Genomic DNA, 129303 nt, shown 5'->3' with positions numbered 1-129303 from the left:
GGGTATGTGCTATGATGAGTGCTGTGAAGTGTGTAAACCTGGCGATTCACAGACCTGTACCCCTGGGGATAAAAATATATGTTTATAAAAAATAAAATTAAAAAAAAAAAAAGAATATACAGGAAGCAAAAGAACCTAATGAATTCCCATATCCCCACCCACACAGACCAACCGCTGATGACCCTTTAGTGTATATCCTTTTAGATTCATTCTTCTTAATGCATACTTAAATATACATATTACTATGTTTTCTAGAAAAAAGGGAAGATAGTGTATATACCATTATACAACCCATCATATTTTATTTAAGAAAGTTCAATAACTGTTGGTTATTTTTTTTTTAAAGATTTTATTTATTTATTTGTCAGAGAGAGAGAGGGAGAGAGAGCGAGCACAGGCAGACAGAATGGCAGGCAGAGGTAGAGGGAGAAGCAGGCTCCCTGACGAGCAAGGAGCCCGATGTGGGACTCGATCCCAGGACGCCGGGATCATGACCTGAGCCGAAGGCAGCTGCTTAACCAACTGAGCCACCCAGGCGTCCCACTGTTGGTTATTTAGGTTATTTTGATTAGTCCTCTGATGTTGGATATATAGTTTGTGTCAACCATCCCTTTGAGTTATTCTGACTTGAAACTCTTCCAGAAAGCCCTTAGAAAAACTGATTGATGAATGACCGCTATAAAGCCATTTCCCAGATAGACAAGAGTTGTGAGCCATCATTGTGGTACACCAAAACTGGAAATTAGGTTTCAACCAAATTGTCATGTTTACCAACTTTCTCACAGCCAAATTATATGCCTATCTGAACCACAGAGGCATGCATTAGTAGGATGCTTTCAAAAAGTTCATGCAATTTTCTGCTTCTGAATCAAAAAGGCTGGGATGAATTGAGCTTACAGAAACCCAACCTGAACAATTTAGTGCAAGCTAAGGAATGTGGACTTAATTAATGAAAGTCCTGGGAGCATCAAAGAATTTCAAGAGGAGGAGTGACGTGATGTTTATATGGGTTTTAAAAATATGACCTGTGTAACCAAGAGAAGGATGGATTCTGTGAGGGCCAGGCTGGTGGCAGGAAGACCAGACGGGAGACCATTATAATCACTTAAGAAGGAAATGATACACATTTGAACTGTGAACACTGCATAAGTGTAAAGGGGTCTGAACAGACAGAGCAGAGAGAAAGTACCTACTCCACAGAATTTAGTAACTGGGTAGGTGTAGGGGGCAGGAGGCAATGAAAGAGAGTAGTCTATGTTGACACTTGTGTTCCTGGCTGGGCCATCTGGGTGGACAGTGGTGCCAAAAGTGGGATAGGAGCAGGTGTTGGAGGAAGAAGATGACTTTGGTTTTAAATACATTGTGTCTGAGGTGCCTGTCCATTTGAATGTGTGGGTGGGTCTAGAATGATGGGGGTGCGATTCCTGCTGCAAATAAGGGTTTGGGGGTCACATGGCATGAGTGGCATTCAAAGATACAGGGTTGGAGAGCAGTGTCCCCAAATCTCAGAATAAAGAAGGCACATCCTCCTGGTATGTCATTTTTACTTGACATGAGAAATAGAAGTTGTATTTTATACTCACACATATACACATATAATCATTTTTACCTGACATGAGGAAAAGTTATATTATATACTTATGTATAAATTTATATATATATATTTTTTTATGTCAAGTAAAAATGACATATGTGTGTGCACATCTATATTTATCTCCTGATTTTATAAAGTTTGCATTATGCCACTTCGGTTTTATGGAAGACATATACTAGTACCTGTTTTCACTGACCAAAAGGAATCCAAAAAGGATTTTCACCTTTACAAAAAAGTGAGAATAACGTTCAGTGTTGGTTTGGCTGCAGGCCGTTACAGAGGTAGCACGCACCTCAAGCAGTGAGAGGGCTCCCCAAGTCCCCTCCCCAGGACCTGCCCTTGGGATCTTAGCATCAAGCCTCCATAGCTTTGAAACATGTCTGTGAGCATCTGTGCTTTATCTCAATTTATTCTGTACGTCTCTCAGGAGGAGAGACGTACATGTTTCACATTAGATGTTTCACAGAAAAGTCGAACAGAGGTGATTTTTGGGGTCTGGGAATACTTGCAAGTTTTTCCATATAAATTAAATCATTGCTACTTTGCCTTAAGCCATTTCTGCATATGGAAGTTTTTATGGGAACACTAGGAGAGTGGGGGACTCTGTGTGTATGTTCTAGATAAAGTCAACTGGAAATCTCACTCCATCCCCATGACAGGCCATGGTCTTCTGCAAGATTTCTGAGAATTCCTGGGATGGAGGAGAATTCCTGCTCCTAGTTGTCTCTGGGTCCCTGGTTCCAAGCCCGCACCTTAAAAACCTATGATTTAATGGCCCTGTTTCAAATTATATTGACCTGTGGCAAGTAGCTCTCTTTCTCCATTTCCACAGCCTCAGCATTGCATGAAAATTTGGGAAACGAAGGAAGGGTTGGCATTACAGCAACACAAACAACTTCCAATCAAACACGAGATGTTATTGTTGTGAGAAGTCCTCTGCCTCACTAACCATCAGAGATTCCCACACCCCCCCACCCCCGCCGCCCCGCGCTCCACCCTCCAGCTTGGCTATTTCATCCCACTTCCTTGTCTGTGTTTTCTTGCTAGTGTATCACTTCCTTCCTCTCCCTTCATGCTTCTACATCACCACTGTCCTCGTATGTTACCCTTGGGAATTCCAGATCTGTTTCTCTCAGTTAGGCACTAATTCAGCTGTCTCTGGCCCCCTCCCAAGGTGCAGTTCCTGTCTACCTTTGCACCCCCAAACTCATTAGTGTGGTGCAGATGCTCAGGGTACTTTTATGTAACAGGAGCAACCCCTAGACTTATAGCTCTGAATAGAACTTCTTCCTCCCTGGAAGATGGTATACGCTCTCCTTGAACACCACAAAAAAACCCTCATAGTCCCTTCACAGTCTATTAGCTGGACAGTTGCCTCTGAGCTCGTTTCTTTCGAACTGGCTTCGCCACTTCCGTTCTCACTACCCCCAACTTGTCTTTAACATGCTAGAGGGATATTCTTTCCAAAACACAATTCTCATCACAGCAATCACCTGCCTGAAATTCTTCAGGGGTAGCCCATATTCTCCAAAATAAAGTTCAAATCGCTTAGCATGGCAAACATGGCCCTGATTATCTTTCTGCCTCAGTTTCCACCTCTTGTCCCCAGGTACCCTGTGCTTAAGCCGGACTGAGTGACCTGTAGCTCACTGGACAAGCGGTGTCCCCTCTTGACACACAGCCTTTCATACCCTGTCTTACCTGCCTGGAGTTCCCCTCACTCTCTTTATTAGCACCTAATTCCTCCTTCCAAAGAGGCATTGAAAGACAAGTAGCTTATTAACCCAACTTGATGTGGACAAGAGTATCCTTCAAAAGAGCCTCTGTTCTTCACATTCCCCCAGATGAGCTCATCCAAAGTGCTATCTTTAACTACTACTCATACCACAGGTCCCCCGAATCCAGCACAAATGAATGCCCCCACGATTTTGAATGCACCCATCCACATTCAGACACAATGTACTGAAAACTGAACTCATCTTCCTCCTTCAATATCTGCCCTTGTTATAATCAGTTTTCCACAGTCTCACGATACATTTTGCCTTGCATTATATACTATTTGCGTACATGTCTTAGTCTCCCCACTATCTTTACTGGACTATGTATCTAGGAGCTTAGGGATTTTATCTTATCTTTATGCCCAATAAACACCAAGCACTCAATACATGTATTTTAATAGACAGACGTATTAGCTACTCAACAACAATGAAGAGACAACATGACAGTATCTTCTCATCAGTCCTCGTGGAGTGCCAACAGTAGTCTGGGATCAAAATGGACCATGGTTGAGAAATGATGTTCTAGAGGCAAGATTGGTCCCAGGTCCTGCATGTGGAGGCTAAGAGGCTCCAATGAGCACCCAATGCTACCATTTCCTTTGTGTACATAGTAGGGCCAGAGTTCTAAGAATATTAGCATCCACTCTTGCTGTGCCTCCTCCCTCAGAACCTCCACACTTTTTCTGTGTGTGGTCTGGGAGCAGCGGTCAGGCGATCTTCAGGAGTGGCTATGCAAGCTATGGTCAGGACAGCATTTGAGCAAGTCAGAGACTGACAACTGGAAAATCAAAGTCCCGTTCTCTAAATGATGATCCTGAGGGAAAATTAGTCTGATCTTTAAAACCCTTAGGACAAATTTGCACTCTAAAGTGGAAGTTTTTACTTGGATACATAATCTGTTTGTATATTAGCTATGTTGCGCTAATTTTCAGACAACTAATCACTTGTTCCAGATTGAAACATTGTGTAATTAGCTATATAAGCTTTATTACAAATTGAATAGATTCCTAACAACACAACTTTTGTGGGGTTATATATTTTGAATTTTTAAAAATTAGACATGTAACGGAAAAACATACCAATCTGTGGTCAAACTAGTGTTGACACTAGCACAAACTGTTAAACTTTTTCTCTTCCTGAATGGAATCTCAGGTGACCCATCTGAGTGATCACTGTCACAAAAACACAGAAACAGTTGATCAAAAGTCAGGCTCAGTTCACAGTTTGCAAGTTGACCTCCCTGAATTTATCCTGTATTAAATCCTTTTCAAGCCAGTGGGGCGGGGGCACCACCCCAGATCAAAAACCAGTGCATCCATGTGAACATAATCCAACAAATGGTGGCTCAGAGGAACTCTACAAACTCTTCAGCAAAAGTGGGAAAATTAAAGGACATTTTTTTGGAAACAGTTTTTGGACTTTGGAAGGAGGAGTCAGAGGGAAAAGTACATGTATTTTATATATATTTATGATTGTCTTTTTAAAAGTTACACTTTAGTCTTCTCCGGCTTTACTTTTTGCCCACATGGTACCAGCTGGGAGTTGTGGAGCCTACCCAGGAGACCGGCAGAAAGCTGAAAATATCACATTCAGGAAGAGCAAGGTAATACTAACACCCTCATTTATTTTTCTCTAAATGCTGCCAAGAAATTTTTTGGGACTCTTTTCAGAGACACTCATAGGAAGTTGAACAGGAATCTTGACTTGTTAGGATAGATAATTATGCTTTTACCTCAGAGGCTATTACTGGTCAATGTTGGTTTTAAAGAAAAGTGAATTTTTTAAACATAAGCAAAAAAAAAAAATAGGCAAAACAAATCCAATTTTGTCTCCACATATGATATTCATAAATTAAAAGTCCCCATTGGGGGGATAAAAATATGAAATAAATGGAAAATGCTTAAGGAAAGGAGACACACTGGCAGAGATTACTTCGAGTTTAGAGAGAGGACTCTGAGGTAATTCCAAATAAATTCTTGTGTCATCATTTATTACACATTTGGGATTACTCAAACATGTTAGTTACCTAATCTAATATTTCAAATGGGGGAGAAAAACTTTAACGCTGATGGAGGCGTAAGTGGGAGTTGGGGATGAGCAAACCAAAGACAAATTATAAAAATACTATATTCTATTCACTGAATACTCCCAAAATATGAGCCTGTACTAATCTCACAACTTGCCTTGGGCCTTGGCTTGCTTCAGTGGCTGCTGGTTCAGCTGCATGACTATAACTTATTTTCCTTTCTGTCGAACTTTTTTTTTTTTCTGGAAAACAGAGAATGACAGAATTTCCCTTTGGGCCTTTGCACGTGCATAAGCAGAACAATCCCAAGCCTTCTACATTTGAAGTAAAGCTGTTGGGAGTAGTATTTTTATTTTTATTTTTTTAAATTTTTTTATTTTATTTTATTTTTTTTAAAGATTTTTATTTATTTGACAGACAGATCACAAGTAGGCAGAGAGGCAGGCAGAGAGAGAGAGGAGGAGGAGGCAGGCTCCCTGCTGAGCAGAGAGCCCGATGCGAGGCTCGATCCCAGGACCCTGGGATCATGACCTGAGCCGAAGGCAGAGGCTTTAACCACTGAGCCACCCAGGCGCCCCGTATTTTTATTTTTTAACCAGACTATCACTGATGACTTAATGCACCTGGGAGGCAGGGAATTGTAGTGATTAAAGGCACATCCTCTGTATTAAGACAGACCTAAGTCTGAAGCTCAGCTCTGTCAGATATCAGCTATCTAACTTTGTGCAAATTGTTTAACCTGTTTTATTTGCCTTGGCTGAAAAATTGTGACAAGTTCCTCATGTAAAATATTTCATGTAGTGTCCAACTGCATGTTAATAAGTGCTCTAATAAATACTGGCTAGTATTAAAATGGATACTTTCAAATACTACTTTCCTCAAAGGAAAAGTAAATGGTCATGGAGTATGCATGGCCATGGGGCTTTGAAGACGCCTTAAATGGCTTCATCATTATCATCAAAAAGTAGCCCAGTCTGAAACTGGCTGAGTGTCCACATTACAGTTCCCCCTGCAGAAGGGAGACAGGGTTGGGAGTGTCTCCCTGAAGAAGTCAGAGAGAAGTGGACACTTTGGGAATTGCAAATTAATTGGGAAGGTACTGACTGTGCCCTCTGGGAAAAGTGTTTATTAGAAAAACACTTGTAGCTATACTATAATTTAAATTAAAACTTAATTTTTTTTAAAAAAGTGAAAGCAAAAAAACCAAAACAAAACAAAACAAAACAAAAAAAACAAAACAAAAACCCAACCAAAACAAACCCAAAAACACTGGTACAGGTTGGTAAATGTATTGCCGGTATTTCTTCCTATTACTTACATGAAGTCCATGGGATCTTCACTGTGCTACTTCCCAGTATCAACTCGCAAGTTTCAAGAATACATATGTGAACCCGATCCTCTCCTGAGCATTTTATATTCCCAGGCCTGTTAATTACCTGACAGTTACTATTCATTTCTGTGATGGGGGAAGGAAATAGAAGGGAATGACAGGAACCATACAACAAAAAATGGTATTAGATAATTTCTAGGAGGGGTAAGCACAGGGGAAGTTATTGCTACCTTATTAAGAGAAAGAGTAATCCTGGAGAGTGATTTAAGGGGACAATGCTTTCAAGAGAAACAGTAACTTAGACAGGAAAGCAATCCCCTTAATTTTCTGAACCCTGTTGTTTCTTCTGATTTCCTATTCAACATGGTGCAATAGTTTCTATCTTTGGGGGAGATGCTGTGAAAAATTGCCAATTGGAATTTAAGTCTGGAAACCAAACGACTTGAGAAAAAATTTTCCATATTTTGAACTTTACACAATATCACTTTTCCTTCTCCAAAAGATTTGCCAGAACAGCTCTGTTAAGTCAGTTAATAGCATTGTCAAGGTCACATTAATTCAGGCCCATTATTTTAAGAAATAGATCACGGTCTACATGTTGCCAGCACCCACTTTTCAATGAACAGTATGTTGGATATTGAGAGCCTGCATGCCCAAAGTGCCATGCCTAAAGGTTGCTCCTTTTCCCCAATTTTAAGAGAAAAACCAGCCATGCAGAAATCCTGACTTAGCATTGATAACCCCTAAAGGATATATGTATATTTCCTAGATTACATTAGCGACTTATTTAAACGCTTGCCATATTTATAAACTATCCAGTAGACTGGTATTAACACTCCTGTTTTCAGCAGCCATTAGTTGGCAAATCTTGAAACTAGCCTAAGTTTTCACCTTTTGATCCACTGCCAGTCTTGTGGGTAATGATTACAAATATAAAATCTTTTCCTTATTTTGTTTCCCCCCAGATTATTTCATTAGAGGCTGAGTGCATTAATGTAAACTTTTTAAGAATCATGACCTATGACTCAAATGCTCTTTCTCAATCTAAATGGAGCCAGTCAAGTGCTTGTGCACTAAGTCCTCCTCCTCGTACCTGGGCAAGTTGTTTCTAATTTCCGCAGATCAGGGTGGTTCCGAGACTACATTCTGAATACATCAATATACATAAATGTTCCTGCTCATGCCCCCTAACACAAAGACAGTTTCTTAAATAACGTAAGTGGCGCCAAGGCCCCATCTCCAGTGACCTGCTAGAGCAGAGCTTGTATTTTGAGACAGGCTTGGAAGGGGCTCACACAGGTAGCCACACAAGAGTATCACCAGCGTTCAGTGTCAAGGGTTTTTCCAGCCTCCTTTCAGCCATTCTTTCATGATGGGTCATGAGTAAACCTTCTATTCAAACTACAACAAGGTGATTTAATAAATTACCTGTTACCAAGCTGGCAGGGGAGGTGGGGAGCCTGACTTCTCAGTGGGTCTTGGCATTATGTGGCCACATGAATTTCTATTTTCCTGATCTAGAGATATGTTAGTACAGGACAACAGATTTGTTTTTTTCTGGGGCCTACTTCCAATTTACAGTAACAATAATTCATTTTAAGTAGTTTGGTTAAGTACAGGACATTAGGATAATAACACCCACATCTAAGTGCACTCACCTAGTTGGTCTGAAAATAAGAAGTCAGAATTTTTGAAGCCTCGGGAACTTCATACAGGAGAACATTTCCTTACATTTCCATTCCTTCTTGCTTTAGCCACCAGTTCCTAGTAATATTTAAAAAAAAACTTGTATATTTGAAAGCTTTTTTGGGAAAAACTCTGAAAAAATTCCTTCATAGTTTTCACACTGCCCATCCCTATCCTCAATTTTGTGGCGTATCTTGTCCACATGAAGATAGAGCAATGGCTTCCAAGTGTTCCAAGATACTTGCTTTATTATGTCAAGCTGTTTTGTGTGTGGAGTCATTACTACAATTCTAACTGACCACACATCACAAACCAAGACCCAGATACAAAGAAAATGCTACCTCTGAGTGTTAACCGGCCATGCGGTGGAAAGAATACAAACATGTTTCCCCCCTACAAGTTATCCTATCTTTTCCAATGACCCACCAAATCCCATTTGAATTCAACTGTCCATAATGATAAAGAGAAGCAAGCTCAACAGAGTCAAGACTGAACTCAAATGCACAACGTCCTTGTTTCTCCCTGCCCATCTTCTCAGAGGCATGATGCTTGGCTTAATACTTAAAGCGTTGGGAAAGGAAGAAGCATTTATAAAAAATAACACAATGACTTCCCATCAAAGCAGGTTTTCTATTGTTCTGGAAAACCAAGTAATGTAAGTGGAGAGGAACAGGAGGATGCTGAGCTGGCTCAAGGACTCACAGAGCTTTCCGCACACAGTCTCAAGACATAAACCACATCAGACTGACCCAGGCACGGTGGCTATGTGGACCCAAAGCAATCATTTGGCTCAAAATCAACTCAAACTTTCTAGACATTTTTAGGCAGCAGATCCTTACAAACATGTTCAACAGCATCCAAACATTCAATCAGGGACAAAGCAAGGTCACTTAAATAGAATCATAAAATGCTCCATTTACCCATGGCTTGGGAAGAAAATGGTTGCAGTGCTAGGACTACACTTACTAAATCAGACTCCCTCATAATTACTTAACTGTTCATGTTAAATACATCACAACCTTTGTCAAGTATCCACAGCAAAGTTAAAAAAAAATCTGAAAGGACTGGTATAGATTTTTAGTCGACTATACAATAAAGAAGCTGGCCTCTCTACATTTATAACCTTTTAATTTTTTTAGAATTTTTAAAAATTTTAAGATTTTATTTTAGGAAGAGAGAGAACGAGAAAGAGGACACATGAGGGGGAGGGGCAGAGGGAAAGAGAGAGAGAGAAAGAGCGCGTGAGAGAATCTCAAGCAGATTCCATGCTGAGAGCCCGAGGAAGGGCTCCATTCCACGACCCTGAAATCATGACATGAGCCAAAATCAAGGGTCCCATGCTTAACCAACTGAGCCACCCAAGTACCCCTACATCCTTGCTTAGTAAGCAAAACATAAACCAAATACCTGATTTCATCAGCTTCTTCTCAACTAGTCATCACCCTTCAAAATGGGGATTTTAACATACTTTTAATTTTACTTTCTGAATATTCTCCCAATCCCAATCTTAAAACATAAATCTGCTTGCAAACACATATTCTCCTTTCTATTCTCTATCTCCTCAGACTCCCACCCTAACTAAAAAAGTAAATAAATAAATAGAAGTTGTTTCTTTTTAGGCTCAAAAGCTGATTTAAGGACCTAACTTCTCTTAACAGATTACTACAGAATTGAGACATTATTAACAGCTTTGTTTCCCTGTAGTTAACTGGATCTGACGATGCCTTTTCCTTTCACTTAATTTCTTTCTTTCAACACCACCAACACTGGAATACAAGCTTTATTTTCCTGCATCTTTTCCAGTAAGGGTGAAATACAAGCCACTAAATTAGAATCTCCCCTCTCTCACTAATAAGAAAACCAGGAAGTTGGATCTAAAGTGTTTGGTTTGTCCTTGTCCTCCTGGAAGAACTCCCGGTCTTTAAACTGACAGTGCAGCTGTTGCCTGAAAATTATACAGAAAGATTAATATATTCTCAAAATGATTTTCTGTCAGGCAAGTTGAGTGTTAAGGGCTTACAAAATACTTACATCTAAATAAAGGCAATGCTCTTTGCATCTATAGGAAAGTAACAAAAATAATGTGGATGTAGATTATAAAGCTCAATTTTATTTTAACCCAGCACTAACTGACAAGAGTGTCCTGTGATGACCGACTGCTTGGACAATGTAGGGTGTCTGCCGTCACTGAGCCAAAATACGATCACATGCTTCAGAGTCAGAGGTCGGGTCCTCAAAGCAAGCCAGCTCTCCCAGGCAGAGATGAGAACAGGATGCTGGTGGCTTCTATCAACACCCAGATGACAAGTGAGAAATAGTGAAATTTATAGCCATAAATCTTTCAGAGGCAAAATTAAGTCAGCAATTTATTGGTACTTTATGAAAATACAGAAAGCAAGGATAAAACAGCATTATGGTGCATAAAGACGCAACTGAACTAGTAGTCAAGGCTGAATTCTAGTCTTAGCTCCTTCTAACAGAACTCAGGTGAGCCCCTCTACCACTCCGATGAGAGTTGTCTTGATGGAACTTGATGATCTGCAGCAGTCTTTCCACTGTGAAATAAGCATTTTAGATGTAAAGAGGGAGGGGATCTACCTTATTGCAATTATATTTTAATGTCCACCACCTATTTAGTCCTAATAAACAACTGTTTAAATATGGTGGTATTGATGTTTAAAAATTCTTAGACTTGGGCTTGCTTGGATGAAAATCCTCACACATCTAGCCATAACCAAGATAAAACTGAATTTAGGTCAAGACACGCCCATCAGTCCAAGACAGAAAGTGGTGTCAATATGACACCTGGAACTTCCAGTTCTGTAATGTAACTTAATACTGTTAAAATGGAATTTCCTCTAGAATAGAAAATTTAAAGAAAACCTTTACTAAAGTAAGTATAAAAATATTTTGTGGTTGCTAAAAAAAAGTTAAGGGACCTTAAATTTACTAGAAATTTCCCAATACACAAATACCTAAAAACCACTCACCTATAAGCTACCATCTGTTAAATTTTACTCAAAATAATTGTGTGCTATTCACATCTTGATTTCTCAGTTCTGATGGTGGTACAAACCAGTTTAAATTTACACTGGACTTGAGTAAAATTAAATACTGCATCAATAGTTAGGATGACCACTGATGTAGATTTAAAAAAAAAAAAAAAGCTATGGCTAATTTATGTAGACATTTTCTTATAAAGCCAAAATTTTCAACAGACTCCTTCATGTAATGGAGGATACATGTATCACATGTAGACAGTCTTAGCACTAACTGCAAAATATGTTCCCCATCATATTCATAAGAGCCCATATACTATACCTTTTCCCAGTGGCTTAACTAAAAAGCAAAGGTTAAAAAAAAAAAAAATCCATCAATGAAAGACCAAGATATTATAAGAGAATGCTGTATTTTGGAGGTAAGATATAAAAATGTCAATAAAATAGGTGTGCAAAGCAAAAATTTCTCTTTTCTTTTCCATAAATAATTTTCTATTGTATATAAATAGACCTTATGTCTACACTTGTCCTTTAAGAACTCCATTTCTAAAGGACAGTAAGTTATTTCAGGAATTTCTCCTTTGATTAGATAAATATAATGTGACAAGAGCAATTCTGAGGCATTTGTATCACAAAAAAATTTTTTTCTAAGTTTGGTTAATACATTCTTAAGTGCTCACATTTGTACAACAGAAACAATTTTTTAATGGAACATATTATTGAAATGTTTAAATTTGGCTAAAGCTCTTAGAAGGCATTTTGTAGCATCCTACACACTAGATTCCGTAACTCGGTTTAATCTTCAGACACCCACTTGTGCCAAAGTCAGCAGCACAGAAAATTCTATTTATCAAAACGGAGGTTCCTGTTTAAAGAACCATCTTTGATACCATTGATTAAGAACTACTTAAGTCCCACATGAACTCCTGTATCTGGCTTACTGAAATGACCAGTAAACTGCATTATCATTCTGATTTTAGGGAACCTCAATGTTTCTGGAATGCCAAGAGCTCCAGTTTGACCTTGCAATGTGAATGTTCTGTGGCTTCCAGGGAGCTGCTGAGCAGCTGTCACATTTCCCAGCGGAACAGGGTGTAACATTCTTTCTGCTCACCGTGTTTATTTAATGGCACACTCTCTCAGGGCATGCAGTCTGCTGAGAACTTCAACCATCATCATTCACTGTTCTGTACCCTTTACTACTATCTGTAGTCAAAAAAATTGTTTTTATCCATTTTAATCTCTCCACAATAAAGAAAAACACAGCATTTTAGCCTATTTGGGTCAAATTAATTTTATTATGCTCCATGATGAATTGCCACCAGTGCAACATCCTATCACTATACATTTCAAAAAAATTCACATACTAAACAAAATTTCAATTGATAAATGGAAATGAATGATTGAAAAGTCTTTATGAATCTCACACATACAATATGTGGCTAGCTGAAATTGTCTATCACGTAGCATATAAAAAGCCTCATGCTAGTTTGTTAAATGCGAAGGCTATCAGACAATCATTTAGCTGCAGTATATATGGGAGGCTTTCAGACAACGCACAGGAATAGCGCTGCCCACAGTGCAAGGTGGTGGAGGACTGAAACATGCAACCTTTACATCTACAGTGGGTTTAGTCTTCATGCCTGGACTGAACTCCACAGCTGCTGTGTTTCAACCAATAGTAATTTAGACTTTGTGCAATAACAATAACAGAAAGCCTTTTTTTCTTTTCTTCAAGAAAAATAAACTCAAGTACCTTTGGCAAATTTTGTTTAAAATTGTTTCCAACTCAAAGAATTGATATCCTTTTACTCAGAGCAGCTCCTGATAATACATATCACACTGAAGTTAGCTGGAAAACCCTGAATTCCTTGGCCAAAAGTTAAGAGAGATCTTAAGTTGGCATTACCTTAAAGACATTTCTAGGATATTTAAAATGTTTTTTAAAATGCCAAAATGAAAAAAAAGAAGGATGTTTAATATTACTTAAAATAATTATAATGTTCTATTTACCATTTGCACAAATTCCTAACTCTATTGGTTAATAGCTGTCCAGCCTCATCCACACCAGACTCAGCGTCACTGAGCGCAAGCCATGATAAAAATGAGAATAAGCAGAAAAAGGTTTCTAGCAGCAGAGGGCACTGTTTTTGCAAGAAACAAAAAGTCAACTCTTTCCCTTGTGTTTAAATTACTCTTGCAAGAAAGGTAACATTCTTTGAATAACTTAACTATCTTACTGCACCACTTACTGCTTTCAGCAACAAAACCTTTTAAATTATTTCTTATGATAACTAGATGCATGATCACTAGAGATTATGTGATAAATGGTTAAAATTCAAGCTGTATCTTGCAGGTCCAGCCTGTCAAGATCATGCCAATACTAGATTTTGGTCGGTACAATTCTAGAGAGCTTAATTTTTAGTTGGATATTGTGATTATAGTACTGAAATACATTTGGAACTACATTCTGCATATGACTCAATGTGAGAAAAATACGTGTCTGTATTTAAATCAGATCGTTTTCTACCTAAAATTTAAAGTAGGTAGGTATGATAATTAGCACTATAAATATGAAAACAACCACCTTTAGGCAGATTAGTGTACTGAAGAGAGGCAAGGAAACCCTAATTTTAACACATCATTTAGTACACATAACAAATGTGCAGGTTGTAAAGTTTTATTTTAAAAAAAAAGAATCTATCATTCAGTTATGTGGTTCAAGAAATATAACACTGGGGCCACCAATCTTTTAAGAAAAATGTAACCCTTCACCTGACATTTGACAAAAACCTTGAGAAATTATATAAAAAAATTTTAAATAGTGTAACTGGTTCAGCATTACAGTGTTTACCTTTGCCAGCTAGATTTAATTTGTATGGTGGATATTTCTGAATACCTCAATCCATATAGACTACACAATAAAAATAATTCCACATCATTTTTAGAAATGTTCTGATTTTTATAGTGCATTTAACCAGATACTGAGGTAACCATAATGTATAGCCTCCTTCAGTTTATGTAGAGTATTACCCCTAAAATCCCCCGAACTGCAAAAACTTAAACAACTGTTTAAGAGTAATACCAAAAATATTTTAAATTTTTGCTAAAAAGAGCCTGCCACATTTGCTATAGCATAAAAATAATCTCAGTCAAGTACAGGTATGCAAGGTCTCCTTGTGATTCCAGCCTCCAAATACCACTTCTGTCCAAGAACAGGCAATATTGTTTTAAGAGGTGTGTTACTAATTTTCCCAACTAGTGTCTCTGTAGTGACATTATGCAGGGCATATTGCTACAACTTGAGAAACTGCATCAGTGTAGTGATGTCTAGAGAACTGTGCAATGTGTCAACTTCAACATTCATGTAGCATGGTGTTCAAAATGAAGGGGCTAAATAAACTAAGGTCTGTATCACTTAAAAAAGAATGTAGTGCTATACTAGATTTTAATAAGAAAATTTAGGTACAGAAAAAGTAGGGTATGAAAATAGTGTTTTCCTTCTGGCATTATAACTAAATTACATTAAGGTTTTTGTCAGTCTCACATATAATATCTAAACTCCCTTGTTGATGGAATGAAAAATATTCACAAATTAAGTGAGCATCCTGGTGTAAACTTGCACACAATAACAGGGAGTAGCTTTGTAGAGGATTTTGACAAACCTTTACAGATTAAATGAGGTATTGCACAGATTAATTAAAAAAAAAAGCAAAAAAGGCAACAAAAATATACAGCAAATTGGTAGAACATTTACAGGATAATTTTACAGAATCCATAGACAGAAAGTAGTGTTTAGTATTTCACCTTAAAAATATATATATATATATAATATATAGATCAGTCTTCCCATTCATCATCATCCTCAAAATCTTCTTCCTCATCTTCATCCTCATCTTCATCTAAAAGAAAACCATCAAGGCAAACATTCAAAATATATGTATAAATAAAATAACATTACATGATTCTTGGTTGAATTCTCCAATTACTTAACTTCTGAAACAAAACCATTCGATTCTGGAGAAATCTGGTAACAAAGACAATTTAAAATGAATCAAATAAAATATATCTAAGAGTATAATGGTCAGTTGAAGATTAGACCAGGAGTCAGAAGACTTGGGTTCTAGTTCCTTAGTATCTATGTAGAGAATTTCAACCAGTGTTTGTTTATATGTAAACCTACATTTGGGTTTGTCTCTCAATTTTCACACATCTCAAATCCAAGAGAGGCCTCTTTAATGACTATTTTTAAAGAAAAGTTGTAAAAAATACACCTGACAGATTGTTCTACCACCAATTCCAGGTACAACTCCAGTGATAGGCAGGAAACTCATTGACACTGAGGACACTGAGCCACTAAGGAAACAGAGCAGGCAGACCAAATACCTAGCCTCCCTTCCTACCCTCCTATTCTCTTCTGAACCCAATGACATTGCTCTTTCCAGGTCACCAATCACCTACTGTTCCTAAAGCTAAAGCTCAATTTCCTTTTCTTACTTTCTTGACCGATCACACAGATCTAACCCAGATCGTCACTCCATCCTACTTCAAACGCTTCATGTGGCTTCTGACATACTGTACTCTCCAGCCTTCAGACCTTATTACACCTCTTCTCTGTTTACATCCACTTCCTTCATGATCCCATCCCATTCTGTAACTTTAAATACCACGCCTATTTTAATGACATGCAAATTTATTTTAACAGTCCAGACCTTGCCCCTCAACTCCAGGCTCATAACCAAATACATAACATCTACATTTGAATTTTTAGTAAGTATCTCAAATTTAATATTTACAAAAACCAAACTGCTGATCTTTCCTCTCAAACCTGCTCCTCCTAAATCTTATCCTACTCTGTTAATGAAAATTTTACCCCTTTTATGCTCAAGTCAAAAATCCTGGGAGTCATCTTTCACTCCTTTCTTTTTTCCAAACCTCACTCCTAATCCATCAGCAAACTCAAGGATCTCCACAGTCAAAATATACCTAGTATCCAACCCCCAGCTCAGTGGTGCTACCAATCTGATTCAAATCTTTGCTATCTCTTGCTTGGATCATTGCCATTCCTCTGCTAGGGGCATTCCATGGCTTCCCATCATATTCATGGCCTCCAGAGTCTTAACCACTGACCTCCTACTATCTCTCTTACTTCATTACCTTACTGTTCTTTCCCCTCCCTTCCTTACTCAGCCATACTGGCCTCACTGGTATTCCTCAACCTCAGGGACTTTGCACTTGCTGTTCTTTCCACCCAAATGAACACATTTTCCCCCATCTTCTATATGGTTTACTCCCTGAACTCCTTCTGGTCTTTTTTCAAATGTCACCTCAGGCCGCATCTTATTTCAAAATGAACTTCCCTCCCACATCCTGTAAGTCCCTGTATCTCCCTTTTCTGCTTAATTTTTGTCCTTAGTACATATCACCACTTAACATATATTTTTCTAACATAGTTTGTTTACTGTTTGTCTTTCACCAGAATGCATGCTCCACGGAGGCAGGGATTTTTTTTTTTTAATTCCACAATAAATATCTGCAGAATGAAACAGCCTATTTTCTCTTTATCACACAGTATGAGAATAAATATGTCTATTTAAGGAAAATAAATATTGGTAATAGATCCTAGATAGCCACATCCTCACAGAGAAACAAAGAGAAGAAAAATGACATTTCTTGAGTACTTACTATGTGCTAGGTAATCTGCTGGTTAGTTACATATTATTTTATTTATTCTTCATATCGATCATGATTCATGAATTCTCTTCACATAGCAAGTAAGAAAACTGAGGTCCACAGAGAGTAAATAATAGATTCAAAAAGAACAAAAATCTGATTCTGGTACATCATGCCAGGAAGCTTTAGTAAACCTCAAGCATTGTATCAGCAAGACCCACTGTTTTTCTCTTTTGAAAGTAATACCCACTTATATGGTGGCCACTTTTAATAATGGCCTCAGAATAGAGACTAGTTTTTTTCACATAAACCTTTCAGGAAATCACAAAAAGGAGGACACAGAAAACTTCAAGATTCTTTAGCAAATCCCAGAAAACCCAGTTTCTCAGCCCTGATTCTCACAAACCAGGGAAACCTGAATTTATGTCACAGGAATGTGATCCAGAATCTCAAGCCTCATTTAGAGATTTGCCAGGCATTCTATTAGTATTTTCAGTATGGGAAATCAAATTGCTATTTTTCTGAAGCTGTTCTTCTAATTTATGGTTATGGCTATGGTCCTGGAATCCATTAAGCTTCAGACAGACTAGTCACAGTGGCAGTAACTTTTAAATATTGGCCCTAAAATCCACATGAGTGTTACTCAACAGCAGAGGAAAAGCTAGCAAAGACTATCATAAAATCAAAAGAAAATAGAACTTCAAATATTAAAATTAAATATACATATGTACATGTAAATATACCTGAAGAATGAATGGCTTTGCTCCTTTTCTGCATCACCTCCATTAATGCACCCACAATTCCTGAAGTGGGTGCAGGTGTTGGTGGTGTAGACTCTTGGCCATCAGATACCTTGGAAAAGAAAGTCAGCAAAACTTAGAAATAAATTTTTAGTAAAAAATTTTTATCTCCAGAAAGTCTTACTTTTTTAGAATCACTTCCTATTTAAAAAAAAAAGGAAAGGGGAAAAAAAAAAAAAAAGAGCACATGTGCCCAGGACAGGGTTAACTAAGAATTTATGGTTGCCTTAAAATTATTCTTATACTCCCTAATGTATAAAGCCATCAACACATTTCCAAATTTAGAATAACAAACCTTTCCCTAAATAATACCCAGGCAGATGGATTACTTCTGTCCATTTTCATTCTAGTACACAATGCCTTAGCTGATAAAACTTTGAAACTATTATCAAGGAACATTATTTTAACAAAATTTAAGTAATATCCAGATTCCTAGAGGTATTAGGTGAAAAGGACACTTAAGATACCTAAGAGCAACTGAAGAGACTTCTGCTCTCCTACAAAAACTCAGCTTTACAAACAAGCTTTATAACTTTACATACTATATATATAATTATACATTATATATAATTTTAACTCAAAATGAACCTTCATTCTTATAGCATATTTCTCTGCAAAGAGATTAGTTAGGTAGCTTTCAAAATGTACCTATCTCACAAGGCAATCAACTATCCCTAACTGAAGTACTTCTATCTAGTATAAACTACATTCAAGGGGGGGAAAAAAAAATCAACCTCAAGGGGTCTCATTAAAATCTAATTTCTATGCAAAATACTCTGATTTCAACTCTCATTAAAAAAGAGAGAATACAGGAAATCTGTAGAGATTCAGGGGAAAAAAAGTTTAGAAAGTACCTCCCTAAGTGTACTTTGGCTAAAATGAGCAGTCATTTATACAAAATACTGATTTTGTTAATTTTGTCTCTGGAATTATATTACCTATGTAAAGGCAGAATATTGGTATAATTAAAAATGAAATCACACAGCTGCTTTATTTCTAAGTCATTTCCCCCCAGAAATTACTTTGTTAGGGCAAACGTCTTCCTTTGGTCTTAGCAATTCTTCTTCTAATACTACCTGTCTTTCGGGACTTACAGATCTTTTTCTTTTAAAAATATTCAAAGTAATTCCCCATAAGATACTGACTCATTCATTGGTATTTAGGTTTTTGGAGACCAGATGTTAACTATTACTGGTATAGAAATACCATAAATGAAAAAGACAACAGAAATAGTTTCAGAGCTTTGAATGTCATCATGAGGTTCTCAAAGAACTGTAGCAGCAATAAGGAGAAAGAGACTCCCTTTAAGCAATCTGGTAAAACGAGGCAGGAAACACCGCAGGAGCACGGCAGCAGCACAAAACTGCCGTAAACACGTTTTCTAAAGCACTGACTTGGACATGCTGCTGTCTGAGGTACTATGAACACGGAATTCAAAATATATGTAAGTGAATACTTATACCCTTACCGCCAGTTCTTTAAAGTAAATCTGTGATCTTATGTTAGTCATTTTCATCACTGAATAAATGATTTATATAGATTGTTTAAAAAAAGAAAACAGAGAAATTTCAGCCACAGAAAGGTTTTCTTCTTTTTTTTCCACAGAAAGGTTTCTTAAAAAGGAAATAAAATTATGGACTCAAATCACACATATAACATGCTAATAATTCACTGACTTATGCACTCTAGGATAGTACTCTGTAGTTAATTTTTTTTAAAGTGATTATTTAGGGTAAGGATGGCCTACTCTTATAATGGAACACATTTTTCTCTCTAAAAGAAATGCAGAGATCAGTTAACAAGGTTTTTTTGGGCAGGGAGAGAGTTGGGATGGATGGGAAGACGTAATGATGGGGAAAATAAATATGGTATTTAATTCAGCAACTTTTTAAATTAAGAAAAGAGGACACAATTTAATTCATTAAAAATAACACCTTATAAGTATCAGCAACTGAGAAAGAATCAAAAGTTGATTGTGGAAGAGAGAGGAAATATGAAAGAGAAACAAAAAGTAAGAGTGGCAGATGTGGGAATGAGTGACACAGAGATGGCACAGATTCTAAGCTACAAGCTTGAAAATGACTCCATTAAAACCTGTTATTCACCTCAGTTGTGGTCATTTTGACACTAATTCTTCCCACTAACAACTGTTTAAAATTCTTTAACTGCTCCTGAGAAACCTTTAGTATAAGCTAAAGGGGGAGAGGGAGCAGAGACGACTGCTCACAGGTTGATCATGTAGCAAGAAAAAGCTCTAGATACATAGTAAAGATGAGAGTTTTTAAAACTGTGCTATGCCAATGTTTAGATGTTTTCATTCAGTTAGCTGTGTTCCCTACCCATCATTCTCTTCCTAGCCAAAGCTTTGGAGATTTAGAAAGTTACCCTAATTCCCTATGTCACAAAATAATTTTCAATTAAAATCCCCTTCTTTCATCTTTATTTACTGCATAGAAAAATCTACCATCCATTACCCATCTGAAGCCCTACAGAGCAAATGTTTCTCTTTGGAACTGACAGACTACATGTGCTATCAGAAGGAAGTATGTAAATGCAAGCAGTTTAGGTTCTAGAAAAGGGGTCAGCAAACTATTGCCCATGGGCCAAATCTAATGTGTCTTATTTATGTAGAACCTTTTAAAGTGAAAAATGAGTTTTACATTTTTAAATGGCTGGAAGAAAATCAAAAGAAAAATATGTGTGACATGTAAGAATTATATGAAAATCAAATTTCAATGTCCCTCAATAAAGCTTTATAGAACACAATCATGCCCTTCAATTATGCATCATCAGTACTGCTGCTTTTGTGGCACAACAGTAGAACTGAGTTTTTGGGACAGAGACCACATAGCCTGTGAGCCTAAAATATTTACTATGTGGTCCTTTAAAAGAAAAAAAAAGTTGCCAACTTCTGCCTCATCCATTAAAGAGATTCCAAAATTATCTATCACCACTATCCAAAATTCTATTAGAACTCTTTCCATTATTGGGCACCTGGGTGGCTCAGTTGGTTAAGCGACTGCCTCCAGCTCAGGTCATGATTCTGGAGTCCTGGGATCAAGTCCCACATTGGGCTTCCAGCTCCATGGGGAGTCTGCTTCTCCCTCTGACCTTCTCCCCTCTCATGCTCTCTCTCACTCTCTCTCTCAAATAAATAAAATCTTTAAAAAAATTAAAAAAAAAAACACCAAAAAAAACTCTTTCCATTTTCTGCAGAGTTAGATTCTCTACTAATGTAAATTTCAGAACACAGGAACTTTAGTATACAGTTTAGTTTTCATAAAGGTAATGGTTTGAACTTACCAAGGTGATTATAAATGGTTATAAGTAGGGTTACTTCTCCATAGTTTGAAGATTTTTCTTTAAATTTAAAGTAAATTTTATTCAGAGGTGAAGTCTAGAATAACAGCCAACATGTTGTAATACTCCACTTACATGAAGTTCTAGAAGAGGCAAAACTAATCTACAGTGACAGAAATCAGATTAGTGATTTTTCTGAGAGGGGGACTAACTGGAAAGAGGCATGAGGGAACTTTCTGGGGTGATATTTCGTTTACAGAAGTATGGGTTACACTGGGATAGGTATAAATGTGTGTGTTTTACAGGATCTAAAAATAACAGAAAAAAAGGGTTAAAAATATGAATACCAAGACAAAGTGCAAAAAGTGAAATAAAGACTTTCCAAGTTGTCTTATAAATTACTTTAAAATTCCATTACGACAGATAGTCTAAACAGAAAAGAACGGCTTACTTACAGATTTCAGCTGAATACCCTGTCGTATCTGGTCTAAAAGTGCATCCCTTCCAGAGCAGGATACGGGTCGACTGTTTTGTTCCACTTTTTTGAGCTGAGCACCCTCTCTAATCTGATCTAAAAGAGCGGCTTTGTTTCCCGCAGGAGTTGGGACTTGATGGTCACCATCAGAAGGGAGGCCAGGGGGAGGCGGCGGCCCGGGTGGAGGTGGAGGTGGCGGTGGCGGGGGTGGCGCCGCGGACCCCGCCAACGACAGAGGTGGAGGTGGTGGCGGAGGCCCTGCCGGTGCCGATGAGGGAAGGGCTGGAGGTGGAGGCGGGTACATCCTATTTGGTGGCGGTGGAGGGACTCCTACACCTGGCCTGGACGGAGGCGGTGGTGGAGGTGCAGCTGTGGGAGCTCTTGACGGTGGCGGAGGAGGAGCGCCTCTCCCCCTGGCAGGAGGGGGAGGAGGGCCTGAGCTATGCGGAGGTGGGGGGGGAGGAGGCGGCCCTCCCCTGGATGGTGGTGGAGGAGGTGGTGCTGAAATACAAACAGAAGAAAGACAGCATGCTTTTCCCCCACAAACATCATACTGAAAACAAACTTACTTCCACAGACATTAAAAAGAATGACACGAGAAAAAAAAAGGCCTCATCTCTGTTATCTTATTTTACAAAGGTATGCGAGCACAGACGATATCTTATCGTTCTATTTGGGAACACTCAAGATCACCTTCTTGCTGTTACTTGAAAAATATTAGCTAAAGCTGTTGAATTTAGTTTTTAGGAATCAGCATCACTTTGGGAATACACACTTTCTTATATAATAACAAAAATATCACAACAGAATTTGGTCAATTAGCATTATTTAACATTTTAATAAAAATTAATGGATACCTTCCTTCTTTAAAGAATTGAGTTTATTTACTTTATAAAATTAATTTACATTCAGAATTATATAGCTGGCGTAGCATAACCTATCCCCGTTTACTCAAGTTAATCTGAGCTAAACCCAAATTGAATACTTTTAAAATTTAAACCTTGCCACCTTACATTTATATTTTATAATGTCTTTACTTCCTAAAGAATATAGAATATATTAAAACATGTATGCTATAATATATAATAATATATGTAATAGTCCATATTTCTCTAAGATGGTCAATAATTCTAGTGACGGCAGTAAGGAAGGCTTGCTCAGGTGAAATATTCAACTACTTATTCAGAAGACACAACTAACTATTAATAAATTAACTGAGAATTTCTTGGGGAACCTGGGCGGCTCAGTTAAATTAACTGAGAATTTCTATTCTGAAAAACTGAACAAAAGTTATTAATAAAATATTAAAACTATTTTGGTATTAATGATATTCATATTCTTTTTCTACTTAAGTAAAAGTGTAAGATATAACGAAGAAACAAATTCAAAATACACATTTATTACATTTCTGAAGGCATGATTTTACCAACAGTATAAACAAATTTACATAATAATGAACTTCATCACTTCTCCATTCATTTAGAGACTGGAGAGAAAAATTCACTATTTTTAGAAGTAGAGAAATCCTAGAATTCATAAAAAACTATTTGTATTTACTGATATAAACTATCTTATTGATGGATAGTTCTATAATCTTATGAAATACTAATGCCAACCCTAACTACAAATAACAACAAGCACCTTTCGATGTTCAACAATACAATGATACCGGGGATGGGGGGGAACCCTCATCTCAAAGGAGATAAAATGGAATCTTCCAATTTGGGAGGATCATGGGAAATAGGCTACCATATATAAATATTAAATAAAATATGCAGAAAGACCAATACTCATAGGGTATTGTCTCCTTGCATTCAAACTTTTATTTTTTATTTTTTTTATTTATTTTTTAAATTAAGATTTTATTTATTTATTTGACAGACAGAGATGACAAGCAGGCAGAGAAGCAGGCAGGGGGCGGGGCGGGGGGGGGGGTAGAAGCAGACTCCCTGCTGAGCAGAGAACCAGATGCGGGGCTTGATCCCAGGACCCTGGGATCGTGACCTGAGCCGAAGGCAGAGGCTTTAACCCACTGAGCCACCTAGGCACCCGCATTCAAACTTTTAAAGGTGAAAATATATCTGCAAATGGTAGAGTTACCCCACTTATATGTCAGCTATCACAGAGAATAGAGACAATAAGTACATCAAATCCTTCCAGCAATTTTAATCACTCTGAGGTTTATATTTCAAAGAGTTATGATTTACTTGTTTGTTAATCAAGAGGAAAATATCCACCTCATTCTACTATAAAAAGTACTAGTAAATCATTTCTCATGGTCTCACTGAGCACTCTGAATCCACAATTTTTTATATGTAAAATGATGCACTTCTTCAGTAGAGAGAATAAAAGTTCTTTCAAACTTGTAGGTAAGTACCTTTATTGGAGTAATTTGTACTCTAGCTATTATTCATTGGAACAGTTAAATCATTGCCAAGGGGAAAGGGAAGCCTTAATTGATTGTGAGTAAATTATTAACTGCATCCAGTTTGGGTACAGCAGAAGTTCAGCATTTCTATGATCTTGAAAAGTGACTGGAAATGTCTCTATATTTTTATGAGGAAAATCTCTATTACCAACTTTCTATTTTTTTATAGTCCATATTATTTCTACATAAAAGTAAGTATGTAAAAAACATGCCATATCCCAACGTTAAAATGTGAAAGAATTAAAAAAAAAAGAGGAAAGGGCACAATGGGAGTTAGAATGTTTCCATGCACAAATATGCCTGTTAAACAGATACCACACACATCAAGAGAAAATCTGATGGTCTAGAGACTTGCAAAACTCAAATACCAGAATCAGAATGACAATAATTCTTAGAGTTCTAAAAAAGAAATAGTCAAAGTTATGACAAAAGTCCCCACAAATAAAACTTCTTACTATCAAAGTTTAGTTAAAAAGGAAGAAAAACTGGCATTTACAGAAACTTGTCTTGAGGTTATACTACAAAAAAAGCTCATATACTTAAGAATTATTATTATTGCAGATCAACATTAAGAGTAATAGATAACTAATCTCTAGGTACTTGACATTTATAGGTATTATAAGCAAAAAATATAAAGCAATAGAAATATAACTACATTAAAGAACTGCTCTCATGTACTCTCATCAAAATAAAGCAACAGAAAAATACTATTCAAGACAAATTTAAATTTATGGGAATAATGACAACTCCCAGAGTAGGCATGTATAGAGCTGTATATTTATATTAAATTATATTAAATTTATGGGAATACTGACAACTCCCAGAGTAGGCATTTATAGAGATGTGTGTGTATTTATATTAAGTACCCCCTCCCTGACCCAATTTATATATATATATATATATATATATATATATATATATATAAAATATATAATATTGTATATTTTATGTAGGTTACTGAAATAACACCAAGTGTGAAAAGCAATCATTAGGAATAAGTATAATAAGCAACAATAAAAACAGTGGTGCTATGGGTAAGAGGTGTTTTTAAAATATCCACAGAATTTCATTACAATCATCTAAAGTATAGATGAAATATGAGCTCAGACTCATACAGAAATAAATTAGTTTGAGTAGAGGGCAAATAATCTTACTAATGTTAGATTTGGAAGCAGGATAAATGAACTCCAGCTTCTTTGACAATAAACATATGAAAGCATGCATAATTTAAAGCACTGGGTCAAATGACATCCCACATACATACCACTCCATTGTGGTGGACCTACACAGATTATTGAGTTAATGGCCTTCGAACAATTGCATAGACACACAAAAAATATGCTGAAAATCACAAGTCTACTACTTTTAAAAACCTGATTATATAATTTTGAAAAACAAATTTCAAGAGATTAGATTCAGTAGATTTTATATATATATATATATATATATATATATATATTTTTTTTTTTAAACAAAATATATTTTAAGACAACTTCATAAGCTGCTCTAATTTTTTTATACTTTTGAACACATATATGTTCTCCCTGGAAAACATTTCCTTAGTAAGTCATTAGTCTTTTTATTCTTCCTTTGAACAAATTTACCTTCTATAAAATCATTCTTTGGTGTCTAAAAGATTCCACACTGGGAGTTAGGTTCTTGAGTATGACAAGAATTTAAACTTGTTCCCAAAGCATGTTTTTTAATGCCTGTATATTGTTTTGTTTTAGGTAATTCAACTGAGCAAAGACTTTGCCTAATTTGATGCTTTAAAAGCAGCTAGAATAAAGAGCAATCACAACAAATTTTAAAAACCAAACCCAATCAAATTAATATAGTCAGCTCTTCGTCAAAGGAATTCAGGTGTGAAGGCAGATGCATGGATGGCCTAGTAAATGTCAAGAGTGATTCATAAACTTATAAATTCAGAGAGCTCAGAGAGATGGCAGGCGACATCCGATAGAGTAAAGCCAAAGTGTGTGGTAACAGTGGACAAAAAGAGAGTCAAGGAACATAATACTAGTAAATGTGAATTACTCTGGGAGCATTTAAAAACAAAAACGGTGCTATGCCCAAGATGTTTTTATCAAAAATATATAGAATCTGGAAATACAATTTTTTCAAAAAATAAATTAGCATACTAGTTTCATTAAAACTAACACTATGTTTCTACAATAGCAATTATTGACTGTATACTTGTTAAGTATCTGTTTCCACACTAGACTGTAAGATTTCCGAGGACAGAAACTGCTTATTTACATCTAAATATTCTGAGTTGAAATGAGTGCTGACATAATAATGTTTACGAATATATGAATGAATGAAAGACTGAATGAATATAAGTAGTGAAAAAGATACAGATAAGTCAAATATCAAATTTAAAATGACAGTTAAATTCCTCAGAAGAATGCTTTAACTGGAGTACACAAAAACTAGGAAGAAGCAAGCCCAAATGAGTAAGGTGGCAAAGAAGACTTTTTAATAAGAAAAACCTTATCAAATTATTAAGTTATATCAAAATAATGCAAAGCAGCCAGGCCAAGCTACTTAATCTATAATTTCAAATATTCTGTTTATGGAAAGTTCATACGAATGTGTGTAGTTGTTTCCAGGAAACTGACCTCAAAAGATTCACAAGGAAAAAAAGATTAGAATGCCTGAGTAGAAAAAAAAAGTTACCTTGCCTTCGTAGTTCATTTTTAACAGCTTCTACACCTCCTGTTTTTTCAATGAAGTCATATATAACTTTTGATGTTTCTCGGTCTTTCAGTTGTGCCTCTGAGATTCCACACATATCAAAAAGATTCTTCAATTCTGGATCCAAATTATTCAGCTATAACATATAAAGTAACTGTTAACTGTAAAATCTATCCCAATTTTTAAAAATAAGCATAATCAAATTCAAATTTAGTTTTCACCTGTGCCCATTATGAAATTATTTTAAATTTATACACTTTTTAACATGGTTAGATTATTTATAAGCCAATGAAACTTTCTTATTTAAAAGAAATAGAAAAGTTAAGAAAAAAGAATAAAATTTTCTTTTTTTTTTTTTTTTGTTCTCTCTTCAAAAAGAAGGCATCTCATTAGAGCTTTACTAACCCATTCATGATTCAGACATCTCCAACCTATTCGCCTATTACTAAATTTAGATATAATCACAAAGAAACGAGGAAACTCTGTCAATTTGAAAATCTGAAGCACCTCCTTATAACCTCAGCATCCTGGACAGAGCCCAGAACAAGGAAGCATTCAATAAATGTTGTGGAGTTAACACTGTAGTCAATAACAAAAAAATTTCTGACCCCAATCATAAATATTTCTCTTCAAAATAATTTTTCCAAACCCTGATTATCTGTTAAATGTGAAATACATATTACTTAAGCAACCAAAACAGATAAAATGTTAAAAACACTTATTCTTGCTAGCAGTTTCACTTACTTGCTCATAGGGCTAAAAATAAATAATGACAAAAATGCCTAAAAGAATGAAAAGATCTAGCTAATTTAAAAACTGGATATTCAGAATTTGATTATAATACTTTTCAGTACTCTTACTTTCCAGTAATTTGGCATACATTCCCCTAAAATATCAGTTAGCAGAAATAATTTTCTTCTCTTGGCTGTCAACACACAAGAATTTTATATTATAGTATATAAGATTTTATTTATATATTTATTTATTTGAGAGAGACAGAGAGAGAGTGTGTGCGCTAGCAGGGGAGGAACAGAGGGAGAGGGAGAGAGAGAATCTCAAGCAGACTCGAGCATAGCTCTGACGCAGGGTTCAATCTCACAACCCTGAGATCATGACCTGAGTCGAAATCAAGAGTCAGACTGAACCACCCAGGCACCCCAGTATTACAGTATATCAATTCAAGGAGTATAAAACCTTTGCCTTATAGACATAGCCATAAATAACAGAACAATACTGAGGTTTCCAACCTCAGTGGTGTATGTACATAAACACATTCAAATAAATGCTAGAATTCACTAAAATGAATAATAAAAATCTACACACAGGCCACAGCATTACCACATATTTATTTATTTTATTTTTAAAGATTTTATTTATTTATTTGATAGAGAGAGAGAGAGAGAACACAAGCAAGGGAGTGTGAGAGGGAGAAGCAGGGTTCCCGCTGGGCAGGGAGCCTGATGTGGGGCTCGATCCCAGGACCCCGCGATCATGCCCTAAGCTGAAAGCAGACACTTAACCGGCTGAGCCACCCAGGTGCCCTGCATTACCACATATTTACAGCAATAATATTTATGGCTTGAAAAGACACTTACATCAAAGCCAGTATTCGGATCCCAACCAACATGTCCAATGTGCCTAAAGAAGTAGACCAAAAATATGTATAAATAAAAAACAGAAAATACATAAACAGCATTTAAAACATAAAATACATGAAATCCAATCCAACCAATAAATTTTGGGCCTGCGCTAATAATTCTCACAGACATACCCATATTCAGGGAAAAACTGTGTGAGGGGTCAGGAGGCCAGGACTGGCCTCAGTTAAACTGAGTTTTAATAATTTTGCATAATCTTTCTGAGTATCCATTTCCTCAATGGTCAAACTAGCAGAAGAATACAAGCATTATATATATATATGAATAGGAATTTTGTAATGAGCTAATGAAATGATGTCTATGTATATGAAAATGCTTAAAATATGTCAAATAAATACCAAAGGTTTGATGCCTACTATAGACTAAATGTTTGTGTCCCCCCAAAATTCCTATGTTGAGACCTAATACCCAGTATGATGATAATATCTGGAGGTAAGGATTTGGGGAGGTGATTAGGTTTTGAGGGTGGATCCCTCAAAAACAGGATTAGTACCCTTAACAAAAAGGCCCCAGAGAGTTCTCTTGCCCTCTTCCAACATGTGAGGAAGACAGCTAGAAGACAGCTGTTAACCAGGCAGTGGAACCTCACCAGACACCAAATTTTGCCTGCTTCTTCCCAATCTCCAGAACTGTAGAAATAAATCTCTGTTGTTTAAAAGCCATTCAGTCTATAGTATTCCTGTTATAGTAGCCCAAATGGGATAAGACAGTGCCTCTAGGCAATTTCCAAATACCATTTATAAGGGAAAGTGAGAAATCATCTCCAACAATTAAAGAAACAACTTAATTTAGTTTTTCTTTCCTGATGAATAGAAAGGTAAATAAACTGTAGGATTCACAGAAAGTCTACTGAACAACAGCCTTAAACACACACACACACACACAAAAACAATTCCAACAAAATCTATAGAGAAAAAAGTATGCAAATGATAAATGTAGAAGAAAACAAAATTTCCTAACAAGGTAAAAATCAAGAGCAGGAGTAAGTTAATTGAAAGATAAGAAAAACAAAAGAACTCTTACTGGAAATTGCTTGGTGTTCCGATATCTGCCTTGGTTAATCTCTTCTTTTTAGCTTTTCCTTTTTTCTTTTCTTTGGTATGGGAGATGTTGTTGACCTGTGGACCATAAAATCTATTGGTTGTGATTTCTGGATTTTTTATATCAACTGTTGCCATGGGTAGATTAGGACCTGCAAAACAATATGAAAGGGATATAATTTAAGATAACAATTATTGCATTCATAATTTGTAATTTAAATATCTTTCTCTGAAGTAGGACCGCTTCACTAATATAAATTATTTAAATTTTAAAGTTGCATGTTAATTTTTTATAAATAATGGATAAAGTACTACCGAAATTTCAAAAGCATATAATAAATTCTTAAGTAGATAAGCATAGATGTTACTTCAAAGAGAATTTGTATTTTTATAACATTAAATCTCATGAAAAAAAATTTTCAGTAAAAATTTAAATTTAATTGGTTTAATCCCTTAAATTTTTATTATAATAGCCTCACATACACAACCCATTACTTGTTGGTAAAGTGCTATATATGGCATAATAAGAATAAAAATTAAAAGGAGCATATACTTTTTAAAAAAAAATCTGACAAAAAAATCTAGTATTACTTCTTTGTTTCAACTTTATTAGTCCATGAGGGAAAAAAAGTACTTATACAATTATTACTATTATTATTTCCAAAATACCGTATGTAAGTCCAATAATGTTTTCTCTATCGGTATACATACACTTTGACTATTGGAAGTATAGGGCTCAAAAATGAGATGGAAAAATTCTCAAAACATTCATCTTCCACAATAATCAATAGTGAAACTATCTCTGGCATCTTCAGATACTATCAACAGCACCTTTAAGAGTGACCTTAAATATAATATACAAAACCTGTTTTATAATTCACAAACATATTCTTGGCTTTAAAAGCACGAGTCTAAATGAAATGTATTCAATTTAAAAATGCCTTATAAATTTAACTAAATGGCATCACATGTTCCTTAGAGAGTCCATTTTAATATAGGGTTCTCTGACAAAACCACTTATTAGACTAAATTCCTATGAGATAAGTACATTAATGACAACTTTCAAATGCTGTATAAAATGGAACCACTACTGCGCAGAGAAACAGTTAACATAGCAGGCCCAAGACTGCCATCCTTAGAAAGGGCTGCTTGTAAGGTTATTAGCTCTGAGCTGGCATCTGGAAACGGGGATTCCAAGAGGGTTTTTATCATTCCCTGATAAGATGGGCCCATTGTGCCTCAACTATTTGTGCTAACAATGTGCTGATGCTAAACACCTGCTTTCCTTCTAGGAGTCTAGTACCTTGGTATGTGCTAGACATAGGAGGCCTATGTGAGTAGCCCCCAATAAACTCTGGGCACCGAGTGCCTAGTGAGTTTCTCCTTTAGACAACATTTACCATGTGTTGTAACAACTTATCAAAGGAATTATGTGCATTCCCTTTGACTCCAATGGGAGAAGACTATGGCAAAGTTGTATGTAATTTCCCTCAGACCTAACCCCTTGTGCCTCTCCCTTTGATTTTGTTTTATATCATTCCACTGTCATAAATCTTTGCCATGAATACCCCAATACAATGGAATACAGAAATCCCAAGAAATTACAGGCTAACGTAAACTGGTGATAACTAAATGTCAATTTGACTGTATTTCTTCAATTGCACTAAAACCTCAAATGTAGCCTATTCATTAAAGTTACCTGAAAGAACAACGTTTATCTAAATGGATAAATTATATATAACCCATGTTCTCTCTTTCAACTCTACTATTCAAGATGAAATAGAGCTAAAATAATTTACAAAAGCCATCTAACACCTTATCAGACGAGTAAACAATTTGGAAAGATTTGTATTTTTAGTATCACCAAAATTCAGCTCTTTTCCCTTCATAATCAAAGTCTACTTACATGTAAGCATCTAAAAGTTCTATTTGTATTTCATATAAAATTTTTTCATATAAATTTCTAAAGGAAGTTGCTCACATTGGCAAGAAATAAATTGTTATCTGAAAAAAATGGAACCCAGTGAATAATATGGGTAAGACCATTAAAACAAGCTGATTCAGTGTCAAGGAATAATAAAAATAAACGGATTAAAAATTAAAGGTTAGTTATGCAATACAGAAGGCTGAAGAAATAGTAGATAAAGACTAGGATTTTCAAATTTGTTCACATACCAGATTTCAGTGTTTACTGTAGTTTCACAAAGTAAAGGACTTATTGAGAATACCCGGAATCCAAGTGTTAGAGGGTCAAATCTGTGTTATACTCAAAGGCTTATCTACTGATCTGTTTCTCCTTCTCATCCTTCCTTTTCTGCCTTCCCTCTTTTATTTATAACTTTAAAAATCAATATCAGCTACACCATCCATGGTAAGATGCCACAAATCACTACTTACTCTTTTCCTTACATTTAATAGAATTTAAGGATTAACTTAAGACTGATTTAGGAGTATCAGAATGAGACACTCTCCTTGTACCTTACCACCCCTCCTGAAATAGATGTTCAAAGAGCAACTATAAAGGAGCAACCAGATTCACCATAAAAAAAAAAAAAAAAAACAAACCAAACTATTAGTTTTTAGAAAAAAACAAAAATGAAAATATTCTGCTGCTTTAGGTTATATGAAAGTTATTATTATACCATGGATATTTTAAATGGTAATAGAGTTGGGTAAAGTGAAGAAGCGTAATAGTTTTAATTATCCAAGTTAACAAATTCTTTCCTGGGAAATTTAATAAAGTTAAGATTCTTATAAGTCTGATCCATACCTCACTAAAGAAAATAATTCAGCCACCTCTGAAGAAAGTTTAAGAATAAAGAAGATAGGAACAAAATACAAGGGGTATGTGGAATGAATAACAAAGTTTAATTCATACTGTAGTCAGACTGGGTTTCCCCTCCTCCCTCTACCCCAAGAGGAAGTGTGGATATACTGTTACTGTCAAGCAGTTTATAAAGCCTTTGAATTAGCTATTTAGTGTCATTACACATGAATTTCTTCAGTACTGGTTAAAACATTATTTAATTAAGTCTATACAGGAAAATTCAAATTATAGAGATAAACAGAAAATTAGTATTAGCTGCGTTAGCTGGGAAATTAGAGAGTTTTTCCACACTTTTCATCTTACAGTTGAAAACTAAGGATGAGAAGTGACAGGTGACCTGTCTAAAGTCACACAATTAGGGACAAAAAGCAAAGGTGAACTCTGCTTTCTTGATTCCTAATCCATTAACTACTACTGTACTTTTTACACTAATGTCAAACCACAAGGTGACTGATAATGCTAACTTTACCAATGTTGTCATATATTATTTCCTTACCAATTAGTTCTCTCAATTTATATAGTTTAACAGTTTATCATTCAATAAATATTTACTAGTAACTTTCAAATTTTAGGGAAAAAAATTCCTACATAATCATGAGATTAGGTACTTGGTTACCTCTGTTGATAATAGTCATTTACTTTAGAGTTTGAAGGTGTTTGGAAATTAGTTTAAAACGATGTTGTAAAGCCCAATTAAATATTTGTTTCCAAAAGTGACAACTGGTATAAGGCACAGTCATTTTTAAATGAAGTTTATGGAAGATCTGGTAATGGAGATACACTTAAATCACTTCTAGTAAAAATTAAGTATTCCATTTATAAAATTATACTCATCCTAAGAACATACACTAAGGGGATTTTTTCCCTTCTTTAAAAAAAAAAACAAAAACTAGTCAAATGACAAATTACCATTTTCTGATTAAAGACAACTGTTACAGAAAAGGCTTTTTAATATTCTCACTGAACAGCATTTCTAGTTAATTTTAAAACTGAAAGAACAAACTAAAGTCTTCCCCTTAATTACATAAAAAGCAGAGAACTCTCACCAAGGTAAAATAGTTGAGAAACAGGTGGCCCAGAGGCCTCTGATGTCAAGCAGTCATGAAGCTGAGAACAAATCATTGGAAAGCGTCTAAGCTAAAAGGTGAGACTGACCGATAAAGAAAAAAGAAAGATGTATGGATTAGGAGTTAGTGAGGAAGACACTGAATTGCATTTCAGGAATATATGCTACTCCTACATAAAGTGTCTTTTCAATAGTTACAATTTGAAAATGTCTACTAAACTGATCATCCATATGGGGATTTAAGACAAAGCACCTGCAGGGACACAGCAAGGTGGATAAGGTGTCCAGTGCACCTGGTAGTAGTGTACCAAATGCAAAAAAGTAATATGCTGCCTTCAAAACAGTGGTCTCCACATAGTGGGGAGTGACTGCACTGCAGGAAAAAAATATTAAATCTTCTTTTTAATAATTATTTTATCCTTTACTGTGTATGCACTATGTTAATACCATATTATTTGTATATTTTATAAGAAAATATACAAATTCTGGCAATACATGCCATATATTTTTGCCTTTTCGTGATACTTTTTAAACTCTCATTTAATGAAAAGACATTTGGGATCACTGCACCAAAAGGGTTAAAACTACAGAACTAAATATTTAAAACCAAGAGCTATCACAGAGAAAGAAAGTCTTATTATGAGTACCTCTCCTACCAGGAGTAATAAAATTGCAAGACACCACTGTCACATAAAGAATATCCAAATTCATGGGGTGCCTGCGTGGCTCAGTCAATTAAGTGTTAGACTCTTGGTCTGGGCTCAGGTCATAATCTCAGTACAGAATCTACTTGTCCCTCTTCCTCCCCCTCTGCTCTCTGCTCCTCCTCCCACTCAGAGCTCTCTCTTAAATAAAAACATAAACAAATAAATAAAATCTTAAAAAACAAACAAAAAAAGAATATCCAAATTCCTTGTATTCATGGATTAGGTACCTCTTCAGAAATACATTTTATATGTACTGAGAAGATTAAAATTTTGAAAACTCCATAAAATATTTATACCGTTAACTTTATTATCGCTTCTCGACCTTTTGGCTAAGATCAAGTGTAGTATCTGTTTTTATCAGGTTAATATACTGTTAACTTTAATTGCAACATCTATACTTTAATATCTCAGGTTACTTTTCCCAAAGATGCCACTTCCAGGAAGCCTTCCCCACTGGTACTCAATACATGCTTACAGAATGCAGAATAATAAATTCAAAAGGATTAAAATATTGAGCATGCAACAGGGAGAAAATTCTAACACTGCTGTAAGAGTTCACAGATGAATGACTTCTGAGTCAGCTGCTTCTGCTTCCTTTGCCTCTACCACGTTAACAGTGGCGTTACTTAAGGCATGTTATTTACCCTGTCTAGGTCTCAGTTTCTCCTTCAAAATCTTATGGATGTAGCATAGTGATAAAGGGGCCAGGCTGTGGAGTTAAGACTGCTTGAGACTGAATCCTTCTGTACCACTTACTAGATTTGTGACCCTGAGCAAGATACTCATCTGTGTCCCTGTTTGCTCTTCTATAAAATGGGGATAATAGCAGCCACTTCATAAGACTCCTGGACAGTGCCTGGCTGGTAGTAAATGATCATTAAATAGTAGCTGCTGTAATTATTGTTGTTATTGTCTTCATCATGATAGCTAGGTTTTAGTAAGTGCTATGCTAAGTACTTTGATTACTTCATTTAATCTCCACAGCAGTCCTATAAAATAAGTATTAAAATTTCTACTTAAAAGACAAAGCCAAAGTATACATTACTTGGCAGAGGGTAAGCCTTACTGAACGTAGGTTTTTTTTTTTTTTTAATTATAATAAGGTAAATAATCCAAAATTTACTACAGCAGTATTTGGTTCATGTTTTTGTATCAGGAAAAAAACTTAAGGACAAATCAGAAAGCAATGTATCTGTTTAAAAGAAACAAACCCTAACAATCCCCAACAGCTATCATATATTATTTGTTTCCCAGAATAAGCTATCTAAATTCTGATGAGAGGATGTGAGATGCTTTAAAAAAAAAAAAAAAGCCATACCCTCCATTATAATGAAGGTTCCTGGAGCAATAGTTCCATACCTCCACAGGGTCAGCGACCCAATTTAAATGTGATGCAATTTCTGTATCCTCTGTCCCCAAAGAAAATATATACACTTAAGAATTTAGTGCACTATATTTCAAGGAGTGTTTACAGAGTCCAAGATGCGAATCTCTGCCCTAAAGATCTGGGACTTTGTCCTTTTCATTTTGGAATTCCATTTTATTTTGGAATATATACTTTTCTGGTATACTTTTTTTTTCTTTTAAAGAATTCTTAATACTTCAAGTGCTCATCATGAAATTAAGGAGGATAATATAAAGCGATTATTAGTTCTATGCACTCCATTAAAGTCAGTGCTCATTCTCACAGGGGCTAGTTTCGTATTACCAGTGTGAAATAGTATTTGGAAATAAGAAACATAAATCTTAAAGAAAGAAATGAACAAGTATGCTATACAAAATTTACTACCTTTAAGGAAGATATTAAGTCAAGATCATACAGTTTATAAACTTAATTGTCAATACAGAATGAAGATATAAGTAATAGTGATCTTCACCCTACATAGTCCTCCTTCATCCTATAAAAAAGCCAAAAAATAGTACATTTCTAAGACTCATCTTTGTTATTTTAAAATGACACTATAAACTACAGTATTTGATCACAGATATTAAATATTTAAGTATTAATGTATGATACATGTTTCTAAAGGATAAAACAACCTAAAATCTTTTAGATCAATAATTTGTATCAAAGAGCTTACCATTTGGGGGGTCTCGTCTTTTCTCTGTTAGAAAATAAATCAAAATAATATGATCAGACATATGCAATACAAAAATCAACATAAAGAATTAATCTACCCAAACTCTGTCTTATTCTTAAGTCAATGTATAAGTGGCTAAAAAAGGTTTCTCTGAGGAACTGACATCTGAATAAAATAAGGAACAACATATTTAAAGGCCCTAAGGAGGGAATAGCCTGAAGGAACATCATGAAGCTTGGACTAGAGTGAGCCAACAGAAGAGTAAAAGGAGGCAGTCAGGAGGAGACCCAGGGACTGGATCATATAGGGTCCCACAGGCCATGGTAAGGAATACAGATTGTATTCTATATACGATAGGAAGCTCTTTTAGGGTTTAATAGGGCCAACATAATCTAATGTTTTTAAAAGATAACTTAGGCTACTATGTGGAAAAGAGGTCATAGGGGGCACTGAGTGGCAGCAGGGAGACTAGTGAGGGAGTTATGGTAGTCCAGATGACAGATAATGGGGGCTTCGATTAGAGGGGTAGCAGAGGTGATGAGAAATAGATCCAGGATATGTTTCTGAAGAGACAACAGACTCACTGATGGAATTTATAAGAGACCATGGTGAGCCAGAGTGGAGCCTTTTACCAAGTTGGGGAATACATGGGGAAGAGTAGGAATGGGTCTAACTGAGGTTAGGGAACATAGATCAGATGTTCTGCTCAGACAAGTTAAGTTTAAGGTTATCCTGATGCTCAGTTGAAGTAAACAAGTTTGAAGGTTGGGGGAAAGGTCAACAATGAGGACAAAACTTTGGGAGGCATCAGTGTATGGAGAGTTTTCAAAGCTATGGGACACAGTGAAAGCACAAGAGTAATGAGAATACTCAGAAACATCTGATCACTAAAGCAGACCAAAAATAAAAAGCTATAGCAGATCAGAAAGGAGTAAAACCAGGAGAACTATCAATCCTTTGTACTCAGACTCTTATATACGAAGTTTGATATCATTTTGGCTTTAAGAAATTCAAAAGTGGTTGAATAATTTTAAACAAATGTAATTTCCAGATTTTCTAATACAAAATTGCCCCAAATTATAAGAGAAATACCCATAAATAACGATATAATAATCAGTTTATAAACAGCCATAAACTAAAATTAATAGGATTTAACTGGGGAATAAGTTAAAAAATCCTGGCAATAGGAAATACCAATTTATTACTCCATCTGGTGGTCTGATGAAGTAACTTTCTGAAACACTGGACATAAGGAAGTCCCATCTATGTCAATGAATGTCAATCTCCCATTTCCCAGGTGATGTTATCTCTGCAACCAGAGAGGAAATACTTTAACTGATAACACAGATATGGAAATACACTGACATAAATATAAAGTTCAGAGGATAAGTTCTAAGAAGTAATTTACAAATAAGATGCTAACCTGGCTTGAGAGCCATTCACATGAAAAAAAGGGAGGGTTTGGTTGAACAAAGAAGAATGGGAGCTGCTGGTATGAGGTATCTGCTAAAAACATTTGCAGAACAGTGCTTTAATCATATCAAGAGGTATTTTAGTACCAACTAGTAAAACTACTTGTGGAGTACTGTGTTCAAATATGACTACTATTTGAAGCTGGATCATTTCTTCAAATCTGGACCTTCTGAAGAAGACATAAAAATATACAGTGGCTTCAGAGTACAGTATTTGGGATGATGCATCTATAAAGTACATCACGAGAGGAGTAAGAAACTGAAACCAGTTAAGGTAAAGAAGTAAAGGCATGAGAACATGATAGATGGCTTCCAATATTAAATGGCTGCTGGGAGGAAAAGAAAATAGACTAATTTTTTATTGCTCCAAAAGTCGGATTCCATGCATCTAAGTTAAAGAGAAGAGAGGCTGGAGTTTGACTTAGCAGAAGTAGAATAGATCCCTACCCAGGTATCTATCAGCTGCCTCCCTAAGATGACCTTTCTGCTTCTGAAACACCATGCTTAAAAGTTTAGGAACTACATAAAACAAAATTCCTATACCAGCTGAAAGATGCCTTTAGGGACCTTCCTATTTCAAAGTCAATTAGTCTATACTTTAAGAAATATTTTTTACTTGTTTGATTTGGAAATGTCACATATATTGACTATAAGGAGCCCCAGAGAGCCCCTGGCCTAGCACCTGATTATGTCACAGAAAACTGATGTCTCTGAAACTGATCTTCTTAAGATGATGGTTTTAGAGAGGTTCACCTTTCCTAATCACCCTTCTCCCACTTGACAACAGAAAGGCCTAGTATACTGTTGTCAAGTATTTCTATATCAATAAATTTAAAATTCTATACTAGACTAGAGCATTCTCTATTTTATATGTATTATAGTCTCATACATTAAGTTCCTTGTGGATTTATGATAGACAACATTAGGGACAAAATAGAGACAAAACAATGTTTACAGATTTTGTTTGCAACTTTGCTTATTTGCTTCTAGGCTTGCCTAAAAAGTCTTTGTCACAAAGTATTAAATATGCTAAGAATGTAAGTTAAGAACAAAGCCATAAAAATGAAAGTTTAAGAGTCAGTATATATGGCATGTTATCAAGACAGGTTATCAGAATGAATTCTTCAGTAAATCTGAAAAAAAAAATAGTTCTTAATAAAAATAGTTCTTAAGTAAGTACTAGTGAATTTTTTTTTTTTTTTTTTTTTTTTTTTGGTAAGGGGCCAGAGAATAAATATTTTAGGCTTTGTGTACCATACAGTCTTTGTTGTAACTACCCAACTGTTGTGTGGCAACAGACAAAATGTAAACCAATGAGCGTAGGTTTGTCTCACTAAAACTTTATTTATAAAAACAGGTGTGGGCCCGTTCTGTCCCATGAGCCAGCTCCTGTTTAAAAAAAAGAAAAAAGTTTACCAGATTTCCTTTGTCGCCGGCCCAACAAGTCTGTAACTGCTTTCCGGAATTTTTTTGCTTCTTCTTCATTGGCAAAATTAAGAGCAACTTGACAAGTCTGAAATATTTTTATTTAAAAAGGTAAACAACAGAAAACATGAATCTAGCTTTAATGAAAAAATCGATAACCAACAAAGTACATTTCTGAAGAAGGAAAGCTGAGTTTACCAGCAACAAGGGCTTAGTTTAAGCTTAGTTTTAATTTTATCTGAATAACTTAAGAATACTGAAAGCATGGAGAAGGCAAAGTAAAAGACTACTAATAGATAAGTTGCCTCTCATAACGGACATTCAAATATTAAATGGAATACTCCATCTTCAACAACGACAACAAAAATAGCAAATTGAATTTGATTTTTCAATAGAACTACAAAATAATAGAAATAGAAAAGGCAAATACTGGAAAAGTTGGTCAAATGCAGGTCAGCTCTATCTTTACTAGGTTATGTTTTTATTTTACAGCTCAACTGTAGGTATTATTTATATGATAACCTTAATTCAGATAAAGTGTTGAAAATACGAAAAGACTGACATTGATAATGGCATTTTATGCACACTTTTATGTATGTACATATATTTATATTTTATTAAGAAAAATGTGAAAAATAACAGCTAGAGAAGAAAATTTTTTTGAAATGATATATCATCTAATCTAACCTTTTTTCCTCATTATATAAAAATTTAGGAAATAAAAATATGAAAAAAAAAATTAAAATCACCTATAACCTAGTCACTCAGACAATCCTTGTCAGCATATGGTATGGAAATCCTTCTAACATCTTCCTCAAGTATATGCAATAAATTTTTTTATATTCTATTCTCCCCCTACACGCATTTAATGTATTTTAGCACTCTTCTAGGCCACGAACTATTCTTTCACAAAATAATTTGAATGGCAATATAACATCAATATTTAAAACATACCATGGATTAGTGGGCAATTAAGACTTCATTTTTATACATAAGAACACTAAATCCCAGAAAGATAAAGCTCTCTGTCCAAAGACAAAGATGACGAAAAAACAAATTTCTTTTCTACACAGCAAAAAACTTTTTTTTTTTTTTTGGCCCTTTAAAATCTAAGCCCTTTCTTCCTATTCAGCTATACTGTGAAAAAGCTTTTTTTTTTTTAAAGATTTTATTTATTTATTTGACGAAGAGAGACAGCGAGAGAGAACACAAAGCAGAGGGAGTGAGAGAGGGAGAAAAGGCTTCCTGCAGGGAGCCCAATGCGGGGCTCGATCCCAGGACTCCAGGATCATTATCTTAGCAGAAGGCAGATGCTTAACTGAGTGAGCCACCCAGGTGCCCCTATGAAGAACATTTTAAAGGTAAAATAATTATTTTTACTTTATATAGTGTTTACATGGAAAGCTCATAAATGCTTTCCACAAACAAGTATTAAAACAATTATGGGATCGAGCTCCACATCGGGCTCCCTGCTCAGCGGGAGGCCTGTTCTCCCTCTCCCACTCTCCCTACCTGTGTTTCCTCTCTCACTGTCTCTCTCTCTCTGTCGAATAAATAAATAAAATCTTAAAGAAAACAAAAACCAGATGAACAAATTAAAAAAAACTACATTAAACAGGGCAATAAAAAAAATATGACTTACATCTCCAGCAAAGGTATGAAAATATCCTCTAGGACTATTATATACAAAGTTATTGTATAGCTCTTGTTCCCACAATAGTTTCCCATCCTAGAAAAAGGTTAAAAGAAGAGTTACCAAAAAGATAATCTCCAGGAATAAAACAAGATAGATGACTCATATTCAGGGAATTGTTTACATTAACAATAGCTTATACCTGCACAGAAAACACACACGTATAAAATATAAATAACATATAATTTAATCAGTAATTTCTTAACAAAAGAGTAAATTTTGGATTTTTCTTTCAAAAAAACTACATATCAAATGAGTTTAAGTCAGTATGCTAAGACACTATCTCATTAGCCTTGTATTCCCAAATATAGTTACTCAGTCAAACACTAACCTAGAACAATTACTAGATCATCAATGTTAGACAGAAGGCTAGAATACTGTTGTGCATGCACTGATTATCAATGCATAGTTCCATCAGTAATAGACTGTGTGCCATCAAATATTACAGGAACATTTCATGTTCTTTTCCTCAATTTTGTAGATGCTGAGAGGGTCAAATATACCCTCTCTGTACTATTCATTAACAATTTTTGAATTCCTAACTTTTACATAGTGGCCCTCTCATTAAATACCGGTAAGAGTAGTTAGTGTCAATCATGTGCAGAAAGAGACTGATAATTAAAGTGCACCAAGGTTAAAGTATGGTTGAAAGAACCATAGATGACTGGGTTGTCTTATCTATGGCTACAGCAGAGGAAATATAATTAACCTACTACCAAAGGTGGCTAAGTGAAAGTATTCAGCAATGGTTATCTAAAATTAGAAGTAAATGGTTAGAGAAATTTAAGTATTGTCCTATTTCAAAAGCAAGGTTCTACCTACACCATGACTTAAAAATATTTAGAAAACACTATATACACATACAATGCAATTCCTTTCTTCTCAGTGAAGCTTTATGTGCACTTGATTTCTGAATAGTGCTTCTCACTGGTGATGAGAAATATGTTAAAAAAAATAAAAATAAAAAACTAAAAACTAAACAGTTTCTTTCAAACTCTGCATGTGTTCCCTATCCCCCAGAATCACTGCCACAGTCAGCCACTGCTCACGGGAGTATGCCACATCTTGTGGTATGGAGAAGTAGATGTTAAGAAGCACAAAGCTACAAAGCACAGTAACTTAAATCTTATTTAATCTCAGGGAAACACTTTGCAATAGACCCAAATGGTTCTCCCATTTTACAAATAAATAAGCCAAGGCCCAGAGAAGTAAAACAGTTTAATTACAATCTATCCATCCTTAAGTATCATCCAGGAGAGTTCAAGAAAATTTTTTTGGTAATTATTCCATTATACTTATTGCCACATACAAATATTACAGAAGCCTACCTATAGAAAAGGGTCTTTTTTTTTTTAAACTTATTTATTTGTTAGAGAGAGAAAGAGGCAGGCAGAGGGAGAAGCAGGCTCCCTGCTGAGCAAGGAGCCCAATGCGGGACTTGATCCCCGGAAACTGGGATCATGACCTGAGCCAAAGGCAGACGCTTAACTGACTGAGCCACCCGGGGGGTCCCCTACAGAAAAGGTTTCAAAAGATAAATGGAGACTTCATCTCTGCACAAAGGTAATTACTTCTACAGTAACTGTAAGAGGGTGAATACCTGAGAATGGGCATCCAATCTAGAACAATGTGGATTTGTGTTTGAATGTGTGAGGTACAAAGGTGTGAAAATCTGAACATTGTTACTGTTGTCTCAACATAGGTATAAGTTGCAAATACATTATTATAGGTAGTGTATCATGCTTTAAACCTAGACTGAAGTAATTAACAGTATATACTAAACTAAAATATACTTTTATAGCTCCCTGAAAGGATTATATATGCTTGGAATAAAGGAGTACCAGTAGAAAAAGAGAGAATACAGAGAAAGCTCAAGATGTAAAGGTATTAAAAGGTATTAAAAGCAAAAACAAAAACAGAAAAATCCTTTAATGTGTAGTGGCTGTAGAAAGATAAAACAGGGAACTATTCACGTTCTGGCTTACAACCTATTCCTGTTTGGTTGCAATGCCCATGTTTCATTTTCTAAAAGCAAGCCTCACTCTTCAAATATTAAGTATAATTTAAAAAATACACACAAGATGAACAAAAATTATATATATAACAATATATTTAAATATATAAATAATTATAACTGAGGTTAAAAAACCTATTTACCTACAGTTTAAAGTAGAAATAAAACTCACCTTAATATCAAATATTCTTAAAAAATAAGATCTCTGTGGATTGTCCTTAACAAGACAAGCGACACCGCTGCACTTCTTTGACCACATACAGTTACGATCTGCTGCATATAACTGTACCACTGCTGAAGACATAGTCTGGAAAATATAAAATGTATAGCCATTAGGTTCAACATAACATTCAGATGACCACAGCACCTCTGACATCTTCACTGAAACTTCTTAAGAGACATCCAACCAGAATCACCCAGCTAGGCCGCTCCTGATTCCCTGTCCCACAGAAACAAGGAGATGATAAACATTTGTTGTTACTTTAAGCCATTACTTTTTGAAGTAATTTCTCAAACAGTAGTAAACAACATAATAACTGCACTAAACGTTAACTATAGAAAAAAGCAAACATTTACTGATGCTTAGAATGTGACAAAAATTGTATTAGGTGCTTTTAAATACAACTCCATTTAAATGTATTACTATTATAATCTCATTTAATGCTTGCAAAACCCAACATTAAAGGGATAAATAATCTGCCTCAAATCACACAGCAAAGTGGCAGAGTTCCAATGCAGGCAATTTATGACTTCAGATCCTGTAGTCCCCAGTCCCCCTCTTTCGATGGGGCGTACATTCCAAGACTCCCCAGTGGATGCCTGAAACTGCAGACACTACAAATCCCATATATACTGTTTTTTCCTACATATCTATGATGAAGTTTAATTTATAAATTAGGCAAAGAGATTAAAAATAACAAAAAGTAAAACAATTGTTATAACTATTGTAATAAAAGTCATGTGAATGTGGGATCTCTCTCAAAATATCTTATTGTACTATACTCATCCTTCTTGTGATGATGTTAGATGATAAAACACACCTATGTGAGTGGATGAAGTGAGGTGAATGGAGTAGGCATTATAAGGTAGTGTTAGGCTACTACTAACCTTCCGACAATATGTCAGAAGGAGGATCATCTGCTTCCAACAGCAGTTGACTGATCGTGTGTAACTAAAACTGTGGAGAGCAAAACCATGCATGAGGGAGGACTACTATACCACTTTCCAATACTGTGAACACTTAAGTATATGAAGTAGTAGTGTTAGTAAAGGCTGACATCCATATAGCAGTTAATTACTTTAGTATGGTACTAAATCACACTTGAAAGCAAGATTTGAAGGTACTAATTATAGTGCTAGACATTCTGAACATATCATTATCCTAGAAGGCAGATTCTAAAATCATTTTTAAAAAATTTTTTTGAAGATTTTATTTATTTGACAAAGAGAGAGAAAGAACACAAGCAAGGGAGTGGCAGGCAGAGGGAGAGGGAGAAACAGGCTCCCCACTCAGCAGGAAGCCCAAAGCAAGCTCAATCCCAGGACGCTGGGATCATGACCTGAGCCAAAGGCAGGTGCTTAACCAACTGAGCCACCCAGGCACCCGTCTAATATCATCTTTTTTAAAGAGGGCAAAACTGAGGGAAAAAAAGATATTAAGTGACTTGCACATGGCCATGCTTGAGAGCTATACTGAAGATATAAAGAATTATCAGTTATTATTGTACTAATTTTCCCAAGGATATACCTAACTAGTACCCTTTTAGATGTATAAGCGAAAAGCTAATTGCTACAAGCAAGGAACATGGCACATTAAGTTTTACCATGTTGCCACCTCCCTCATGACAGTGTCATGAAAAAATGGAAACTCCAGTTTACTTCTAAAGTTGTTTTTTTTTTAATGTTATAATCTTGGATGTAACTATTCGATTTTAGTTTCCATTAAGAGTGATACAAAGCAGTTACAAATCCTCTGAAAATAATAATCATGTTTTCTGGCCTAAATCTAGTGCTTTCACTCCAAAACCACAAATCAAGGAAATAATTTCAAATACAACAAAAATTTATTATTTATAATATGAATATGAAACAACATATCTATATAAATACATTAGAAAAGGAATTTAAATAACCAGATGATGGATTATTTAAATAAGAACAGTACAATGAATAGTGGGCAGTTCAATGAATAGTGGGCATTGTTAAAAAAATAGACTACATTAAGATTTAGAGATAAAGCTGTTTTGGGTTCCTTAACTATGGCTGGGGATTGCCCTCCTTTAATAAGAGGATTCCAAAGAATGAATATATATATATATATATATATATATATATGTCTTTTATAATAATAAAGTCGAAAATGTAAGATCAGTGTACTTTTGGGGACCAAAATTCTATGTATAAAAACTTTCCTAAGTAACACTACTCCAAGTTTTTAACTTTTTGTAGACCAGACTCATCTTTGAATTTCAGAGTCATGAATAGGACACAAAGCAGCAGGAAAATTTCCACAAGAGCCATTTAAAAAATTATGAAGATTGCTTAGAAACATAAAAAATGAATATAGTAGGATACTGGGCTTACAAAAGGATATTGAAGACTGTTGAGTAAGCCTTTGGCCTGCTCAAAACATATTTTGTTCTTCTGCAGTTGTAATACATATCATCATCTGCTTGGGCTCCCTGACCCCAAACTCTAACACTATAACCTCAAAAAAGAAAAAAAAAAAAAAAAAGGGATTTTGCATATATTATCCAAAGGTATTAAAGAGTAGGCTGAAGGATTCAAAACTGGAGGAGTTAATTCATTTTCTAAGTCAAATTCATATAAATTACAGCTCTTTTAGTATGAATGATGCTGTCAAAATGTATTCATTTCTAAAAAGAAAAACAACTAGGAAACTAGATACCAAGGGGAAAAAAAAAAACATCAAAAAGTCCTTTTAGGGGCACCTGGGTGGCTCAGTTGGCTGGGCATCCAAATCTTGATTTCAGCTCAGGTCATGATCTACGGGATCATCAGATAGAACCTGTGACTGTTTCCCACTCTGCAGGGAGTCTGCCGGTCCCCCTCTCCCCCTGCTCCTCCCCTACCTTACTCATGCAGTAAGCCCATGTATGCTCTCTCTCAAATAAATAAATCTTTTTTTTTAAATCCTTTACTTTTTTTTTTTAACTGAAAAACAAGAAGTGATAGCTTGCGAAAGAAACAACATATTATCAAATAGAGTCTGAAATTCCATTATGGAAATTCCCTTGCAAATGACCAAATATTAACATGTAAAATACTGAATGTATATGTGAACTTAAGAAAAAAAGTAACAAAAAACTAAAAATCCACATCTAAATATTTATATAAATTTAAAACAAATTCTTTTAACATATGCTTAAGAAATAAAGACACACGAAACAGTTCAATAACATTCCACATAAATGTGGTTGGCACTATAAACCTTATTCTAAAACAACTTATAAAATTTTAATACTGAAGAAACCACCTAACCATAAGCTATTTTCAGTTACTGGATTTTCAAAATTTTGCTACAATCATATATCAGTCTAAGTATGTAACTTTCACTCCCTTTTATCTTAAACTAGCAAAGTCTGAAAAATATACAAATCCCTTTCTGATTAACTTAGGAAAATTATAGTGAATGCAAGAATAGCTTATACACATAAAAGTTAATATATAAATGCTAGAAATATAAAAACAGTGGCTATCCCTTAAGCTCTAGGTTGACGGCGGCTTAATTAAGTCTTTAAAAACATTCCTTCCATTCCTTTAAAGTAATTACAGCTAATCAACTCCATTACTTCTTGTCTTTCATAACTGAGAAGGTACTATTAAAAAACAACTGAGGGACAAGTGCCAAGGAAGGAAAATCTAAGCCTAATAATGTTAGGTTTAAAATTTGTTAATTAAAGCGAAAAAGTACTATACCAACTTTGTAGAAAAAAGAACCTATCCTATCTTACACATCCCTGATATTTCAGTACAAAGTTACTGCCATCTCATATTCATCCTCAGAACTAAAATTTTTAAAGGATATGAATCTTGAAGTATTATTATAAAGGGGCATCATATTGGCAACTTACTCTCAAGTGATTCTGAAAATTATGTGTATATACATAGAAAGAAGAAACCCTGGTAAAATGTTATAAATGCTTTACAAATCTGGATGAAAGATATGCAGGAATTCTTTGTACTATATTTGCAACTTTTCTGTAAGTATGAAATTATTTTGAAATTAAAAAAATTTTAAAGCCCAAATGACTCATAAAAGTGTAAGACTCAGCTTCCTTCCATGGCCATGTAAGTCTTGGGAAGGTGATTCTCTTCTCAGAGCCACTGCTATCTGTCCATATACAAAGCACCACCTACACTGATCCAAAACTAAGACAACTACCACTTCTTCAAATTCCTTCTATACTGACACCAACTTTGTTAAAAGAAACTTCATCCTGAGTAAGACTTAAATCACAAATATCCGCCACTTCTATAGTTTAAATTTTTTTTTTTAAAGATTTTATTCATTTATTGGACAGAGAGAGACACAGTAAGAGAGGGAACACAAGCAGGGGAGTGGGAGAGAGAGAAGCAGGCTTTCCGCTGAGCAGTGAGCCTGATGTGGGGCTCAAGTCACCCAGGCGCCCCTATAGTTTATTTATTTATTTATTTATTTTTTTAAAGATTTTATTTATTTATTTGACAGAGAGAAATCACAAGTAAGCAGAGAGGCAGGCAGAGAGAGAGGAGGGAGAGCAGGCTCCCTGCTGAGCAGAAAGCCCGACGCGGGGCTCGAACCCAGGACCTGGGATCATGACCTGAGCCGAAGGCAGCGGCCCAACCCACTGAGCCACCCAGGCGCCCCGCCCCTATAGTTTAAATTCTTTTCACATTATCAGAACAATCATGTTATATAACAGGTCAGAGCAAGAATTTTAGATATGTAAAATAGATGTTTCTTTTATTACAGAATCAGTTAATAACAGGGAAAAGACTGGAAAATACTAGGTCTTATAGATTCTTGACAACCAACTGCCTATAAGTACTAATGGGACTTAATAGTGAATAATTGTCTACAACTACTATTATTTTAATAATCCAATAAATACACAATGCTGTTAAAGGAAATAATTTTTAAAGATATATATTTAATTAATATCCAAAATAAACAGTGTGGGGGGAAAAATCACATGATTAAATAACTAAGTCTTTTCAGTGGTCACAATAGCCTAGATTAATAGTCAAAATACTCCTCCAGCTTTTATGTGTGTGTGTGTGTATACCCAAGTTCCTAAAAACTAATCCAGGAAAATCCATCCCAAGTTTTCTTATTATATAAAGCTATTTTAAATATTTTCCTAAATACTCTGATGATATATTCATGTGAAATGTCCCATTAGTATCACGAATACGAAATTTCAATATGTAGCTTTTATATAAAAGGAATTACAAAAGTAAAGAAAAATAATTTCTTTTTACTTCAATTAAAAATTAAAAAAAATAAACAAGGAATCTGGATGAATTCTTATAATTACTTTAACCATACAATGATCTCAAGGACCCATTTTCTAAATAATTAAAGTATAAAAACACCTCAGTTACATGGCCACCTAAAAAACCCAACACAGAATCCAGCAATTTAAAAAACAGAAGCAAGAGTCCTGATTGGTGAATACCAGAGAAAATTATCCAGGAAAAGAAAACACAAATAATTTGCTCTGGAAAGGAGAGATTTTATCACCTAGTAATTTCCACAATGTGAACCAGAAAAAGAAAGAAAAAACAATAGAAAAAGGTAAAGATTAAAAAAGAATACATCAAAGATAGAAGACTCCACAAGAAACAGTGATTTTTAAAAAAGCAAAGTTGGGGATGCCTGGGTGGCTCAGTGGGTTAAAGCCTCTGCCTTCAGCTCAGGTCATGATCCCAGGTTCCTGGGATTGAGCCCCACACAGGGCTCTCTGCTCAGCAGGGAGCCTGCTTCCCTTCCTCTCTCTCTGCCTGCCTCTCTGCCTACTCGTGATCTCTTTCTGTCAAATAAGTAAATAAAATCCTTAAAAAAATAAAAATAAATAAAAAAGGAAAGTTGAAGGACTAGAAGAAAAAGAAAGCAGTAACAATCTCAACATTGAAAAAAGTGGAGTCACATGAGAACAGCTGCTGTCTTATGGATCAAGCAGAAATAGTCTTTTAAGGCCTTAGTAGCTGTTTAAGAAAACAACCATGTTAAGCATCATTTACCAAATGTTTACTGAATACCTACTGAGTACATGGAACTGTGATAAATGGGGGTGGGTGGGAATGAAAGTGAGGTTGAGTAAAAAAATTTATTACACAGGCATGGTCCTCATGAAATGTGCTCTAATGGGCACACAGACATTAGTAACTGTTACAAATGCTATAAAGGAAAAATTCAGTATGCAGGAAAAATGTAAAACCTACCCAGCATGGAAAGGTTTCCTCAAAGTGACAATCTACCTAAAGGATAGAACTGAACCAGTCAGGTGAGCAAAGGGGTGAAGGGAAGAGGAGAGGAAACAGCATTCTATGCAGACTTTTCAACAAAGATCCTACCATGGGAAAGTGCTAAGGGGGTTTGGGGAGCTGAGGAAGAGAAGAGTGGCAGGCAATGAAGTTACAGACTTCTTATTAAAGTAGTATCAAAAAACAGCTCACCTCTGTGGTTTAGAGAGATAAACGGCCACCTGTAGTTTGGAAACCTTATCTGGAGATGTGGTACAGTGGTTTATCGTTTCTATAATGTCTTTTGATGCCTCTTAGTATCCCAGTTCTGGTATACCCTCATCCCCCACTGACCCGGGGTTTGTCCATATCACTTGCTTTGACCAACAGGACCTCTGCAGATTAAGTAGAAGCTTGAAAAATACTTGTGCAACGTGGCTTACCCTCTTGGAACTGCTGCCCTAAAATCCTGGGCAAAAAGGGCATATGGAGAGCAAGGCCCCTGTCCTATTACTTGACTTTGCTGAGCCCAGTTCCCATTAGACCTGCCAGCTGAATGCCACTGCATGAGTGAGCACAGGTGACAAAGTAACCACCCCACCAAGCCACAGAATCATAAAAAATAAATCGATACTGCTTTGAGTCACAATGTTTTTAGGTGGTTTGTTTGAGGCAATACACATATTTTTTTAATATAATAATAACCTGTAATAGATGGTGCTAGCTCCTTCCTCCCATTCATTCGTATTGAACATGTGTTTAAAATTACCAGTAAAGTCACCAAAATCTAATCATAAAAGTTCTAGAGCTCGCTCTCACTATCAAATGCATTTTCTTTTTGGGGATAATTTTTATTTTATTTTATTTTGGATTTTATTTATTTGAGAGAGAGAGCGCGCACGCACGTGTGCATGAGAAGGGTAAGGTCAGAGGGAGAAGCAGACCCTCCCTGACGTGGGACTAGATCTGGACTCTAGGATCATGACACAAAGCACTTTATATCCAAAAGCCTTACTAAAAAATATGTACTGAACAAGAGACTAGGCTCACTCACTAAACCACTTATAGCCACACATCAATCTCATATGGTGCCTGTGATTTAAATTCATACATCAAAAAAACTGTAAATTATGTGGCAAAGACCTTTAGCATTACCTACAATCAAAATTATAGATGCTATAAACCACAAATGGCACGGTTTACTGTACTCTTAATTTTCTACTTGAAGGATAACCATATATAGATAAAGGTGAGAGTCAAACTGATCTCATTACAGACTGAGTTATGTTTGCGAATAGGTGAGGACACTGTGTTAAAAGGGCAGCAAACAGGTGTTGGCTTGCTCTCCTCTGCCTCTCCCTCCCCTGCAGGGTAAGCGGACCTGCTTAAAGTTTTTCCTCCTTCCTCTTCTGTCTCCTCTTCCCTTTGTCTGCCTCTCTCTTACAAGGTCAGTAAAACCTATGGTAAAACGTGAAGTGTGGGTTTCAATTTTCAGGGAATGAACGTGGAGGTGGGAAAGAAGCTCCCTAGGATTACCACCTCAGCTGATCAAAGGCTAACATTTACCAGCTGAGACCCAAGCCCTGGTACCAATATGTGTGTAAGGGTATAAAATGTATTATAAAATTATAAAATACAGAGAGTAAATTACATATACAGTATATTATGTCTCATAAAATATATATTACATACTAATTAGTGGTATATATATTTCATGTGTAAAAACATAAGTATATTATATATTTATGTTTATTATAAAACATACAGATTTATTTATTATAAAAATATATATTTTATTATGCTACCACTTTCCTGTCCAAGTAACAGTTTGGGAAGGGAAGGTGGAAAGGTAAGGTACTTTGGGTCATTGATAGGATTTCACTGTTCCTGAACCCAATATCATTTCACCATAAATTTATCCAGAGTATAATCCAATCCCCTCATTTTACAGAAGAGGTCAATTTATTTGCAAAAGGTCATCTTGGTCAGCTCTGGACAAATTTCACAATCAGATGCTCATTTTATATTTATCATACACTACCCACTGATTCATCTCAGTTCCGAATTTATTTTTGCTCTATCCCATCTAAATGATTCTCAAAGAACTATATATCCTTAATATAATTTTATTCCTCTACTGATCCCATTTGGTTTACCTTATTTTGGGGAAGAGTAGGGGGAGGTTAGTGGTGGTAGAAAACAGAGGATTCCTAGTGCATGAGAAGAAAGGATCTTTATGAAAAGAAAAATTTCAAACAGATGTAAGTTACATGTCCTGGGGACATAGGTAGATTTATGAAGTCAATGATGAAGTCGCTTAGTTTAGGCTTCAGGATCCTTTACTTGGAAGAGCCCCTTACAAGGTTTGGCTCATTCTCCTTTGGGGAGCACATGAGGTAGCAGCAACTCCACTTCCTGCTTAGGGACTCCCTCTCTAGCTACCCTTGTAGGTGATGCTGGTACTTCCATCAAGGATGTACTATCTCAACACCTGCCCAGCCCCAGCAAATAACCTGTCCCCCTCTTGGACCACAATATGCGTCCAGACCCAATCTTTTTTTTTTTTTTTTTAAGATTTTATTTATTTATTTGACAGAGATCACAAGTAGGCAGAGAGGCAGGCAGAGAAAGAGGAAGGGAAGGCTCGCTGCTTTGCAGAGAGCCTGATGTGGGGCTCGATCCCAGGACCCTGGGATCATGACCTGAGCTGAAGGCAGAGGCTTTAACCCACTGAGCCACCCAGGCACCCCCAGACCCAATCTTTAACCCCAAGGAAAAGGTCTGAATGAGTGCTGTCTAGCTCTGCTGGGGATGGCATGCTAAGGCCAAACTTCACAAACACTTCTAGGCATTGGGGAATGGTCCAGCTAACTGAGCTCAAAGAGCTAGAGTTTTCCCCAGCAAAGAAGCACCCTCTAAACAAACTAAAGGAAATTAAAGATGTATTATTACCAGTAATTGGTTTTAGGAAATTTCTTTCAGCTTCACAACTATCAACATTTTGAGCAAACATACTAGAGAAAGCTTCTTTTAATGTAAAGTGCCAGACAATATTTTAGGCTTCAAGGGGTATCTGGTCTTTTACCTCTGCCACTATGTGTTTGCAAAAGCAGCCATAGATAATTTGGAGATGCATATGTTCCAACAAAACATCATTTACAAACACAAGCACGCTAGATTTAGTATGCAGGCTACAGTTCGCAAAGCCGTGTGCAAAAGGAAAGGTTCCCTCGACAAGAAATAGAAATTGTTGTCAAGTAAAGATGTTCCATGGGTATGCAGCCAAAGTAGAAGGAAATAAGTATCAAGGTGTATCAGTCAATTAATAATAACAGAAATAAGTTATAATAATAAGTTATTGTTCTGGATTCTGTGATGGTTATGGTATTTTTTTGTGGGGGATCTTTTCTCATACTAAATAACTATTTGTTTTTATATTTAATTTTGGATTCCTTTTTTGAAGAGTCCCTCCAAATTGTCTACATTTCAGGCCACAAAACCCAGATCAGCCTTATTTGGGGTAAGAATATGATGCATCAATTAAAGGAAAGGACTCTGTACCTAAAGAAAAATGAATTATCTAAGTCAAGATATTCCTTTTGCCTAACTAAACTTAGTGTAGTATCTTTTTAACATACAATGACCTTACTCACATAAGAAAACTGTGGCCATGCAACTTCAAAAAGTCACTCAATTAAAAAACGTGTGAAAGGCCAATGGGTATGTTATGTGTGTATATGGATGGGTTGCAAGTCATTTATAGTCAACCTTCTATCCAAAGTAAAAATCCTTCATATAATATTCCTAATAGATGATTAAATAACATTTGCTTGAATGCTTGCTGTAATGTAGAGTTCGAAACTTGAGGGGAAAAAATAAACTCTTATTGTTGAGCAACTCAGGAAAGTAATACTGAACCTAAACCTGTTTTCCTAGCAATTCCTACTCACAGGTATTTAAATTTTTAGTCATTCATTTAAGTATCTGTTGAACATGAACATGTGCTATGTGATAAGCACAGGGCTAGTTACTGTAACTATGATGCTACAAAACTAGAGATGCAAACTGTTCCCCACTAACTGCAGCATACTTTTACTGCATACAGTATACCATTTAATGGTAATAACATCTTCACTTTTATGAAGATGTGCTCTAACAACCCAACCTCTCAGGTCATCTCTTTTTCAGCAAGAATTTATTTTGATTATCTTCATCTGACCTGACTTACGGATTCCTTATCAGTCTGGTAAAATGAAATAGATAACATTTACATGTGATCTGAACACTGCAGAACTTTAACAAAATGATGGAGGAAATCATTTGTTAACAATTGCAGAAAGAAATCCATGTGCAGCCTCATTCTCCTCGTGCAGCCTCATTCTCCTTATCACATGGTATACAGAAGACACATGGAACTGTCTTTCTCTAAATCATTACCCACTCTCACCCCGATCTTCCATTTCAGTTCTGTGCTCTTCAAAACACCTTCTCTGACCCTCCATTTACCTGGCTAATTCTGTTCACCTTTCAAACCTCAGTTCAGATGTCATCTACCATATCCCTTCCCTGACTTCCTCAAAAAGTGTTATAACTTAACCAACTGTTAATATCCCACTATTTATTAGAATAAGCAACATGAGCTTGCCTAACAAGACACTTTAGTTAGCTTCAGTCATCAAAACTCAGAAGAAGGGTGCCTCGGTGGCCCGGTGGGTTAAGCCTCTGCCTTCGGCTCAGGTCATGATCTCAGGGCTCTAGGATCGAGCCCCGCATTGGGCTCTATCTCAGGGTCCTGGGATTGAGCCCCGCATTGGGCTCAATCTCAGGGTCCTGGATTGAGCCCTGCATTGGGCTCTCTGCTTGGTGGGGAACCTGCTTCTGTGCCTGCCTTTCTTTCTGCCTACCTCTCTGCCTACTTGTGATCTCTATCATATAAATAAATAAAATCTTAAAAAAAAAAAACACAAAAACCTCAGAAGAAGTAATAAGCAGTTTTTCCTTTCACTGGGCCTTACCAAGAAGATTCTCATCAAAAGTCAGTGGACTGCTGAGGTCATTAATCCTCTCAAACTACACTAATGGTCAGGTTAAACATTTTTTAGTGGACAGGAAATGCTAGAGAATAAAATGAAATACAGACTTTAAAAGTCTGTAAGAAGCAAACATGTTGAGAAAGCTCATTAAAAAAGAATATAGTCAATAGTATTGGGAATATAGTCAATAATATTGTAATAATGTTGTATGGTGATAGATGGTAACTACACTTTTGGTGGTGAGCATATATATGTTGTACACCTGAACCTAATATAAGATTGTATGTCAACTATACTTCAACATAAATAAAGAAATGAACACACACTTGGAATAGGAAAAATTATGATCTCTGATGTAGTTAATTCAAGAGTTTTCCCACAAGCATACATAGGTACTAATAATAATTCTCTGAAAGGAAGTCTAGTTGAGTGCTACTGGACAGCAGATCTACCACAAATCCTCTGCAACTGAGCCCACATACTCAGAAAATACAGGCAAGCATTACTCAAACAATCTTGCTTATACAAAACAGTAACAGATCTACAAAATACTGAGATAAAAGTATGTAATTTAACAGGAATGAGAAATTACATAAACAAAGATAATATACACTGTGAAAGAAGAGCTATAACTGACTGGCAATAACACTAAAAAAGTTGTCTTAACCATAGGCAAAATGAATAAATTCATAAGATAAAGCATGATACGACAACTTGTATCCTACAATAATGATGTATTTCCTTTGGAGCAAGGAAACATAGCATAATAAAATATATGGAACCCAAACTGTTAACATAGATGACCTGATTTATCATACAGAAGTTAAAATAAGTTTAGTTTAATAATGTGTTTGGTCTATTTACTAAACCATACTAAAAGAGTAACACATTTAGAAAGCCTCCCATCAAAATCACTGGAATACTTCAAATCTTACATTTGTTAATTCAGATATTCAGAACCTTAATATTATCCAAAATTATTCAAGCAACTGGAATTTTCTAGGTCATCAAGAAAAATAACCACTCAACTCATTAAATTCAGCTACACAATGAGATACTATACAGCTGCTAAAAAAAAAGAATGAAGAGGCTCTAAGTAATGACAAAAATTCTCAAGCAATATTGGTACATGAGAAGAAAGCAAGCTATAAAATGAAAGATACAATATGTTAACATTTGTGCACAACAGCAGGAGCAAGATTCAATATTTGCCTCAGTATGCATAAAACTGGAAAGGGACACAGTTGCTAGCTGTTTTGTGTACGTACAGGTGTTTTGCAAGGGAAGAAAGGATAGGCAATGCAAGATCGGATGGAAAATAAACTTTTACTTTCATAGATTTTGATTTTAAACCATGTGACTCTTTTAGCCTTTCAAAAAACTAAATACTGATTTGAAAATACAAAAAAGAAAGAAAAAGACCTGTTCAAGTCATATCATGGTATAAGTATGGGGATGGTTAAAAAGATCTTTGAGAACTGTAATTCAGGAGAATTTCTAGTAGCTTTTTAAAAAGCCTTCCCCTTAAAACTTAAAAGTGAGTACTGCTAAAAATAACATACTATACTAACATAACATAGCATCTGAAAGCATAAAGTAATAAAAAAGCAAAGGCTTTGGCTACTGTAAAGAGATAGCCTATGACTGTAATGAAGGCCAAAGTCTACGATTTCTTTCACAAACTTTCCCTGAGTCTTCTGAACTCTTAAAGATGACTACTCAGGAGAAACAAGTTTAAATAAAATTCAATTGGCTTTGTTTTCCCTATTTGTTATTCTATATGCAGCAACTCATGATTATCCCAACTTTTATTGTCACAAGGATGTGTGTACATATTATATATACATACATATATATGTGTATGTACATATATACATGCACTTTTGTACACATTATATATTATATACATACACACATTTAATTTGCTTGACTTTCATATGTACAATCAAGGTGGGGGGAAAGACATGCAAAGAGAAGGTTAATCTGAGAGTAAACCAACAGTTTAAATTCAACATACAACCTAGCTAAAGACTTTAAATTCAACATTTGAGACTCTCTCATACATTATGAGTAAGAATTAGAAAAGAAAAAAAAAGGAAAGACAAAAACCTTCCTAAAGTTGTTTTTAAGATTTATACTTTATGTAACCAGACTTACTATGGTGATCCCTTTGCAATGTATATAAATACTGAGTTACTATGCTGTATGCTGAAACTAATATGAAATTGTATTTCAATTATTCTTCAATTAAAAATTTTATATTAACAATTTCAGACTTAAAATTATAATGCAAAAACATTAATAATAATCTACTCAATAATTTGAAAAATCATTTATTTAATAAACTAGGTTTTGGGGTGCCTGGGTGGCTCAGTGGGTTAAAGCCTCTGCCTTTGGCTCAGGTCGTGATCTTGGGGTCCTGGGATCGAGCCCCACTTCGGGCTCTCTGCTCAGTGGGGTGCCTGCTTCCTCCTCTCTCTTTCTGCCTGCCTCCCTGCCTACTTGTGATCTCTGTCAAATGAATAAATAAAAAAAAAAAATCTTTGAAACAAAACAAAAAACTAGGTTTTATATACTTCCTCAGAAAGCTCAATATTGCTAGTTTCAAAAGGCATTTTTTACTCAAAATGCATGAACCAATATTTCTAACTCCAGTTACCATCACTGAAACTGAATGAACATGCCTAACTAGATGCTTGACTGCCATTACCAGGAGTCAGGAGCAGACTATATTAAAATAAAAGGAGGATCATGTTATTTTTTCTTTTAAAACATCTTTACTGTTAATAAACCATAAACTTGGGGGGCAGGGAAAAATGTTAGGATTTTATATAATTCTACTCTCTAATATTACACTAAGTGCAGCTATAAAGGCAAAAACAACAAGCTAATGATTTTCTCTCTAAATGGAATGGGTGGCCTGGATCCCATGTAAATATTTAATAACTTGAATGTTTTACTTTTTTAATGCTTAAGTTATTTGGGAACTAATTAACTTTGAGCCAAACAGATTTTACAATGTTACTGACCTCTCCAGGTGAGTGCCTTATCTGGTGGCTAGGCAGAAAAGGTGGAAGGGCGCTATTAGGTTCTAGATTCCTTTCTGCTCTTTGGAGCTGCACTAATAAGGAGGTCAATAGCCACATGTAGCTATTTCAAGTTGGAAACTCAGGTCCTTGGTCATACTCTAGCCACGTTTCAAATGCTCAGCAGCCATCGGTAACCACTTAATAAATGGTACAGAATATGCCCTTATTTTTAAAAAAAGGTTTCCTTTTTTCTTTAAACATTTTTTAAAAGATTATTTATTTATTTATTTATTTGACAGACAGATCACAAATAGGCAGAGAGGCAGGCAGAGAGAGAGGGGGAAGCAGGCTTCCTGCTGAGCACAGAGCCCAATGCGGGGCTCAATCCCATGGGATCATGACCTGAGCCAAAGGCAGAGGCTTAACCCACTGAGCCACCCAGGTGCCCCTAAAAAAAAAGTTTCATTGGACAGTACTGCTCTGGAAAAACCTAAGGAAGAGATTTTATATAAATACTTTCTTAAAGTAAGACACGGAATTTATAAGATCAAGAGTAGAACAGAGTTGGGATCATTAAACAAGGAATATTCATAATAAAAAGAATAAAACCATATTTATTCACAAAATGTCTGGCTAACTTAGAGACTAAGTTTGAACAGGACATTAAATTCAATTTAACTGAAATTTATTACAATTTAATTAATATTTATTACATGCTGAAAATAGAAAAACAATTAAGAGATGGTCTCTGTCTTTGATGAGATAATAACCTAGTTAGGGAGATATGTTTAAAAAAATAACAAAGTATGCTACCAAGTAAAAATGTACCACCTATAATGTACCCAAATGAAAGCAGAAATCACATGCTCTGGGAAGGCTGAAAAGCAAACCTTGAATTCTCACTGGGGACAAGGCGAGGGCAGAGAATCAGAGATGTCTGAGGGAAGAAAAATGTGAGGACTAAAGCATACATTCTGGGATAGATCCCACCACTTATTTGCTAAGTGACTTTAGGTGATTATGCACTTCTCTTCCATATCCATTTCCTGATCTGTAAAATGGGGATAATATTACTAACTTCATTTTGTGTTATAGAGTAAATCAGTTAATACATGTAAAGTGCTCTGAACAACATCTTCATCATAGAGTGATTAAAATTAAATAAAATAATACAGAAAGTACTTAGAAAATTGCAGGTCATTGTACTTAATGTTAATTTTTATGACACTGCTATTTTCAGATTATTTCCAATCAGATCATTTTAAAGCTCTACTACTAGCTTATAGAAACTAGTAATTAGAGGACTAATATTTCCTGTTTTTAGCAAGTTGGTCAATTAAAATAAGGAGAAACAGAAGAACCCTAAGCTTGCAAAAATGTGAAAGACACCCTTACACCTCTACAGTCTGCAAATCTAGGATCAGAATTATAACTAAAAAAGCACCTCAGTTACAGTAAATTTTTTTTTAAGATTTTATTTATTTATTTGAGAGAGAGAGAGTAAGCGAGAGTGCTCATTTGAGCTGGGGAAGCAGCAGAGGGACAGGGATAAGCTGACTCCGCACTGTGCGCAAAGCCCAACATGGAGTTTGATCCCAGAACCCTGAAATCATGACCTGAGCCAAAATCAAGAGCCTGACACTCAAACAACTGAGCTGCCTACGCACCCCCAGTTTAAGGATGGCATCTAAAACAGGTGTAAGTCAGTGACACACCAAATAAACAACCAAGTACTACATCTCAACAGAATTTTCACTAACTTTTACACACATGGTAAACCTATCTTAAGCAAGGACTGCCTGTCCCCATCCTGAATATTTCTGAGATTAGAAACGCACTGCCTCTCCACAGTATTTTATATGCATTTGCACTCATTCATTAGCTCAACTAAATTGAAAGGGGTGTCTTTCTTAGAATCATATTAATTATTGCCACATTACCAAAATTATTTTAAATACTTTTTCAGGAAGGTAGAAATTGCTAATCTGTAGTATTTATATTATTTTTAGAAGAATGACAACAGTTCTTGGCATTTCCATTAGTCATAAACATCAATATGAAATGGTGAAAACCCCAATTAATGCATCCCCATTTCTAATATTCACAAACCAGAGGAATTTGCTTCCATTTCAACCTCCATTAACAGAAGAGAGAGTCAAATCTTATCCGTCATCACTAAATTGACTTGGAACCTTTTTCATAATGTCAATGTACAATGATCTGATTATTGCAGTTTTATCAAAATCTTAAAAGTCAGGGGGCGCCTGCTTGGCTCAGTTGGTTAAGCAGCTGCCTTCAGCTTAGGCCATGGTTCCAGAGTCCTGGGATGGAGCCCCACATCAGGCTTCCTGCTTAGCAGGGAGCCTGCTTCTCTCTCTCCCTCTGCCTGCTGCTCTGCTTACTTGCGTTCTCTATCTCTCTGTCAAATAAATGAAATCTTAAAAAAAAAAAAATCTTAAAAGTCAGGTATGCTGGACGAACATTTTTCTTTTTTCAAGATTGTTTTGGCTATTCTAGGTCCTCTGAATTTCCACTTAAATTTAAAAAAAAAAGTGTTTCAACTCTTTCCTTCTAGGATTTTGGTTGGGACTGTGTTAAATCTATTGATCAATTTGGGGAGAATGCGTTTTGTAACAATACTGAGTTTTTCAACCTATGAACATATCTCAGTATTCATTTATTTCTAGATATTTTTTATATGCTATTGTAAATGTTGTTTAAAATTTTTATTTTCTAATTGTTAACATATACAAGTATGTAATACATTGACCTTGCATCCTGAAACCAGTTAAACCTACTAAATTCAATTATTAGTTCCAGTAGCCTTTTTTTAATAGAGTCTGTATTATTTTTAGATTCTGTAATATTTTTATGCATACAACCATGTCTTCTATGAATAACGGAAGTTTTATTTTTTTTCCCTCCCTATCTTTATGCCTTTTATTATTCCTGCCTTATTTACCTAGCTTAGATTTCTAATACAATCTTGAATATTAGTGGTAAGAAAAGACATTCTATCCTTGTTCTTGATATTGGTGCAGGAAAGTATGCTTTTGTCACAGATGTCCTTTTTCAAATTTAGGAGGTTGCTGTTCATGCTTAGTTTTATGAGAACTTTTATCATGAATAGTATTCAATTTTGTCAGCTGCTTCTTCTCCATCTATTGAGATGATCTATATGATTCTTTTTTCTATTTTGTTAATGAGGTAAAGTACATTGATGACCCCTCTTGGTCATGATGATTCTTTTTTATGAATTATAATTATTAAATGAGTAACTATATGGAAAAAAATAAAACTCTAAAGAAAAAAATAGCATTCTACCCATTCTGCATTCCATATACAACAATTAATTGGAGATGAAAAAATTAGAAATGAAAACCTAAACATAAAAAGTCAGAACCACAAAACTTCTAGAAGAAGCATTTAACTATCACTGTAACCTTGGCATAGGCAAAGACTTCTTAGAACACAAAAAGCATTTTCCAGAAAAGAAAAAAAAAGGTAAATTACCTCATCAAAACTAAAAAATCCAACCCATCAATAGACATTACTTAGAAAATAACGAGGCAAACCACAGAAAATATTTGAGGTACTTAAATGGCCTTGTGTCCAGAATATATAAAGCACTCCTAAGTCATTAATAAACAGATAACTCACTAAATATATGAATAAGAGTTGAAAAGCTACATTAAAAACCAAAGATACATAAATGGACAATAAATACATGAAAGTTACTCAACATCATTAACTGTCAGGGAAATGCAAATAAAAAACCCTCTGAGACACTATTTCACACCTACTGGGATGGCCAAAATAAAAAAGACTGACCATACCTAGTATTGACAAAGACGGGGAATAATTAGAAGTCAAAGTGTGAAATGGTCCAAGTGTGAAATGGCACTAGCCACTTAGAGAACTATCTGAAAGACTGTTATAAAAGATAAATATGGGCTGCCTGGGTGGCTCAGTGGGTTAAGCCTCTGCCTTCAGCTCAGGTCATGATCTCAGGGTCCTGGGATGAAGTCCCAAATCGGGCTCTCTGCTGGGCAGGGAGCCTGCTTCCTCCTCCCTCTCTGTCTCTCTCTACCTGCCTCTCTGCCTACTTGTGATCTCTCTCTGTCAAATAAATAAAAATCTAAAAAAAAAAAAAAAAAGATAAATATACATCTTCCTACAACGTGATTCTTCTCCTAGATATTTACCACAAAGAAATAAAAACATGCATGACATAAGAAACTTGTACAAGAACATTCACAGAAACCTTATTTATAACTGTCCCAAATGGGAAATAACTTAAATATCCATCTATAGGAGAATGCATAAGTAAACTATGATATATTCTTCAATGGAACACCATCGACCAATAAAAACAAATACCTATGCAATAACACAAATGAATCTCAAAAACATGCTGAGTGAAAGAAGTCAAACAGACAAAACCTAAGCCATTGTGACAGAAATCAAAAAGTGATTGCTAGGGATGGGGGTGAAGGAGAGGTAAGAATTAGAAAGTAATTGGTTGGACAGAGACACAGAAAACTCTTTTATTTTTTTTAAAGATTTTATTTACTTATTTGACAGACAGAGATCACAAGTAGGCAGAGAGGCAGGCAGAGAGGGGGAAGCAGGCTCCCTGCCGAGCAGAGACCCATGCAGGGATGCGGGGCTCGTCCCAGGACCCTGAGATCATGACCTGAGCCGAAGGCAGAAGCTTTAACCCACTGAGCCACCCAGGCACCCCTTAAGAGATATTCTTAATCTTTGTTTTTTAGGGGGGTGCTGGATACACAAGTGTATCACATGTCAAAATTCATCAATTTTAGTATTTAGGTATATAAAAATTAAGTATATAAATCTGTGTTTTATTGTTACGTAAATTGTACCTCAATTGTTTTAAAAGTGAAAAATACCTTACCGTGATGAGTTTTAAAAACAAACTACCAAATTACTTCTATGTTTGACACGAAGTTGTTTGCAAGGTGACTAGACAAAATAAGGGGAAAGTTGTAACAATAAATATTAACACAACTTTCTTACTTGCTTTATTCAAGAAAAACCCATAAAATCCTACATTATAAGGGAGATACATAAAACTTTGTTATACTTATTTTCTCATTCATTCACTTTCATTTTATTTTTATTTGATCTTTCCCCAAGATTTTAATTAAATTCAAATTGATTAATATATAGTACAGTATTAGTTTCAGGAATAGAATCTAGTGACCCATCATATAACTCCAGTGCTCCTGACAAGTGCCCACCTTAATGCCCATCACCCATTTACCCCATCTCCCCAACCTCCTACCCTTGACCCTCAGTTTATTCTCTATAGTTAAGAGTCTCTTATGGTTTGGTCCCTCTCTACTTTTATCTTATTTTATTCTTCCTTTCCTTCCCCTATGTTTGTTTCTGAAATTCAACATGAGTGAAATCATAGGATATTTGTCTTTCTCTGACTTACTTCGCTTAGCATAATATACTCTAGTTTCATCCATGTCATTGCAAATGGCATGATTTCATTCTTTTTTGATAGCTGAGTAACATTCCATTGTATATCTATATACCATTTCTTCTTTATCCATTTATCAGCTGAAAGATATTTGGACTCTTTCCATACTTTACTGTCGATTCATTCACTTTCACTTTAAAATTGAAAAATCTCTAATACTTAAGAAAAATCATATCCAGGACTCAGGAAAATCATATCCAGGACAGGAAAATTTAAGAAATCAGAACATTTTTATGGAATTAAATTTAAAAAAACTATTGCTATTTATATTTGTTTAATGTTACTTAGTATTAATGGTCCCATAGGTAGGCTTACATAGCAATTGGGCACTTTGAAGAACTACAAAGAATACACTAGATTATCCTAATAAAAGGCACAAGGACAGCGTAATTTGGCAATATAAAGTCAAATTTTAAGTATGCTTATCCCTTTAAGCAACTCTATTTCTTTGAAATTATCACAGTAAAACAACAGATCAAGACAGATGGAATATATGTATACACACAAATATTAGGGAGAATACTAGCAGAAATAAAAGGAAAAAAGAAAAGAGAAAATTAACTATCTATTCTAGGAAGCTGGTCAATCTTCTTTAACATGTCCCTCCACTGAAAACAGTATATTTACTGACATGAAACAATGTTAATAAAAAATTAGTATCTATATTTGTCTGGGGGGTGTTTGCTGAGAGTAAGTACACCTTTTTATTTATCATTCAGTAATTCATGAAAAACAAAACCTAGAAGGATATACACAAAAATATTAACAAGAGTTATTTCTGGGTGATGGGGTTTATAGATGATTTTCCATTTTTATGATTACTACCTAATGAACTGCTGAAGTATGCACTCCCCAGTAGACACAGTAAGTGAATCACATAAGCAATTTCAAATTTTCTAGTAGCCAATATGTAAATAAAGAGTAGATGAAATTAATTTTAATAAATTTAACTGAAAATATTTCTTAAACTGTCATTTCAGCATGTAATCAATATTAAAATCTTTTTTTTTTTTTTTAAGTTTATTTATTTAAGGGATGCCTGGGTGGCTCAGTGGATTAAGTGTCTGCCTTCAGCTCAGGTCATGATCTCAGAGTCCTGGGATCAAGCCCCACATCAAGCTCTCTGCTCAGCAGGGAGTCTGCTTTTCTCTCTACCTCTGCCTGCCACTCCCCATGCTTGTGCTCTCTGTCAAATGAATAAATAAAATCTTAAAAAAAAAAAGTTTATTTATTTAAGCAATCTCTATACCCAACATGGGGCTCGAACTCATGACCCCGAAATCAAAAATCACATACTGTTCTGACTGAGCTAGCCAGGCATTTCAATATTAAAATCTTAGTGAAATATTTTGCATTCTTTTTTGTACTAAGTCTTAGAAATCCAGTGTGTATTCCATAGTTACTGTACGTATCAATTTGAACTAATAATAGTTCAAGTGCTCAACAGTCACATGTGGTTAGTGGCTACCAGGTACATTATCATACAGTGAAGGTCTTAATCTCTATAATAAACACTATATTTTTAATGAAAAGGAGAAGTTGTTTTTTAAATAATCAGTCACTTGACTGCTATCAGAGACCTTTTCCCAAAGTCTCACACCTGAATATTACATAATTTTTTGAGTTATTCATACTGTTTCCTAGCATTTTGTGGGAAAATTCTGTTTTTAGAAATGAACAGGTTGGTCTGAGCTCATGGAAGAAAGGTACAATACAAAAATTTAAAAATGTAGCACTAACAGTCTTTCAGTATAGAAGTGGGTGTATGCATAAAACCAGTTCCCTGATTTCTACATGTCCTAAATAGTAAATTCCCGATGGTTAAATTCAATACATATTAACTGCTTAGCTATATACTATGAACATTATTTCAAGGTCTTTTAATGTGATATTAAAATTATGCACAGTATGTTTAATTGAATAAAGAATTAAAATAACTTCTGCTTCAGAAACTTCTCTGAGTTCTCCTAAAAAATAAGAAAAAGATCATAATCATTAGATGCATCAAAACAGCTTGAAAAATTAAGGATTCATTCAGTATTTAAGTAAACCTAAGAATTCCTACCAGAGGAATTTTCTCCTCCTATCAGAAGTAAGAACTGCATCAAATGTCTCAGAAGCCATACAAACAAGAGAGTGGTGTAAAATATTTAAAGTGCTAAAAGAAAAACCCACCAATCTACAATTCTGTATTCAGCAAAATTAGCCTCAAAAGTGGTTAAGTACTTTTTAAGACAAACAGAAATTGAATTTGTTCCCACTAGACAAGAAGCCTACCTACAATAAGTACTAAAAATTCTTTAGAGGGAAGTAAGTGAAATGTCAGAAATGTGAATATACTTGTAAGAAGAAAGGGTTAGAGAAAGAATAAATGAAGATTAAATAAAATCTTTTATTTTTCTTATTTTTAATTGCTCTAACACATAACAGCAACAATGTACTTAGTGATTATGGTTTATAGATCAGTGAAATGAATGAAAGCAATGTTATAAGGGATGACATGGAAGAATTGGGAGTACTCTGTCATAAGGTACTTACACTAGCCATGAGGCAATACTGTTATTTGATACTGGACTTAGACTGACTATAACTGTATACTGCAGGATGTAGGGGAGCCACTAAAAAAAATTTTTTTTAAGAAATACAATTGATATGTTGAGAGGAAAGAAAATGGAATCATATAAAATGCTCAATTAAAACCAAACAACGCTTGGGGCACCTGGGTAGCTCTGTCAGTTAAGCCCCCAACTCCTAGTTTCAGCTCAGGGCACAATCTGGCACTCCTAACATCAAGCCCCACACTGGGCTCTGAGCTGAGCGCAGAGTCTGCTTCAGATTCTCTCTCCCTATCTCCCTCCCCCCACTCACATGTACACATGCTCCCTCTCTCTCTAAAATAAATATCTTTAAAAAAGACAAAGCAGAAAAAGAGCAGAAGAGGAAAAAAAGAAACAAAGAACAAGGGCAACAAACATAAAATAACAATATGGTAGACCTTAATCCAATTATATCAGTAATCACTTTAAATGTAAGTGGTCTAAATATACTAATTAAAAGGGAGTGACTGTCAGAGTGGATTAAAAAGGAGAGCCAAGTGTATGTTGTTTACCAAAAAAAAAAAAAAAATTTTAATTATAAAGACACAGATAATTAAAAGCAAAAAGAAAAATATACTATGCCAATACTACATGAAAGAAAGCTGGAGTAGCTATATTAATTTTGGGCAAAGCATGCTTTAGAGTGGGACACTTGGGTGGCTCAGTCAGTTAAGCATCTGCCTCCCACTCAGGTCATGTCATGAGTCCTACATCGGGCTCCTTGCTCAGCAGGAAGCCTGCTTCTTCCTCTCCCTCTGCCTGGTGCTCCCCCTGCTTGGGCCGGTGGGGGGGGGGGGAGCATGCTTTAGAGCAAGGAAGATTATCGGGAATAAAGAGGGACATTACATAATGATAAGGAGACCAATTCTCAGGAAGATATAACAATATTTAATATGTCTGCATTTAACAACAGAGCATTAAAATACATGAGGCAAAAGCTGACAGAACTGCAAGAAAAAAGAGATGAATCCACTATTTAAGTTGGAGACTCCAACATTATTCAATCAATAACTGACAGATCTAATAGGTAGAAAATCAGTGAGGACTCAACACTATTATTCGTTGGTAAGCAGGATCTAGTTCACATTTATAGAATACTTCATTCAACAGCAAAATATACATTCCTCTCAGGTCCACATGGAATAATCACCGAGAGAGACACGATTCTGGGCCATAAAACACAACTTAAATTTAAAAGAAGAGAGGAGTACCTGGGTGGCTCAGTCAGTTAAGCATCTGCCTTTGGCTCAGGCCATGATCCCCAGGTTCTAGGGCTGAGCCCCATGTATGGCTCCCTGCTGAGCAGGGAGTCTGCTTCTCCCTCCCTGCTCCCCCCACTCCAATCAGGATCTGTCTCTTTCAATAGTAAATAAAATCTTTTAAAAAATAAAAATTAAAAAATAAAATAACAGAAATCATGCAAAGCAGACAACAATGTAGAAATCAATAAAAGAAATTTTCAAAATATTTGGAGTTAAACATATTGCTATATAACACAGGATTTTAAAAGGCTTTGAGAAATTAATTTTTAAAAATTATTTATTTGTTTCAAAGTGAGAGAGTGGGGAGAGAGAGCGAGCGTGCACATAAATGGTGGGAAGGGGCAGAGGGAGAGGGAGAAGCAGACTCCCCACTGAGCAGGGAGCCCTACACAGGGCTCAATCCCAACTCTGGGACCACGACCTGAGCCAAAGGCAGATGCTTAAACAACTGAGGCACCCAGGTGCCCCAGGTCTTGAGAAATTTAAAAAATAATGTGGAGTTAAATGAAAATGAAAATATAACTTACCAAAATTTGTGGCATGAAGCAAAACAGCACTTAGAGAGAAATTTATAGCACTGAATGCACATAAAAGTGAAAAAAAAAAAAAAGGGCAACAGTCACATTAAACCATTAAGGAGAGTGTTATATGAAGCCTAACTGTACTGGAGGCTTAGAGGGGTAAAAGAGTATTTTAACTTTTGATGCTGTATAGTGCATTGTGTATGTGTATGTTTTAAACAATGAGTATAAGTGGACATTACTTTTACACTCTAAAACAACTTTAAATGGCTAATACATATGATAAGAAAATCATAAAACTACAGAATGAAATAAGAACTAAACAGTAAATAAAAGACTTGCTTTGCAATGGGAAGCCATAATATGTCAATTCTTCCTAACTTCATCTACAAATTGAATGCTATTCCAAATCAAAGCAAATATTTTCTGGTGAGGGACAGAGATGGTAGGTAAGTCTTAAAAAAATACAAAGCATAGGCACATAAAAATAGCCAGAAGATACTGAAAAGGAGAGTAATGAGGGGCTTAATGATAATCAAACTCTACCATCATTATAAAGTTACATTCATTAAAATTTCTGGAACAGGCAAAGAAATAAATAGAAGAGAATGCAAAAACACATGTAAGTACATCTGGAAATTTAGTAAATAATAAAGGTTGCATTTCAAATGGATGAAAGAAAAAATTGTTCAATAAATGGTATTGGGACAACTAGCCATTTATAAAAATATAAAGCTGGATTTCTTCTATACTCATTTTCCAAAGTCATTTCCAGAAAGATCGAAGATAAAATGTTCAAAATATAACCACAAAGGTAAGAAAACTGAGTAAATATTTTTGAAATTCTAAGCTAGGGCAGTATTAAATGAAAGCTTGGAATAACAGAAAGATTATTATATCTAACTGTACAAAACTTCAAATCCCGTGCAATGAACAGAAACACCAAATATACTTCTGTCAAAAGATAAATGACAAATTGCCAAAAAAAAAAAAAAAATACTGTAATATACAGTAACTATCCCTAAAGAGTTCTTCAAATAACTAAGGAAAAAAAAACCCAACAGAAAAACTGGTCTAAAGACAAGAATAATTCACAGAAGAAGTATCAATAACCAGACATGAAAAAATATTTAACTTCACTAAAAACTACAAATCAAACACGATTTTTTTTTTTTGGCCAGTAAAACTGTCAAGATGGAAATGATTTTGAAATACTAATATTGGTAAGAATATATGGAGTTTAGAAACAACTGCTTTGGAAGACAATCCAGCAGTATGTATTAAAATATATATAATTATTTTATTTATTTTACTTTATTTATTTATTTATTTGAAAGAGAGAGAATGAGAGAGAGAGAGAAAAAACAAGAAGGGGAGGGTCAGAGGGTGAATCAGAGGCTTCTCAGAGGCTGAGCAGGGAGCCTGGATGGCGACTCGATCCTGGGACTCCAGAACCATGACCTGAGCCAAAGGCAGTCGCTTAACCAACGGAGCCACCCCGGCGCCCAATACACTTTCTAAAGATTTTATTTATTCATCTGACAAGGAGAGAGCACAAGCAAGGGGAGCAGCAGGCAGAGAGAGAGGGAGAAGCAGGCTCCCCGCTAAGCAGGGAGCCTGATGTGGGACTGATCCCAGGGCCCTGGCTGGGATCATAACCTGAGTGGACCGCAGACACTTAACTGAGACACCCAGGTGTCCCTATAGCACTTTTTCTAAAGGCAAAAACTTGGAAAGTAAAAAATACCTAATGTCCAGGACTGAATTATGTCTCCTTAAAAGATATATTGAAGTTCTAACACCTGTATCTACAAATGGACCTTACTTTCAAAGTGCAGCTTTGCAAACGTAACGTTAAAATGAGGTCATTAGGGCTAACATTAATCCAATGACTGGTGTCCTTGTAAGAGAAAACACAGACAGGTAGAGAACACCATGTGATTACACAGGTAGAGATCAGAGTCATGAATCTCTAAGCCAAGGAACATCAAGGATTGCCAGCAATGCCAGAAGCTAGGAGAGAGGCATGAGACAAATTCTCTCAGTGCCTCCAGAAGGAACCAACTCTGCTAACACCCTGATTTCTGACTGCTAGCCTCCAAAGTAAGCAAGAATAAATTTGCCTTTTAAGCTACCTAGTTTGTGATACTTTGTTATGGTAGCCCCAGAAAACTAATACACCTATCAATAGTTACAATAAGTTACAAGAAACTCACAAAACAGAGGAAGTAGTAATAAAAACTACACAACAGATATAAATGAAGATGGAAATATATGAAAGATATATTAATATAAGTGAAAAAGTAAGTTTCAGAACAGCATATATAATACCATTTTTCAGATAAATTAAAGAGAATATCTTTCCCTCTAACTCCTCACTGAAATCCACCCATCTCAAATACTGGCCAAGTCAAATATGGGTTAGACTACTTCCCTCTGTGATCCTGACCTGCACTGACACCTTCATAGACTGATTTCACTCCCAAGGCCTCAATAATCAACACTGCGAAGGAATCCAAAAGCTCTAGTCCTACAGTCTCTACTATTTAACCATTACTATCAGGAGTTTCTGTTGTCATCTGGAATTCACACAGCCAACTAAACATTGCCATTTTTTTTCTTCAAAATATTATTACACAGCCATGGCATGGCAACTAGATTTCATCTTTGCGAACCTGGACTGATCGGTAGTGGCTGCCTGTAGGGATATGCTAAGTATTCAGAGACCACATGTGGACAAAGTGGGAAAAAATGCTATGAGTGATAGGTGGTGTCTGCCATGTGCACAAAGACCATGGATTTACTCTACGTCATAACCCTTCTTTTGTTCCAGATGCTGCTACAATTCAGGTTCGTTAGCCAGGCCAGGTCAGCTGAGATAATGAATATGAGAATATTTACTAAACTTTAAACCATTACTGAATTATTTCCACTATGAATGTAATTTCTAGTTTTCCCCATCTCTAGATCCTTCCAGCTTGATACTTTTTGAATCAAAGATCTTATTGACCTCTTACTACTTAAGAACTGAATCTCAACATGTAAGTCTGAAGGTCAAGGTCCTTCAAAATCTGGCCTCAATTTACCCTTCAAACTTATCATTCGTTGTGTTGTCAAGCAAACACCATTCTAGCCAAGCCAGTCTATTTAATATTTCCTAATACTCTTGCAAATTATAGTCTGAACTTACGTTATTTCCCTCAACTTGAACTGAGCTGCTTCCTTGTTCCTGACAATTTAAGGACATTTAAAGTCCTCATGTTCAAGCCCCACAACGATGTACCAAAACCCATGGTAATCTAACTTTCCTCTTTATTATTTAAATCTTTGTATGTGCTGGCTTGTAAAACGTATCTTTTTGTGCATGATTTTTGTCTTCCCCAGCTAAGGCATAAGGACTAAATCTTCCTTACTCCTTCCATGTATTCTAAGATACTGAGAGGATGTTATGTTCTCAGTAAGTCCTCGGTACTTGATCATGATGACATTTCATTAATAAAAAGAGAGGAAGTCATCTGGGTTTCTAACTAGCTTTATGAATTACATACAAACCAATCAACTCCTTCACTATAAATGAAAATTTCTTAGGCATTTAAGGATCCTCTAATATTTTACGGCAACAGAATTATTCATCACAGTGGAGGAACAGTATCACTTAAAATCTTTTATTCTGGAACCAAAGACATGATAAATAAACAATTTCACCTCTATCTTAATAATTAAAAATACTAGATTTAGCTTCTCCAAATCTAATATAAAATTTAACTTTAAAATGAAACTTGGAAAACATTTCATTGTCCAAAGACTACTGTATGTTTAGCTTGTAATTTTGATCGCATATCATTTTTAATAGCATTTTATATTCCTAGGTATCTCTCATATTTCCCTTTTGTTTGAATTTATTTGGTGTTCAAAGAGCACCCCTTTCACAAAGACAGATTTCTATAGTAATCTTCAGATCAAGTTAAAAATAAGTTTAAAAAAGCACTATGGCAGAGGAACCAAGGGGCCAAGGAAACTGAGAAACTAAGGAAACTAACAGAACCTCATAGTAACTGAACTATTAAGTCACTACAAATCTTTCATTTGATTCCATTTTCTAAAGGTGGCTTTTCTAGATTTCCCTCTTCAATACTATTCTAAACGCAATTATTTGGTCTCTTTAAAAAAGGGTCATAACTCCTCCACAAAACATTAACTCCAAAGTGAAACTAATGTTGTCTAATTAATTTCACTCTCCTATATTGATATTATAGTCATTAATCCTCCACTATTAAGAATGCTGATAGAGATACGATAGATATAACAAATAAAAACAGGATATATTTCTCCTACATGTATTTATGAAGAGTTAAATACACCAAATGTCTTCTAATTACTAATACATAACCACTTAAAAGTACTAGACTGTTCATTCATACACCACTAAGAGTTACAGTTACAGTTAACAATATATATTACAGTGGACAAGAATGTATGAACTTGTTTTGCTTCCAAAACCTTTAGTGAAAGTGACCTCTATCCTGGGTTCTATAAACTCCCAGACAGATCAACTTTCAATTAATAACTTCTATCCGCTCTTTTATACCTCAACTTTGAATTCGTTTCTTTAAAATGACCAAGCCACACGTGCCTGGGTGGCTCAATGGTTAACTGTCCACCTTTGGCTCAGGTCATGATCCCAGGGTCCTGGGATAGATGGGCTCCCTGCTCTCAGCAGGAAGACTGTGTGTCCCTCTTCCATTCCCCCTACTTGTGTTCCCTCTCTCCCTGTCTCTCTGTCAAAACATAAATTAAAATATTAAAAAATAGTGATAAAATAAATAATAAAAATAAGATAAAAATGACCAAGTCAGTTCACTATAACTGCTGAATCTAACACTTAAACAAAAACTTTTTTAAACTCTTCTTTACCTTCTTTCACATGCCTCTCCAAACAGCCAGAACACTTTAGAAGTGGCAGGTACTCCAAGTGCTATACATACATTATAGCATTATTCTCTGAAATCCTTGAGTAAGCCCATTTTACAAATCTAGACATTAAGGCTCATATTGGCTAAGAAACTTGACAATAAGCTAAGAATTACAAGAAATAGGATTTATAACCCAATCTACTAGATTCTTCTAAATCTCCTCCTATACTTATAGTTTATCCCATATGACACACACTTTTATAATCATCTTTTCCCACCATACTAGACAAGGTTGCCTTCTCTGCCTCGTATATTCCAAATCCCATAAATATTAACCTTCTTTCTCTTCCAATATTCAAGGCGAAATACATTCTCAGCCCTAACTTCCCACCAGTGCTGCCTTAATTCAGGCCTTCATCAAAACAATGACCCTTCTAGGCACCTCTTCCTATAAACCTATTGAAGAATTTAAAACAGAAACAAAGTAACTACTGGGACAGCTACTATTACCACCTGTATTCAGATCTGACTTAAACCATTCTGTTTTTGTTTTTGTTTTTTTAAAAGATTTTATTTATTTATTTGACAGAGAGATCACAAGTAGGCAGAGAGGCAGGCAGAGAGAGAGAGAGGAGGAAGCGGGCTCCCTGCCAAGCAGAGAGCCTGATGTGGGACTCAATCCCAGGACCCTGAGGTCATGACCTGAGCCGAAGGCAGAGGCTTAACCCACTAAGCCACCCAGGCGCCCAACCATTCTGTTCTAATAGAGGAAGATTTAAGTACAAATACAACCTGCATCAGAAACTGAAGACTTTAACAACCTGAGCAATGAGAAATACTAAATGAGCTCCTAAGGAATAAAAGAGTTAGCAAGGATAATTAATTAATAAGTGTTCAGTGATCTGTATACTAAATGTTATAAAAATTATAGAAAACTACATAGGCATAAGGTCTAATCTCCCAGAATTACATACAGGGTGAGAAAACAAACCGAAAAACTAACAAAAGAATATAAGCAAGTTAAAACAAGTACTGAGGAATCAAGAAATGAAGATTTAAAATGGTTAATAAGGGGCGCCTGGGTGGCTCAGTGGTTAAAGCCTCTGCCTTCGGCTCAGGTCATGATCCCAGGGTCCTGGGATCGAGCCTCACATCGGGCTCTCTGCTCGGCAGGGAGCCTGCCTCTTCCTCCTCTCTCTCTCTGCCTGCCTCTCTACCTACTTGTGCTCTGTCAAATAAATGAAAATCTTTAAAAAAAAAAAAATTTTTTTAAAAATGGTTAATAAAAATGGCTCCTTAAGCACCACTAAATCTTGAAATAAACCAGGTCAGCATGGTAGAAACAAGCAGCAGTCAACATTACTAACCTCAACCCAAAGATGGTTGTAGAGAGCTAGTATAAGGTTTTCCTTTTCCCAATCCTGAATTTCTTTTTCAGGACTACGTATATTAAACTTCACTTGGCAAGATGGTATATACTCTACAGAAAGTAAGTTAAATCATAGTACAACAGAACTAGCTACAAAATAAGACCTGACAGTCCCTTTTTTTTTTTTACAGATTTTATTTATTTATTAATAATATCTCACACAGAGATAGTGTGAGAGCACAAATGGGGAGGAGAGGGAGCAGGAGGTACCCTGCTGAGCAGGGAGCCTGAGGTAGAGTCCATCCCAGGACCTGAGCAGAAGGCAGAGGCTTAACCGACTGAGCCAGCCAGGTACCCCAAGACCTGATAATCTTGATGGGTTTTTTGATAACCTTGTTTTTAAACTCTTAATTGTTCTAAGAAAATACCCCAGCTAATGAATTGCATCAGAACTACTTAAGTAAAAGTACTTAACATATACTGACTTATTACATATAACTTTAAGTGAAACCTCATCTTTCACAAAATCTATTCTTTAAAACTGTGGCAAAATAAATTTAAGATTCACCTCTTCCATTAAACCAATCACCAACCTGGAGTCTAATACAAGACATATTTCCACTTAGTTAAGTATGCATGTTTCTGCATACTTTTTCTGCTGGTGGTTATACCTGACTCTAACCTAATTCTCTTCCCTCACCAACTAAATTTAAGTGGAATGAAATCCTACTAAAAGACTTTTTAATTGTCCTAGAATTCCCACCAGCAGTGCCTTAATTTAGGCCCTCAAATCTCATGTACACTACTGTTAAATACTTACCTGATCTCCTTTGTCTCCACCCTTACAACTGTCAATCCACCTTCTATAGCACCTTCAACTTTCCCCCCAACTTTCTAACAGTCATACCTGATCTGATACTGGTGTACTAACCAGTGCAAAACTTCATCAACTCTATCTCTTACATCTATGAAATATACACTGATACCTTATTAGAGACAGTCTATACTAAAACAAACAAGACAAAACAAAACAAAAAAAATCTTTTTTAAAATTTAAACTTAACTCACAAAATATACACCCAAGAGTAAAGGGAAACAAACATTTCAAATGTGTTTCAGGATTACCCTATCAGAAAACAGTAAATTTCATATATGTTAAAGTCTCCTGTTAAGCCTGCTAAAAATAGAAATGCCCAAATTCTACCTCAGACTCACTGAATATTATCTAGGAATTCCAGCTAGCAATATTTGTAATCTCCACAATGTTTCTAATGCATACCTAAATTTGAGAACCAAGCAGAAATCCTCCTTGCTTTGTAACAAACTACTAGTAGGCCTCCAACTTTCCAAGATGTTTCATTTCTCTCATCAACCTAGGAGCATATACTAATCTTAAATAGTCAGGAATCACCCACCCTAAAAAACTTTAATCCATCCTCTTTTAAACTCCTAAACTTTTGCAACAAACAAACAAACAAAAAAACCCACCAACCATCCATATATTTACATATGGTCCTCCTAATCCGCAAAATCATCCCATCAGACAGTATCCCTATTTTAGAAATGAGAAAATCAATTCTACCACAGGAAGTTAAAAGAAAAAAAAAAAAAAAGAAAAGAAAAAAACAAGAACAAAACTTGTCCTAAGTGACCAAATGAGTTTGAACTCTGGTGTGCTGACTACAAGCCAAGACATTCTGCATTGTGACATGCAGCATCTTACACATCATTCTGAAGTACTGACTTACTCATCAGTTTACTTACTTGTTTCCCTTTTGAGACAGTGAAGCTCCTTGAGGGCAGGCATCTACCTGGATATTGACCTCAACATTTAGTTACTCAATATATATTTGTTGAGTCAAAGAAGGAATGCAGCACCGCCAGAACTGGGACTATAACTACGTATGTTTCATTCCTTGAACTCTTAGATATGGCTCTGAATACACATCTTCCTTAACAAATCTGGTCTGACTTGTAAACGTTACTGCTGATTTTTTTTTAATGAGATAACCTATTTCACTATTATTTTAACCTAAAAAAAACTGCATAGTCAGCAAAGAAGAAAAAAAAGATCGTTCAAAAAATTAAAATAGTCGGGGCACCTGGGTGGCTCAGTGGGTTAAAGCCTCTGCCTTCGGCTCAGGTCATGGTCTCAAGGTCCTGGGATCGAGCCCCGCATCGGGTTCTCTCTGCTCAGCAGGGAGCCTGCTTCCCCCCCCTCTCTCTGCCTGCCTCTCTACTTGTGATCTCTCTCTGTCAAATAAATAAATAAAAAATCTTTAAAAAAAAATTTAAAATAGTCTTACTTTACTCAAGTAACTGGAGACTTCAAATATTAAAAGTTAATCTTCACAATAATTTCATACCACTAGAGTGTGGTTTTAAATGACAAATTCAAAAGGTAAAGGTGATGAGTAGTAGATGACATAAAGATACTGAGCACTGAATACTGATGGCTCATTCTGCAATCCACTTATGCTAACCAGAAAGCAAGACTATCTCAATGACAGTATTCTTTCACATCTTTTTTTTTGAAACCAGTAAACATTACAGGTAAGCACAGAGCAATTAGTCAGTGTACTCGTGTTTAAATGTAATGTCCTTCCTGCCTAAAGTTAATGTGTCTGGTATGTAAAACATAATACAACTACTTCCTTTCTGACACAGATTACATAGCAAATGAAAATAAACCAGTGAAATTTTAATTTTTTTCATTTGCAGATAATGTAACACTTAAAGAGCCAGAGATTTTCCTAAACTGAAAATATACAAAAGTTAGTGCTGCTTTAAGAATTTCACACTCCAATTGTATCAAGTTCTGATGGAAAAAAGTGATTATTGCTTCTGCATGACTTTTTGAAATAAATCAATAACAAGTAAGAGAAAAACCCTTCTGTAACAACATGATATAGTGGAAAGTACAACAAACTAGGCATCAGGAGTCCTGGTTTTCTAGTTCTGGTTACATTACTAAACTGCTGTGTGACTTAGGGTTCACTGGCTCAGTTTTCTCATTTGTTTAAAAGCAGTGGGGGGGGGACTTGATTATTCTTAAAGTCGTTTCCCAAAATACTGATTTTAAACCAGTCCTCTTATTTCATTCTTCTAATCAGCAAAATATAAAACACATCTAAATTAAATGTAATGATTCAATCTCCAAGAGGATACAAAAGGTTGACTCCTGTAAAGTTAACAATTAACCCATAAGGTAACTTTCCAGAAATTGTCTAATCTTAACTTCTTAAACAAGCAGACGTAGCCTAGCTTGACATATTTAACACTACTAAGAAAAGTTGTAAAATGGTACTGCTCTGTGGACATTTCAGTAGGGGTTTCCTGGGTCGCCGCGGCACAGACAGTGCAGGTGCTAACACGCAAAAGAGGGGAGAAAGGGACCCAAACAGCGTTTGAACAAACTCAACCACAGTTCAACCCTGCCACCGCAGTAAGATGCAGCCTGACAAGGCCTACACCACAGAGCAGAACCTCCCCACCCCCAGAAGTGCCAGCAGCCAATGTAATGAATGCTTCCGTCAACAACACACATTCCCCTTCCCACAGCAGAACTGCTTGCTCCCAACCGGCCATCTGGGGTTGGAACAGGCCGCACAGCACCAACCTAAGAATCACTCTCAGGCCCCCAAAGGCCAAGAACTACTAGAGATTGCGGTTCCCCTGCGCATGGTTGTGGGGAGAGCAGCACCTCCTCCCACCAATGGGGAAAAAAAAAATCAGTGGGGAGGAGAGCAGAAACCAGGCCTGGGCGAGATTGCTGGAGAAATAAACGCTGGTTCTCTGCAAATGGGGATCAGTAGCATTTCCTGCCCTCATTCTGAACCGATGCACTCGACTTCATTCCCTCCTGGGATCCTAAAGGGGGATCAAATACCCCAATCTGGTCCTCTTCATTCATATCTGGGCTTCATTCCTTGACCTACCCACTCCTGAACCTCAGCCATTGTGAAAGAAGGTACCCCCAAATCAAGCAGTAGGAGGTGAGGTGAGGGCCAGTACAGAGGCCCGGTTTTTAAGACCGAGCAGCTCGTGCAAGAATAAAATCCCCTTGTGGCCTGAGAGCAAAGTTTGAACCAGCAGCAAGGGCGCAGACCCGGGCCCGGCCAGGCAGGGTTCCAGGACAGGCCTGCGGAGGTGACACTTTCCTGCTCACGGGCAGCTTCGGGAGGAGGTGTCCGGCGGCCCCGGCCCGCAGTGCCCGTACCCAGGGAGCCGGCTAGCTGGAGGCCTGGCCGGCAGCCGGACCCTCCCCGCGCGCCGCTCCCGCCTTCTTCCCCACTCCCACTTCCCGGGCCCGTGAGGTAACGTCGGGGAGGGGATGGCGACGCGCGGGTCTCGGCCACTGACCACACATTTCTTGCCCAGGAAGGTGAAGAGAGACTCATTCTCCTGCGGGGTGAGCAGCAAGGACCCCACATTGGTGACCCTCCGCGGTGGCGGCGGCTGCTGCTGGCCGGAGCTCATGGTTTCGCTGGCGGGGTTGCGAGTCCAAGGCCGTCTCCGGCGAGTAGGCGAGCGCTCTTTCCCCTCTCGGTGACAGGGGTAGGAGGAGGGGAATCAGAGGCGCAGCATCTCGCAGCTCCACGGGCGCCGGGAGGAGGAGGCCACGGGAAGGAGGAGCCAACGACGGGCCGCGCAGAGAAAGGGAAGCTCCCGGCTCCCGCCTGGCTAGGCTCCGGCCGGATGGCCGTTGTCTTCGTTCTCTGGCGACTGCGCTAAACTCCCAACTCCTCCTCCAAACCTTCTTCGGCGGCAGCAGCAGCGGCGGTGGCGGCCGCACAATCCAACATGGCAGCGGGGGCGGACGAGACCACAGGACGCAGGACGCGGGGGAGCGCGCCGGAAACGCGCGGCTGCGGGCCGGGCCCCTGAGGAGCCCCCCCCCCACGCCGCGGCCGGCCTCGCCGCGCCGGCCCGAGGCCCCGCCCCCTTCCGGCGGGGCGCGGGCTGCGAGGTGGGACGCGGATCTGTGATCGCGTGTACCGGTCCCGGCCTCTGGCCTCGCTTCTGTGGTGTTCGGGCCCGGCGGCAGCCGCCTGCAGGGAAGAGGGGCCGCCCGCCCCTGGGCCGCGGAAGGCACACCTTGGCTAAACGTCGGTGAAGACCCAGGTCCCCCCTCCCCAGAATAGCTCTTATTTTGGGGGCGCGGCAGCCGGACGTTAACATCGCGGGTCAAAAAGATCTGGAATTTGGAGACGGAAGACTGGAAAGAGGGGACGCGCTCCCTGTGCTCCTCGTCGGTTTCGGTCAGAGCCGCAGGTGCCTGGGGTTTCTCAAACTTTGTCCAAACTTCAACAGTGGGAGTGGAGGAGCAAACAGGCCTCTCCCAGTTTTGTGAAAGAGTGATCTTGCTGATGGATGTTAACAAAAACCAAACGCGCTTAAAAAAAAAAAAAAAAAAAAAAAATTTCTACCCCTTGCCTGGAGTGTTGCGTGGGATAAATGTATTTGGAACATTTAAATTCAATTTCTCTTCTCTGACGTGCCCTGAACACATTTTTCCCTGTCTTGTGAATTGGAAAATATGCTTCCTCCCCCTTCCCATCTTTTTCTTTCTCTCAAACCCCAAACACTCTTGTCTTTTTATCCAAAAGGAATGCGCCCATTCGGGGATGTCACACAGGAAAATAGGTAGTCTGATTTAATCCTTAGAAGAAAATCTCAAGAATTTTTGTTAAATTTGTATACCTCAGAATATTGATACTTAGGATAACGTTCTTTGTTCAGTAAATTAAATACTAAACAAATATTGCTAAACGAGGTTTTGCACTTACCGAAACGTAAAGAATATCCCTGCAGCAATAAGTATCTGACTTATCCACTTTTTTTTTTTTTTTTTTTTTTTTTTTTACGATTCTATTTATTCATTTGAGAAAGAGATACCGGGGAGAGAAAGAAAATGATCAGGGGGAGAGGGAGAGGGAGAAGCTGGCTCCCCACTGTGCCAGGAGCGGGATGCCGGGCTCAATACCAAGACCCCAGGATCATGACCTGAGCTGAGGGCATTGAACCATCTGAGCCACCCAGGCGCCCCTGACATCTCCACTTTAAACATCATTTATTGTATAATCTTTACCATTGTGTTTGGTAATTATTCAATTTCAATAAACAAAGGAGTTGCCATATATTAAACCTGACCCCCATGTTACACCAGATAAAATTTGGTAAAACTATTTGATTTTAACATCCCTTTAGCTTCCAATGCAAGTCTCCTATGTACTAAAGAAACTGATAAGCCATGATAAATGAACTTTGAAAATATTACAAAAATTCAAAATTAAAGCTGCCCTTATGAAACTAGCTAAGGTATCTAGAAAGGAAAATGAGATCATGTAGTCCTGGGAGTCCTCTTATAAAATATGGACATCTCAAAATTAAACTTGATTAGTAGTGTTAGGGGGAAAAGTGATTCATGAAAAGCAAGCTGACTTTTTATAAAATAATTGGGTTTAGAAAGGCAGAAATGTAAACCTGCAGTTGCCTCTGAATTACGAAGCTAACAGACATTACATCAGTTCGTCTCTTAAAAGTGCGGTTCCTTTAAATTAAAACCACAGTGACAGCAGAAAGCAGTACAAATTTTTGAGAAATAATAGAAATCAGAGTCCTAATAGTGTCAAACCTGTGAACCAGGGTAGTAACAAATACACACTTTAGATAGGCCTACGTGGAGTTCTTGTTCTGCCGTGTATTTATACAACCTTATGGACCTTGGACAAGTTGCCTGAGTCTTGATCTGTAAAATGAAAATAATTTTTATTTAATAAAGGTGTAGTACAGAGATAATTAAACCTACTTCAAAGCTGTAAAATTTACCAAGAAAATATATATAAAATATCTGACACATAGTGGTTACTCAAATATTATTTGTTCATCATTGACCATCCTTGCCTGTGGTCTTCTTGTCTTCCCTTTGCCTGTGGTCAGCTTCCCTTCCCTTAGCTAAGGATCAAAAGTTGAGTTGAAATGTGTATTTTTACCTTTGTGCTATCTAAATGTGATACTTCAAAAACTGTTTTTCGCATTTAGAACTCTGCACTTCTCCAAATATATAGTGGTGAATTATTTCTTTGTTAGCAGAATTTCGACTAAGGCTATATAGTATGTCACGTGGAGTATGTATGTCCCACTATGCCAAAATTATAAACCTTTTAAAAACTATAAATCTAGAGAAAGACTCATTTGTTTCTAATATTATCTTTATAATATTAAATAATATTTTATAATATTGTATTTTCTAATGTTAATTTTACTCATTAATAAAAACTGAAAGGCGGCAAGTTTTATGCAGAAGGTCAGCTTTTAAAAGCTTATAGACCACCCAATTATTTTGAAGATCAGAGAGAGAGCCATGGAAGAGGGCTATGGGAAAAAGCAGGCAGCATGGAAAGCTAGTTGAAGGGACATCAGCTATGAGTTAACTGCTAGGTTCCAATCATTTCACAACCTCCTGTTAGCCTGGACTATGTACTATTTTAATTGCTTTTTTTTTTTTTTTTCCTTTCAGGAAATATTAAATGTCATTTATTTCTAGGTGCAATTTTCTGACTGTTCGCCCCTGTTCTTTGTTTGGAAATGATGATGGCCCAAATCATTTCTTTAACTTTGACTCAAAATTTGAAATATGGTTATTTTGTCCAAAAAATTGCAATCTAAGTTTTTATTTTCTACCCCTTCATTCTTATTTTTGCTTTTCTTTGGCCTTTGTCCAACTCCCTATTCTTAAAATGTGGAAAATGTTACCGTGAACGTTACATTGGAAATATGACTTCCTTACTCTTATGAGCATGTGAACAATCAATATTTGGGGTTTTCCCTTCTTAGCATGCATACAAAGATTTTATTTTTCCATGTTCATCCTGAGACCAAGCAGTAGCAGCTTGGTTTGTTTCAAAGTTCTAGCAAGTCTCTTCTTCTATTCTTAATAGCATATCCTCTATTTGGCAGAACACAAGACAACTTTCTCTCTGTTTTCTTTGGCAAGTTATTTTCTTATCTCAAATTCTTTTTACCCAGTTTGAGAGATTGGATTTGGTCCAGGAAATAAGAAGGATTCTGTTTCCCTTCCACTAAGTATCTTGAAATTTATAAGCTAGGTTAAGAAGACTGTAAGGATTTTATCTTCATGTGGGTATAAAATGCATATGCTGTATTAAAATGTCTGAAAATAATTAAGAATAAGGCAATTCTTAAATTTAATTTCTTCCATTTGACTTTCCATGACTCAGAATGTATTCTAACTACTTCTATTTTCTTCTTTCTTTGCTATGATCCTTTAAGGTAAAGTCCTTATTTTAACAGAAGACATTAGGGTAGCTTATTTATGGAAATGAGGGCATAATTTCAGATGGATTCCCTGCCATTATTATATTTTGCAAATTTCTCCTTTGTTAACCCACTTTTCTTCTCACAGATATCATTGTTTGTATACTATTACAAGTCCTTTGAAACACCCTGTTCTCATTGCTAATGTTAATAATTTAAAATGCAGTGACACCCATCATTCTAGAGGAATGTGGAGGTAGCTGCACACAGGATCAATTGCATTCAGCAGCCTTTGTAGCCATAATTACCAGTACTGAGTAGCTGCTTTACTTGGCATAACTGAGTTATAGAGACAGAACAACAGTGAACCAGGATACCGCAGGGGTGATGAATGTGACTTCTACCAACCAACCTCCAAGTGCCTTGGGTTTAAAATGTTCACATTGCAAAATGTCTCTATGCATGTTTATGTAAATGTTGCACACAGCAGTGTGCAAGAGAATTTGTCCTAGTACTTTCTCTCATTAAATGCTGAATGTTTTTTCATCAACTAAAATCTTAAAAAGCTAGCAAACTATTTTCCCTTCCCTCTTCCTTTTATTTTTATTTTTTTTAGAGAGGAGGTGGGGGCAGAGGGAGAGAGAGAATCTTAAGCAGGCTCCACAACCAGCGCATAACACAATAGGGGGCTCAATCTCACAACCCTGAGATCATGACCTGAGCCAAAATCAAGAGTCAGACGCTAACCAACTGAGCCACCTAGGTGCCCTTTCCTCTTCCTTTTAAATTCCTTTTGAGTATAAACCTCTTTGGGGCATACTTTTTAAGAAATAGATAGCTTATTTACAATTCGTTCTAATTTCTTATTGATGTTAGTAGAAAAATGAATTCTTACTCATGCTAGTGAATTATACTGATAGTCACTACCACTATATGGCATAATCTCCAGATGCCTAATATATACCTGATGTAAGAAAGATGACATAGGGATTGAAGCCGACAGCCAAGAAAGAATTCTTGAGACATCTTTGGTGCAAAAAGGTGATTTTATTAAAGCATAGGGACAGGACCCTTGGGCAGAAAGAGTTGCACTGGGGTCATGAGGGGTGGCCCATTATATACTTTCAAGTTGGGAGGGGGTTAGGGATAGCATAAGTCTCAAAGGAATTTGGAAGCAAAGTTTTCAGGATCTTGAGGCGGCTAGCTAGCTATTGTTGGCAAAAGATCATTTATTACTATCTAATAAAACCTTAGTCATGAGATCCTTCAGATGGATACCGGTGGGCCATATGCTTGGGAGATGATTGCCAACACATATCTTGGTGGGTTTACAGATAAAGGAAGTTTCCAAAGGAATTTTTATACATTAAAGTAAACTTATAAGATTTCGGTTGGGGGTGGGGTGGAGGTGGGTGGTCAGGCTAGGATTGCCTTTTGCCCTTAGCAAAGTATTATTAACATTGAGGGGGCCGTTGAGTCCCTAGAGGAATGTTAGTCTGCCTATTTCAAGGACATGTCAATGGGCTGTAGGTAGTAAGGAAATTTAACAATTTTTGTTCTGCCTTTGTTTCCCACCTCAGTACCTTTTTGAAGAAATTATTTAAACAGCTAAGTGTGTAATAGTTCCCAGGGTGCTGCTTAAAGGTTTCCTCTGCTGTTGCTCTTTAATGTTAATGAATATTCAATGGCTCTCAGTTTAATTATTTCAGATGAGAGGGGGGAAAAACATCGCTTCCTTTGTTATAACGTGCTCCATGTCAGTCTACCTTGATTGAAATGGTAGGCATCTTGGATACTTGTGATCATTTGAAGACACCACAGATCCCCATTACCTCACTAAAAGTATCAGGGTGAAGGATATGGTCATCCCTATCATCTAATATGTTGTTGCTGTTATATTGATCAGGTTTATTTGATTTTCTATTTCAATAATTTTTTGTTTTTATTGCTCCTTTCTACTTCAGGCTTAGTAATTCATAGTTCTTTTTCCATTTCAGAGTTGAAATCTAGGCTTTTTAAAAATTGAGATATAATTGACATATAACATTATACTAGTTTCAGGTAAACGACATAATGATTTTGTATTTGAATATATTTCAAGATGCATATAACTTTCTAAAATCAATATTTAGTTTTATAAAAGTGATACATGTGCATAATTTAAAAAATACTACAAAGTTTATAACAACAAAAACAGAATCTTCATGCTTCCTTCTCTGTTCTTACTTACTCTCCCCAGAGACATCCTCATTGTTTCTTCTGATTTTTACATATGTATTTATAAATAATAGGCTAAGCTGCTATATACTAACTTGATCAATTTAAAGTATTATTTATTAACTTTCTATTACAAATGGCAAGGATTTATCTCTTAAACTACCATTCCCACTTTTCTCTCCCTTCCCACATAGTTACAGCACAATTTGTGTTTAAGGCATTATCACACAGAAAGATGTGTGTTAGTCTCTAATGAGTCAAGTGTTGCACTATGATTATATTTACATCCTTAAACTACTTTAACTTTGTTGGGGTTTTTTCCCCCTCAATGATTTCCTCAAATTTTCTTTTGTTTAATTTTTGCATTTCTTCCATATTCTTTAACAACTATAAAATCCCTCCCCATACTATTTTCCAGGTAATTACATGTATCAGAAATCTATTTGATATACTTACATTGTTGTTTGTTTATTTTTAAATCAGAGACCTCTCTCCCTGAGTACTCCCCCATCCTTTGTTAACCTAGTCTATAGATCTCTTGACTACATGGCTGTTATCTGGGATTTCCCTTCAACCCCCTTATTCTTGGGCCCTCTGTTTCTGGATCCTGTGTTATCTAAATTGGTTTATTCCCTCATTTTGGTAATCTATATCCATTAGTGACTTCCCTAGGAAAATAAACTTTAGAAAGTAAAATTTTTGACACCTTGCATATCAGATTCTGTCTTATTCTAATCCTTGGCTGATAGTTTAACAGGGTAGATAGATTTCAGAATGTAAATCAGTTTTCTTCAGAATCTGAGGGTATTATTCCATTGATTTCTAATTTTCAACATTACTGTTGAAATGTGGTGCTATGATTCTGATTCTGATCCTTTGTGTGACTTTTTATTATTTCTAGAAGTTCTTAGGATCTTCTCTTTGCTCATGGAATTCTACAATTTGATGATGTATCATAGTGGCATTTTTTATATATATTCAGTCTTGTACTGGGTATTCTAAAGGCTTTTTCTACCTAAAAACTCATGATCTTTGGTACTTGAAATTTTTGTTAGGTTACTTTCTCATCATTTTCTCCACTCGGTTTTTCTCTTCTCTTTCCAGAATGTCTGTTGGTCAAACGTTAAACGTCCTGATGTATTCTTTACACAACTAGAAACTACACGTAAGTTTCACTCTGGAATTGCTCCAGTGAACTCTCACCTGTCATCATCTCTGGACACAGACACCATAAATCCACCGCTAATGTTGGGAACAAGAAACCAGAATCTCTTCTAGGTTTCTAAAAGCCATATATTTCTTTTATTTCTTTCTTTAAAGCTGTGTATTTCTGCTGCCACCTTTGCCAGAATGGATTCCTTTGCCACTCACTTCTTTGTGCTTTGAAATCACAGTTGCCCATGGATTTGTCTGTTTAGAGAAAAGTCACATACCTGTGCCCTTGCTGCAAGGGGGCCTGAGATTTCAGGTTCAACTTTAGGGATCTACAGATTCGTAACGTCAGAAATTCCCTGAACCTAGGAAGAATATTTGTAGGCACTCAGCAGCAAGTTGATTCAGTTGGTGAGAAGGTGGCAATCGACAGAACTTTAGAACACTGGATGATTACAGAGGGGATCTTTTTAAAGACAAAACAATAATATTAAGTATTAAATTTAACTAGTATTTGCTTTCCAGTTTTATGAAGGTGACAGCATTTGTATATAGTACATGCCTATCACACACATAAAAAATTGTAAAATTGTCTCTAGGAGGTAAGCAGTCCTTTTCATCCCTTCCTTTTTTTTTTTTTTTTTTTTTTTGGTCTTTAATAAGAATTAGCAGGGGCGCCTGGGTGGCTCAGTTGGTGGAGCAACTGCCTTTGGCTCCAGTCATGATCCCAGAGTACCGGGCTTGAGTCCCACATCGGGCTCCCAGCTCCACGGGCAGTCTGCTTCTCCCTCTGACCTTCTCCTCTCTCATGCTCTCTCTCACTGTCTCTCAAATAAATAAATAAAATCTTTAAAAAATAAATAAATAATTAACAATGTTACTCCTTCCCCCTGACCCAGGTCAACTAGGTTTGTTCTTGGAAAGTTAGTAATGGCTGAATGGATTGGAACTATAAGATTATACACTTTGATGTCATTTGTCTACAAATAGCTGCTTTGCCAGTCCATTAAAGAAAACTGTTGTGTGTCATTTTAATATATCATAATATGCTGTCAAAGCCAGTGACATACAAATTTTCTATTTGGTAAATATAATTAGTTTGTAAACGTCTGTTTCTTCCATTATTAGCCTGAAAGCTCTGTCTTATTCGTCTTGATATTTCTTTATTCTTTTTTTTATATTTCCTTATTCTTAATATTGAAACTATACCGTATTAAATGTATATTCCTAGATCAAATGATCACCTCTGATTCCAGGAAAAGTAGTACATGAATATTTCTCATAAGGTACAAAGATGGTTATACATGCTCTAAAATTAAGACAAGAAAACTTACTGGTTTGTCCAAACTCTTCCACACAATACTAATCACATAATATTCAAAGAGTATCTGGAAAGAAAATAGAATGCACAGAAATCTGCATAAAACCTAGTGGGAGCAGGGAGAGGGGTTATAACTTATAACAACAGACATGGATGGCTCTCACTATAGGTGGCCCAGCAAATGAATTCAAGTCCAGAGCATGAAATCACTTCAGATATGGTGTGTAGAATGCTATATATCTTATATGCTAGTGGGGGAAGGTAGTTGTTGGTGGTAGTAAATTTAACCCCCTAGATGTCCTCTTGAAAATCAGCCCATCATAATTACCAGGAAGGCTTTTTAAAATATACACTCATTAGTTCTGTCCCCACTGTTTCCGATTCAGTTTCTAATTCAAGAAAGAATTTCTTGGGGCACCTGGGTGGCTCAGTTGTTAAGTGTTTACCTTTGGCTCAGGTCATGATCCCAGGGTCCTGGGATTGAGCCCTACATTGGGCTCCCTGCTTAGCAGGGTATCTACTTCTTCCTCTCCCACTCCCTGCTTGTGTTCCCTCTCTCCCTGTCTCTCTCTTTGTGTCAAATAAGTAAATAAAATATTTTTAAAAAATTTTTAAAAAGAACGGGAATTTCTTAAAAGTTCCCAGGTAATTCCATTGCCCTTGGTTGGGGGAACCACATTTTGAGAACTAGTCTGTCTCACCCAGTCCCTAGGGATGGCTAGTCTATTGACTTTTTGTCCTGATCCTTGCTCTTACTCCAGTTTTTAATATGCCTGGGTACTGGATTTGCTTTCAGAGTTGCTTCCCCAGATGAGGTCGGGCCTTGATTTACTCTTCTGGCAAATGATTCATGCTAAAAGCTATTATCAAAATCTCTAACAACAGATCCCACATTTCTTCTGAACTAGGCCACCATATCTGAATTCCATTCCTTTTTGGGGAGGGAACTATAAAAACCATTAGGGTGTATGAATGTTTATAGCAGCAACGTCCACAATAGCCAAACTATGGAAAGAACCCAGATGTCCACCCACAGATTAATGAATAAAGAAGATGTGATATATATATACAATGGAGTACAATGCAGCCATCAAAAGAAATGAAATCTTGCCTTTTGTGATGACGTGGATGGAACTAGAGGGTATTATGCTTAGCAAAATAAGTCAATCCGAGAAAGACAACTATCATATGATCTCCCTGATATGAGAAGTGGAGATGCAACGTGGGGGGTCTGGGGGGTAGGAAAAGAATAAATGAAACAAGATAGGATCGGGAGGGAAACAAATCATAAGAGACTCTTAATTTCACAAAACAAACTGAGGGTTGCTGGGGGAAGTGGGTAGGGAGAGGGTGGTGGGGTTATGGACATTGGGGAGGGTATGTGCTATGGTGAGTGCTGTGAAGTGCATAAACCTGGCGATTCACAGACCCGTACCCCTGGGGCTAATAATACATTATATGTTTATAAAAAAATTTTTAAAATTATATAAAAAAAGGGATGGAGATTAAGGAGGGCACTTGTGGTGATAAGTGCCTGGTGATGCATGGATGGGCTGAATTACTATATTGTACACCTGAAACTAATACTACGGTGCATGTTAACTGGAATTCAAATAAAAACTTAATTTTTTTAAAGATTTTATTTATTTATTTGACAGACGGAGATCACAAGTAGGCAGAGAGACAGGCAGAGAGAGATGAGGAAGCAGGCTCCCTGCTGAGCAGAGAGCTCAATGCGGGGCTCGATCCCAGGACCCTGGGATCATGACCTGAGCTAAAGGCAGAGGCTTTAACCCACTGAGCCACCCAGGCGCCCAAAACTTAATTTTTTTAATTAAAAAAAAAAAAAAGCCATTAGGGTGTATTCTTGTCAGTGTAAGGCCTAGATGTAGTATCTAGGTATAGTATCTGTAGGCACAACATCTTCACTGTTCACATCTGGCAAAATAGCTGCTAGGGCAAATGGATTAGCTATTCTAATCTCAGTTCTGATATATTGTAGTAAAGTCACTCAACTTCTTTATGCTTCCATTTCTGATTTCTGAAATAAAAGGAATGAATAATTGCTAAGGTTTTTTATAGCTTAAAAATAATCAATCCCATATTTTTGAATTGGAAAGACATCTAGCATTTTTAAAGTAATGGATAAAAAGGCAGTGCATAAGAGAATATAATCAATGCTATTTTTTGCATTATTACAAATGCTCTTTGGTAGTATAAAAATGAATATATGTTTAATGATAAGCCTACCTCTATTGCAGGAGGGTCTGGTAAGAATTTCTATGCCCTGAGCATAAAAATCCTACTTCTAATTACCGCAGCAGAAAGGAATGGGTAATTGGTGACTATGGTTTCATGGAAATGTCACTCTAATATGTATCATTTATATTCAAAACTAGATTATACAAAACTTGGTAATTGCTAAAACAGTCATGCTTCTCAAATTCCCATGGCTGGGAGTTAATATTATTAGTTGTTTTTTAATAGATGAGAAAAACATTGAACACTCAAGACTTTATCCAGAGTTAATGGTTACATTAGAATAAATTCCTTATTCCTTGTCTGGAAATCATTCAGCTCAAATCCTTGTGTTAGAGGTGAAAGGGACCTTAACAATTATATAGTTCAAACTCCTCGTTCATCTGTGCCTAAAAATGAAAAAAGCAAAAAAGTATAAGAGAATAGGTGGATATATTTGGTTTGCTACACAGCAACAGCTGTTGATTAAATGTATCTAAAAATTCCATTGAGAGGCAGCATAATATAATGAAAATAAGGTAGACATTATAGCAGTCAGTTAGACCTCTATTGAAAACCAGCTCTGCAGTGGTCAAATTAACTTCACCGTATCTCATTTTTCTCATCTGTAAAATGGAGATAATACTATCCTATGGGATTGTTGCAAGGAGTAAAATTGAAATTATGTATATAACAGCACCTGCTACAAAATTGACCTTTAATTGTTGTTCAGTAAATGTTAGCTATTACTACTAAATAGAAGTAAGGTGTAAGCACCTCCCACAAAAATTTTCAAGAATGTTAAGCAAACTACTCAGCCATATTTATATGTACTTTATACATAAAAACATGTGTAACCTGAAAACCTTATAGTGCACAGATCAAGTTTTAAAACACTTCCTTGCTCTGTTTTCTCCATTCTTAAGATTCTCATCCAAGAAAAATATTTTGTCATTTCATCTATAAGTACAAATTTGCCACTTGTTTTAAGATTGAATCCTTAAACCTTAATATTAGATTACTAATTATTTCTTACTGCTTAAATCAGTACTCTTTCTCCAGAATCTATTTGTCCTTCTCTAGAGGTTAAAAAATAATAATAATAATTAGTATTTGTATTAGACTGGGTTCCCTAGAAGCAGAGCCTGAGATAGGGATTCAGGTACACATGATTTTGGGAGGGACTGTTGTTCAGGAAGCACTCAAAACGGGATGAAGGAAGCTGCAAGGTGGGAGGAGAGATAGCCACGAGAGTGACCTCTCAGATGAGGTCTGGCCTTAGTCTGATCCAGAAGATGAGGCTCTGAAGCAGAAATGACTACACAGAAATATCACCTTGAGTCCTTGAGGATCACCCTTTTATGTGTCACATATTACACTCTCAGCCATTGGCTTTGGGAGGAGGGAGCAGTTTGGATGGTGACGCCCACTAGCCAAAGGCAATGGCAAGTCTCTGGAGAAGGGGAGCAGCTGTGCACCCTTAGCTGGCAGCACTTTCAACACTGAGAGCTGGGTGCCTGGACTGTCAAGGGGATGGGGGAGGTACACCAACAGGATAGCTCTTCCAGGAAGGTTTCTGAGTCTAGGATTTTTCCTTTGCACTCATAGCATCATGAATAATAATTTCTAGATTTCTATGAGCTGAAACCTAGTTTACGCTGTATAGCCAAGTTTACGCTCTATAGCCTAGTTTACACTCTATAGCCCTGGCACCCAGAGGAGACACTTTTTGCTAATTCCTACAAAAGCACTGAGTAGACTAGTGACAGCCCTTGAAGCATAAGCTACAAGTGAAGGGCTTCAGTACCTACTGCTCAGCAGGGCCAGGAAAGCAATACTGACAAATGTTTAAGGAAAAAATAAAGCTGGATACAAATTTTCCTTTCATCAAAGCCCAATAATTATTTTTCTCTGTATGGTTATCACTTAATCTTGATTTCAACTGTTACCAGTGAAAAACAATAATTTCTTAGTCTCTAAAGCATCTGGGGGCTTATATTTTGTTTGGGTTTAGACTCTTGCCTTTGGCTCTGACTCTGGAGTCCTTTGAGACTTCAGAGAAACTTCAGAGAAATCAAAAACTCACAGAGGGAAGCCTGGGTGGCTCAGTGGTTAAGCATCTGCTTTGGGGTCAGGTCATGATCTTTGGGTCCTGGTATTGAGCCTATGTTTGGCTCTCTGCTCCACGGGGAGCCTGCTTCTCCCTCTCCCTCTGCTCCTCCCCATACCCCACTCGTGCTCTCTCTCTCTCAAATAAGTACAATAAAAAAAAAAAATACCCATAGTGATGCTCATATGGTCAACCACAGTCCACCTAAGCAATCATAAATGAAGTATTTAAGACAGAATGAATCTAACCCAGAATAAAGATAATGGATGTGGAATCTGATGATTGGTAAATGATTTAAAAGCTAGTAATGAGCAGAAACTCTGAGTGAAAGAAGTCCAGTCAAGACAAAATGAATTTGGAAATGTATATATATATATATATATATATATATATATATATATATATATACACATATAATATGTGTGTGTGTGTGTGTGTGTGTGTGTGTGTGTGTGTGTGTGTGTGTATCTGAAGGAGACACAAGGACTGGGAACTTAGAAGGCTACATACAACCTTCTAAGTTTATTTTAGCAAATAGTATCATACCTGTCCTTGAGAATTTGCTATCAAACCAATTTCTCACTCTTCCTCTGTTCTGTTCTGTATTGTAAAGGGGTGACTCCTACAAGGGTACAATTCCCAGCTTCCAAATCAGCTGATTTGGAACTACGTTCAGTTAATGAGAGGCCCTTTAAGGACTGGAAGACAGGAGAAAGAGAGAAGTCAGGAAACTTTGTTTTGCTTTGTATTTTGTTTTTCTGAGATGGCCTCTTTGAGGGTAGAGAGCTTCCACTGACTGGGCCAGCTGAGGATCTAGCTACTGCTAAGTATCTCTGGTTCCTCCTTCTCCCTTTGTCCTTCCAGACTCAAAATTCTAGTGACTTTCTCTTTCTGCTAATCTCTGTTTCTACTGTTCCCTATTCGGTTTTTCAGCATCCCTAGCACCAGTGAAAACAATAATCAGATTCCACATATTACCTTTACTGTTCCCTATTTTCCTATAATAGATACCTGTTCTTTAACAAAAGCTCATGTCCATACTGCCAAGTAGTGGTAGCCATGTTTTATTTTGTGACCTTGCGCTTAGAAAGTCTAATCTAAGGTCTAAGACCCTCCCATAGAAAATTGGATCAGGGCTGAGCACCTAATCTCGGCTGGGCCAATCAAATTTGTTTCCTGAGATCTGGGAATCCTATGTGCTAGATGTTAGTGCATGCTAATTGCATCAACTAAGGACGTATAAATGCAAGGAATGTGCGGTGGCCATTTTCTGTGTGCATGAAAGAAGAGAAAGCATTTTGCAGGGAGAAATCAGAATGAAGCAAAGATGGGAGTTCATGTGAAACCCCCCCACCCCCCCAAGAGGGAGATCCAAGGAAGAGCAGCCTGCATCCCTGCTAGTGGCCCAGTTCCTAGTTGAGACCCAGTATGACTTCCTGCTCTTAGATACTAAGGAATACTCCATAAATTCAAAAATCCTATATAAATTCCTCTTTTTTGCCTTATTCCAGGGATGGGGGAGGTTTTATTGCCTGGGACTAAAAGATCCTTGCCTAAGCTAACATTTTAACTAATTTAAATAAATAGTTTAAAAATTAAGGTACATATTTCCTTTTTCATATTTCCTTTTCTTCTTCTTTAAGATAGTTAGGAAGATATGCACAGTGGAATACTGATACTTTTTTTTGTTCATCTTCATACTGAAGCTACTGTATGTTTATGTTATATTCAGTTAGACTGGGACTTCAAACCACTGAAAGAGGAAAGCTCTAATAAGCATCAAAACTGACTTGGTAAAAAACAAAACAAAACAAAACAAAAACTAACTTGGTGTGTTGACTCAGTTCCTACATAATGATGGTATCTATATGCATGCACATTATAGTGTTCTGACACACAAAAGGAGAATGTGTGACCCTGTCACAACTTCCTGTTTTAATGAAGTTTCACACAACATCCCAATCTTCCCCAGGCTCTCCAAGCACCATTGGATTTACTGGGCCATAAGAGATGATTGGCAGACCATCTTACCTCAGGCTGAACTTACTGGAAAGCCCTCTTTTACTCTTGGCTCCACTTCAAAATACCAGTTTGCAAACACTGGATATATAAATTGAAATAAGGCACTCAATTGTATCTGCTGACATAACCATCCAAAGATGTCTACCAAGCCTCCTTTTTTTACTGGAAAGACATGTTAGGAATGGCAACGTGCCCTTCATTTTGAAGAAGATATTTTTACATGTCCTCCTGAAACGTCCCTATGGTATCAGACTTCTGTTATTTCGTGGTATTCATTTCCCCATCACAATCATTTATCTGGCCAAGGCACCTAGGATACTTGTAACCTCCTGATCTATAGGTCAGTTTCAATGTGATGTTGTTTTATGCAGTGAACTAACACAATATCAAGTGGAATGGGAGCATGGTCCAGGAGGTCTGACCTGTGCTTGAGAAATGAGCTGATCTGTGAGCCGCACAATATCCTTCCAATAAATTCCCCTTTGCTTTAGTTATTCAGGGTCAGTTTCTGTTGCTGGAACTGGAAACCCTAGGTGATTCTAACATTTCTACCATAATGCTGGTTGCAGGTAATGTATCATTAGGGAAGGTGGGTTATTTGGAATTGGTTATCTGGCTGCGAGGGGCAAGAGGCAGTGAAACTGTCATTCACATTCTAAGTTGAGAAAGTAGCAATGAAACAGTATTACACTATTGCCTATGGTTATTACAACCTAAAATTTATTGGGATTCCAGAAAGCTCTAGGGCAGGGGTCAGTAAACTAGCCAGGGCTCAATCTAGCCTGCTGCCTGTTTTTATAAATAAAGCTTTATTGGAACACAGCCATGTTCATTCTTTAAATATTGTCTATGACTACTTTCATGTTACAATAGCAGAACTGAGTAGTTGCAACAGAAACATGTGTAACCCACAAAGTTTCAAATATTTACTATCTGGCCATACACAGAAAGTTTGTTAACCCTTAATAGGTAATTAAGTATTTTTTTGCCATCAAATAATAAATGTATGAAGAATTCAGTAACTGTGAGACAGCACTGAATAAATGAACCAGTGAGAATGACAAGCTCTTGTCTATAAAGTCTTGCCTCAGAGCACAGCCTGATACTCAGAGACATCCTGTGATAATTCTGAAAAACAAAACAAAACAAAACAAAAAAAACAACATCTCTCTTGGACTGATAGGACTATAGGACTGAGATCGCCAGTGAAGTTCATAATTTTATCCGTGGTTGCTGAACTAATGACTTGTGGATTAGAGTATCTTAAATACTTTGCAATGAGATAGGGATAACCATTAAAATTACTCAAAAAAAAAAGAAAGAAAGAAAGAAAGAAAGAAAAAGAAACTCACTGGCTATTTTACTGTAAATTTCTTTTAAGAATCATTGACCTGGGGCACCTGAGTGGCTCAGTGGGTTAAAGCCTCTGCCTTTGGCTCAGGTCATGATCCCAGGGTCCTGGGATTGAGCCCCGCATCCGCTCTCTGCTCGCTGGGGAGCCTGCTTTCCCTTCTCTCTCTCTGCCTGCCTCTCCGCCTACTTGTGATCTCTCTCTGTCAAATAAATAAGTAAAAAACAAAACAAAACAAAAAACTTTAAGAATCATTGACCTAAGGATGTTATACATTTTTAGGTCTTTTTTATAATATAGACAGCTCGAATTCTATCCTTCAAATGACAGCAAAGGTAATTCAGTATGCATCGTGTCTGGCATCTATCTCTATGTTTATGGAAGCATAGCATTTTGCCCTTCCTAAAGCCTTCCACCTGCTGTATTCTACTCTTCTCTGTAACTTGTTCCATGGATGATTCACCTTCTTTCCTATATTTTAAGTATTTTCTTCTTCATTGGCTTTCTCTAATCTATATATAAATATGCTCAAATATCTCTCAAACTAAAATTAAAAATACTCTGATTTAGTTACTATCCTGTATCTCTCCTTTTCACAGTCAAGCTTCTAAAAAAAGTCATGTCCATTCACTGTCTCCATTTTTTTCCTTTCTCTTTCACTCACCAAGCAATGTGAGCGTGTTTCCACCCCTAACATTCCGGCGTCTTAAGTTCACGAGTGACTTAGTAACTACTAAATTCCCCCAAAATTCATTAGTTATGTGACATATTGGTAGAATTTGACATTTTCTCTTCTTTGCAGGCTCTGTACTGCCAGTCAATACATTATCTCTCCCACTAGTCTGATCACTCACTCTGTTTTCTCTGTGGGCTCTGCATCTTAAAAATATCAATCCACCCGGAGTGCTATCATTTTGTTTCTTTTCTCTGGCCTTGAATATAGCAGGAGTTCTAACAAGACCTCGTGACTAGATTAATTCTAATTTGTTAATCCTATTTGTTAGAATAATATAAGCAAGCATTTATTGAGTACTTACTACATGTCATACACCTTACTGGATATACCTTATTAGATATATTCTCATGTAATTCTTTTTTGGCTTATGGGAAATATTTTTAACATCTCTTTTCAGATTTAGACCACTTGCACAAGCCAGTGAGAGGAAAATCTGATTCAAAGCTGCTTATTTTGACAATAGCCTACACCCTTAATAGTGGCACTATTAATGTCCATGGCTTTTTACTGTCATCTCTGTGATTCCCATATATCTCTCCAGACTTCTCTGCTGAGCCCCAGATCTGTAGCTTCAACTGATAAGCTCCTCCAAGTCATCACGCATGAATCTGAACTTAAAATCTTTGTTTCCAATCTTTCTTCTTCAGGTGTTCCCTACCTTAGTGAATAGTACTGCCATATTCTCTCTCCCAATCAGAAACTTCAAAACCACTGGGTTCTCCCATCCTTCGCACTGCCCCTGTCCTCTAGACTCCAGTCACCAAGGGCGCCTGAGTGGCTCAGTCCTGAAGTGTCTTTCTTTGGCTCAGGTCATGATCCCAGAGTCCCGGGATTGAGCCCTACATCAGGCTCCCTGCTCAGTGGGAAGCCTGCTTTTCTCTCTCCCACTCCCCCTGCTTGTGTTCCCTCTCTTACTGTGTCTGTCTGTCAAATAAATAAAATCTTTAAAAAAAATAAATAAATAAACTCCAGTCACCATATCATGTCCATTTTACCTCCTTTAAGATCTCCATCCATCACCTCTTATATCTCTTCTGTCTGTGCCCCAAATCAGGCTATCCTTGACTGCCTTAATAGTCTCCCTGTTTTTACTCTTACTGCCCTGCCCCCAGTTCATCCTGCATATATTGCCAGCAAGCAGATGAGATGCTCATCATGTTACCCTCCCTACTAGAAATTCTTCAGAGGTTCCTCATTGCTTACAGGGTAAGATTTAGTTCCTTCTTGGATGTATAAGCCCTTCACTACCTGTCCCTTCCGACTGGTTCAGCCTTGTGCTCTGGTAGCTCCCCCTTCCTCACCTCTCATACTTCATGCTCCACCAGGACTTACAGTTGCCTAAACAGGCCACATTTCTTACACCTTATTCCCTCCGCTTGGAATGTCCTCTCTCCTGTTCCCTTGTTTGTCTGTGTCGCAAGCTTTCCTTCAACAGCCAGGTCAAGTATTTACCACTTCTGCGAAGCCTTTACCGAATTTCCCAGGGGAGGTACCCCTTTCTCCTCTGTGCGCACACTGCAGCTTGCATATAATTCCACTACAGCTTAGAATGAGTTAAACGTGTTCATACTTAACCTGATTCCTCATGTGATTCTAAAGAGATGGATCCTGTAACTTCACATGCGTACGTAGATTTTTCTTACACATGATCCCCCTACTGCCTGGCAAGGATTCTCAATAAGTTTTTGTTCATTAACATTTAAAGAAACATAAAAGGGAGGGGAGGAAAGAAAGCAAGGAAGAGAGAAACAAAAGGAGGACCTTTCAGAGTTCTAAGACTCCAGATTCCTTGTAGTTCTCTATCTCCTTTTCTTTTAAATAATCTTGGCCCTCCCAGTGTTAAATGTCTGAATCATGACTAAGATTTCTGTTCTCACCCATCTGAATACAAATACGAACGCCACTCACTGCAGTCAGGTAGGTTCCTTCAAAATGTTCCTATACCTACTGGAAGATCTTTGCCCAGGTACCAGCATCTCCAATCTTCTTTCTTTTCTCTTTTTAAAAAGATTTTATTTATTTATTTGACAGTTAGAGATCACAAGTAGGCAGAGAGGCAGTCAGAGAGAGAGGGGGGGAAGCAGGCTCCCCGCTGAGCAGAGAGCCCGATGTGGGACTCAGTCCCAGGACCCTGGGATCATGTCCTGAGCCAAAGGCAGAGGCTTAACCCACTGAGCCACCCAGGTGCCCTCCAATCTTACTTCCTTTCCATTGACATTCCTGATGCATAACAAATGCATAAACAAATCTTTTGAAAGTGGCAATGACTCTTAATGACAAAAACACATTAAAAAAATGGTACTGGACTGACCAGGAATCATATATTATATTTAAATAATTTGTCTGAATATATTTCTACTGAAAAAAAAATACAACATCAAAGACTTAGAAGCTAATATTTCTGAACACTTTATTCATCATTCAAGGTATTTATTAGTCAAAAAACTTGTCAATTTCTCAAGGAAATTTTTTCATTTTCTTTTGAATTAACAAAGCTACAAGTGATAAATAAAGAAAGTGAATTGTCACCTGAAGGTGAATAAAGATGATAGCCAAGTACTGATGTTGCCTCTACAGAACAATCTTCTTGTTTTCTAATCAAGTCCGGGCAGGGCTAGAGAACAGAGACCAGGTCGGTATGGGTAAAGACAGAAATTGACAGTTTACAATTGTCAGGGATGCAGTATCTTGGGCACTTTTGCAAGTCAAGGGTTTAAAACATAAAGGATTTAAAGCATTAGTTGGAGAAATCCCTGCTCTTCCCATACGACAGTATTGGGTATCTGTTAATTCTATGGGAAACATGGTAAAAAGGGATTTACAGTCTCTTTCTCTAATATTTTGCTCTTAATTCCCTTCTTAGTTTTCACATTTCTCAAAAGTAGCTTCTGCTAATGAAATGGTTTGTCTTTTCACACTTAGCCCATTAGATGGCAAATATTTATGTATGTAGAAGAAAACGTAACTTTTCGCTATTGAAATGATCAAAAACTAAGACTTAAAGGAACAACTGCTTTTGCAGTTCCTCTTTCTGTAGTCAGCATTTCTTCAGCTACTGCGCTACCAAAACAGTGCAGGTCTTTATCTCAGTTTTCATATTTATTTAAACCAAGGCTATGAGTGAAGCCAACAATATGCCCTTCCTGCTTCCTTAGTGTAACAAAACATTGTCCCAAGGAGGTTTAGTCTCTGGATATGTTCTCTCACTCTCTCCTGCTAGTCAGGTTTCACTTTTTATCATCCTACTCTTCCTTTAGCTTTTTCAATTTCCTTCCAAAGATATGCTTTCCAAGGCCAACTCCGGATATGTCTCTCCTGTGCCCGTTGCTATTGTTCTAGGACATTACTTACTCTTTTTTCAATAAATAGGTTCTTAAGGTTCCCACTCTCTAGCTTCTGTTCCTATAGTTCCTGATGCACAGCGACTACTAAATTTAGATTACCAAGAACTTATATTCTGTTCTAAAGGACATTATGTTGATATCTTTCCTATTATGAAAACGTTCCTAATTGTAGTTGCTACAGAACTCTTTGTATTACAAAAAGACTTCTCTTTTTGTCATCAATAATAGTTGCCTTCTGTTCTCTTGATTTCCAAAGCATATGAGTCTGTCCTTAATTAGAAATACAGAACATCAGTACTCCAAAACCACCTCGGGCAGCATAAACCATAATTTTTCACTATTCAGCTACTCTCAAGCCCAGTAAGAAATGTGAGATTTAGAAAAGTTTTCAATGGACATGCTCCCCATTGAAACCCCTAGGTGACCTGACTTTTATTTTTGTACTAAATTAGATCCCTGGAAGGCCACACAGTTGTACCACATTAACTTAAACCTCTTGTGGGATCAGAACGCACTAAGTTATACTTTCAAATGCACTGAGTTATAGCTTAAAAACTCTTGACTTCAATAGAAGATTATTGTAAGAAAAAAATATTCACTTTTATATTGAGTATAAAATTATTGCTTGGGATATTTTTCTTAAGTAATATGAGCTAATAGGCTCTCTATAAAAGTGCTTACTGAGAAATTTCTTTTGGAATTTAGTTGTAGGGAATAGGCTTTCCGGAAGTGCTGACATATTGCTCTTTTCTGATAAGACTGTAAAATAATGCATTTCTACCCCATCCCCCAAAAGCCCCACCTGCCCCACCTCAGCCTAGTATGACACGCAGAGGAAAATTTGATACTCAGTCACATGAACTATCAGTGTCTTCAAAATTTCCAACATATACATACATTCTGATGTTTGCCATCTCCTCACCCTCCCACAAGAATTTATATTCCCACTCTAATCAGATCTTTTTTTTTCTTTTTTTTTTTTTTTGGCCTTAACAAATGTATTTTAAAAGAACTTTTGGGTTTGATGTGCTAGCTATATTTTTAATTCATATTAAAATAAATATTAAGCTATTAAAATAAAAAGTTATTATACACATCATGCTAAAATCATCTCACGTACAATCCATAGTATAATTATCATCTGTTGGAAAAACAGTGAACTGTGTTGACTTTTAGGAATGATTTATTTTCGTTCTGATTTTCAACTTAATAACTTTACTGTATAAATCTTTGGGTGCCTCAAGATAACTTGCTAAAAGGAGACTCAACTATAGGTGGTAGAATTCTGAGTATAATAAGTTCATGCAAAAAAAAAGAAAGAAAGAAAGAAAGAAAAAGGAAAGAAAAAAAAAAAGATTGGGTTTATTGGTTCTCATAACTGGAAAGACCAAGATAGACTTCTCAAGGCTTAGCTGGATATCTAGGGCTCATTGATGTCCGTAGGTCCCAGCATTTCATGCTCCACATTTCGACTTTATCCTATGTAGCCACAGTTCCCTGGCAGCTTCTATCCCTGTGCTGGCTCCCTGCAGCTCCAGGACTTAGCACCTGCCAGCTTAGCACTTTGAAGAAAAGCTACACTGCTCTTACTCCACAGTCTGAGCAGGAGTCTTCAGTCTGGCTCTCCTTGCCCCCAGGGTCAGGTGCTCATTACCACCTCGGCAAACAGGGTGCAGTGTTCTGACTGGTGCAGTTTGGATCAGGCACCTAGGGGAGATGGGCCAGTTCTCCCCACAGCACACATGCTTGTATAAAGGTAGAGAGTTTCTTTTTTTTTTTTTTTTATTTTATTTATTTATTTGACAGAGAGAGAGAGATCACAAGTAGGCAGAGAGGCAGGCAGAGAGAGAGAGGAGGAAGCAGGCTCCCTGCTGAGCAGAGAGCCCGATGCGGGGCTCGATTCCAGGACCCTGAGATCATGACCTGAGCGGAAGGCAGAGGCTTTAACCCACTGAGCCACCCAGGCGCCCCAGGTAGAGAGTTTCTAAAGTAAAAGAGGGGTGTGGTAGAAGAGCTGGTACGGACTCAGTGTTTGTGTTGGCTCATCCCAGGAAAACCTCTGGAGCTAAAAGGGCCCTTTAAAGTATTCCCATGATGGTGTCAATTAGTCACTGGATGGAAACCACCACAAAAGGGGCATTATCTTGGGTGAGGGAGCTCTCTACAGTTGGAGCAATCCCTGTCGAGGCTGACAGCAGAAAGCTGCCTGCCAGTGGCTCTTCCAGGAACTGGGGTAACAGGTCCTCTGGGAGGAGGATCTGAGTGACTTCTCACAATGTACACCCCAGTTAACCGTCTCATGCAAAAGATTATGAGACGCAAACATCTGTCTACTTCATAATTTATGCAGTCCTTTTGCAAAGAATCGCAGTATTCGTAGTATTAAAGCTACCTCAAAACCATAAGGGAAAGAGATTCGAAGGAAAAAATGTGAACGCTTATAATGTAAAATGTGATAGGCAGATTTTTAGGTTTCATAGACCAATGAAATTGCCCTTAAAAATTGAGATGACATACGTAAGGTTGCCGGCTTTTAAATTTATCAAGTAAGAATTTTTTTTTTTTTACATTGTCATTAAAGAAACAGGTTATTTTAAACCAAAAGTTAGGATGGACATGATACCAGAATAAAGGACAACTTATGTTTAAATAAATCTACCTTCATAAAAAGGTACTGCCTAGATATTTATCTTACTTCATCACGGACAGGAAAAAAGTATGTCACCAACAGTGTGACGGTGAACTGGTATTTAGGAATCATTACCATTACCATTAGGAATCATTACTGGTATTTAGCAATCATTGTTTGAGATTAAAACACACACACACACACACACACACACCAAACAATCTACTGCAGAAGTTCCCCTTAGGATACCAAGGACAATTTTGTAAGGAAGGTGATATTCAATCTGGACAGTTCTTGAAAAGCTGGGTAGCAGGATGAGTCAGGGAAAAGGTTTCCGGTTATGTGAAGAATGTGGGCAAAGACACGGAGATTGAATAGGGTAGGTGTAATCACAGAATGAAATGAAGTAATCCTGCTCTGGAGGACCATTAGTCACTTAGAAGAGTGTTGAGCAATGAAAGCAAAGTACGTTGGGACTTGACTATTCAGGAAGCAATAGAGAAATATTAGAGGTTTCCGAGCTAGGAATTTTCATGATTAGGTTTGTGTTTTAGGAAAAATAAATTATTAGTAAATAGGTTTTATTCATGAAATGTGCTGAAAATGGATTATATGGTGGAGTTTTTGTGTCTTGTTATAAAGCTATTGTTGTAGTCTGTGAAAGGTAAAAGGAAGACACAGATTAGGAATGTGGCATTGAGAATATTAAGGAGGAAATGGATGTGGGAAATAGAATATTAATGGAATCAACAGGATTTGGCCATGTATTGAATATAAGAGCTTAGCGAGAAGGAAGAGAAAGATAGTGGTAGTTCCATTAATAGAAAAAGAGAGTGAGCAAGAGATAGACTTTGAAAAAAGATAAAACGTTCAGCTGCAGGCATTATAAATTTAAATAGTGTGCCTTAAGAAGAGTAGGCTGGAGAGAAAGTCTATTTCTAAAAATGCTTTTCCTTGCTTGCTATTATATTGTGAATTGTTCCACTTCACCCAACAACTAGATGAAAGCAGTCTTTGCTCTGCATGTTCACTGATTCTTGTTCATATCAGAACTGTTTCCTCACTGCTCACAGATCAAACCTCAGTCAACACCGTACCATGCAAAATGAGAGCTGCCTGTATGTAGATTTCAAAAACTGTCTATCAGGGTTGCTGTACCTCAGCATTTGGTGTTTTGAACTGGATAATTATTTTATTTTATTTTATTTTATTTTATTTTATTTTATTTTATTTTATTTATTTGACAGACAGAGATCACAAGTAGGCAGAGAGACAGGCAGAGAGAGAGAGAGAGAGAGGAGGAAGCAGGCGCCCTGCTGAGCAGGGATCCCGATGTGGGGCTCGATCCCAGGACCCTGGGATCATGAACCAAGCCGAAGGCAGAGGCTTTAACCCACTGAGCCACCCAGGCGCCCCTGAACTGGATAATTCTTTTTTTGGAGGGCTGTCCTATGCATGTCCTGTGTATGATGTTTAGCAGCATCTGTGTCCTCTACCCACTCAATGCCACTAGCATACTCCATTGTGAATATGCCTAAACATCACCAAATATCCCCCTGTTGGGGGGAAACAGCCCTAGTGGAGAACCACTGTGATATATGTACATGTAGATACAGATTGACAAATATAAATTGACCTTTATAGGGAGAGATGAACCTCCTTATTTTTGATCCATCTCATGGCTGATAGTAAAATGCCCAGTTGATGGTATTATGACCACTCCATGACCAAGACTTCTGTCCTCATTACATCTACACAGAGACTCAACTTTGTTGAGCAGTCACTGATGGAATGTATTGATTTTATTGCTTGTACTTCTGTGTCTTTACCTCATGTGTCTTGGTTACTTTGTTCTAAAAAGGAGAGAAACCAATGTTGCTGGACATCAGGGGAATCTGTCAGCTGCTACTCTCACACGTACTTCTACAGCCATTACTTACATGTAATTGTGTTTAATTTCAGTCTACCCAAGTTGTTACTCTCTTTACCTCATCATTCACGATGTTTGTAATCCTATATTTTTCCTCCATATAAATTCGAGTAATAGAGTTGGATTATAAAGTCTCACCTTTCTGCCAGTATAGTAGTTGCAGTCTAAAAACCTTTGGTGGTTATATTATTTTGGCATTTTTGTTATGGGTATTTTGTACATGATGCCAATTACCTGGATTTGGAGAGAAGTCACTAAGACCAGAAGTGGAGCGGTTAGTGGGTAGAATCCATGGAAACAGCAACATCCAGTCAGAGTTCAGGCAAGAGTGGGGACTGACATCTAAAAGTGGGGCACCTCGAAGGTTGGCAAGGGCATCTCAGTGGTGGCAAGAACATAATCAGACATGTGATAATCTGACATCTGAATCTTTCTCAGTTGCCATCTGAGAGGCTGGTGTGTAAATAATGGGCCTTCCAACCAATGCAATGATGTTTCTGGTACAAAATTTCAAACCCAGAGGCTGAAATGGTGAGACTGAGCAACTAGGCAAAACACTAGGACTGAAGCTAAGAATTCAGGACAACACAGGAGTCCAGTGATTTGAACTACATGGTAAAAATTGTGACTTAAAGAATAGTAAATGAAACCAGAAGTACGGTATCTTTGGAACAAAATTACAGAAAAGTGGCTTAAAACCAAGCTTTGCGTGATGAAAATTGCTTGGTTACTTTCTGCCTGAAGTCAGAAGGAAATGCCATGGGGTGGGCAAATCCAAAGGCCCACGGACTATTTGTCTGCTGATTGCCCACAGAAGCCAATAGCTGCTGATATTACAGTTAAAAAACTAGATTTGAGGGGCGCCTGGGTGGCTCAGTGGGTTAAGCCTCTGCCTTCGGCTCGGGTCATGATCCCAGGGTCCTGGGATCGAGCCCCACATCGGGCTCTCTGCTCAGTGGAGAGCCTGCTTCCCCCTCTCTCTCCGCCTGCCTCTCTGCCTCCTTGTGATCTCTGTCTGTCAAATAAATAAATAAAATCTTAAAAAAAAAAAAAAAGAAAAAGAAAAAAGAAAAAAACTAGATTTGATGGCAGGCTATCCAACACCCAAGAAAAAGAATTAATGCCAACTATTGATAACACACCATGATGTCTCCTAATATTCACTGGTTCTCTTGATTTGCCTTTCTTTTTTCTATGTCATTAGAAAGATTAGAATATTTTTATGATGGTCTAAGTCTATTCTTGACTATGGAAACTACTGAATGTCTTTAGTCTTTTTCCTGATTCTTGCTCAGACTTATTCTTTGCTGCTTTAGATTTTACAGTCAGTTAGGAAATCTTTTGCTGTTAATAGAACAAATTGTCCATGTGCTCTTCTCGGATGAGCTTCTGTTTGGTAACTTGCATAGGAAAGAACTATGCAAACTGTGATTTAACAGATTTGAGTCTAGTTTTACATTTAAAAATATTAGATATTTATTATTTCAGTTATTTAGTAACTGTATTGAGGAATAAGAAGTTTGCTTTGTTATTCTTTTTAATTCTTTCCCTCTTTTTAATGGAAAATTAAGATAAATATAACTTGATCACTACATGAGATTACATTATTGGTTTACAAATTTCACGTTAATTTGTGCTAGTTCAATTTTTATACTAATTCAAAAAAAGAGGATAACTACAGTGGATTTTTATGCTCTTGGGGTAAATTTCATCACACAGAATGTTTTTACTTAGCATGCATTTCTCTGATGGTATTAGCTTTCAACAACCCAGCTTTACCAGTGTATATGTGTTCTTTGTATCAACCCACTCATCATTTGAGTCAGATCTTTATTGTTTGCTTTACTTAATCCCTCAAGCTTGTGATTCAGAGCTCATAGAAATCTCAATCTAGATAAAAACTTTTAATTATTCAAGTTGAGCTTTCTTCTTTAGCAATGTTCATTCTTTGCTTTAACCTCTCCTCTCAAGTTCTCTGCTTTTTATTAATGAATTCACTTAGTCAGTCAATCAATAAATCTAAATCCATCCATCCCTTCATCAAACACTTATTTAGCACTACGTCATGCATGGTAGTTGGCTAGGCAGAGGAGAATCAAGGGGAATAAGACACGGCCTCACGAGCCAGATTCTTGCCTCTATGCTTTGCTCACTCAGTGGATTGCCCTTCAACGAGTGAGCAAATGCTCTCAATTCTGCCACTTTTCCCTGCCAAACCTGTCCCTTGCTGCTCCGACCAGTCTCCATCACCACCACCCTAGATCAGATGTCTATCTTTTGCCATTGGGATATCTGCAACTGCTAATTACTGAAACGCTCTTCCTCTGATCCATATTCAACTCTGCAGTCATAACATCTTCCTGAAGTGCAAGTCAGATCTTGTCACAAGCTACTCAAAACCCCTTCAATGTCTTCCAGTCCCCTTACAATGATATCCCAGTCTTTAACGTTCTTTTCCTGATCTGGCTCATGGATATCTCACCTTCCCAGTCCCTTGATACTTCCCTCCCCCAAACTCTGCAGTAACCTGAACATGTGCTATTTCACCTTTGGGTCTTTTTTTTTTTTTTTTTTTAGAGAATTTATTTATTTGACAGAGAGAGATCACAAGTAGGCAGAGAGGCAGGCAGAGAGAGAGGAGGAAGCAGGCTCCCCGCCGAGCAGAGAGCCCGACTCAGGACTCGATCCCAGGACCCTGAGATCATCACCTGAGCTGAAGGCAGAGGCTTAACCCACTGAGCCACCCAGGTGCCCCACCTTTGGGTCTTCTGAGGAGCTTTCCCTCTGACTCTTCAACTTGACGTTCTTTATCTCCCCACCTTCTTCACTACCCTTTTCATACAGAATTCCAACTCATACTTAATGTCTCAGCTTTGGTTATCTCTACTTCCAGGTAGCTTTCTCTAGGTTAGGTATTTCTTCTATGTGTACCTTTACCATATACGATAGACAGTATTGAAATTGCTTCTCATCTGTTCCTGTTGTCCTTTGTATCCTGGTCTTCTTGTTTTTATGTCTCTTACTGTTTTTATTTTTTAAAGATTTTATTTATTTATTTGACAGACAAAGATCACAAGTAGGCAGAGAGGCAGGCAGAGAGAGAGAGAGGGAAGCAGGCTTCCTGCTGAGCAGAGAGTCCAATGCGAGGCTCGATCCCAGGACCCTGGGATCATGACCTGAGCCGAAGGCAGAGGCTTTAACCCACAGAGCCACCCAGGTGCCCCTCTTCTTGTCTTTTTTAAGAGACAGGGAAATGTCTATGTTACTTGTATACCTGGAAACTAGCTTAGTGCTTGTTACATTGTAGGTGCTAAATAAATACTTGTTGAATGAATGAAAGATTGAATAAGAGGGCACCCCGACAAATACTTCAAGTGTTTTAAGAAAATACTTACAGGGACGCTTGGCTGGCTCAGTCAGTGGAGCACACAATTCTTGATCTCAGGGTTGTGAGTTTGAGTCCCGCGTTGGGTGTAAAAATTTACCTTAAAAAAGTGTAAAGAATACTAATTTTTAAAGAAGATTTTATTTATTTATTTGTGAGAGACAGAGACAGAGACAGAGGCAGTGAGAGAGCAGGAGCAGGGAGGAGAGGGCGCCGGGAGGAGAGGGAGAAGCAGGATCCCCCCCTGAGCAGGGAGCCCAACACAGGACTCTATCCCAGGACCCCAGGATTGTGACCTGAGCCAAAGGCAGACATTTAACTTACTGAGCCACCCGGGTGCCTCACCAGGAAACCTGCTTCTCCCCCTCCCTCTGCCCTTCCCCCTGCTCATGCTCGCTCTCTCAAGAGCTCTCTCTCTCTAATAAATATTAAAAAAATAAAATAAAATCATGTTCCATACAAATTTTTAAAATAGCAAACTTCCCTAGGTAACTGATATAATGGAAAGCCACTCAACCAGGAGTGGAAGACCCATGGCAATATAGAAAAATAGAGGGAACCACATTTACCTCAAGTGCAGGTGCATGCTGGCCATTTTATTCATCTAGAAAATTAGAGAAGTTGGATCACCTAATACTTAATATTCTATAATATATTTTAAGTAGGAATTAATTTATAAATTTTCAACTGACAGACAAGTTTCAGGAAAACATCTGCTTCATAAAGTAAGGTATATTTCTATATGTGTCTGCATTTGAATGACCGTAACTTGAGTATTAATCCTTCTATGACAGGAATCTCAGCTTTACACTGGACTGGGTCCACTCTTAGAACTTGGGCATAACGGGGCATCTTTTGAAAACTAGTAGGACGAGCCTAAGAAGAGCCTGATTTTTATGGGTGGACTGTCATGAGGGTTTTTGTTTCGCACTATAGGAAGTCTGAGGACGTTTTAGGCCTGGCACCTGGGAGCTAGAAACAAATGTTATGGGGGGCAACATGTCTCTTTCCTGGCACCTGGGAGCTAGAAACAAATGTTATGGGGGGCAACATGTCTCTTTCCTGGTCTCTTATTAATTGGAGCCTCCTGGGGAGAGGTGCTTTGGGTGGAGGCTGAAGGAACATTTTCATGAGAGAAGACAAGGTTTGGGAGAGGAACATTTTCCACATTTTGGAGCAGGACACAGTGCCACACAGGCACAATGAGTTGTTACTGGAATGTGGTACCATTTCTGATCCTTCAACTGAAGGTTTGGGATGCACTGGGAGACACAGCTTTTGACAGTGATGATATGTCCCTTCAACGGGCTTCTCAAGGAAGGTTGGAAAGGGGATTGGCAAGACATCCCTGGAAACTTTGAAAAAATACGGCGGTGTAGAATTTTGTAACAGACCATTGTCCCATGAAGTGCAAAGGAAAACAACAAGGTCATTAAATTTGATTAATTGTTATTAGTAAAAACTCTTTTGTATCCCCAGGATGATGAGATTGGGGAAAACTTGGATTAAATTTACACAAGGGTCACATGGATGCAGTTTCTAAGCCATACACTGCCAAATTGCTATTTTTATGAAGAAATTCTCCCATAATTCTCGCATCACCTGTGCATGCTCTGTGCAAAATTGTAGCCACAGGCCATAACGGTCTGTTGAGTACTTGAAATGTGTCTGATCCGAATTGAAATGTGTTATAAATGTAAAATGCACACTGATTTCTGAGACTTCATATGTTTCTTTTTAGTTTCTAAAATATAGCTACAGGAAAATTAAAAATTACATATATGGCTTACATTATATTTCCATTGGATAAGACTGCCCAATAATGAACATTTGGACACTATATAATATGCCATTTATTTTACTTTTTTTTTGTTTGAAGTTTTACTTAAATTCCATTAATTAACATATAGTATAATATTGGTTTCAGGGGTAGAATTTAGTGATTCATCATTTACATACAATACCCAGTGCTCAATACAAGTGCCCTCCTTAATGCCCATCACCCATTACCCCACCCCCCACCCACTTTCCTTCCCTCCACCCTCACTTTGTTCTCCATAGTTAATAGTCTCTGTGGTTTGCCTCCCTCTTTTTTTTTTCATTATTTTGCTTTTTAAATCATTTATGCAAAATTTTTTAGCTTGATAAAATTATAAGGTCTTGGAGGATAGGTTCTAAGTTTCTATTTTTCATTTTTCTAGGTACTTTAAAGCACTGATAGCATGTGATAGTTTTTACTGTCTACTTATTGATTTAAATTGATTTAAAAAGACTATTTGTCTATTCCCATAAATCTGTGTGCTACTTTTAGATTGTGTCCTAGATAAGTGTATTTTGATTATAAACAGAACTTTGTATTGTTATAAAAAGTATTCAGTTCAGAAAATGTGCTAATGAATAACAGAATTATTTTAATTCCATCATGAGCTCATTTTTCCATCTCTTGCTTTATATTTCTAAAATGGGAATTGTAAGAAAGAAATTAGGGCGCTTTTCTTCGTTAATGTGTTTATTTCTATAAGCCTTTGATAATATAGTATACGTGGGAGGAATGTTACCTGAATTTCTAAAATTGCCAATTATGGTTTTTATTTTTAACTATTCATTTGGAAATAATTTTCCTTCAAAAGACTTACAAGAATAGCACACCGTTCAATCAGATTCATCATTTATATTTTGCCACATTTGCTTTATTACTCTGTATCTATCATCAATCTCTCCATATATTTTTTATTTTTTCATGAATCATATGAGTGTTGCAGACATTATACTTCTTTACCCCCACAATACTTCAGTTACTATTTCCTAAGAACAAGGATATTCTTCTAGAAAAATCATAGCACAATGATCAAATCCATGAAATTTGATATAATTCAATGCAATTATCTATTATATAATACATATTTTTATTTTACCAATTTTCTCTATGTAATTCACTGCCCCCCCTTCCCACATCTAGGATCTGATTCAGGAACATGCATTGCCTTTAAGTGCCATGTCTTTTTTAGCTGCCTGTCATCTGGAACAATTCCCTGGCCTTTTTTTTTTTTTTAATCTCATGACAACAATATTTTTAAGAGCCTGAGCCAATTGTTTTACACTGCCTCCTTTGCGCCCTTTGATGTGAATTTCCAAGTGATTAGAAGCAGGCTGTGAATCTTTTTGACAGGAGTACAACAGAAGTGATACCATGACTTTCTCATTTCAGGTACCCCATAAGATCATGTCAGTTTCCCATTTTGGTGATATTAGCTTGGTAAATGTGGTGTCCACTAGGCTTCTCCACTGTAAAGTTACACATGCAATCACAAAAAAATTACAACTTTTAAAATTAATTTGTAATTCATAAATAATTAGGACAGAGATACTTTAACTAAATATCCTACTCCTCTTCAAATGTCCACCCATATTTTTAGCCGATATTGATGATTCTTTATTTTTTTTAAAGATTTTATTTATTTTTTTGACAGAGAGAGAGAGAGATCACAAGTAGGCATAGCAGCAGACAGAGAGGGGTGGGGAAGCAGGCTCCTTGCTGAGCAGAGTGCCTGATGCTGGGCTCGATTCCAGGACCCTGAGACCAGGAGCTGAGCCAAAGGCAAAGGCTTAACTCACTGAGCCACCCAGGCACCCCTGATATTGATGAGTCTTATCTGAACTAACTCTACTTCATATTCAACCAAAACAATATATCTCAACAGAGTAAAGCAGAAAAAGGTATGAGAATCCAGATGAATTCTATCAAGCAGACAGTAGGAGATTCATGAAAATATGGAATAAAGCCACTCTTCTCAGTGGTTCATTAATGGTTTGGAGAATTAAGCTATTTCCATACAAATATGTTATTCGTGTTAATGAGTTACAGGCTAATGATTCCACATTTCAACTAACCTTCATTGTTATTTTGAAATGAATTAATGAATATATTTTGAAGTTTCTCACTATTAATTTCTGACATAGTAAACATCAATAAATACAGCTCATATAAGCCAAAGCTTTATGAGATCCTCTACAAGTTTGAGTGTGTAAAGCTGCCTGGAGAACATAAAGCTTGAGAACCACTGTCTAAGACCAAATGACATGCTGGTATCAGTGCTACACTCCAGAAATTTCTTAGGAAAGTGTCAACGAGGGGGAACTGAAACTAAAATTCCAGAAGTAAGTTTATCTTTTGGACAACAGCATCTTCAGTATAGGCCTGAGGTTTTCCACAGAAAATTCTTACCTTTTAGAGCTATGTAATGTAATACTGAGAGGTAAAATAACACGATGGCTGAAATTGGCTTTAAAATAATACAAATGATGATAATGGTGGCTGCGGTTGCGCTAATGGCGGTCGCGCTGGTGAGGAGGGTACAGATGAAAAGAAATTGAGCTGTTACCTTCGAAGTTGTGTAGTTGCTACATGGAGGTTCATTATAAAATCCTATTTTGAGTAGGTTTGAAGATTTTCAAAACAAAAGTCTTTTTTAAAGGTTTCATCTCTAGATAAGCTTTTCGATGGTAAGGATTTAGGAGAGAATCAAGCTTAGTTCCCTGAAATGTCATAATTATTTAAATTATGTGAATTATCATGGATTCATGATAATGCATGGTTTCATGGATTTATATAATATTTTTCTTCTGAAGGGTTCGAACCGACTAACCTTGGTTGGTTTTTTAAACATGAATACTCATTATCCATTTCTTTAACATTTTGACCATCTCAAGGAAGTTTGCAAAGTAAGTTTCAACAACTGTCATTCACTAAGTAGTATTGTATATTTGGAATTAGCTGCACTAAACTAAATGTTGCTTGCATGCAGACTGTGTTGCTCTCTTGAAAAGTGTGGACCCTAAAATCAGACAGATCTGAATTTGATTCCTGGTTCTGCTACTTTATAATACAATAACATTAACAATAATAGAAAAAGTATGCTAACAAAGCCAACATTTAATGAGCTTAATATGAGACAGGTTTTGTGCTAAATCCTTACATTAGTTTATTCATTGAATACTTACAACAATACTGTAAGTTACTTTCTTTTTAAAGTTTACTTATCTCTTTTTAGTAATTTCTCTACCCAAAGTGGGGCTTGAACTCATGACCCTGAGATCATGACCTGAGCTGAAACCAGGAGTCACACGCTTAACTGACTGAGCCACCCAAGCACCCCAGTTCAGTTTTTCTTTTTTTCGAAGTGTATTCCAAAACAAAACTAATCCCATAAGACTAGGGTGACCATATATCCTGGATTGCTGCATAATCCCAGTTCACAACTATTATTCTGGCATAATTAATGGCTCTCTCTTTTGCTTTCCAAATTGTCCCAGTTCAGGCAATAAATGACATGGTCACCCCTTGTGTAAGATCTTCACTAATGAAACAATTCCTTGGTCCAATATGTCTGGGAAATTAATCTATCCTCCACTTAGAAATTTGTAACACACACTAGCATTTGAGAAGTCATAAAGAAAGAAAGTTGTTTAACTTTAAGTCAATGTTTGCTAAATTCACTTCATTGTGGACTTTTTTTTTTCCTGTAAAACATATTAACATCCCTCAGAACACACCTGAAATAATTTAACCATATTTAGAGTTTTTCAAAGCCAGATCTTTGACTAATAGTTCCAATTATTTTTTATCATATGTAAATAAGTACAAACTTTTTTTTAGATTTATTCCAGAGAGACAGAGAGAGAGAGAGCATGTGCGGGCAAGTGGGGAGTGGGGGTTGGGGGGGGGACAGAAGGAGAAGAAGACAAGCAGACTCCCCATTAAGCAGGCACCCTAAAGAAAGCAGGACTCTATCCCAGGACCCTGAGATCATGACCTGAGCTGAAACCAAGAGTCAGATGCTTAACCCACTGAGCCATCCAGATACCCATAAATATAAAATTTTATAAAATTTTAAATATAAAATGAAACCCTTTGCCTTTTTCTAGAGTATAGTAGTGACATGAACAGATACCTGCTTAAAGAAATATTTTTCTTTTATTCATGACCAGAAAATCTGAGTTTCAGCTCTGAAATTCTGGTTTCCTTCAATAAATATTTATCATGTCTTTTATCCATCAAGTGCTGGCCTAATGATGATAATCCAAAGGTGAATCAGACATGACCATTATCCCCAAACTGTGCATAAATAAATGGATTGATCTGCCTCCTCTATGCAGGGACTATTTTTGGTTGATTGGTTGTTTTTTTTTTAAATTGTATTTCTAGTTAGTTCTTGTCACATTTCCAAAATTCTATAAATGTTACTGGGGTTAATCTAGCAGTAGAGCACAGATGATTACGTTAGGTGCTGTAACACAGGTGTTCCTTGAAAGGGGGGTATATGCAAAATGATTTCCAATGTCTGAAGGAGCTATAGGATCAAAGAAAAAGGCTGAGAAGTCCAGCTTGACAAGAAATAGTTTTTTTAAAGGGACTCATGAACAGAAGCATGTCTGTGTGGCCACAAGATGAGATCTCCACAACCCTACCTCCCCTAAGACCTGCCTTTATAGCCCTGGAGGTTAGTGAGTACATGCTGGGAGGACCACCCTACAGGGGAATGCTTGAGAACAGGTGTGTGTCACCGTCATATCTCCAGAGGAGATCAAGGACATTATGTCTTAAGTGTGTACTTAAGGGTGTGGTTAAAAAAAAAGAAAAGAATGGGGGGCGGGTGCTCTGCTCAGGAGGGCTTCAGGTCATGGAGCAGTCATCATGGCGGATTTGTCCAAGATGGTGTTAGTCTGGCTGACACAACATTTGTCATTAAAACACAGTGACTGTTCAACTCTACCCAACATCACTAAAAAGCATTTTACTGAGGAGGTGCTAATGTGAGCAGAAAAAATTAAAATGCTGACAGACACAAGACATAGAAGTATTTCCAGACTAAGATGATTGTTTGTACAAAGAAGCAATACCAGAAAAATCCATGATTCACACTGCTGGCAGTAGGTAAGGATGCCGGGGAGACAAATAGAAATTTGAAAACATAATTGGGAACAAAATACAAAGGCTCTTTAAAGACTCATTAAGGATTTTGAGGAAATCACCTATGATTCTCATCACTATGACTTTATGGCATGGGTGAGTATACACTTCAGTGTTAGAGGGCCAATTCTCTAAGAGCCTAAAAAGGAACTTTTATGGGTATGTTAAAGTTCTACCAAAGAGATAGATAAAGTATGCTGAGTCACCACTGTGCACAATAGCATTTGACCATCCTCTTTCAACAAAATAATATGTTTATAAGCTAATCTTGTTATTTTAGCAAGAACTTCTGTTCCAGGTACCTGGCTGCTGTGTGTACGTGTGTGTGTCCACGTAGCAGCTGCAGCGTCTCTTTGTAAAAGAGAGTTTAATTCTGTGGTTTGAATGTTATTTATTTTAAATCTCCCATCTGTATCATAAGTAATTGTCCCGGTATTTTAAAGTATGTCCAGGTTTTATTTTATTTTTTTTTCAAATTCTTTAATTTCTGTCTATTTATTAAAATAGCAAAGAAAAACTAAAAGAGAGCACACACACACACACACAATGAAAAAATAAAATTAAAAACGTTGCCAAACGAATGATGTCAACATATTAGTCAGAAATTTAGCAGGCTTGCTGTGTACTGCATAATAGCAATGTCATAGCAGGTTTTAGAAACTCTTGGCATGTTGGTAACTGAGAATCTTACATTTTCCACCAGTTGAGAAGCTGCTTAATTCGATTAGAAAGTGTGACATAAGCCCTACACTGACCTCACTTAATGACTAGCCAAATAAAAGCAGAAGTTTAGAGGTGTCACAGCTGCTGACAGAGTCCTTGGAAAGAATTATTTTGGAATATTCTTACTGTTGCTAAAGAAGGGACTTAAAGAGGTCAGAAATAAGAAACCAGGAAGAAAACAAGCCTGTCAGCATTCAAAACTGATTACGAGGGAATTACTTTGTGGTTAAAAATCCAAAGGTTTCAGCAACTTTGTGTTGGAATGTTTATCCCAGAGGACTCTCCTTGCATATTTTGCTACAAATAAATTTGCTTACTTTAACTCTATAAAGAGCTTTATAAACCACCACTGCTTGGATCTGATTTTTCCAGTTTTCACAATAGCTACCAACTCCATTGAAAACCAGAAGACTTCCAGGATGTGGGAGGGGCCCCGGCAGTCCCTGGGTCCAGTTATGTGGTTGTCCCTTTTGTTACCCTTCATATCTTAGAAGAAGGCAGATGGTGAGCCACAGCGACCACCATTAGCAACAAGGAGCCTGTTAACTGTGTAGAGGCCCCTTAGGTTGAGTGTAACCAAGGGAAAGATGGTGTTTTCCCAACCTAAACCAGCTGGATAGTTTACTTTCATTTGCTTTAATACTTGTGGAATAAAAAATTACTGAAAAATTTAATACAGTGATTTCTTTGAACAAACAAAAGAATCACTCCCTTGGATTGGAGAACCACGTGCCGGTTGCGTGGGGTAGTGGGCAGTACCTCAGTTGAGATTCTGCGGACTCACACTCCATCTTCTTTGTTGCAGGTTACTCTGGTCTAAAATAGGTTAATTTCCTCCGTATCAGCTTCATAATCTTTACAGTGGAGGCGATGATAAGTTATAATGATGTGGGGAAACAAAAGAGAGTGTGTATGCTGCCAAAGTAGCTCGTTAAAGCAAGAGTTTGCTAGATTTCCTCAATTGCCCTCCCTCCCATAAACACATTTTAACTCCTCAAAGTTCCTCGAACTCAGAGTTAGATGAAGGTGTGGGCAAGGGCACCACAGCCTGGTGCCAGCGTATGAAAGTGCTGCACAGCCCTGGATTACACTTCTGGAAGTCTGTTGCCAAATAATGCAGGCTTTGACCTGTCATCCTTGGCGAAATGTAAATTTTTGGTTTCCTTTCTGCCCAAAGAGGCAAGCCCTTGAGCGGAAATAAAAATATAAAACAAAACTCCCCTTGCTAGAATTAGCTATCTTTGCTGAACTTTCTTGCAAATAAGCAGTTATGAACAGCCACAATTCCAAGGTCCACAATGCAGGTCACAATGCTGCTTGATGGGGGACACAATTAACTTTTTTTTTTTTTTAAAGATTTTATTTATTTATTTGACAGACAGAGATCACAAGTAGGCAGAGAAGCAGACAGAGAGAGGTGGAAGCAGGCTCCTTGCAGAGCACAGAGCCCGGTGTGGGGCTCGATCCCAGGACACTAGGACCATGACCTGAGCCGAAGGCAGAGGCTTTAACCCACTGAGCCACCCAGGTGCCCCCAATTAACTTTTTATTTACAATTTTAATCTACGAATATGTATCCAACTAAGTGGTCACATTTTTTCAGAACACTGACTATGCTCTGACCAGTACATGTCAATCAGCAAAGGAATTTGCTTCGATGTCAATTTTTTTAAAAGATTTTATTTATTCACTTGAGAGAGAGAGAGCATGAGCAGAGAGGCAGAACAGAGGGAGAAGCAGACTCCCTACTGAACAGAGAGCCTGACTCAAGGCTCGATCCCAAGACCCTGAGATCATGACCTGAGCCAAAGGCAGATGCTTAATGATCTGAGGCACCCGGGTGCCCCTTAAATTTTTTTTTTTTTTAAAGATTTTATTTATTTATTTGACAGAGAGATCACAAGTAGGCAGAGAGTCAGGCAGAGAGAGAGGGGGAAGCAGGCTCTCCACTCAGCAGGGATGCTGAGGCGGATGTGGGGCTCGATCCCAGGACCCTGAGACCATGACCTGAGCGGAAGGCAGCGGCTTAATCCACTGAGCCACCCAGGCACCGCGCCCCTTAAATTTTTATTGATATAATTTTCTTATCCTCTAAATAAATGTTCAACAAATAGTTTTTATATATTAAAAGGGGTGCCAAATCATCCAGCTGCCAATAATACTCAGGTTTTCTTAAACTTGCTATGCTTTTCCACGTATTTCCATCTACACACGTTGTCTTTACTCCACTTTGGTTGCTACTCATCTTTTGAATCAATTAATAAAATCAATTCCTGTATGATACCTTCATATCCCCCTCAGTTCCCTAGAGAGAATTTTGATATTTTTTTGATTCTAAGATATCAGGGTTTTTTGGTAAATCAAAGCAAAACAAACAGAATATTAAAGTTATGCCTCAGTTTATGACATGTTCCAATAGAAAAATGCTAAAGTGATTAAACAAGTTTTAAAATCTAGAAAATATTGTAGTTGGGGCACCTGGATGGCTTAGTTGGCTAAGCATATGCCTTTGTCCTGGGATTGAGCCCCAATCTGTGGGGATCCCCAATCCCCTGCTCAGTGGGGAGCCTGCTTCTCCCTCTCCCTCTGCAGCTCCCACTGCTTGTGCTCTCTCTCTCTCTCTCACACACTGTCAAATAAATAGATAAAATTTTTAAAAATGCCGCAGCTGCTTACTCCTATAAGCACATAGTACACTTTCTGTTTTAGTACATATCAAACCATTTATATCATAATGGATATAAATTTGCTACATGAGACTTGGGTAAAACAAAAGTTGTATGAGGCGCCTGGGTGGCTCAGTTGTTAAGCATCTGCCTTAGGCTCAGGTCATGATTACAGGGACCTGGGATGGAGCCCCGCATCAGGTTTCCTGGTCAGCGGGAAGCCAGCTTCTTTCTCTCCCACTCCCCCTGCTTGTGTTCCCTCTGTCTGTGTGTCTCTCTCTGTCAAATAAATAAATAAAATCTTTAAAAACAGAAACAAAAGTTGTATTACCTTATTTTTTAAAAAATACCAAAATAAGGGGTGCCTGGGTAGCTCAGCTGATTAAGTGTCTGACTCTTGTTATCAGCTCAGGACTTCATCCCAGGGTTGTGAGCTCAAGTCCCACATTAAAAAAAAAAAAAAATCACAAGGGATGCCTGGGTGACTTAGTCAGTTGAGCGTCTGCCTTTGGCTCAGGTCATGATCCCAGGGTCTTGGGATGGAGTCCTGAGTTGGGTTCCTCGCTTAGTGGGGAGCTTGCTTCTCCCTCTGCCCCTCCTCTGCTGGTGCTCTCTCTCTGTCTGACAAATAAATAAAACCTTAAAAAAAAAAATCAAAATAAATCTCACTCTGAACTTCCTTGTCAACACCTCTAATATTAATTACTAGAAAGCCCTTCTTTGAGTGTTCATGATTCCACATCATCATGGAGAAAAGGATTCTTACTTGAGTTCATTCTAGTTGTCCAGTTGTCATGTCCATTACTCAAGCATGTGGCCTACTGGAAGGTAGGCTACTCCGTTATTTGTGTAGTACCCTTCCTCTGTACTCAACTGAGACCCAAGGCTTGCAAGGCTACAGCTATAGAGACAGAACCACCAGCCACCTACACACATTCCTTACCACTTGTCATGCCACCTACTGGGATTCTGATTGGGAGTAGGACCCTTGTCCCTACCCACCTCAGGAGTTCAATTCCAAACAATAATTCAATTCCTCTATCCACTCTCCTTCTGAGATAATCCAGTATAATCTTCCTCAATAGGCCTGAATCACAATTAGTTTAATTTACTGAACAGTTCTGTTTGTGTTTATTGGGTGGGGGGAGGCGTAGCTGCCATATAAAGAGAGACTAGACCTTACCTTTTTAGGTACAAGTTAGGAAAGGAGACCATTTATTTTACCATAGAGAATTGATAGGAGGGAAAACTAAAAATGATATAAACAAAGATTAAGATTTACCAGGGAATTTGGTGTATATGTCCACCCCCTCCCATAAACAGTGGTCTTTTTGAGGGTAGGGGCTATGTTTTCTTCATGGATGGGTCTTTAGCATTCCCCATAGTACCACTATATGTTATCAACCAATATTGGATCAATGAACTGAGTAATAGTTTGGATTATTATTCTTATCGTCTAGAGTAATTCTGGTTTTAGGAATTTTAGATGCATTAAAATGTGAAACTAGTTGAACAGAACTAAAGAACAAGTCTCTGTAAACCATGTTTTTTAAAAAAGATTTTGTTTATTTATTTGACAGACAGAGATCACAAGTAGGCAGAAAGGCAGGCAGAGAGAGAGGGGGATGCAGGCTCCCTGCTGAGCAGAGAGGCCGATGAGGGGCTTGATCCCAGGACCCTAGGATCATGATCTGAGGGGAAGGAAGAGGCTTAACCTACGGAGTCACCCAGGCGCCCCATCTGTAAACCATTTTGATGAATTTTCTCCCAGAGGCACAAGGAATATTGGATGCCAAACACACTGAGTTAGAATTTTAAAATTCTTCGATCTAAAATAGATTTCGGCTCTGCTTTTTTCCCCTAAGAAGTCATTGTATCTCTGTGCCACTGTGTCTACTCACATAATGTGAAGTTAGTAAAGTGTTCCCACTTTGGATGGAAAGTACACGCTGTTCATTGAGGGCACAGAAATATCTTTGAAAGTGAAATATTTGATGGGTACACAGACACTTGTACTTTGCTTCCATTATAATTTTAGCAGTGAATTTATATCATTGATAAATATCAGGAATATGTCATGGGAGAACAAGGAAGTACCTTGGTTACTGTAGAGTCACCAAGCCTGTGTGATTTTATTACCTCTGCTCATAAAATTTCCTCATTTAAAATGTCATTTTAGGCCAACTTTCAAGCTCATAGCTAAAGCCCCATGCAGCTACTGTTCATTCCTATACTATGTAATAAATACTCACCACTGGACCACCACCATACATAAAACATTATAATCACTCTGAAGAAGTTTCTTATAGGACTTGTTATTGCACAAATGGGAGAGAATGACTTGAAGTCCAGAGACCAAAATGACCCACAAAATTTTATTTATTCAGCATGTATTTATCAGGATACCTTAGGCAAGGACCTAGAGCAGGCTCTGATGAAAACTATGATTTATCAGTAACAACTTCAAGAAGATTGTCATTTCTAGAGGTCAGCACACCAGAAACACACATGTCACTATAATTCAGGATCTACAGTGATGAATACTAAAAGAGGAACAGAGTCCAAAGGAAGTAGTAACCACTTTCAGCTAAAAGAATTGTGCATTTCGGCACAGAAGGGTCATTGAACTGGGCTTGAAAGAATGGGTTGCATCCCATTTGCACAAAGAATGAGTGGGAAGGCAGGTCTTTCTTTCTTCCTTTTATTTATTTGAGAGAGAGACAGTGAGCACAAGCAGGTGGAGGGCCAGAGGGAGAGGGAGAAGCAGGCTCCGCACTGAGCAGGGAGCCCAGTGTGGGACTTGATCCCAGGACTCCAGGATCATGATCTGAGCCAAAGGCAGATGCTTAACCAACTGAGACACCCAGGCACCCTAAGGCAGGTATTTCTAATGCAGGCAATTCCTTGAGCAAAGACACACACTCAGTCCCCAAAGGCAGATCAACAGCTCAGACAATAGCAAATATTCTTGTTTCATCCTATATCCTACTTGGGTATATTAAGGGCACATATTTCATAGGAATAAGGAAAGATATCATTATGACACATACTCTATATTTCCTCTATATTCGAAAGTTGACCAACAAAAAATATGTCAAGGGTAAAATAGTACCTTCTGAAGTTGCTTTAATTGCTTTCTACATTTTTCTTATCAAAGTAAGTCCTTTATTCAGAGCAGCTATTGCATTAGTCAGCATTCTTCAGCGAAACAGAACCAACAGGATGTGTATGTGTGTGAATGTGTATCTGTGCACACACATATGTATACACACACACACACACACACACACACACACATACCTCACATTGGTGGCACAGAGAGAGAGATGTATTTCAAAAAATGGGCTCATACAAATATAGGGGCTGGCAATATGAGAGTTGAAGGGCTGTCGCGTGGGCTGCCAATTCTTGCAGGAGTTGATGTTGCTGTCTTGAGTCTACAGTCAGTCAGGAGGCAGAATTCCCTTTTTTGGTGGGGTAGGGACTCCAGTTTTTTTCTTAAGTTTCAACTGATTGGAAGGCCTACCCACGTTATGAAGGGTAATCTGCTTTGTTCAAAGTCTACAGATTTAAATGACAATCACATCTAAAAACTGCCCTCAGGCATGCCTGGGTGGCTCAGTCACTTAAGCGTCTGCCTTTGGCTCAGGTCATGATCTCAGGGTCCTGGGATTGAGCCCCTGGTTGGGCTCCCTGCTCAGAGCTGAGTCTGCTTCTCCCTCTCCCTCTGTGCACTCTCTCTCTCAAATAAACAAATAAAATCTTCTAAAAATTTTAACAAAAAATTAAAACTACCTTCACAGAAACATCTAGATTAATGTTTGATGAAATGGTTGAGCACAATAGCCTAGTCAAACTGACACATAAATTATCATAGTTCTCAGGAATCATGAAGCTATGGTGCTAATGAAAAGATGGAAAACAGGGGTGCCTGAGAGGCTCAGTGGGTTAAGCCTCTGCCTCCAGCTCAGGTCATGATCTCAGGGTCCTGGGATCAAGCCCCTCATCAGGCTCTCTGCTCAGCGGGGAGCTTGCTTCCCTCCCCCCACCTCTCTGCCTACTTGTGATCTCTCTTTCTCTGTCAAATAAATAAATAAAATCTTTTAAAAAATAAGAAAAGAAAAGAGGGAAAACAGTATCTCTCATTTGTTTACGCAGTTCATTATAGTTTTATAAACATTTTTGCACATATAATTTTAAAAACCCTGTGAGGAAAGAAGGGAGCATTACTATCAACCGTTTCTAAATGACAAATCTGAAGCACAGAGAAATTAAGAACCTTAAGGGTTAAAGAGCTAGAAGTGGTTTAGTTGGTGTCAGAACTGATGTCTTTTGACTCATTATCTAACGATTTTTTTTGTCTAATGATTTTTCCATTACACCATCTACTAGTGTCCCAATCCAAATTCCTATAGCATTTATTATCTGTAACACTCTCTCAAAACTTAAAGATATCTTCAATATAGTCTCTTTCTCTAACTAAATTCTAAGACATGCTGTTTACAAAAAACCTTGTTATATCCTATATATAATTAAATATCAATAAGTTTTTTTTTTTTTTAAAGTAAGAGTGAATGCTCCCACACATTCTGTTTATGCTGGGTGACAATCTGTTTATTTTTTTTCAAAGACATTATTTATTTGAGAGAGAGAGAGTGAAAGAGAAAGCACGAGTGAGGTGGCAGGGGATGGCAGAGGGAATGGGACTCGGTCCCAGGACTCAAGGATCATAAACTGAGACAAAGGCAGATACTTAACTGACTGAGCCACCCAGGTACCTGACAATCTGTTTCTACAGTGCGGAAGAGACTCCTTGAATTAGTTTTCAAGTCATGCAGACGAAATTGTCACAGTGCTTTTTATAAAGCTGGCAAGTCTGAAAGGTCTAAGTTCAGGTTAAGAAATGCATTGAGCTGTGTGAACATGGGCAACTTGCTCAGCTTCTGTGGTCTAATCTCTTTATCTGTAAAAGGAGGATGGTAAGAGAACGTCAGGAATGTGTTGTGGGAATAGGAAGTGAGTTACTCTATGTATAATAGGTGTGAATAGTTCTGTGACAGTAAAGGCACAAGAAGTGCCATGGTTCTTCATTTTCTAAATTAAGCCATCTCCAAGTCATCACTTATCAATGTCAATAAGTCCAATACCAGTTATCAACTGGGCTTATCCTTATTGGAGCTTACAAAATTCCTGGGGCTTACATCTTCCTAGAAAAATGGGGGGCCCGGTTCTTGGTCATTGGATGGCTATTTTCTCCCTTGGCTCTGTGTGGTTGCCATATACAGGGCCATTGTGTATCCAGCCTTCACACATGGGGGTAGCAGCTCAGTCTCCCAACTGCTCAGCAGTAGCTGGGCACTGCTTCTGTGCCATACACAGGAGATGGCGTTTTTGGTTGGGCCAACTCATATCTATTCACAATATTTCTCTCTGCTGGTTCCTTAGCCACAAGCATCTTATTCAAGGTGCTCAAGATAGAGCATTTGAGGCCAATTCTCACATTGATTCAAACATCTGTTCTCATACAAGGACTGTTATCTCCAGAACACCAAGTCCAGGCAATTGAGAAATCCATACTCCTGCCCATGTTTCAGAACTCCAGGGTTGGACCAGCCTCCCAAAGCCTCTATTTTCACCTCCTTTGGGACCGTCCAGTTTAATCCCTTTATTGGCCGAGGGCTTTGAAATGAATCCTATTAAAACTCTCACTCTGAGGATCAGGGAAATCGAGAGTTCAAGGGTGCGGAGTCTCATCTTTCTCACCATTCTTTAGTGGAAACAATAGAAAGAAATAAAAATACTGATCAATTTCTCAGTAAATCACACAGCTGTACAGGCAAATAACAGTATATATTAGCACATGTTAATTGCTCAATATATGTTACTTTTTATCATTATTGTTTGGAATATTCTAAATGCATATTGACTGTGCTCCACTGACTCTTTCATATATTGAGAAGCTTTAAGGTATAGTGGAAAGATCCTGGCTTTTGGAGCCAAATAGCTCTGGTGTTGATTCATGGCTCTGTCGTCCATTATATCTGTGAACTTAGGTAAATGACGTCATCCAACTTCCATTTTTCTTCTCTAAAATTAATTGTACGGGCTAATTGCACAGAAACCAGATAGCCTTACGCTTCCTGCCAGGACATATACTTGACACTTAAAATAATATCCTGAATCTCAAGGCTACGAGTCCACAGCTGCCTGACCAGCAGAAAATTCAGTCTTTTGATGGCAGCCCTTCCCATTAGTTCATTCTGTCTGGGAGCCCCATGAGTGAGATGCGCCCGCAGTCACTCCATTTTCATGTGCTCTGCTCTTACCCCTAGACTGCTGATCTTACGCTTCTCTTTCCCTCTGGACAGTAGGGAAAATCCTTTAGGGTCCCATGATTTAGAGATATTTCAACAGTTATGCCCTGCAGGTCCCTGCCTTCTCATTTCACAGCATATTCAAGCTTAGGGGGAGAGGGGAAATATCAGGGGAGATCAAGCCTCCAGCTGCCACTGCTCCCTCTGACATTCAGGCAAACTACCACCTCAGGCCTGTTCTTCCGTATCTTCTCATAGGTTCTGACTTCCCTTCCCTGTCTCCAGATCAGCCACCTTTGGGGAAATCCCACTCCCCTAGACTGATTTCTGGATGCCTGAACATAACACGTGGACCAGATCTGAGCTCTCCTATAGATATCCCGGGAGCATGCAAAATGAGATGTATGTCTGGGCATCTGTTTCCGTCCTTAGGAGCATTCAGTGATGGTCACAAACCCCCTGGAACATTCTGTCACCCGAAGCTGTTCTATCAGGGGCATACAGAGGACCTTATGTCACGCTCCAACCTTGACCTACTCCAAAAGATTCCTTAAAGTAACTAGTTTCTGCTACACAGTAAGCTCTTAGTAAACATAATTCCCCCTTTGTCTTCTTCGGCTAAGAATGATTTGATGTATTTGGTAGATAGTTGACTATAAAACATATTTTATCTTTATGCCAACCTAATTGTTTCTTTAGTGAAAAAAATCTGTGAGCCAAAGTCCTCTGGGTCATGCTGTTAAATAGAGCATTTCAGGACTTGGGAGCTTACTATCTATGTAGCCTACATGGTTCTAAGCATGACTGGCTTAATCAGAGAAAGCATTAGTAGAACATAGAAGAGCCAGCAGGGAAGAGTCGAGGCACTGTACCAAGGTGGGGGCTGTTTCAGTTTGGACCCCACCAAGCAAATGGAGAAGAATAAATGAGTTCCTCCAGTGCCATGTGACAGAGACACGTAGGGTAGGATGCTCAGGTTAAGAGTAAAGAGCCAAGCAAATAAATAAAAACCTTCTCCACAGTTTACAAGTAAAGCAGGAAGTCAACTGCTTGCAAACTATATTGCTGGGAAATGAAGCCTCTATAAACCTTGTATTTAAGTGAACTTTGAACCTTTGCCAATGCAAAGAATAAATACTACTTAAAATCTTTATAAGGCACTGAAGAAAAGAGGTAACAATTCAAACAGGGAAATGGTGTGGGGATGGACCTGAGAAAACAGAGAATGGTTGGCAGAGCTGGGACAGTTGAGGAAGAAGTGTCCAGATCTGGCCAAACCTGAGTTACTCACTCCTATGTCATTCTGGCTTAAGGAGTCTCACAAAATCTTTAAGGAAGAAAATCTGGAAATTTATTTTAAAATACACTTCTATGATGTCTATGGATATATTATGAGCCTTTCACATTGTAATTTGTTTAAACCATACGGGCACTATTGGTCCCATTTTATAGATAAACAAACTGAGGCATAACTTGCCCTAAAACACACATGGCAAGAAACAGAGCCAGAATTTAAAATCAGGTAGTCTTGATTAAAGATAGAGTTATCTGGGGCACATAGGTGGCTCAGAGGGTTAAATGTCTGCCTTCAGTTCAGGTCATGATCCCAGGGTCCTGGGGTCAAGCTTGGTGGAGCCTGGGGTCAGGCTCCCTGCTCAGAAGGAAGTCTGCTTCTCCGTCTCCCTCTGCCACTCTCCTTGCTTTTGTTCTCTCGCACTCTCTGTCAAATAAATAAATAAAAATTTTTTTAAAAAATTAAAAAAAAAAGAGTTATCATAGGATGTAGTAATTTCACTCCTAGGGCCTACTAAATCTGTTCCAAGAGAAATGAAAACATATGCCCACATAGAAATGTGTGCAGTCATTTTTATAGGAGCATTATTCATAATAGCTAAAAGGTGGAAATAATTCAGAAGTCCATTGATGGGTTTGAATGGATAAACAAAATGTGGCATGGAATTATTGAGCATAAAAAGGTGTGAAGTGCTATAACATGGTTGCACTTTGAAAACCCAATGCTAAGTCAAAGAAGCCAGTTATAGAGATCACTAATTATATTATTCCATTTGTATGAAATGTCCAAAATACACAACTCTGTAGAGATAGAAAGTAAATTAGTAGTTACCTAGGGTGAGAGGCATGGGAATTGGAAATGATAGCTAAGGGATAAGAGAATCTTATGGAAAAAATAATCAGGTAATCTGGTTCAAGAGACTGGGCTTTCAACCCCTGGGCTATGGCTTCTCCCTTGACCACAGAAGCCTGCCAACCAGAACTTTCTGATGAACATGCTCAGATACCTTAAAATACATATAGTTTTGGGGCATCTGGGTGGGCTCACATTATATCCTGGGGTCCTACAATGGAGCCCCACATCTGGCTCCCTGTTCAGTGGAGAGCCTGCTTCTCCCTCTTTCTCTGTGCTCTCTCTCTCTCGCTCTCACTCTCTCGCAAATTAATAAATAAAATCTTAAAAAATACATATGGGTTTGATATGCATGGGGGAAAAGTCAACTAAAAGAGACCTTAAAGGAGGCTGACTTCATGAGGCTCAGTCATAAATGGATGGGTAGCATGTTACACTAGGTTTTAACATCCATCTGCAGTGACTATCCTTGTACCCCTCCCTCCCTGTGGATAAAACCTACCATTCTCTTTTTGTTCCTGAACATCACAGAAAATGTGGGATAAAAATATCAGGGTAGGACTCCAGAACAGATTTGTTACATTGTTGCTCTATTTAATCAAGTTCACCTTTCAAAAAGGGCCAAATTGAATTCCAAATTTAATCTCTCAAGGAAATAACCTTCAAGTTGTGAGAAAGTGTCAGCCACATAAACTGGGCACTGATACTTCAAAATTGAAAAGCTGAAAATTTTTATTTCTCTTGCCTTTGTCAAAACAACAACAACAACAACAACAAAAAACTACTAAAACTCAACATTAATTTCTGGTACTCGCCAACAAAATAGGTGTGAAGGGCCCCCTGCTGGTCCTTTACTAATAAATACTGATGAATTGGAGGCCTAGACTCCGTGCCTCCGTCTGGCATGTGTAAACTGTCTAAAATCACTAAGATACCCGGCTCTTTGATGATAATAGCCTCAGGTTGTAAATAACCCTTTCATCATGACCAAGGCTGCTTTCATTGACCTGGGTTTCACGTGACAAATATGGTAATATGAAAAGGCACACACCTTGTATTTGTCCCTGTTTTCTCAGAGGAGGATTTCATTCCTCAGGTCTCCATTCTAAAGCTCCCCAAAAGCTTTCATCTGAAAATCTGATTATATCTATGGCAATAATAATTTTTAAAAAGTGCCCACAGTTAGACATTTGGTAATTTTCCACCTCCTTTCCTTCTTACCCACCAGATGGTGCTACTTCCTTACATTTTCTAAAGACATCAATTAACTCCTTACAGTAGGTTTTAGATATGCCGTGTTCATATTCAAATTTGTAAATTTCTCTTATTCAACATGCTGTAACGTAATAAGGAATTTTGTAAATGGAAACCTGTCAATCATAACTGAAAAGCAAGGTGCTTGACTTTTTAAGTCACTTTCGTGTATTTAAACCACAAGAAAGGCCAACACCATCACCAGAGACCCCACTGTGCTACCTACATGGTATCTTATTCCTAATGTAGGTAAGAGGACATGTGCTCTCATCCCATAAACACTGCTTCATTAAAAAGAAAATAGATTACCTGCAATTATCTTAGAACTGTAACTTCGTCTTTAACAAAGTGTTCCAAAGATCTTGCAATATTCTTCCTTAATCACAAGACGTAAAGCAGTCTCCAAAATAAGGATAATAGTTATTCTGAGCCTAAAAGCAACCTTGGAAATGAAAGATCTGAAATTAGAAGGGATAAGTGCTGGATGTGTGGACTGGGTTCTTAGGGCTGTGACAGAGATGGGGCAAACATTCCATTTGCTCTCCTGCATTTCCTGGTCCCCTTGCATGGGATGAGTAAAAAGGACTAGTTCTGACCAGTGAAATCTTAGTGGACGTAAGTGTATTATTTGCAGGCTGAGGTGGTCAAAAGCCCATGTGAGTTTCGCAAGTTTTTCTCTTCCCCTAACAAAATACTGAGGAAGGGGCATGCCCAGGATGGTGGAGTGAACAAGATGGCCACAGCCCCATCTCTGTGTGGATCTCTGTGTGGAGCAGAAAGTTGGCCGACTCCTATGGGAGATGCAACGGGAACAAAAAGTAAACTTTTGTTGTATTAAGCTACCGAGATTTTGTGTTGATCATAATGCTTGAGCATATGCCCCGAACAAAGCCAGCTTGCTTTCTGCTCTGTGGCTTTCTTACAACATTCCTAAGCAATATATTACTCGATTCTGTTTCTGATTATTTGCTTTTTGGGGCTTTTGTTAGAATGTAGGTTTTAAGTTTATTTGCCTTTATCTGTATCACATACGGTGCTGGAATCCTTGGCTTTTATTTTCCTCTCTTCACAAGTAATAACTACAAAAATTTCAAGAAAAGACATTTTCGCATGAGTTTTGTAGACAGAAAGGTTGGAGTCCCAATAATTTAATTCGATAATTTCTGTTTTACGTTAAAAATCAAAAAGATCTTCCTCAGTATCAGTTTCTTCCCTAAAATGGAAGTAACAAGGTCACTGAACTTGTAAATTTGATGTGAAGATTGATTGAACCAGATAATAATCATGAGTACTTTTTAAAAACTAATGGTATGATTTTCTTTTTTGCTTTTCTGAGCTCATGACTTTCATCTTGGTTTTAAGGAGGCTTCCCTTTGTGTAAGATGAATCTAAAATTTGTCCTAGGAGGAGTACAAATAGAATAAATTAAAATTCTGCTTTCGATATATAGATTTGAATTATGCAGTCAGATAAGAGTCATGTTAGCTTGATGGACTCGGCTAGGCAGTTCTCCAGTGATGGAGACATGTCATTCCGACCGATGACCAGTGGCCCTTCTCTGAAGTAAAACATTCCTTTTTGAACTGTGGGCAATAATGAGAAGAAGAAGAAAGAGTGAGAGCGAAGGGAGCAGATGTCTCTGTACTTTTCCCTCTGTGGGTTTTGGCTCTGGCCTAGAGCAGAGCATTCCTTAAGTGAGAAGAACACTGAGAATAGAGAGGTACTCTTTCCTCCTTCCACCATTTGAGATTCTGGGAGGAAGCAGGCATGCTGGCTGCCAGACACCCATTTCAAGCACAGTCACCTGAAAATGAACTATGGTCAGGTGGCTTGCCTGGGCTGCCTCTGATCCTTTGTGGGATGCACTGACCCCAAGTTATTGAGCACCTGACTAGAGGGCTTGCCAGAAAGAGTCACCTTAGCAGAAAAAGAGGCCTAATGGCCAGGATTTTAGAAGAGACTCGGATCAAGTAGGAAACACAAACAGACCTAAGTAGTGAGGACCTGGAACAGCAGGAGCTGAGAATGAGCTACCCAGGGGTCACGGCCACGAGACTAGAGCAGCCAAATCCCAGCTGTGCCCAACTTAAACCTCAGCCTTAAATACCTCCAAAGGTAAGCAATTTCCTGGTGGATAAAGACTGTTACGCTACAAACCAGAAGAAGCAAAAGACATTATACTCCAGACCCTGGATTCTTCCCTGCTACCATGACGTTGTCTGAGCCCCCTACTTTTGTACCCCCACCTGAAAGGACACCATTCTTCATGACAGATGTAGAAGAATGAAGGAGGCCATATGAAAGACAGCACTTTTATTTTATAGACAGGAACATTATATTTCTAAAGATGTTGGATTTGGTTAAATTTAAATGGAATTAAATAGTTAATTTGCTTTTTGATTCAGAAGTAGGGGGTTCAAACTGAAGACCAAAATAGTCGTAGACAAAATAAAGTGTGTGTATATATAAACACACTACACACACACACACACACACACACACACACAATGAATGTATACATACATTTTTACATATATGCATATATATGCATATGTGTGTGTGTATATACACACGTATACATAAAATGCATATATACATAAAATGTAACTGCTTTGTTTTGTTTACAACTATTTTGGTCTTCAGTTTGAAGCTGTTACATGTGAGTAGGAAAAAAATACACAACATAGTATGATTTAAATTTATGACCCTGCTCTGTATGTTAAATAATGAGCACAGCGTTCATAATAAGTGCTTAATATATGTTGAATTAATGTCAACTTAAAACTTCCAGAAAGCGCAGCATCTCTTGGATATTTAAGCAGCATATAAAATTTAATGTGTTAAATGAAGAATTGTTGATTCCCACCATTCTGATTTACTCCGCCTCTGTATTATCCATGTCAATACATGGCCTCACCTTTTAGCTGATTTCCTCAGTATTTAGGTTTTCCCTTTTCTTTTATCTCCACATCCAACCCAGCAGGAAATGTTGTTGGCTTTCCTATTATGTAAGTTGACTCTATTTCTTTCTCTCTGTCTCTG

At 37.2% G+C, this 129303-nt stretch overlaps 1 protein-coding gene across 2 annotated transcripts; it reads right to left on the bottom strand.

The window, feature by feature from the left end:
• Nucleotides 1-8463: 8463 nt before the first annotated feature.
• On the bottom strand, nt 8464-78302 carry LOC111151935 (Wiskott-Aldrich syndrome like). Of its 2 annotated transcripts, none has more exons than XM_022510161.1 (11): nt 77836-78302; nt 42942-43076; nt 40705-40791; nt 39054-39150; nt 36166-36189; nt 29468-29636; nt 28382-28424; nt 26769-26922; nt 21642-22162; nt 17830-17938; nt 8464-8492 (listed from the first exon to the last, which is right to left on the bottom strand). In XM_022510161.1, exons 1-11 carry the CDS (start codon nt 77950-77952, stop codon nt 8479-8481), a joined length of 1470 nt encoding a protein of 489 aa, XP_022365869.1. In that variant the 5' UTR covers nt 77953-78302; the 3' UTR covers nt 8464-8478. The 2 variants fall into 2 exon arrangements, with proteins under 2 accessions (XP_022365869.1, XP_022365868.1); XM_022510160.1 differs by lacking the exon at nt 8464-8492 and adding an exon at nt 12156-15315.
• Between the last annotated feature and the right edge of the window lie 51001 nt (nt 78303-129303).

The sequence above is a fragment of the Enhydra lutris genome, unplaced genomic scaffold, assembly GCF_002288905.1.
Source record: "Enhydra lutris kenyoni isolate GAN:26980312 unplaced genomic scaffold, ASM228890v2 scaffoldscaffold27, whole genome shotgun sequence".
NCBI classification, from domain to species: Eukaryota; Metazoa; Chordata; class Mammalia; order Carnivora; family Mustelidae; genus Enhydra; species Enhydra lutris.
The sequence above is the reverse complement of the archived record's forward strand: the minus strand, read 5'-3'. Positions and strand labels throughout refer to the sequence as shown.

Coding starts and splice junctions, on each gene's coding strand:
- LOC111151935 (XM_022510160.1), bottom strand. CDS start 77,952: ATGAGCTCCGGCCAGCAGCAGCCGCCGCCACCGCGGAGGGTCACCAAT. Junction 36,190..39,053: donor CCGGCGACAAAGGAAATCTG/GTAAACTTTTTT, acceptor ATTTTCTAACAG/AGAAAAGACGAGACCCCCCA. Junction 28,425..29,467: donor GGAACACCAAGCAATTTCCA/GTAAGAGTTCTT, acceptor CTACTTCTTTAG/GCACATTGGACATGTTGGTT.